Source organism: Acartia tonsa, chromosome 9, assembly GCF_053477335.1.
Source record: "Acartia tonsa isolate MP-2025a chromosome 9, ASM5347733v1, whole genome shotgun sequence".
In the NCBI taxonomy this organism is placed as follows: Eukaryota; Metazoa; Arthropoda; class Copepoda; order Calanoida; family Acartiidae; genus Acartia; species Acartia tonsa.
The window spans coordinates 49,844,046-49,988,224 of record NC_137268.1 but is presented as its reverse complement, the minus strand read 5'-3'; the positions used below and the strand labels follow the sequence as shown (position 1 = coordinate 49,988,224).

The 144,179-nt window shown below is 31.1% G+C and overlaps 5 protein-coding genes and 1 long non-coding RNA gene across 6 annotated transcripts in view; 5 read left to right on the top strand and 1 right to left on the bottom strand.

Annotated features, from left to right (window-relative positions):
• Positions 1–5,214, top strand: part of LOC145329138 (zinc metalloproteinase nas-14-like) — a 53,160-nt gene extending 47,946 nt beyond the window's left edge. Inside the window, exons 5-7 of the mRNA XM_080173189.1 lie at positions 1,475–1,534; positions 1,667–1,724; positions 3,310–5,214. Coding sequence (XP_080029315.1) covers positions 1,475–1,534; positions 1,667–1,724; positions 3,310–3,418 — 227 coding nt within the window. The 3' untranslated portion in view covers positions 3,419–5,214. The remainder of the gene's footprint in view (positions 1–1,474; positions 1,535–1,666; positions 1,725–3,309) is intronic.
• A 128-nt stretch (positions 5,215–5,342) lies between these two features.
• LOC145329137 (uncharacterized) lies at positions 5,343–12,810 on the top strand. The gene is made up of 7 exons (XM_080173188.1): positions 5,343–7,034; positions 9,162–9,199; positions 9,424–9,457; positions 9,576–9,615; positions 10,760–10,849; positions 11,381–11,442; positions 11,574–12,810. Exons 1-7 carry the CDS (start codon positions 6,924–6,926, stop codon positions 12,318–12,320), a joined length of 1,122 nt encoding a protein of 373 aa, XP_080029314.1. The 5' UTR covers positions 5,343–6,923; the 3' UTR covers positions 12,321–12,810.
• A 41,741-nt stretch (positions 12,811–54,551) lies between these two features.
• On the top strand, positions 54,552–117,318 carry LOC145329135 (uncharacterized). The gene is made up of 25 exons (XM_080173185.1): positions 54,552–54,788; positions 55,168–55,225; positions 97,401–97,467; positions 100,692–100,778; positions 102,182–102,246; positions 102,628–102,684; positions 106,706–106,768; positions 107,180–107,311; positions 108,109–108,165; positions 108,470–108,508; positions 108,787–108,822; positions 109,393–109,442; positions 110,041–110,112; positions 110,452–110,531; positions 111,051–111,106; positions 111,512–111,566; positions 112,335–112,376; positions 112,847–112,925; positions 113,330–113,429; positions 113,690–113,744; positions 114,017–114,744; positions 115,032–115,168; positions 115,915–115,999; positions 116,502–116,551; positions 117,160–117,318. The coding sequence occupies exons 1-24, from the start codon at positions 54,758–54,760 to the stop codon at positions 116,542–116,544; spliced, it is 2,274 nt and encodes a 757-aa protein (XP_080029311.1). The 5' UTR covers positions 54,552–54,757; the 3' UTR covers positions 116,545–116,551; positions 117,160–117,318.
• Positions 117,319–120,160: 2,842 nt separating this feature from the next.
• LOC145329134 (astacin-like metalloprotease toxin 3) lies at positions 120,161–131,514 on the bottom strand. The gene is made up of 16 exons (XM_080173184.1): positions 131,487–131,514; positions 128,739–128,803; positions 128,068–128,139; positions 127,450–127,514; positions 125,991–126,083; positions 125,115–125,174; positions 124,724–124,781; positions 124,327–124,427; positions 124,143–124,162; positions 123,194–123,310; positions 123,027–123,064; positions 122,732–122,765; positions 122,563–122,602; positions 121,434–121,523; positions 120,385–120,446; positions 120,161–120,245 (listed from the first exon to the last, which is right to left on the bottom strand). Exons 2-16 carry the CDS (start codon positions 128,795–128,797, stop codon positions 120,177–120,179), a joined length of 978 nt encoding a protein of 325 aa, XP_080029310.1. The 5' UTR covers positions 128,798–128,803; positions 131,487–131,514; the 3' UTR covers positions 120,161–120,176.
• Positions 131,515–133,553: 2,039 nt separating this feature from the next.
• Positions 133,554–135,424, top strand: LOC145327946 (uncharacterized). Its single transcript, XR_013882281.1, has 3 exons — positions 133,554–133,653; positions 134,792–134,828; positions 135,365–135,424. It is a non-coding gene; the product is annotated as an uncharacterized LOC145327946 (long non-coding RNA).
• A 563-nt stretch (positions 135,425–135,987) lies between these two features.
• Positions 135,988–137,969, top strand: LOC145327945 (zinc metalloproteinase nas-22-like). Its single transcript, XM_080171471.1, has 4 exons — positions 135,988–136,126; positions 136,264–136,320; positions 137,170–137,224; positions 137,813–137,969. Exons 1-4 carry the CDS (start codon positions 136,075–136,077, stop codon positions 137,889–137,891), a joined length of 243 nt encoding a protein of 80 aa, XP_080027597.1. The 5' UTR covers positions 135,988–136,074; the 3' UTR covers positions 137,892–137,969.
• The last annotated feature ends 6,210 nt before the right edge of the window (positions 137,970–144,179 follow it).

Below are 144,179 nucleotides of genomic sequence, written 5' to 3'. Positions count from 1 at the left end.
AGATCTTTAATTTGACACCTTACTTTTAAAATTCTGTTGAGTAATTATTGAAAAAATCTATCTTTTTAACCTCGGTTTAATAAAAACTTTAGACCTAAATATTTTCTCAAACAGACATAAAAAACATGGGTTCATATATACCTTTAGAATCAGAAAAATATTACGAATCCATTGTAAGCAAAATTGAAAAAAAGTAAAAAAATTAAAAAATTAAAAAAAGGCCAATTGTATTTTTTGTTCTGGCAACACTATCGTCTTCCCTTTTTTACCCCCTCTTTACCCCCTCTATACCCCCTTCCCATTTTTATACTCAATTAAAGAGTTAAGACGTTGCCTGTACAATATAATATGATATTTTCATATAATGCCTTTTATTGTAGTTTATATACTATATTGTAAACTTTTTTTTTCAATTTTGCTTACAATGGATTCGTAATATTTTTCTGATTCTAAAGGTATATATGAACCCATATTTTTTTACTTGTGAAATGATAAAATTGAGTTCAAAGTTTTTATTCTCGTGGGTTTAAAAAAATCGATTTTTTCAATAATTACCTGACAGAATTGAAAAAGTAAGGTGTCAAATTAAAGATCTTACTATTTTTGTTCATAATGGCCATTTTCTTTCTTTTTTTTGTTGCATTTTAGTACCTTAAATCGACTTAATTTTTTTTTTACAACTTAAATTAATTAAAAAATAAGAGGTCTACAAAAAAAACCGATTGCATATCTGAATTCTATGAAAAATTTTACATCTACTACTTACTAAAAGGACCGGCTAGCTATAAAAAAAAAAGTTGATACAACTTCTTTATAAATTTTTTATTTCCAGGTTACAGGTAGTTTTTTTATTAATTCCAAAAGAACACAACCTAGTAGGACTCGAAAACAGAAAAAAAGAAAATTATTTTTGTTTTATAGTTTTATGGGACTAGTAGCAATAATTACAGTGGAACTTTTTTAATGAAACAAGTACATTTTTAATTAGTTTTCAAAATATCAGGGATTAAAAGTTATACTGATGTGATTGATGCTTCTGTTAAAGATGTGACATTTTCATCAAAACAGCAAGGCAATACTTTTAGTGGTGCTACATTGTTTATTATCTACTTACCTAAAAAAATACTACTATATGACAGTATTTTGTGATTCATGTGTAAAAAGTATAAGGTAAAAGTATTCTAGGGCACAGAAAGAAACCCAATAACTGATTTTGTAAAGAAGCCTTTAACTTATTATCCTAGCCAGAGGCTTCAAATTTTGAGTAATGTTCACTTTGTAGCAGTCTCTAGCAGTTAGAGAGGTGTATATCCCCCAGGCTTCCTTTAACAAAACTTAAAAAAGATTAGCTTTTTTCCTATTTTGACCCAGCAAGGTTTGCTAAGTAAACTAAAATAAAAGCATTTGTCTACTAAGAATCTGTTTAAAGTTTTATAGATTATTGTTTCAAATAAAATTTTTATAATAATTTTAGGTCATGCAGGAGGTTCTTCCACTATTTATCTTGCACAGCCAGACTGCTTTGAAGATGGAGGTAAGAAATTAGCCATAACGTTTAGAATTTTCGGAATATTCATTCCAAAATCACCAATATGAGGAAAATACGATAAATAACTATTCTCACTTACTATGAAAAATTTGTATCTTTAAACATGAAACATCTCAGGTCGCACAGTTTTGCATGAATTGGGGCATGTTCTTGGAATGGTTCATGAAGAGATAAGGTAAATTTTCTTTAAATTAAGTATTAACCCTTAGAGATTGTTGTTGTTTGTAGCCCTAATTCTCTATAGTTAGGATTCAGATGCACACAGAGATTGGAGGTGAGAATCCTTTGGCCAATCTAAGATTGGTAAGCATGCAATGTAACCTCTCCCCCCCCCCCCCCCCCCAACCGTTAAGGTGCGGCCAGAGGCCTGACTGTTAAGGGTTAAACTTTGATTTATTGAACCAAATATTTTTTTTTCTGTTAAATGGTTTAAACTACACCTGTAAGGCATATATTTGAAAGAATTTTAATTTTCTACCAGCTAGGTAGTTGTAAAATTTTGAAGACTTAAAAATCATATTCTTGTCATATATGCAACTTGTATGGATGTCTTGTTTTCACAAAAACATCATAAAGAATATTTTAGATAATGTATAAGAATTTACCAGCAATTCTGGCAAAGTCTTGTAGGTAAAAAGCAAAAACATTTTGTTTTGACTTAAATAAAGCACTTTATGTTACAAAAATTCTAAAATATCCCATAGCAGTACATCCTACAGGTTCTAGGAATCTTTAAAAAGCCTACTGTGATCACAATTTTTAAATTCTAATTTTAACCTTAGGCTTTTCTAACATGTCTACATGATGTATAAATAAATTGTTGTACTAGATTCAAAAACTGGGAAAATTACAGCTGTTTAAAACTTTAATGAAAAAAGAACCAAAAAGGTTGTTAAATAAAAGGGTGAAAGAGGTGAATTATGACATTGACTCACTTTGAGTCGGAAATTCATTATCAAACAGAGAACATTAGCAAATTTTTTTATCCCTCTAGTTTCAATAGGAGCTGAGATAATAAAATATGCCAAAATCTCATAAAGCCTTTTTCCCCTACATGTATCTATCAGTATAGCCACATTTTTAGAGACATTAAAAACACCTTAGAATATATTTGATGTATGTTTTACAGAGAATATAAAATAATTATTTTTTAATGCTCTTGTTAGTTTATTCCCACAGTTTTTACAAGACACCGTGTATATTTAATATTTTAAATGCTTTGTTTAAGTCTTGCTGGTCCCACCAGGTTTTTTGGATGGTGTTTAAAAAAATCCAATTCCAACATCTTATTCACTACTTTTTAAATGGTATTTTGGTGAAAATCTTTGACACACAGAAATGAGACAGAAAGAAATAAAGAGATAAGTAATACAAACTTATTTGCTCTCCCTCTTATTCTATACTCCTTGTTAATATATGCCTAATTTATTAATTATTTATTGCGTATATTTTAAAATAAAAAATAAAGTAATCTGACAAGTGTATATAATCAGTGGGTTAAGCAGGACTGTTGAACCAGCCCCCAACAGTTGGTGGAAGAGATTACATACATTCATAGTAACCTATCCTTAAAGATGTAGATAAATGTATATTCTTCACTATTTGGTAGACCTTTGTTGAATAAAATTGTCTATATCTTGAACCCACTGCGTTTGTGACTTGAGAGTGAAGGTTTTCTAGAATTTGTACTCGTTTAGCCAGAATTCGCACCGCTACATTACAATTATATTTTCTGTAATAAATAATTGAATTTATTTAAGGCCTGATCGAGATCTTTACCTGGATATAGACACAGAATTAGTGGATCCTAAGAGATTTAAGATAAGAGAAAGATATGGCGAAACTTATAAGGACATAAAAATATTTTGATTTCACAAAATACCATATAAATATATTCAATATTCATAATGGTTTTTTACACAATATTAGAACATAATCTCCAATAATTTACATCAGCCCATTTTGTGTGTGTGGTAAGGTGTTTCATAGGGCCCATACCCTACAGGGCTTCCCTGTACATTTTATAACCTAACCTAACCTGACTTTTAAATAAAAACTACCTTATTCCCTGTTTTGTATAATGGAAGTTTGCATTTTTTCAATGGCTAGACAAAGTGTTGTATTTTCATCATATCTAAAATTTGGAGGTTACAGATCCACAGAATGATTGATTTTTAAGACTTTGTTAACCTTATTCTGAGGGGAGGATGTTTTCAAATAATAACAGGCGGGGAAAAGTTACATTAATATATAAATCAAAATATTTTTTTAAAAGACACCGTATGATTTTAACAGGAATATTGATTAAAGACAAATTTTACATCATTTAATTACACAGGGGCTTTTATTGTTTAAAATTTACTGTTCATAGTAAAATTAAGGTGTGATTTAGTCTTAACAGTAAAGCATAATTTTATTTTCTTATAAAAATCTCTTTTTGCATGTAGTCTTACAAAATTGTTGTTTTTTTTCTCCAATTTATCTGCTGTTTGCAAAAAATAGATACTACAGTGAACTGCTTTATGTAAAAATTGGTTCTTATGGTAGGCTTGAAAATCTCACCAAAATTTGAATTACAAGAAGGCATTAACCCATTAGTGCCGAACCGGGTTTTAAAGCCCGGTTCCAGAAAATCACAAAAATAACCGGTTTCCAGCTTCATAATTGCATCATTCTCAGTATGAATCCCCCCTCTACTACCCTGGCTTTCATTTCCCCCTGGAGCAGGCAGTTTTGCTTACTTCGGTTTGCCGGTATAGCTCAACAAAATTTAAAAATCATGAAAATTTAGGTGAATTCAAAATACCCCTTCTAACTTTTTTGTTTTTATAGTAAAGTCGCTGATTTTTTTCGTGAAATCTAAAGTTTATTGACAAGTACATATATTTGTGAATTCGTTTTATTCAAATTATTATTTTTCATATTTTTCCTATGATGGCCCGGTTCGGCATGGCCATAAATGCCCGACAGTTTTAAAACCCTGCTCGGTTTTGGTTTTATTACCCGGTTTTAACTTTTCAACCATTAAATATTTTTTTTGTGATTTATTATTCTTGAGCCACCCTAATCAGTATACCCTAGTAATCTCTATATGTGTCACCCAATATTTTTATGCTCTTTTTCTGATATGTATCATCCAAATTTTATATGTTCTTTTTTTGTAGTGTGTGTGTTTTAAAACTTCGAGAAACGTTTTTTTTTAACTGAAAAGGGTGGTACCTATAGCCAAAACACTAAATGTGATATAAATCGTTTCGTATATTACTTGTAGCTCTATAGATTACATGAGGTTATGTAGTTTTCAATTACAGATCGTATCGTAGTATTAGAAACTGTTCATCTCACTTTGGGCGTTCAAAAATTACATTTTTCATTTTTTGGTCGAAAAAACCGGGTTTTTACAAAAAGAATGGGTTTTAATACTGAGGGAAACTGCCCAAAACGGGTCATAATGCCCTGTGGGCATTTATGGCCATGCTGAACCAGTTTTTTTGCAACTTTCCTGTGCACGCCACTAGAGCAAACAAAAAATATGTTTTCCAATTTTACCATTATAAAGCTTCCCTGAGATTTTCAGCTCATTCGGCCCATAAAAATGGTGCTCGCCACTAATGGGTTAATACAATTTGGTCAGTGTGAAAAATGGTGATCTTTAAAAAAATTTTGGATCTACTGCAGTTCACGGTAAAATATTGCTGGTAACGAATATTGCCAAAAATCTATAAATTTTAAAAGCTGCTAGCTGCAAAACGGCTGAACGTACAAATCATACCCGCACACCATTTTAAGCGGTATAAGAAGGCCTACAAATAATCTGGAATAGCCAAGATCCAATGATGCACAGGGAAAGCTTCACTGAAGAAGAAACGCGTAAAACAGGCCTTTTTCGCGCATTTCTCTGCACTGCGAGATAATTATGCATTATTGATTTATGGCTATTCCAGATTATTTGTAGGCCTTCCTATGCCGCTTAAAACAGTGTGCGGGCATGATCTGTACGTTCAGCCGTTTGGCAACTAGCAGCCTTTAACATTCATAGATTTTTGGCAATATTCGTTACCAGCAATATTTTACCGTGAACTGCAGTAGATCCAAAATTTTAATAAAAATTGCGGTCACAGGATCTATATAAAGTTTCCTGAAGTCTTAAAGTATCGGAACCTATAGGATCTCTATCTTGAACTTAAGGTGAGTCTTGACAAGGGTAAAGCTTTTTACCAGGATAGTTGGTATGAGTCCTTTTTATGAATATACTGATCTCTCTAAATTTGGGTCTCACTATTTCTTTTTGATAGAAATCTGACATTCATTTGGGCGTCATATCATTGATCAAAACAGATCTGACAAGTTGGCTTTAAGCAAGTTGTATCATAAAAGGGAGTTTTTTTCCCCGGCTTGTTTTTGAAATTCAATTAGTCCAGTTGCATTTATTATACCTTTTGGTGAAAATACACTTGTGTAAAAATTTTAACCATTTCGAAGTATTATGCCCAGTAATTTCACTTTGGAATTTTTATGTTCACCTTATAGGGGTAAAAAATTCATAGCAACAGAACTATGGCTTCATGATGCTCCCTGAAAAGGTCTTGAGGATTAGAATCTGGAACTTTTGTCCGTTTTAAACTAAAGGGTGTTTAAAAAAAACCAATCGCTCACAATTTGAGCCACCATAAGTACTTCAAATCTTGGAGATAGACCCCATAATGTTTATAGTTTTTAATGGGGCATGTAAAAATCTTTCTTTAGACACCTTAAACAGATTTATAACTCAATCTATGCCAATTTGGCATAAAAAATATAGACCCATCCAACATTGAGGCATGACAGCTCTGTCTATTTCCATTTCTTGATGATTGCCAGGTCTTTCTTTTTGATGCCAAATTGGCTAAGATTGTGTTAGAAACCTTGTTAATGTGTCTAAAGAAAGGTCTTTACATGCCCTATCAAACTCCAAACATTATGGGGCCTATTTACAAGATCTCAAGTACTTATGGTGGTTCAAGTTGTTAGCGATTGGTTTTTAAAAAGACAATTTTGTAATAAAATTTGCAGTTTCGGCGTAGGGCAAATTTCTCTGCAAGGGCTAGGTTTTAAGCTCTAGTGCTCAATATTGTTTTCTCGTTGTCATTGCTTGGGCATGAATTGTATTATTTGTTATTAGTTTTAGACCAAAACTATAAGGTTTATATTAAAAAAAGTGAAGCAATTGGTTTTTTTTAAACACCCTTTATCTCGTTCCTTGCCTTAGAAAATCTCAAATAAACTCTAAAACTACACCATTATACATTATATTACATATAATTTTGTGAGGATCAATTGCAGAGTAGTACCCTTGAAATAAATATTCTTTAATCCAACCTAATTCAAAAGTATAATGCAAAGCAATGAAACTACTGGATGTCTTGGTGAGTCAACATGCATGAAGATAAAATGGCCATATACCAATATGAGGTCATTAACAAAAGATAGTCTCAAAAAATACCCAGTAAGTAAAATCTTACATTTCTAAGAATACAATAGGCTTTCCATAATCTTATATTAAACAAGATTAACATTTTTTTTTTAAGTGAAAAGGGACCTAAAAACAAATGTTGTTGAATAGAAGGGTGAAGTAAGCGAAAGTTGACTTTGACTCACTTATGGTCGGAATTCATTATCAAACTGGGGACATGCAAAAATTTTTTTGCCCTCTATCTCTAATAGGAGCCTAGATAATAGAAGGGGGGGGGGGGTTGTACTAACCTCAGCAATCTGAGTAGTATTTGCGGCAGGTGTTCCTCTTTAGACATTGCCAGGACATTATGGTTCTGAAGTAGATTGATAAGACTCAATGTGTATAACATTTCTTAAAAACAAACCTAAAATAAAAATCACAGGTTTAGGTTTGTATATCAAATGACAATAAATCATATATCAAAGGACAATAAAGTATAATACAGAAAATTACAATACTAAAAGTTTGAATTGGCTTTGATAAGTTTCTTTAGAGTCTATAGTTTCAGGCTTTATCACATAAAATCAGACAGTGCTTTATACTTAATGTTTGCTAGTAGCGCAGCTACTTAATAATTCATGAAAAACTTACTTTTTCTATTTACGTCTCTAGCTTTAATCCCAGATTTCTCCGCTCCTGATGCCACAAGCAAAACTAGTTCCAGCGGCCATATTGTTATCAGCTACTTTTCACCTCCAGATTCCACAGACAAATCGGGTTTGGTGTTCTTGAAGCTACCAGCAGTCTAAAAACAGCAATCATGTAATTTGGTAATAGATTGTTTCATTTTAGCTCAGATTCTCAGATTAATTTACATTTTATCACTGTTTAGCACTTCTGAAATGATTTATAGCCCATTAATGCTTGCAGATATAGGTTTCTTATCACTTTACATACATATAATTAACAATATTAAAATTCACTGATAGATAAATTAAACATTTTTGCTAAAAAAGAACAAAAGGAAGCATTAAAATTATTGAATTTAAAAATATAAAAGCTCAAAAACAATTGTAAGCTGATATAATTTAACTTTTAGCTGCATTTGCATTAATTTTTACTATTTTCTTCAATTTTTCAACAGAGACTTTAATGCGTATGTATTACAATATTTTCAACAATCATAGAAAAATTAACAAATAAATTTTCTTTGCCAAAGTATTAATTTTGCTAAAAATAAACTTTTGATAAAATAAATTATTTCTTTAACAAAATAATTTTTCCTAAAGATTTATACTTGCTCTATGGACATATAGGAGGTTGCGTGATTTTACAAATACATAATATACAGTGTGTTTTTTTTATGAGAACTTTTTTGAAAGCAATTTTACCCCACTTATAGTTATCAGAATTTAATGATTAATGGCTTATTTTCTTCGTTTTTAATGCAATTAATAGAACATTAAAAAAATATTTCAGTTTTTTTATTAAAAAGTACAGTAAAATCTAAAATTCAAAACTTAGGTGACAACATCTAAAAATGGTTTAAGCGCATTTTTCTTATACTCAAACCATCTACCCTTTGCAAAAAAAAAATTGGATTTTCAGTAGTCGACTTTGGGGGGCCAGTACTCCCTCCCTGATTAAGATATGGCCTTTAAACTTTGATATATTCTAGTACATATCCCTAATAGTATCTGTATACATTTTTAGCTCTATATCTCAACTTTGAAGCGTTTTGCAGCTATTCTTGCAAAAGGTAGAAGATTTGAACATAAGAAAAATGCGCTAAAACCATTTTTAGATGTTGACACCTAAGTTTTAAATTTTACAATTTACTATACTTTTTAAACAAAAACTGTAATATTTTTTTTGTTGTTTTATTAATTGCATTAAAAAACGAAGAAAATAAGCCATTAATCATTAAATTCTAATAACTATAAGTGGGGCAAAATTGCTTGCAAAAAAGTTTTCATACAAAAAAAACACACTGTATATAAATAACTAATTCTTATTTAAAATCTTATTGTTGCTTTTGTTGGGAAGCTTCATCCATACAGAGATAACTTGACTGGATCTCCTCTGAATACAAAACAGGGAGAGTTTAACGCCTCCCCCCTGAACTGAACTGCAAGGGGCTTGACTAAAGGGCTAAATGATAAAGATTCTTTTTTGCAGGATAGGTTATCTGCTGTAAACATTGTAGAATTATCAAGGTAACTTTGTTTTTAATGTAGGCTTATGTATTTATTTACCTTATCCCCTACCCTTCTATTGGTTGAACAAACTGACCAATAAAATGAATGAGGTCTATAATAGTAATCTAAAATAACGACAGATTTTGCCCTGTCCCTGCACATATTTTTTTGTCATTTCCCAAAATAACACAGCAAATAAAGAAATTTATCAAAAAAATTATATGATATATATATATTTTTAGAGCTTACAACTGTACAATAAGAAATGAAACAATGGTATGGACTTCTAATTTTTGTTTGCATTTCATGTTTTTTTTTACGATCTACCTACAGATATTAACTTTTTGAAAAAAAATTAACCAATGATAAATTTTGATATTTTTTTATATTGAAGGAGGAATACATGAAATATGAAAAAGAATTATTTGGCAAAGGTAAAAGGTTTTTATAATTTTAGGTAATTAACATGAAGTGAAAGAAAGTAAAAATTATGATAAAAATATGTATTATCCTCCCCCTATAACAATCTTTAAAAGATTAAAAAAGAAAAGGCTTGAATAAAGCGAAATATATTCCAATGAAAAAGCCTGTTCTTTTTTTGAAATTTTGCATCAAAGCCAAGAGATAATACAAGATAGAGATGTGTTTTTGTGCATGTTTAATAAAAACATGCTTTAAAAAATTGCAAAATTACTTTCATTTTTCTATTAGATAATTTTTCAATTTAGTATTTTCTGCATAGTATTTTACTAAACTTGAGCAGAACAGACAAGTTGATAGACCTAAAACATTGAAAACAATTCTGAAAGGAAGCCTGCAAGAAATACATCACTCACACTGCTGAAAACCTGCCACAAGTACCAATACCCCATATTTGAAGCCTTCAGCTTCAAAAACCAAAAAGTTATAAGCATTTTAAATTACATTTTAAGCAGATGAAATTATGGAAAGTTTTCCAGAACTAAAAATAGAAATTTCAATATTAAATTACACCAGCTAGAAACAAAATTTTAAGCTAATTTTAGGCATAAAGTTAGAAGGACTGTAACTGATAACATTTTTACAATAAAAACATTGTCCAAATCTCTCAAAAATTCAGTTGAACTTCTGTTTGTAAGCATAAAATCCTAGTGGAAAAAATTAAACTAATTCAAGTATCTACAGATTCTCTGCTGTGATTTGTTGTCGAGAGGTTTTTAGCCTTCTGATTGGTTGAAGATATTAAAAGCAAACATTCTCACACTACAATACTCACATTGTTCACAGAAACTAAATAAAAATTTGTTGAGAGATTTTGACTATGAAAATGTTTTTTTTTGTAAAAAATCTAATTAGTTACTAGCAACCTAACTTTAAGTTCAAAACAAGTTTTTTTATTCTACCTGACGTAATTTAATGTTGAAATTTCTATCATGAGCATTGGAAACTTTATTTTTTTTTGCATTTTTGTTATTGAAGCTAAGGGCTTAAAATTTGAGGTATTGGGTCTACTTATGACAGTCCTTCAGTAGTTAGAGAGTACTTAGAGAGGTTTATTTTATGTAGGCTTCCTTTATTCTGATTGAATTTATTTCCTAGAATTAATTCAAGCTTCAAAAGATGGAGAGTTTGACCGGGTAAAAGAGCTAATCAAACTAGGTGCATCTTTGGATGAAAAAGATGAATATGGTAAGCATCTATTTATTTGTGAGTATAACAGTCAGGACTACTTCCAAATTTTTATATGCCGCCAGTTATTTTATCTTCTGTTAAAAACTTAATTATATTGTTTTCAGCAGGAAAGATAATTAATTATTCAGCAAATCTTTTAATACAAATTTGATTTCTTAAATTTCAAGACATATAACATAGATCATTAAGTTAAAACCATAAGATATTTATATTAAAATTTTATGTCACCATAGGATGATTTTTGGCTATTATTTTATTAAAAACATTAAGACTTACACAGATTATACACTATTTTTTTGCCACCTTCTTCCTCCTTCGAGAGAAGAGCCCTTAAGTTAAATATTTGATTACATATAAGTTGCCAATTGTCTAATTAATCTTATTACAAAGTAGTTAGACAATATTATTATTGTGTAAGTCTACTTATATATTTACATGTTAATTGCCCTATAGACGTAATGGAATTATGTTGAGTCCTCAGTTTCAATAATTTGCAGATTTTAACTTGACCTAGTATTTATTGTTTAGGAAAGAATAGTTTGTACTATGCAGAAGATATGGGACACACTGAAATTGTTGATTTCCTCAAGGTAATTTTACTAATTTTAAACCAAGAACATAAGACATAATAATTACAATTGAGACACTTCTGCTCTGATCATAGGTTAATAGATCAAATGAGGTTAAAATCAATGTATTACAAAATATCTATTTATTTCAGAGCAATCCCACTCGTGTTCTATTGTTACCAAATCAACAACAAGAAGAAGTATATTTATTTCATAAGAAGATGAAATTTGGAAAAGTTATAAATAAAAAACTTTCTGGCTTTGGAATTCAGGTTATTAATGAGAACACAACGTATATAATTGCTGGTGAATGGATTAATGACAAACTTGTTAAGGGTATCATACTTTTTCCACACAATATGACTATGTCCCATTATGAAAAACAAAACATAAAAGAAACTATTGCAAATATTGACAGTGAAGAGCCTTCTTTCAAATGCATGGCAACAGATGGTATAACTGAAAATTGTCTTGTGACAGATAAAAGTATTTTATCGAGACCTCAGTTTTATCGGTTTCCTGACTTCGAAAAATATTTCGGTCAGTTAGGCACTAACGAACCATTGAAGAAAGGTTTTGGTAAATCTACAAAGCTAGATGAGATTTACAAAGGATTTTGGGATGATAACAAGAAGAATAAGTTTGGTGTTTCAAGAGATATCAACAAGATTTATGCTGGTCAATTTAACAGCAACTGGAAAATGGGAGCTGGAGCTGAGCTTTCAGTAAACAAACAATTTAGAACAATTTTTGTTGGAAGCTTTGTCTATGGCCAGGCAAATGGGCCTGCTGTTTTTCTTTATCCTGATTGGCTTCTTTATTTTGGAAATTTCTATGATGGAAAATCGGAGGAAGGAGTTTGGATAGACAAGGATTTCAATGTCCTCGAGAATTCTTGAATGAATCCTGAAGTACGTACTAAATAACATATGTTAACCATGAACCCTTATTAAAGACTTTCATTGTTAGCCATAATCAGCTACAGACACCTGCTGACCTGCTGACCTGTTTAATTTAAGTACAACATACAAACTACATACAATCATAACACATAATTTTCTAATTGTGACATATTTGGTTTTTATACATTCATCAAAATTTGAATTACCCTTGAAATTGTAATAAATATCTGATACTTTTTGAACTTTAATGTTAATTTACAATCTTTGCTAATAGAATTACTTTGTCAAATCCAAAAAAAATATTCTTCCACTGAATTCAATTTATTTAGCTTATCAAATGGATAAAAAACTAAAATTTATCAACTTACAAAATAATCTTGTTTGATTCTTTGTTGGATAAAATAAAAATGTAATTAATATATGTATATTAAGTGTTTAAATTATAAATTATCATGTGTTTATTATGTAATAAATATTTAATCTTATATTCTTTATATTGTTGGTCATTACGCAAGAAAGTTAATTGAAATATATATGAAAAATATAATAACACCTTCAATAAGCAGCGAAGCACAAACAAAACATGGAAGGACAATAAAGAGATTTTAGGAGCCATTGTCACCCCCCCCCCCCCATTTGGACGTCCTTACTTAAAATTTTTATTTTTTTATCATTTTCAGAATTCATGTAATTTTGTAGTGTAGCGGGGCGAATGCTACAGTGAAACGGCTGACAGAACGAGTGCGTATTATAGAGTAGTGTCATTAGTACTTTAAAAGATAGCAGCTCATAGAGCAGCTCTACTCTCAAAGTATAGAGCACACTAGGTTTGAAGTATTAACAAGTTTATTAATCAAAAGTAAACCAATAACTGAAGAATATGACAATATTACAGTTTCAAACATAGATTATAGGTACATGAGTAGGCTCTGCCCCCCTTTCCCGCCACCATGGTTAAGGGTGATTCTACAGTCCTGCTTAGCCCACTAATTACATGATAAAGTGGGTTAAGCAGGATCAACAGGCGGATTCCTTTTATTTTGTATTTAAGAAATAAACTCCATCTTCCATTTTGTTCACACATGTGTAGAATAAGTCAAAATTTATACAAAAATAACTATTATCAAGAATAATGCAGTTAGATCAAGCGTATGTTAAAAGGCAAACGAAAATTTAATGATAGTGCTAGAGAGGGGTTCGAATCCCCGTTATATAAATAATATAAATTTACGGATAAACAGAAAAAACAAGAATGACAAGAGTCATAAGTAGCAAAGCCCCCCCCCAAAAAAAAAAAAAAATAGATTGACAAATGTATCAGCAAATGTTCAGTCATCATAAAAAAGGAAGAAAAGAATGGGAAAGTAGGACAATATTAAGAATGATAAAATCACAAAACCTTCATTGAAAAATTAAAAAGATAATAATTTTTATGTCTTTTGTTTTATGGCCTATAGACTGACAGACAAATCAAGTTTTTTACTGGAAACTCTTTGGAAAATTTCATCTCCAAGCCATTCTCCTATGCATTGGAAATTTCTTCATGAAATAAAGGGATTTCAAAACTGCCATTTGTTGAAAAAAAATCAAATACATAGAACTAAGGCTTGTAGTTGAATTTAGGTTTTTTTGTATATTTTTTTAAATTAGAAAATGCTATTAAGAATGTTGTGTTATATTTGAACTGAGACTAGTGCTGTCTTTTTTTCCACAAATTTTAGCGATTTTTTCTGAAAACCGACTTGCGTCGTTTGTAGGGTAAACTTTGACAAATGATTTTTTGAATATCATATCTTTGGCCTAATATGTTTCAGTTGAAATATGCAGAAAAGCTGAAAACCTGCATATTGCTGAGAAATTGTTTAAACTGCCGTGCTACCGTTATATGTTTATCTTTTAAAGGCCTGGCGCTAGTTAGCCAGTAAAGATAGAGAGATAAAATTTTGTATATTTATTTTTAGGCCCCTAAAGTAACTTTTAAGGTCAGCAGAAGAATTAAATTCGAAAAAATGTATTTTGAGAAACGACTTGTGAAGGTTTATAGCTTTTTGAAACTAAAATAAAAAATGGGGGATCAAATTCAACCTCCAACCACCTTAAATGTCTCTAGAGACCGCTAGGGCCGTAGCAGCTAGCACAATATATTGTTGAATGTTGTTACAACATAAGATTAAATACCATTGAATACAATTTCAACGCTTTGACAACGTTTTGGCTCCATAAATATGTAAGTGTACTTCAACAAGTGTTCATTGCAAACAGTGAATAGTTATTTATCGCATCGTATTACAGACAGCTTAGCTTTCCGTGGATACTAAAATATAAAATTAAAACTATTTTTGTCAGCCCCAAAAAGTTGAAGGCCCATTCTAACAAAACTGATATTTATATTATGATTTTTCAGTTTAATATTTCAGGAAAATCTTCTGTAATGCGATTCTAAACATGATTTTTCAGTAGAATTGAGGACCGGTTCTAATCCAACATATGATAATATCTTAGTAAGCCTAGTTAATATCTTTGGGGATGGTTGATTTCGACATAGGGTCAGAATTTCTAAGCCTTTCCGAAGGGCACTAATGTCCAATCTAATTCAGATAAAAATACCAACCTTTGTTAAAAACTTTTGACAAAAAAAACATTATAGTTTACTTAATTAATGTCAAAGAATTAGGTTGAACCTTTAGCGTCCTCAGTAATCATCAAGTTTTAGGCCGAGATTTAAACCTGTCACTTAATTCCCTAACGACGAGCGGATGCACTAAATGCAGTCGCAGGTTTATATGTACACACAAGTAGATAGAATAATGGGGATGGTACCAAATTAATGCTCCAGGTTCTTTTTGCAAATCTAACATACATGTATTGTAATGTTGGTAATGAATTTTTTATTAGAATTTGTATCTTTAATCTATAATTCTTTTTGTCTTGTCTGTCCTTGTGGTCAGCAACGCTATGAAATCATTGTGATTTTATTGGCTTCTATTTAAGATAGACATGACAAATTTTTGTTTAGGAAGACTTGTACATATGAGCATCTCTTATATAATTTTCATGGTCTGTCGATCATGCTTCAAAACAAAAATTCAAAAAACAAGGATGACAACATCCATAAAAGTGAAGCTCTGAAACGGTAAGACAAACGAATATTAACACTTGTAGAGTGTCAGATCTAAATAATCAGAACATAAATGTATTAAAGTCAAAACAAAATTGAAAGTAAATTTGTTGAAACACTGAATAGATACAGGATAATGTTTAAGGACATACTTACATTTTTAGGACTTATGAAATTACTCGCTTATAGCATTGTACTTTTTGTTCTAGGAATCAGTATCACAAAAATCAGATCAATCGGATAATTATTTCATATAAAAACTTGTTGTTAAAATAAGTTAAAAATCGTCATGTTTAAAATGGACGTATGGACATTCTGGTAATGATCATAGAGTTGCTACGCTTTCTAAATCATTCCTTACTACTACAGGAATCACCATGCAAAGTTTAAAATCGATAGGACAATTCCTAACATGCCTAAATTAACGCAAAAAAGCTATCCGTTCCGGACGGACGGACCGACCCAAATTTAAAAAGTAACATGGAACTATGGCATATCTCACCCAAACAATTTTTTTGCACACATTTCTGTTGGCAGCAACTGCAAAATTTTTCTGCATGCAATACAACAAAAAAATTCCGCTAGATTATAACCGGTTCTCAGCCATGTGTCATGTATAGCATCGTATTGCAGAAATTTTCCTTGAATATAAAAATAAACAGTTTTGTTAACCCAAATTAACAAAACTGACTTTAATCTTTTTTTTTCATTTTAATATCTGCGGAAAGCTGTCTTTATTAACTATTCCCATCTCACAACCTTAGACCATTAAAATTTTGCTATGAAAGTATCGATGTTGTTTTGGGGGACAATGAGCAAATGTTATATGCATAAAAAAATTAGTATTGCATACAAACAATTATGCCACACCATACAATTAAATCCGTAACCTACTCATTCATCTATCTATCTATTTTTGTTTCTATCTATTTATCTACCTATATATCTATCCATATATCTATCTATCTATTTTGGTTTCTATCTATCTATTTATCTATCTATCTATCTATCTATCTATCTATTTTGGTTTCTATCTATCTATATATCTATCTATCTATCTATCTATCTATCTATCTATCTATCTATCTATCTATCTATCTATCTATCTATCTATCTATCTATCTATCTATCTATCTATCTATCTAAATGAAAAATAATTAAACAATTACAAGAAACCAAATCAAATGATCAAATGAACATCCTACTCAAAAAAAAAAGAAATTAAATTATGGAAGGTTGATTTGATTTCATAGGCCAATATATTACTATATTATCAATGGCAGGCCATTATAAATTTTAATTGATCAATGGTAGGCCAGTATGAGGTAATTTTTATAGGCACTATAAAAAGCTTCTATAAATAAAAACAAAAATATTCGTATGCTAGAAATTCCTTTTAAAGGAAGACGGATTATAATGTTTCTAATTGACCCTCTATGTTAATACATCTTTAGCGAATAATGAACGATACAAATTATACTATACTTGTATTATATATGTACAGGAAACAAGGATGACAACATTAGTCAGTGGGAAGCTATTTGCTATCATCCATAGTACAAAGTAGAACGAACTCGGTAACCGCTGAACCGATTGGGCTCTACTCTTCAGGGAAATATAGCAACCAGTCCTGCGATGGCTTTAAAAATAAAAATTCCTCTCCTAATAGTTTTTGTTAACAAAAACTATTATATTTATGTTTTTTTTATTACCACTCTAATCTGAGTACAGGGAAGCTACACAAAAGCCCAGAAATAAGTGTAAGATTTTTTAGTTACTAGATTAAAATTTTGGGAAGGTCTTAGGCTATTTTCTTTTCCCCTCAATCAAGTGTTATGGACGCTTTCATTTATTTTTAAATGCCCTTTGATAAAAGGAACCGGAATACACAATTTCTTAAAGCGCGTTGATTATCGAAAAGCTTTGCTTTTAAAATGGGCGTACTAATAAATGCTACCACAATCGATATATTATTACTTAGATGTTGCACCAGATTTTCATGAACTCTGATAAAAGTGATGCTCGCAGCTGGCTTAAATAACGATAGACCCAATCCACTCCCTTTATCTCAGCCCCTCCCCTCCCACTGGATGATCGAACTGACCAATAAATTACTTAAATAAATCATATCTAATAACAGATTACAGACATATAGTTTTACTAAGAAAAATAATCAACTGTTATTTTATTATTTTTTATTTTGTTAGAATCAGTATTTTATGTAATGGGTTGTATCATTTTTCTGCCCCTATACTTGTTATAGCGAAGTTGCTCTATAACTGTTTCTCTGTTGTTCGCTCTTTTATGACTCTTTAATGTATAAGTGCTGATAATAACCGATTAATATCCGCTGGATTAGAACCAACTGAAAAATCATGTATAGCACACGAATTACTTTTTTAAAACTTCTCCTAGCCTTCCCCAAATTATCACAAGGGAGGGAGAGGACATTTGGCTGTATATTATTATTTACACTAGTTTTTTTATTCATTGGCTTAATTACTTAAGGCACATATATTGAATTTGATTGGTTTGTCCATTAAATTGAGTGTCTATACGTTTCAAAATCGAATTGTAATCTACAAAAGGTTAATTTGTTTATCATCATTGGGGATGTACAGTACATCAATTTATCGGCCATTGTCATATCCCGGATCAACACACATTTTTAGTATATCTTGACGTTAGGAATCACAAAGTGTATGTATGTGAATTCATAATTATTTACATGTCGTTAATTACTTAAATTTTTGCTGCAACTTTGTATGTAATAATAGGTTCTTTAAATGCTTTTAGGCTATTAATTATTTCAAACTCTCATACAAACAGACATAGAGGGTGTGCAAAAAAAATGCGGACATTTTTAAAATTGAAATTGCGCGGCTTGTGTTATTAGTAGAAAATTCTTATGCATATCGTTAGAACCGTTATGAACTCTAGTTTTTGGAAATATAAGAACGGATCCTGTGCTACGTATAGTTAGGGAGCTACGTGGTGAAATGTTCCTATTGCCTTAAAACTTGAATTGCGAGTAAACCAGAAAATTAAAAAAAATATTGAAAAAAAATAAACCTATTTTTAAAGCTTTTTAAATATTTGTATTTATTTGTCATACAAATCTTCTAATTGAATATGAAAAAATCTACGAATATTTGTACTGAAATCATTCTTTTACAATGGATCCTTCAACAAGGTATTAAATAAAAGTTGAGATTGAAACTTTTATGAATAAGTACCCTGGAGCAAGCATAAGAGAGGTTAGACAATTTTTGAAAAGTGGATCTGCATCTCAGGTATGGAATAATCTTACAAGACAAACAAGATCTTCATTCCTGGTGAGAAATTACACTAAATGCCAAGAAATAGGTTCGTCGTTAAAGCATAGAGGATTTAATGGGCGGAAGAAAACACCAGAGAGTGTACAGAAAAGAGTAAAAAAAATGTTATTGAATAAAAAAACACCTGGATTAAGGCACCGCTTAATCAACACAGACTTTTCAGCAAAAATTCGCTGCCACCCTACAAGGAATTCTAAAAATGATGTCATATGGTCTGAGAGTAGACATGCAGCTGTGGACCTGCTGACCCAGGTAGAAGAAAAGTTTTCACCTGGGGAGATGATCTGGGGAGGCCTAACCGCTAAGGGTCTCATCCCTTCCGACAGCCCAATATTTGTGAGTGATCTTTTCAAGGATTATCAACCTCCATTACCAAAAGCAGTAAATGGTGTTATTCATTACTTTTTTGTTTGTTGTTAGTTTGTTAATAAATTAGTTAATTTTATAATTTTTCTTGAATTCATTGTTTGAAAATAAAAAATAAACTTGTTTTGCAATTTTTTTTAATTCAATCTTTGTATACTTTGATATTTGATAATTTTACTCGCAAGTTAAGTTTTAAGGCAATAGGAACATTTCACCACGTAGCTCCCTAACTATACGTAGCACAGGATTCGTTTTTATATTTTCAAAAACTAGAGTTCATAACGGTTCTAACGATATGCATAAGAATTTTCTACTATTAACACAAGCCGCGCAATTTCAATTTAAAAAATGTCCGCATTTTTTTGCACACCCTTTATGTAAACAATTATAATGAGACATCCAGATGCTGTGAGTATTGGTGCAAAAAATATGACGTAACAAAAAAAAATTAGCCAATGAGAGGCCGTTATTGACCAATGGCGGCAATGGTAGTGGACTCTCATTGGCTAATTTTTTTTGTTACGTCATATTTTTTGCACCAATACTCACAGCATCAGACATCCATTCTATACGAAAATTTGATGTTCTGAATCTATCTGAGATGTGATATCTATGAAACAAATTATACTTGTTTTTTAAGGATTATTATTTACATAATTAAAGAACTCAGTATGAAATTAAAAAGACTTCAGGATATGAAAAGGTAAATTAATAAAAGAGAAGCTTTTCTAAAATTACGGTCGGTATGTCCGAAACAGATAGCTTTAATCTTTGATTTAGGCATGTTATAATTCTCCTATCAATTTCAAACTTTGTATGGTGATTTCTGTAGTAGTTGGGTACAATTTTAAAAGCGTAGCAACTCTATAATCGTTAACAGAATGTCTTTACAACCATTCCAAACATGTTGATTTCTATCTTCTTTTACAACAAATTTTTATGTGATATTATTACTCTATTCGTCTGATTTTTGGATTACTGATTCCTAAAACAACATAGTAAAGTATTATAAGCGATGCATCCCTATAATCAAGTCCAAAAAGTTTAGGTATTTCCTTAAACAATATCCAATAACATTTTTACTTAATTTAATTTACTTACAATTTTGTTTCGACTTACACATTTATGCTTATATTCAATTTTGACATTCTACAAGTGTTAATGTTCGTTTGTCCTACCGTTTCAGAACATCCTTTTTATGGATGTTATCATCTTTGTTAATATAATGAGTACAATGCTTTGAAATATGAAGTAATACTTTTAAAGTTAAAGAGGTTTAAAGTAATATTTTTATTTCAAAAGTTTTACAATTTATTGTAAAATTTCTTTTAGACTAGCCAATGTGTAGAAATGTATTCCTCTAAAAATACTTTAAAACAAGAATTTAAGAATGAAAATTTTAAAATTATGCATAGCTTTTAAACACTAAAGTTCACTCTCCGTCTATTCCGTGAATATGTTTCTATTAAGTAGCTAAAATTCAAAGAAAATATTAAAATAAATTACTCATCTAGTAAAAAAAGACTTTTATAGACATTTAAAGTTTTACGTTAAAAAAGACCTAAAAAAAGGTTGCTAGATAAGGGTATAAGGAAGCAAAAAGTTAATGGTTTTTTGTCAGAGATACTTTATGAAAAAAGAAATTTTTAAACCTATAGCTTTAATAGCAGTCAAGATAATAGGGGGGGGGGGGGATTCCCAATCATTCTTTCCTTTCGTAGTCAACTGTCTATTTAAAAATACTAAATTATAAATTTACAAATAAAAACATTTTTGTTGTTTTTAATGCATACCATAGCTTAATGCCTCCTTATAAGCTCTAAGAAGTTTCCAAGTGGTATTTATACATTAATACAAAAAAATAGGAATAAAGTTTAAGGCAAGGTCTTGTATATATTTGTAGTGAGTTTTTATGCTTTTTGTACCAGCTCTTACTGAAAAAAGTTTTTAAAGAATTGGGGCACCATTCCAGTTGAGGAGTGAGATTCTACCCCATGTGAAAAAATAAACCCCCCCCCCCGCCATCTGTCAAAATAAACCCCCCCCCCCCGGCATCATGTGATTTGTACCCCATCTTAAATTTTGGTCCCTGTAATTTTCAATGTATAAAACAAAGCTTGGTGGTAATAAACTATGAGTTATAGGGGTAAAATATTACATATGGGGTAAGTATATAAAATATGGGGAACAAAAATCACACATGGAGGTCCAAAAATTAATATGGGGTCATTTTTTCATGATGGGGTAGCTTCAAGTGCTTATATCTGGAGAACCGTAAGAGATAGAGGCCTAGTTGCTTGACTGTGGTAACTCAGATTTACACAAGGAAGCCATTTATGCACATGGGGTGTCAAAATTTGATATGGGGTATTTTTTTCATGATGGGGTGTCAAAATTTCATATGGGGTATTTTTTTTTCATGATGGGGTAGTTTCAAGTGCTTATATCTGGAGAACCGTAAGAGATAGAGGCCTAGTTGCTTGACTGTGGTAACTCAGATTTACATAAGGAAGCCATTTATGCACATGGGGGACCAAAATTTGATATGGGGTATTTTTTTCATGATGGGGGTAGTTTTAAGTGCTTATATCTGGAGAACCGTAAGAGATAGAGGCCTAGTTGCTTGACTGTGGTAACTCAGATTTACATAAGGAAGCCATTTATGCACATGGGGGACCAAAATTTGCTATGGGGTATTTTTTTCATGATGGGGGTAGTTTCAAGTGCTTATATCTTGAGAACCGTAAGAGATAGAGGCCTAGTTGCTTGACTGTGGTAACTCAGATTTACATAAGGAAGCCATTTATGCACATGGGGGACCAAAATTTGATATGGGGTATTTTTTTCATGATGGGGGTAGTTTCAAGTGCTTATATCTGGAGAACCGTAAGAGATAGAGGCCTAGTTGCTTGTCTGTGGTAACTCAGATTTTCATAAGGAAGCCATTTATGCACATGGGGGACCAAAATTTGATATGGGGTATTTTTTTCATGATGGGGTGTCAAAATTTCATATGGGGTATTTTTTTCATGATGGGGGTAGTTTTAAGTGCTTATATCTGGAGAACCATAAGAGATAGAGGCCTAGTTGCTTGACTGTGGTAACTCAGATTTACATAAGGAAGCCATTTATGCACATGGGGGACCAAAATTTGATATGGGGTATTTTTTTCATGATGGGGGTATTTTCAAGTGCTTATATCTTGAGAACCGTAAGAGATAGAGGCCTAGTTGCTTGACTGTGGTAACACAGATTTACACAAGGAAGCTATTTATGCACATGGGGGACCAAAATTTGATATGGGGTATTTTTTTCATGATGGGGGTAGTTTCAAGTGCTTATATCTTGAGAACCGTAAGAAATAGAGGCCTAGTTGCTTGACTGTGGTAACTCAGATTTACACAAGGAAGCCATTTATGCACATGGGGGACCAACATTTGATATGGGGTATTTTTTTCATGATGGGGGTAGTTTCAAGTGCTTATATCTGGAGAACCGTAAGAGATAGAGGCCTAGTTGCTTGACTGTGGTAACTCAGATTTACATAAGGAAGCCATTTATGCACATGGGGGACCAAAATTTGATATGGGGTATTTTTTTCATGATGGGGGTAGTTTCAAGTGCTTATATCTGGAGAACCATAAGAGATAGAGGCCTAGTTGCTTGACTGTGGTAACTCAGATTTACATAAGGAAGCCATTTATGCACATGGGGGACCAAAATTTGATATGGGGTATTTTTTTTCATGATGGGGGTAGTTTCAAGTGCTTATATCTGGAGAACTGTAAGAGATAGAGGCCTAGTTGCTTGGCTGTGGTAACTCAGATTAAATTAAGGAAGCTATTTATGCACATGGGGATACATAAATTAATATGGGGTCATTTTTCTCTGATGGTGGGTAAAAATTGAATATAGGGGCCAATTTTTTATGATGCAGTTGGGGGGTGAAATCAGGTTAGGTTAGGTCAGATCAGGTCATGTTAGGTAAAGTAATATTAAGGGAAAGGGAAAGGCCCCCTTGCAGGGGTTGGGTTAGGTTGAAATGGGTCAGGTTAGGTTAAGTTAGGTTAAAATGGGTTAGGTTAGGTTAAGATGGGTTAGGTTAGGTTAAGATGGGTTAGGTTAGGTTAAGATGGGTTAGGTTAGGTTAAGATGGGTTAGGCTAGGTTAACATGGGTTAGGTTAGGTTTAGTTGGTTTAGGTTAGTTTAAAATTGGTTAGGTTAGGTTTGGTTGGGTTAGGTTAGGTTAAGTTAGGTTAGTTTAAGATTGAGTAGCCCTGCAGGGCTACTCAATATTACCTAACCTAACCTAATTACCTAGGTTGGGTTTGGTTCGGTTAGTTTAGGTTAGATCAAGTTAGGTTAGTTTAAGATTGAGTAGCCCTATTAAATTTCAATACCCCATGTGCATAAATGGCTTCCTTATGAAAATCTGAGTTACCACAGTCAAGCAACTAGGCCTCTATCTCTCACGGTTCTCCAGATATAGGCACTTGAAACTACCCCCATCATGAAAAAAATACCCCATATCAAATTTTGGTCCCCCATGTGCATAAATGGCTTCCTTATGAAAATCTGAGTTACCACAGACAAGCAACTAGGCCTCTATCTCTTACGGTTCTCCAAATATAGGCACTTGAAACTACCCCCATCATGAAAAAAATACCCCATATCAAATTTTGGTCCCCCATGTGCATATATGGCTTCCTTATGTAAATCTGAGTTACCACTGTCAAGCAACTAGGCCTCTATCTCTTACGGTTCTCAAGATATAAGCACTTGAAACTACCCCCATCATGAAAAAAATACCCCATATCAAATTTTGGTCCCCCATGTGCATAAATGGCTTCCTTATGTAAATCTGAGTTACCACAGTCAAGCAACTAGGCCTCTATCTCTTACGGTTCTCCAGATATAGGCACTTGAAACTACCCCCATCATGAAAAAAATACCCCATATCACATTTTGGTCCCCCATGTGCATAAATGGCTTCCTTATGTAAATCTGAGTTACCACAGTCAAACAACTAGGCCTCTATCTCGTACGGTTCACAAGATATAAGCACTTGAACCTACCCCATCATAAAAAAATACCCCATATGAAATTTTGACACCCCATCATGAAAAAAATACCCCATATCAAATTTTGGTCCCCCCTGTGCATAAATGGCTTCCTTATGTAAATCTGAGTTACCACAGTCAAGCAACTAGGCCTCTATCTCTTACGGTTCTCAAGATATAAGCACTTGAAACTACCCCCATCATGAAAAAAATACCCCATATCAAATTTTGGTCCCCCATGTGCATAAATGGCTTCCTTATGTAAATATGAGTTAACACAGTCAAGCAACTAGGCCTCTATCTCTTACGGTTCTCCAGATATAAGCACTTGAAACTACCCCCATCATGAAAAAAAGTACCCCATATTAAATTTTGGTCCCCCATGTGCATAAATGGCTTCCTTATGTAAATCTGAGTTACCACAGTCAAGCAACTAGGCCTCTATCTCTTACGGTTCTCCAGATATAGGCACTTGAAACTACCCCCATCATGAAAAAAATACCCCATATCAAATTTTGGTCCCCCATGTGCATAAATGGCTTCCTTATGTAAATCTGAGTTACCACAGTCAAACAACTAGGCCTCTATCTCGTACGGTTCACAAGATATAAGCACTTGAACCTACCCCATCATGAAAAAAAATACCCCATATGAAATTTTGACACCCCATCATGAAAAAAATACCCCATATCAAATTTTGACACCCCTTGTGCATAAATGGCTTCCTTGTGTAAATCTGAGTTACCACAGTCAAACAACTAGGCCTCTATCTCTTATGGTTCTCCAGATATAAGCACTTGAAGCTACCCCATCATGAAAAAATGACCCCATATTAATTTTTTGACCTCCATGTGTGAGTTTTAACCCCTTGCTTCAATGTTAATATCATAGCATTGTTTGCTACCCCATCTGTGTTTCTCAACCACTAATTATGTTTGATGACATCCAGAAAAATGTATATTATGTAGTTCAATAATCTGCCACTAGATGTTCCTATTTCAAACAAACTATTGTTTTTTTTTCTTCAATGGAGCCAAATTTTTATCTTAAAATATTAGGTAAAGTAAAGTATTAGAATATGTTGGTGATTTAGTATAAAAAAAAGTCTTAAAAGAGAAATAAAAAAAATAAATAGAGGCATTTTCAAATTTTATTCAAAATATAGGAAAATATAGAAGAGTGAAAGGCATAGCTTCACTACAGTGGAGCATGGTAGCTTATGCTACCCTAATATAAATTCTTTCGCGCGAGGCTCACCTCGCAAACCCCTCTAGACTCTCCCCCCCCCCCTACCCAGATTTTATTTCCCCTTCTGCCAATTATGCCCCCATCTATCAAATTTGACCCCACCTTCCAATTCTGGCCTCATCTTCAAATTTAGACCCCATCCTTCAGTTTTGTCCCCTGTTCAATAATTTATCCCTTCTCTGACATTATTTTGTTTCTCTTGGAGAGGAACAAAATATGAAGATGGGGATCAAATTACATGATGGGGACAAAATCACACGATGGGGTACAAATTTCATGATGCCGGGGGGGGGGGTTTATTTTGATAGATGGCGGGGGGGGGGGGTTTATTTTTTCAGATGGGGTAGAATCTCACTCCTCAACTGGGAAATTGCCAAGAATTGGATTGTTTTTATAGAAAAGTTTTTTTTTAATAACATATATTTATATTTTTTAATATAAATAATTTTTACTGGTTTACAAAAACACCACCCCAAAAAGAAGGCAGTTTACGCCTTATACCGTTACTTGATAAACAATTCAAAAAGGGGTGACACTCATAAAAGGAGGGGGGGGGGGATAAGAGTTAAGACGGAATAAAAAGTGTTCATATTATATTGCAGAAATAGAACATTTAGCAGACAAGGATGACAACATCAATAAAAGCGTAGCTCTGAAACGGTGGGACAAACGAATATTACCACTTTTAGAGATGCATATATCTAAAAAACTGTACGTAAATTTGTAACAAAACTTGATGCTATATGTATTGGTGCAAAAAATGGGGACAAATTTCAAATTGTTTTCACGTGTGACGTCATACCCCATCTCTTTTCTAGGGGGTTTCTTTCCTCCTTCCCTTTTCTTTCCCTTCACTTGTGACGTAAATAATCAGCCCCGTCAAATCAATTTGAAATTTGTCCCCATTTTTTGCACCAATACTTACAGCATCCAAAACTGCATATATACAAGATACTGTTTAAAAACATGCTTTTATTTCGAGAAGCAAAAAAACTATCGGGTTGATTTATTATCCCCCCCCCCCCCTACCACCACTACTTTTACATACACTAAAAATATGCTATCGCACCCCTACCCCCCTCTGCTTTTGCACTGAAATTTTGCTATTTACAATATTTTTGTGTGAATGTTTGAAGCCTAATGAGCAAATGTGCGCTGTGCATTAAATGTAATAAGTAGGATTCGCAATTCAGAATGTCGCGAAAAACGTGTTTATCTATCTATCTATGGATTCTAAATTCAGGATATAGCAAAAGGTGTTTATCTTATATTAGGATTCTAAATTTAGGATATAGCAAAAATGTGTTTATCTTATATTTTACGAAAAAGGATTTGCAGTTTAAACGCCAAAACTTGTGTATTTATCTATCTATCTTACCATCTAAATCTCTATCTATCTATTTTTATTGTTTATCCATCTATTGTAATAAGTAGGATTCGCAGCAATTTTGAAAATTGCAAATATCTATATATCTATCTATTTATCCATCTATTTATCTATCATTTATTAAAAGCGTGTCAGATTTCTAATACTTATATGAAAGAAAACAGAATATATGTCTATTTGTCTGTACCTAAAGATCTCGCTTACCGCTGGACCAATTGGTTCTCAATTAAGCTTCTTATAAATTTAGGAAAGGTTGGAGGGTACCTACACCCTTCCCAAAGAATAGCATCGAGAAAAAAACCTTGCCATTTTTTCAAAACTAAAAAGTAAAGTGGAGTGTTGTCTCTCCCCCCCTACCCTCTCTCAAGTGCTTCCAGAGGCCTAAGATAAAAATTGAAAGCATTAAAGTTCAGATTAAAATAATTAGACATTGCCAAAATTGTATTTGATCCTATTATTAATTGATTTGCTTTCAGACTTTTCAGAAAATATTTGGCGATTTCACTTAAGCCAATAAATGAACTAACAGTACCCCCCCCCCATTCCACCCTTTTTTCGTACATTTTTATTGGACAAGATGTTTTTAAAGTGGGGTCCTATCCCTATATGGATTAATATCTACTAACCCTTACTTAACCTAACCTAATAAGCATCCAAACACAATTTTTTTCTGAGGTTTGTTTGTAGTCCATATGTTTTTAAGGCGAAACGATAAAAATTTAACAAAGTCAATCTGGCAATGAAAAGTAAAGTATAATACAGTAAGAATAAAGTAAATTACTAATTTAGATAAAACTTTTAAATTGGTTTGAATAACTATATGATTGATTGTATTTTCTTATTAGTAGCGGAGCTACTATATAATTCAATTTGTCTGTTCGTCATTCAGTCCGTAACGCTTATGCGGGAAATGTGATGGACTAACGTATTACTAGAGTAACTTTACTCATTGGGCTATTTATTACACTAGTCCCAAAAGAATTATTATAACGTTTTCTGATTAGTTTCCCTAAAAACCTTGGGGAATTTTGTTGAATTTGATTGGTTGGTAGATTAAGTAGAGTGTCCAAACGTTTCAACCAAAAGTAATCTAGAGCAGGGGTAATTTTGTGTATTTTCATTGAGAAATTACTTACATCATTTCATTGTCTTATCCCTTTAGATCCCTGATCTGCACTACTTAGTATCTGCAATGAAATAAAAACCAAATAGACGTGCCTTTCAATTTCGTTATGCCCTGCCCAAACTGCTTTCTATCTGTCTATCCCCTTGCTATCTGTCTATCCCCTTGCTATCTGTCTATGTTCTTGCTATCTGTCTATCCGCTATAAATATATTAAACCACCCAGACAACTTTTGCTTTCATAATGCCATGCCCAAAAAGATGACAATTTAGGGAAATGTATATGGGCCAATTTTTTTGCAGTTTCTCTGAAAATGCATAAAGAACACAGACCCATCCCCCCCCCCTCAATTAAGAGTACTTGGTAAGGTCATAGAAGCAAAAGGCCCGCAGTGTTAATGCTTCCCCTGAGGTTAGGCATTTAGAAAAACCATAACCTCCTCCATTATTTTCAATTTATTAAAAAAATTAGAGGTCGGGGGGGGGGGGGTCATGTGGCCAAAGTTACTTTGGGGGAAAGCACCTATTTAAATCATATTCATTGATTTATTAGTAAATTTTTTATTGATAGTTTTAGTATTTACTTATCAGTACAACCCTGTATAATCTAGACATTGAATTTCTTCTTTATGATATTTGATGCCAAAAATTTTGTGTCTGCCTTGGATTTTTCTTTCTTTCTTTCTTCTATAAGCTATTTTTCTTTCATCCCTTTTTAAAGATTTTTTTGATGTTCATCTGTCTGTCTGTCTGTCTGTCAGTCTGTCTGTTAGAACCTCTGTCCGTCCTATAGAAGCAATAGAGGATCCGTTTGGGCTTTAATTGTCAAGAAATATGCCTGTTTTTATAAAGTATTTTGGGCTTGATTTGTGGGTATGTTGGCTACACATTTCACTAAATATGACCCTACAAAAAAAACTTTGATACACCTTAATTAAAAAAGCAATTATTTCAAGCAAAATGAATGTGGGGTAATTATTATCAATCACTTTTAAAGGCTAGGGGCGAAAATAAAAACTTTGGTACAAAACAAATCAAGTTATCCTTTTTTTCTCCAAAATTCCATTATTGAGAAAATGTAGATAGTTTAAAAATAGTCCAAGAATTTCGCTTTCCCTAATTTTTAAACATTAATTGTTACTCCAGGGAGGCGGAGGACATTGGATTGTAAATTACACTGAAACTCAAAGTATTATCACCTTGTATTATTTATTCGTTGCCTCATCAACTTTGGATACTTTTAAATTTTTCAACCAATAAATAAATTTATGTGTTAGGTAGTTTTGTTTATCATCATTGGGAATGTAAATCAATTTATTCTTCATTGTCTTATCCCTTGAGATCCCTGGGTAACCCCTAAAAATAAAATCACTCTAACCACGCGCTGACTATTACCTGGTGCTAAAGATAAATAAACTATGTAATATAACATTAGGGATTAAATGATAATACTTATTTAATGAACTGTGACATTGTTTTACAAAACAATTCTAGACATACTCGTAGTTGTTGAGTAGTACTAAAGGGATAAGACAATGGTAGAGAAATTGATGTATATTCCTAATGATTTTCCCTAGTGTAGATTACAATCAATAGTTGTTAAAACATTTGTACACTCAAGTTTATAAACCAAGCAATAAAAATTTACTAAAAGTCTCCGAAATTGTTAAGCCAACAAATAGGAAAACCTTATTATAAACAATGTCCTCTCCCTCCCTGAGTACATACGCTTTAGTGTTTTTATGATGTGACAACAACGAAATTATTGAAATATGTCTAAGAATATTGTCGTCATCAGCGTATTGTACCCAATTGTACCTAACTGTTACAGAAATCGCCATACATAATTGCATTCACTTGTTCTAGTAGGTAAAAAATAAAAAAATTATGGCGATAGGATAATTATTTCAAATAAAAAGCTAAAAAATTATTTTGTTAAAAAGGGACACGAGGACTTTCTACTTCTGATTAGAGGCTGTCTGAATTGCACTTAATTTATGCAGGAATCAATCATTACAACAATTCTAAAATTAACCAAAAGCTTTGCGTTACGAACGGACGTAAGGACGAACAGGCCCTAACTATAGAAACGATTAACTTTTAGAAAAATAAAAAATAAAGGATTGGCTGTTTTGAATTGAAGTGTAGCGCGACGACCATTTTTTACGCGGTGGTTTTAATGGATGGAGAATATACGTGGATATTATGACAGGGGAAGAATGATCAATATAGCTCAGTTTTTTGGTCAATTCGTTCATTCAGTAGCAGGGGAGGGGATGGGGTAAAGGGGGTGGATGGGGGGTATCGTTATCTTATTCAACTGCAACTTAAGCATGATAATCTAGTGCAACATCCAAGTAATAATATATCGATTATTGTTGTTGGTTAGTTTTGTCGCGTTGTTGTATCGACTCCGCGCAAATTTGATCAATACATAGATTTCTGCTCTCTGCAATTCTTTACTATCTATCTATTTTATGGCTATGTCGATGTCTCAGGGAGGCAGGGAGGGGACATTGGACTGTAAATTAAAATGGTAACCTACGTAATGTTATTTTATGATTCTAAAACTTTGAATAATTTTAATAATTCTTGATTTGCCTTAATCGTGAATATTGTTTAATCATTATTCTAAATATCAGATGAATAGGATAATTAAATCATACAAAAGTTGTTTTTAAAAAGTAAAAAATACGTAAAAATTGACGTAAGGACTTTCTGATAACGATTATAGAGTCGCTACACATCCTAAATCGTACCTTACTGTTACAGGAATCCTCATACAAAGTTTGAAATCGATAGGATGATTTTAACATGCCTAAATTGACGCTAATTTTAGGAAATCTTCAATTTTAAAAGTAGACTTGTATATTTTTTTTGTGTAATTTACTTACTCCTGTGGCCTTGAATTTTTTTCTATAGAATTATCTATCTATTCATGTTGCAGTAATTGCCAGGGAGGGAGCAGACATAGTATTGTAAATTATACTGGTCTCCAAAGTTTTAGAAACACGTTCTCTCATTCGTTGGCTTCTATTAAATCTTGTATGATTAAAACAAGCTAACAGTGTCAAAACTTTTTTATTAAAAATTTTAATTTACAGAAGAAGTCAATTTAGTTTATTATAATTACGGGATATATCAATTTTTCGTCCATTGTCTTATCCCTTAACATCCCTGAATAGTGGTGGCTGTGTGTCTATCTATCTATCTAAAGTCCGAGAGTAGCCCATAACTACATCTCAGTCACTTTATCTTACTCAATGTCTCTCTCTCTCTCTCTTTCAATCTCCCTCCCCCTCTCTCTCATCTCTCTGTCTCTCTCTCTCTCTCGCCATCTCTCTCTCTCTCTCTCTCTCTCTCTCTCTCTCGCCATCTCTCTCTATCTCTCTCTCTCTCTCTCTCTCTCTCTCTTGCCCTCTCTCTCTCTCTCTCTCTCTGGCTGACAGAAACTTGGTCCTTAAACAACCCTTGTAGTTTTAAATGGACTGTAGACCCGTTTGCAATGAAAAGCGCCCCCGTAAAAAAATCTAAAGTTATGTGGGCAAAAAAGTAGTTAAACACACACACACACACATGCACATACAGTTGTTGGTTATAGGGCAACTTTTTAGAGTTGTCTTGGGTGCTTTTATCAATCATGTGTGTGTGTGTGTGTTACGTGCTTTTTTGGACATCAGTGACAAGTTTAATAATTTGTGATAAGTTTTATTATAGCCATAAGTATTTTTTAGAACTTTATTTAATCATATCAATTTTATTAGTGTAGGTTTAAATAAGTATTTTGATAATTTAGTCATTTTAATATAAAAACCAGTTGATTTTTTAAAAAATCAATCATTATACATATCTGTTAAAGAATTTAATGTGTTAAAATCGCTCTATGGCTCTTACATTTTGAATGTTTTTTTTCTGCGATGATTTGAAATAAGTTTTCCGATTTTTCAAACCCGATTGGTATCCGCTTGATTAGATCCGGTTTCATCAATACTGAAAAGTCATGTATAGCATTTTATTACAGACAATTTTCCACAAATATCAAAATAAAAATCATATGATTAATACCAGTTTTGTTATCCTGTGCTTTCGATCTAATCCAGTGGATATTAATCGGTTTCAAAGCCATAGTTAAATAAAGTGTCTTAACGCATACAAGAAAGACATCGTTTTTTTTTACAAGCCTTATGTTATTTATTAGTTGTTTATACGTGTAGCTACTCGATAATTAAGTTACGACCGTACGTTCATTTGATTGAAGATTCCATTCATAATAAAGTATGTTGGCGTATTTTAGGAAATTTTTTATAACTCCTGTTAAAAATTGAAAATTTCATAATGGATTTTTAATATTAGGGTCTCACACTAGATTTTCGTGTTCTCTAAGAAAGTGAAACTTTTAACGGGCTAAAATAACGATATCCTTGATCCACTTTCTTTACCCCATCCTCTAACCTCCTACTGTATGAATGAACTGACAAATGAATAACAGGGGAATTAGCAACAATTTTTTCCCTGTCATAATATTCTTGTATATTCTACATCTATTAATATAAAAAGTTTAGTTAGTTTGTTATTGCTGCGCTATTTCTAAACCAAATTGTTCTTGTTAACTAGATTTAGTCAGGGATAAGACAATGGTCGATAAATTAATGTACATCCTCAATAAGTATACACAAAATTTTCCCTTTTGTAGATTATAATTATTGGTTGAAACGTTTGGACAATCAACTTAATCAACCAACAAACAAAAATTCATTGAAAGTCCCCAAACTTGTTAAGCCTACGAATAAGAAACCGTTATTATAAAACTTTGGGGACTAGTGTAATGAACAGAAGATGTTCCCCCCCTCCCTGAGAATTAATAGTATATCGTAATTATAATAATTAGATAACATGGTATAACAGTATCAAAACAGATTTTTTATAAGTTTGATTAATTGATAAAAAATTATCGACAAATTTACTTTTAATTTTTTCTTCTTGAATCTTAAATTCATGCAATAGAGGGGTGGGGGATGACTTTCCCCCCTTAACTCCAAGTGCCCCTAAACTTTAAAGGCCTCTAGAGGCGTAGCCGCTAGTAACTATTAAGGAAATACCCCCCGAAAATATGTATTGAATAATTCACTTACAACGGTTACTTGTCTGTCTTATCAATATTCTTTTCAAACACAAGGATGCTTGTGTCCATAGATATAGGGTGGTTTTAGGCTATTTTCATAGGTGTTAATAGGTATTATTTGTATAACAATCATTTGTACTATATTGATTGAAATCATATTACAAAATCAATCTAATATGTAAAGCAGTATGTTTTTTTCTGTCTGTAGCTTAAGATCCTGCTAACCACTGAACCGATTGATTTCTCAATTTCAAGGAGGCTTAACATATTTTCCAGTGTGGTTTTAGGCTATTTTTCTTCTATTCTTTAAAATTCAAAAAAATATTGTGTAATTTCTTAATGATTTACATAAAGAACTTTTATCTATAACTAAAATTTGTTCAAAACATAAATTTTTGACCGACAAGTTATAACTATTTTGTAGAGTTGCTTTGCTTTAAAAAATTCAGACATAATAATAAGGAATACCTTATAAGGACTTTACTTATAACATAACTTCATATACGAATAAAATTATGTAAAAAATATCAAAACAAGAAGATTTTAGTTCACGATAGCTCAGCATATTTTTTTATTCATTAAAATGGGGACAGCTAAGCCTCAGCCCCCCCAAAAAATAGCCCAGAAATATTACAATAGAATTTTAGTTTTAGTTGAAGCAGTAAGTTACATTAGACTCTTAAGTTTACCAACACCCAAAGTTTATAAACTCGTTCCCTTATTTGTTGGCTTAATAACCTGAAGTACTTTTATTGATTAGTAGATTCAAACCAGTAGGAAACAAGGAATAATTTTGTTTTTCCCCATTGGGGGTGTACGTGAATTATCAGCTATTGTCTTATCCCATAAGATCCATGGATGTAGGTTTTAAATATATGTTAAAGAAGTTGTATAAACTTTTTTGCTTTTTATTTAAGATAGCTAGCCGGTCCTTTCAGTAAGTAGTAGATGTAAAATTTTTCATAGAATTCAGATATGCAATCGGTTTTTTTTGTAGACCTCTTATTTTTTAAGTAATTTAAGTTTTAAAAAAAAATAATTAAGTCGGTTTTAAGGTACTAAAACGCAACAAAATAAAAGAAGAAAATGGCCAGTATGAACAAAAATAGTAAGATCTTTAATTTGACACCTTACTTTTAAAATTCTGTTGAGTAATTATTGAAAAAATCTATTTTTTTAACCTTGGTTTAATAAAAACTTTAGACCTAAATATTTTCTCAAACAGACATAAAAAAACATGGGTTCATATATACCTATAGAATCAGAAAAATATTACGAATCTATTCTAAGCAAAATTGAAAAAGTTTTATAAAACTATAATAAAAAAAATAAGTTTATTTTAAGAATCATAATTTTCGGCTTTAAAGGGTTAGCTTAAACCAAACCTGAAAAAAACCTAAACAAAAGACAATGCAATGTAGCAGATATTTTTTAAACACAAGAAACAATAATGTATTTTTAACTGCATTGTTTTGAAGTTTATAAACAGACTGATGCATATTTGTTCATAATTTTTCATTCTTTACATGTTCTTTAATATCACTATATTTATTGTAGTATCTATTGTATATATTGTATGAACGTTCTCCTTTTTTTCTGGCAATTCTATAGGTTAATTTTATAGATTAAGCTTCCCGATTCGTCAATTTTTGCGATTTGTGATTGGCTAGTTTAGTAGTTACAATTCTTAAAATAACTTTTTTATTTTTTCTATTTTTTATTACAATTTTTAAAAACTTTTTCAATTTTGCTTACAATGGATTCATATTATTTTTCTCATTCTAATGGTATATATGAACCCATATTTTTTATGTCTGTATGAGAAAATATTTAGGTTTAATGTTTTGATTAAACCGAGGTAAAAAAATAGATTTTTTCAACAATTACTCAACAGAATTTTAAAAGTAAGGTGTCAAATTAAAGATCTTACTATTTTTTGTTTATACTGGCTATTTTCTTCTTTTATTTTGTTGCGTTTTAGTACCTTAAAACCGACTTAATTATTTTTTTTAAAAACTTAAATTACTTAAAAAATAAGAGGTCTACAAAAAAACCGATTGCATATCTGAATTCTATGAAAAATTTTACATCTACTACTTACTGAAAGGACCGGCTAGCTATCTTAAATAAAAAGCAAAAAAGTTGATACAACTTCTTTAAGAAAAAACACGTTTCCCCTACTTTGTCTCAGACAGACGGACGGACGGGCATTTCGAATTATAGAGTAGCTTCGCTACTAAAAAGCTAAAGAGTAGCCTTACTCCAAAAAGCTTTAAACTGTATATAATATTATTTTCTGTTTAGTATAAAAAGGTTAAATAAGTTGGAACTATACCACCCTATCATTTGCTGTCTGACCAAAATAGTTTTCCCGTTTGTTTAGTAATAGGATGTCTGATTGTATGTTTATTAAGATCTTAGGAACGGCTTAGCATGTCGTCTTGAAAAATATGAGAATTAAAAATTTCCAAATATTTTTATGATGTTTATTTTTAAAAATGTGATAATTCAATATTTTGTGTTAAATCCTTTTATTATTTTTCACACTTTCAAAACTAATATTAAACAGTTAAGAAAATATTTTTTTTTTAAACTTTTAATATTTTTAAAGTATCAAATTAGGTATACTTACTTAGATGTTCAGATTTTCATGTACTCTAATAAAGTGAAACTTGCAGCTGCGCTGGCTAAAATAACGATATCCCCCATCCACCTTCTTTATCCCATCCCCACACTGCACTGGATGAACGAACTGACTAACAAACGAGTTCCATTCTTGTAAGTTAAATTGACGGCAATTTTCCCCCTACCATAATATCCACGTATATTCTACATCCATTTATATAAGTCTAATGCTAAAGCAACTAAGCTAGCTAGTTTATAAAGTTTTGAATATATTTATATTCATAACCTTATTATTACAGCCTTGATTAATTTCAGAATATCTATCCCTGTCAGTGTCAACTGATTTAAAACCCAGGGATCTAAAAGGATAATAAATAAATAAATAAATAAATTTATGTATATCCCCAAATAATATATACAAAATTATTCCTTCTATAGATTACAATTAGTGGTTGAAACGTATGGACACTCAACTTAATGCACCAACCAATCAAAATTTAATGAATATCTCCAATGTTTTCACGTGAACGAATAAGGCAACGTTATTATAAGACTTTGGGGACTAGTGTAATAAACAGCCCATTGTTGCCTCCCTCCATGTTTTAAACCGCGCACAGTGTCACAATAAATAAATCTTTGAATATAGGATTCAGAACTTTTATTCAGAAAATCAAAATAAGAAATTTTGAGAGAGAATAGTTATTTCTCGTATCGTATTATAAACGTCTTTCCGCGGATATAGAATGTACAATTATAAGATTAAAACTAGTTTTTTAGCCCCGTGGTGCCGAAGGCACTGGCTAAAAAAAACTAGTTTTAATCTTATGATGTACATTTCTATATTCGTAGAAAACTGGATATAATACGATGCTAGACATAGTTTTTTCAATCCACCGGATTCAAATGAATACGAGAAAAAATTTTAAGTCCTTAAATTATACCGTTATTTTACTAAAGGAAGGATAGGACATTGGACTGGAAATTACACTAGCATTTAAATTCTTACAAGCTAGTTATCTTAATGGTTTTCTCAAAAACTTTTGGTATTTTATTGAATTCTGATTTAACTTTTGAGATACTAAAGATATACTAAAAGGTTATAATGTATCTATTCCTTTTAAGGAGGATTTGGAGATTGGACTGTTTTCTTATTCGTTACCTTAACAACTTTGGGGACTTTTGTTTAATTTTGATTAGTTAATTCATTAAGTTGAGTGTCCAAACGTTTCAACCACTAACAGTTATCTAAGGAAGGGTAATTTTGTTTATCATACCTAATTAGTTATTAAAAGTTATATTTTATTTCAGAAAATTGTTATCTATTCCATTTGTTACTTGATTTATAAGTTATGTTACTATAAGTGTTACTATTTATGGGCAGAAGAGCAGTAACCTCATTGAATTCAGGGACATTTAAATAGATTTAGAATTAATGTTGAAATAGATTTATTTTGTTTTTATAAATCATTTGATATGTTACTATAAGTGCTACTATTTATGGGCAGAAGAGCAGTAACTTCAACGGATTCAGGGACATTTAAATATACTTTTGTTTTATAAATAATTTGTTATGTTACTAGGAGTGTTACTATTTATGGGCAGGAGAGCAGTAACTTCAATGGATTCAGGGACATTTAAACACACTTAGAATTAATATAGTTTAAATATTTTCATTTTGTTTTTATAAATCATTTGATATGTTACTGGAAGTGTTACTATTTATGGGCAGAAGAGCAGTAACTTCAATGAATTTAGGGACATTTAAATAGATTTATAATTAATGTTGAAATATTTTTATTTTGTTTTATAAATCACATGTTATGTTACTATTTATGGGCAGAAGAGCAACTTAACCTCAATGGATTTAGGGACATTTAAATAGATTTAGAATTAATGTTGAAATAGTTTTATTTTGTTTTCTAAATCATTTGATATGTTACTGGAAGTGTTATTATTTATGGGCAGAAGAGCAGTAACCTCAATGGATTTAGGGAAATTTAAATAAATTTGAAATTGATACAGTTTAAAATTTTGTTACAGTAAATGAATTCTAGCGGCTACACCCCTAGAGGAATTTTTTGTAGACAACTTAAAAAGAAAAAGTTAAAAAATTAGTATCTTATCCTATTCATTAAATTTAAAACTTTGGGTACTTTTATTGAATTTTGATTTGCTAGTTTTTAAACAAGTAAATGTCCATACTATCCAACGAATAACCTGAATATACAGAATAGGGGAATTTCATGTATCATCATTGGGTATGTACATTAATTTATCGTCCATTGTCTTATCTCCGAATAGTTTTCAACTTGCTAGTGTTGTCATTTAAAAGTCAAGTTGTCAATTTGTAAACAACAAAAATATTATCTGCTTGTCAAGCTTTGCAAAATATTTATCTATTGGTCCATCTTTATGTCTATCTACATATATAGCCATGGATATAGAATAAGTGGATATATTGACAGGGGAAAATTTGACCAAATATGGACCTCAATTATTGGTCAGTTTGTTCATCCAGTAGGAAGGGAGGGGATAAGGTAAATTGGGTGGATGGAAGGTATCGTGTTATTTTAGTCAGTTACAACTATCAATTTATATGAAAATCTGGTGCAACATCCAAGTAATAATATATCGATTTATGAATAACTGTTTTAAAGCTATGGTATATTCGTTAAAATGGGCAGGTATGAAAGAATCGTCGATTTATATAAAATTTAGGATGATGATTTCTGTAACAGCTAGGAACAATTAGGAAAGTGTAGAAACTCTACAATCATTACCAGAAAGTTCTATGTTTATTTCAAGCATGATGAGCACATATACCAAAAAGTTTCAATAAAAAGAACACACATACTTTTTTTATATCATTGTATTATTTGTATGTCTTCTACCCCCCCCCCCCCCCCCCTCCCCCCAATTTTGCCAGGGGATGGAAACACCCCATTACACTCCATGATAATTTTATAAAAATTTGCTGGTACAAAAGTTAAAAATCACCATCTTTAAAATGGAAGTAATTACATTCTAGTAACGATTATATAGTTTTTACGCTTTTTAACTGGTACCTAACTACTACAAGAATCACCACGCAAAGTTTGGAATTGATGGAACAATTCTAACATGCTTAAATTAACGGAAATAGCTAGCCGTTATGAACCGACCCAAATTATAAAAAAGCTTCGCTTTTAAAAACGATGAATGTATTATTACATAATATAATATATGTAATTTGAGCCCTAATATATCTTCAAAGTCCTTTTTTATGCATTAAGAAGTCATTTTTTGATGGATGACGGGTCATTGGGTGTTAAATAGTCAGCAATACGTGGATAAGTATATATAAAATAAATATTTCATTAAATTATAGGGCGATAAATTGATATGCATTATGCACCCCCAAATGATAAAAATCATTCAAGATTTTATGAATTTTTCAAGCAAACTAATGAGAGAACATGTTCATAAAACTTTAGGTACTAGTATGATTTACGGTCCAATGTCCTCCACACCCTCCTCCCTCTCACTTTGAATTAAAAGAAATACATTAATTTAATTTTAGCTGAACAAAATGCTACTAAAATATTTTAAAAGTTTTAGTTGAAAAACTATTTTCTTTCATTTACCTATCTTTAAATCTTTGTAAAAAGTAGTCATTTAAAATCTATACATATTATTTTGTAATTTTTCCATCAACAGAAAAAGAGACAATACTTAAAAATTAATTTATTGTAAGCAATATGGCTTTGAAATCGATTAATACTCGCTGGATTAGAACCGGTTCTATGACATACTAATAAATTCATGTACAGCATCGTATTATAGACAATTTTCCAAGGGTTCATTTTTTAATTTTTAATTTTAATATGCACAGAAAGCTGTCTATAATACTATGCAATAAATAACTATCTATACATCCTATAAAAAAATTAGAAACTGCAATGAAAAATTTACATACACACAGACTAACATGTAACACTTCTAGAAAACCATTCTAATAAATAATGTTTATTTAATTTCAACACCACAAACAATAAAAATGAGTTTAAAATTGCTTTAAGCAAGAGTATCATTATTAATAGTTGTAACCCTAGGTCATTTTGCCTTGTCCTGACCACCTCATGACCTCCCATGACCACCACAAGACCACCCCATGACCACGTTGCTTCACCCAACCCTAAAAAAACCTTTGTTATTAATCCTTTATTAAAAATCACCAAACAAAAAAGGTGTTGGTTCGAGTAAACAAAAAAAATTTGGATGATTTTTTATTAAAAAACAACTCTTCAACTATTCTGGAATTGAGTCATAATAGAGACATTTATATTAAGATATTAGGTTATGTCAATGGAGGGAATGCCTTTGTGCATAAACAGGTGTATCTTATTACCATTTTGATTTCGAGCTAAAGGTACTACAAATGATTTGGTTGCTATAAATTTACTAATTACACTACCCTTAACATCTAGAGGATCCGTATGTTAAAGTGAGATGACAGAAAAATAGTCTAGAACCATCCCAATACTTTAAGTTAGAAATGAATAGCCTAAAACCACCACCCTACCAAGAGAAATCGTAACTAGAAAATTACCCCCCCCCCAACTCAAGATTTTTTTCATTAATATGTTTTTTAAACACTAAAATAAAAAATGGGAAGTAAAATTTTTACCCTACACCACCTCAAGTGCTTCTAGAGGCCTCTAGGGGTAAAGCCGACAATAACTATATATAATAGGATTATGTTTGATTAGCTAAACAGCTTATTTGTGAAAACATATGAACAAAACATATTTATGCATCTAACCAAGCAATGAGAGTGAAGAAATTGAAAAAGATGTTCATATGTTGTAGTAACAAAACATATAAAAAAGTTAACAAAAGAACATTACCAAACAAAAAATCTTATTTAAAAGTTGAAAAAATTGTTTAAATACCCAATTTTTTACTAATATGTTTAATTTGTTTAAAACAAAGTGTACCTATCTAATACAGGAAACATTGTTAATTGTTGAGATTGATAGGAAGATTCTAACAGGCATAAATTTTTTTTGGTTTTGACTGAACACTTTGTTAGAGAAGGCACAAAGGATTATAAGCTTTAACAATTATTCGCAATCATAAAGCCTAAATTTTAGGGTTCCCAACTTTAATTTGTTTAAAATATTTCTTTTTTAATATTTTTTTGTGTGGAGGGGATTTCTTTTTCAATGGTTGATTTTTCTTGGGGTGGTAGAGGTGCCCTCCCCAAAATAACCTATAAGAGCTGCAAAAGAGAACCATATCAGAGCAGCGGGTAGCAAGATCATAAGAAAAAGACACATTGACAGACAGATTAACATCCTGTTTCTTTTGTACAAGAATTTCTACATCATATTTTATATTTTGAATGCAACCTCCTAATTTTTAGTTATTTTTTAATCTTTGAAACTTCAGTTTTTCAATTTTTTGGCAACTATGATTTTAAGTACACATTGGACAGCTAGACTTTGCAACATGAGTTATGCAGGGAGGGAGGGGACATTAGACTGTAATCTATTAGGTTTCCCAAAGTTTTATATACACATTATCATATTCATTGGCTTGGATGAATATAATAAAGTCCTAATTTGTCTATCTATCTGCATTTCTATATATTTATCTTATATAAATCTACAAATCCATTTATCTCTCTATACAAATATAGCAAACATTACTGTAAGTACAAATATGATAGACTTTACAATATATCTATCTGTCTGTCTATATATCTATATACAATATAACAAGGATGACAACATCCATAAGTAGCGAAGCACAAAAAATCGTAGATGGGAATACGTACAGGTAGATTTAAAAGGTTTTTACTAAAATCAAGAATAGATTTATTGGATAAAATAAATATAAAACCTTGTTTTATTTTGTATGATGACGATGGTCAAAGTAAATTATATTAAAGATGCTCATAACAATGGGAAAAATTATTTTGATACTGATATCCCATAAAAGTTTGAAAATTGGATCAAAATAAACAAAGATCTTGGGAAATATGTAAAACGTATAAAAATAGCCAAAAACCTGATAAAAGGCAGTCTGGCCGCCATGGTTGTTTTCTTAAAACGACAAAAAATTTAATTTTTAAATCCCTAAAAACTTCAAAAATTTGGAAAATCGGACCATATACACTGAAGATATGGAAAAAAGTGTTAAATATATTTATAAATAGCCTATAACCTGCCAAAAAGGCAGTCTGGCCGTCATGGTTATTTCCTTTAAAGACGGGAAATTTAATTTTGATATCTACAACTGAAAAAATTTTGAAAATCGGACTATAAACACTGAAGATATGGAGAAAAATGTAAAAAATATAAAAAAAAACAGCCTAAAACCTGCTGAAAAGGCAGTCTGGCTGTCATGGTTGTCTTCTTTAAAAGACGGGAAATTTAATTTTGATATCTATAACTGAAAAAATTTTGAAAATCGGACCATACACTGAAGATATGGAGAAAAATGTGAAAAATATAAAAATAGCCTAAAACCTGCTAAAAAGGCAGTCTGGCCTTCATGATTGTTTCTTTAAACGACAGGAAATTTAATTTTGATATCTGTAACTGAAAAAATTTTGAAAATCGGACCATAAACACTGAAGATATGGAGAAAAATGTGAAAAATATAAAAATAGCCTAAAACCTGCTAAAAATCGGTCCGACCGCAAATGATGTTTTATAGTCAATTGTGCTCCTTAATAATGGGAATGTTGTCAAAAATTTCAGCATTCTATCTTTTATAGGAGCTGATAAATCCCATTTCCAACGGACGGACAAAGTGAATTATAGAGTAGCTTCGCTACTAACAACCATGACTATAAGTACAAATATGTTAGACTTTATTATCTATCTATCTTATGTTAGTCTGCATCATGGGGAGTAAAAAATGGTGCTGAATAATAACATTTTAAATGTGCCAACAATTTTGCAAAACTAACTAATATCATCCTATTATATAAAGTAGTAAGCTTAAGATCTCGATTAGGTTCTCTCTTTGAAGTAAGCTTTATATTTGTAATGTTATGGTTTTAGTCCATTTTATTTTGTGTTTAAGTCTTAGAATAGTTTTAAGTTTTATCCACTCTGTCCCTCTGAATACTGAGCCCCTAGATGCTAGGTGCGCAGCCAACAGTACAATATAAAGTATTGAGGATTTTTATCTGAAGGTAAAGATCTAAGAAAATTATCCTAATTGGTTGTACTTACTTATTTATCTCCATTGACCTATGCCTGTATCCCTTAATACCCCCCCAACCACAAAGAAATCTTCATGAAATAAGCAACAGCTATAGTAATAATAATTATATTTATGTTTTGTGGTTGCTCAACAACACACATATGGATTTTACAAAGTTGTAATCTTATTTTTTGTATGGCTTTCAAACCGAATAATATCCACTGGATTATAACCGGTTATTAGCCATATGATCATATGATTTTTAATTTCAATATCCGCGGAAAGCTGTATATAATATGTTACAGCGATAAATAAATGTGCCTATTATTAAGTTAAAATGTAAACAAGGATGACAACATCCATAAAAGCGAAGCACTGAAACGGTAGGACAAACGGACATTAACACTTGTATAGTGTCTGAACTGAATAATCAGAATATAAAAGTATAAGAGTCGAAGCAAAAGTGTAAGTAAATTTTTTGCAAAACTGCTTGATACAGGATAATGTTTATGGACATACTTACATTTTTAGAACTTGATTATAGAGTTGCTTCGCTTAAAAAATTGTTCTTTGTTTTCCCAGGAATCAATATACCTAAAATCAGATCAAATGGATAATTAGATCACATAAAAATTTGTTGTTAAAAAAGTAAAAAAATCAACATGTTTAAAATGGACGTACGGACATTCTGGTAATGATTATATATTCTAAATCGTACCTAACTACTACAGGAATCACAATGCAAAGTTTGAAATCGATAGGACAATTCTAACATGCCTAAATTAACGAATAAAAGCTATCTATCTCGGACGGACGGACCGACCCTAATTATAGAAAAGCTTCGCTTTTAAAAATGTAAAGAGTAGAGTCCATCGGTTCAGTAGTTACATAGGTCATAAGGGTCAGACGGACAGACAGACATTATTTTACTTTGTATTATAGATACCTATTAATATATCAAATTGTTTACATCGATCATGATTGATTAGAAAATATTTTTATTTTAATTTATTTTCGAACTTCTTTGTTTTTTTATTTGATGTCTTAATGACCTAATCAATCCTAAAAAAATTAATAAAGGCCTTAAGACAAAATAACCTAAGGAAAAATTATAAAAAAAATACTGCGTAAAAAGAATGTTAAACAAGGATGAAAAAATAAATAGAAGCGATTAAAGTAAATTTTTTCTAGATATATCCTGCATCCTGTACTTATGTAATTTTTAATAGATATATACAGAGCTGGATCTTTAAATGTCGTAGCCGTAGTCTAGCCGTCGCCACTGCCAGTGCTGCCAATAAAACATGGATTTTTAAATGTTTGAAGTTTTTGCGTATTATTATTATTTTTTTTCTTCATATTTTTACCGAAAATTCAAAAAGTGATTGTGATTTAAAGATTTAAAGCCGTGGCCACGCGTAGCCAATTTGATTTAAAGATCGCTATTATGTTAGTGGCTCTTCCTCTAACAGCGGCAACGGCAACGGCTACACATTTAAGATCCAGCTAAGAATTCAAATAAATTTTGAATGATTAATGTATTGATATTTGTCATTGTTTGTTGTTTCACTATTTGTTAAGCTTCGCTTTTATGGATGTTGTCAACCTTGTTGGTAATATTATTCTTCCGTATGGCTTCGAAACGGATAATAATCCGCTGAATTATAATCGGGTCTTAGCCATACTGAAAAATCATATATAACATCGAATAATTCCACGAATATTGAAAATAAAGATCATAAAATTAATAACCATATTTATAGCCCGCGATTTCTTGTTTTAATCTTATAATCTTTATTTTAATATCTGCAGGAGGCTGTCAATTTTCTTATTGCTTTTGACTGTGGCTTTGTCTAGATTAATGTTAACATTCTTGCATTGTTTATATATAAAATGAATGCTTAAGATTCATTTTTTTCTTTGTTTTCTTAATTAAAACATTTTATAACAAAGCAATCTTGACCAAAATATTAAAAAAATAACCTAAGATTTGAGAGATTGATAAAAAATGCCTAAAGTTAAATTATCGCTCATCTATCTAAAAATATTTAGAAAATTTGTGGAATTTAGTTATAGAACCATATCGGTTCAGTGGTTTGTGAGATTCTAAGCTACAGACAGATGCTTACATCCTGTTACTTCTATATAGGGATTGTGATTTATAAATTCATATTATATGTTTAATTTAATTTTTAATTTACAATATTCAATATAAACTTCCTTACTAATGTTAAAGACAAAACAATAAACAAGGATGACAACATCCATAAAAGCGAAGCTCTAAAATCAGAAGGAAGGACAATCGAACAATAACTCTTGTATAGTATCACTACTTAATATGTAAAACATTAACTATAAAGTCTAAATAAAATTGTAAATAAATTTGATGCAAAATTGAGTAAATACGGGATGCAGTAAATGTACATACTTTCATTTTAGGATTTTATTATATAAATGTTTCGCTTGTAATATTAAGCTGTTTTAGGAATCATTATTTCAGCCTAATGAACTTTTAATACCTATTACACATTAATTAGTTTGTAAGCAAAGATTGCTGGTCTCCAGCAATTTTCTCAGTGTGTCAACAGACACACAACCATTGAACCAAGGGGTTTTGTCCCTTGGAATCTGTATTATTATACAATGTTCTTGCCTGAAAAAAAAACCGATTTGATTTGATAAATAGAATAATCATATCATACAAAAAGTTGCTTTTTAAAACGTTAAAAATTTGCACCTTATAAATGGATATAAGGACATTCTGGTAACGATTATAGAGTTGCTAAACATCCTAAAGTAATTGTTAAAGGAACCATCATGAAAAAATTGTAATCGATAGGACAATTATAAAATTTCTAAATCAACGAATAGGGCTAACCGCCTCGGACTTATACGACCCTAATTATAGAAAAGCTTCGCTTTTTAACAAGATGTAAGCATCATAAAAACAAATTAAAACTGTCTTCAGACTTAAAATTTCAGGAATCTTAAGGTACAATGGACGACAAATTACTGGTTGAAACACTAATAGTTAATGAACAAAAAATTCAAAATTTAACAACTGTCAACGAATAAGAAAACTTGTTTTTAAAATTTTTGGTACTAGTGAAAAAACAATTTAATAATTAAATAAATCTATTATATAAATATTTTTCTCAACCATAACAAAAAATCATGTATAGCATCTTATAACAGAAAATTTTCTACTACTGTTAAAATATAATTAGCCAGGCCTTCAGCCCCTCTGGACTTATAAAACTGGTTTCATTTTTAATAATTTTTCATTTTAACCTCCACGGAAAGCTGTCTATAATAAGATGCAATATATAAATATTCAGGTGATGGAAATGTTGATCCTTGGTATGACTACCCAAATCAAAATTTTGCTGTTATCATCCTTTATTATCAACAAAGAGAGAGATTACAGCTACGGATAGTTTACCTTAAAAAGCCTTGTTAAGCACTGATAACCCCATTCCAACCCCCCTACTTTGGACATGAAGGAGAGAGTTATTTTCTGTGTGTTAGTGTTTCACTTTAGGCCATGTTAGGTTAGGTTATAATGATTAAAGGTAGCCCCGCATGGGTAAAGCATTAAGAAAAAACATTTATTTTTGCTACATTTAAAAAATAAGAAGAGAGTGGGGATTTTTGTGCTCGCCATGCACTATGAGAGAAAGCACTCAACAACATATATTTAGATAATAGATATATATATAGAAGTGTAATTAAATCAAATAGTAGCGAAGCATATTGAACAAATTAGATTAAAGGCAAAAAAAAATGGGAATTATATGGGATATAAAAAGGATAAGACAATTGAAGATGAATTATTGTACATCACTAATTGTGATAAACAAAATTGCCACTGTAGCTTAAATTTATAGATTGAAAATTTGAGACACTGCTAATTTGTACAACCCAATTTTGATATATAAGTGACAAGTTTTCATTTAGAGGAGTTCAAGTTTGATTATATATCTGTGTCCCTTATTTGATTAATTAAGACCAACCACGCACAAACGTACAAAGGTAGAGAGTAGCTTCGCTACCAAAACCATAATATTGTGCATCTTATCTGGTTATCTTTATGTGTTTGACAGTTATAATTGAATAAACTCAAAGTATGATTTAGAAAATATGTCTTTTTCCCTAGTGCCTTATTGAGTACAAATCCCCCTCTAAATTTCTTAATTCTGAAATAAATCAAAATATAAGAAAGGGGGGGGGGGTAGTTTTTAGTATGCTAGTTTATTACTTTAGGTGAGGTTAAGTATGATTAAAAGACACCGCAGGTTCAGACCCCTTATTTTATTTTTTTAACATGAGTGGGGGGGGGGGGGTAGAATTGACTTAGAGGGAAGTCACCGTAAATCCCCTATATTTTAGTACTCTTATAAAACATTCATATGCCCAAATAATAATAGATCTATGATCTTTAGTGAAAAAACCTACTTATTTTTTCAAGCCACTTAATTTTAAAACTATTTTTATTAAATAATTATTGTGTGTGGTCCTAGCAATTGTCATTAATTAAATTCAAAGTTTAAAAAATTAATTGGGTTGATAGAAAGATAAATAAATTGTACTTAAAAGGATATTTAGACTAGAACTGTTAAAGTTTTGACAGTTGCTAAAGATAACAAAATCTAGGCGTCAATTTTAACAGGTTTTTAAGCCTTTTTGAAAAAATATGAATTTGGTTCTGAGTTTTTCTTTATAAAAAAAGTATTTTGATTTCTCTCAAAATATTCTTATTGACTTTAGCAAAGACTTTTCTGAAAAGAACAACATTTTTTTTACACTTCTTTAAAATAGATATAACTCATGGATCTTAAGAGATAAGAGAATTTACAAAAAGTGGCTAGAAAACTTTAAAATAATTCATACTGAATTTTTATTTTTAGCTGTTTAAATACTTTTTTCACAATGAAGTAAAACAAAAATGAATGTGCCTATGTGGTATTCGGCAACTCTGGGCCATGCAGAAACCAAGACATTATAGTGATGCTACGCACCCAGCTAAATCCTGTTATTCTACAATTGTAAAGCCACCTGCAAATATGTCAGATAACGGTATTGATTTCATCTCTCAGTTGTCCTGCAAGTGGAGGGAGGGGTGTTACCCCTCCCTCTCCCTTCTTAAGCACCGTAACCTTCCCCTTCAACCACCAAGTTATCAGCACCACCTCAGCCCTGAGGATAAAGGATCTAAGCCTTCCCTCACCTGATAGAATCACCCCCCACACAGACTGTTGTTGTCACAGTAATCATCAAACCTTCCCTTTTAGTACCCAGACCTACCACTCAACCCCTCTATGCTTATCTACCTATTGTGCTGTTCCATGGGCTATCCTGCCTCCCCCGGACAGGGATAGCCATCTACCTAACCATTGCAACTATCTATGTTTTACTTGTATGATTTACCTTTAACTATCTTTATTCCTAATCCATATGTATTTATATTATGTTGTACAACTTTAGTAAACCTTAGACCCTGAATAAAGGAACAACTGAATAGACTCTGTAAACCCACTCCCCCCCTCCCACAAACTGTAAAACAAAAATCAAATTCGGGTGGAGTGGTAGTTTTTCATTTGTTTGTTTATTACTTATGGTCAGTTTAGGTTATATTGGGTATAGAATATGGTTCCCCTATACAGCGAACCTTTTCAGAGAAGGTTTATAACTATTTTAGGGGAGGGTGCCACCACCTTTCAAATAGAATCACATGGTAAAAAATGTTCTCCCCCAAAAATATTTTCTTTCTAAATTTTAAAAGAAAGGGATGTGTCGACTTAGTTTTAACTCAAGTGCTCCTAGAAGCCTCTAGGAGCATAACCGCTAATACTTTTAATAATTCTAAAAAATTTAACTCAATATCATTTCTATTATCATATGTAATAAAAAATAACAAGAAAAGTATGGCTCGGCAGCCGCGTGTAAGGCTCAGCTAAATCGACATATTATAACTTTAATATTCAGCTGGATGTCTAAACCTATTCCTAAACAGACAGTCCATCTTTTTGGAATTTGGTCTTTGGACGAGTGAGCCTATATTTGAGGCTTATGCGCGGCTGAGGCGCGACTGTCGAGCCCTGCTGAAAAGATAAAGTAACAGACAAACTGTTACTTGTACTGTGTTGTTTAGTAATTAAGGCTCTATTTAATAAGATAGCAATAAATTATATTCTATCTCTAAATAGTTGAATTTAAAAGTAGACATAAATTAACATAATAAATTACACCTATAATACAAAGTAGAATGATGTCTGTCCGTCTGTCTGTCTGTCCGTCCATCTGTCCGTCCGTCCGTCTGAAGCTTAAGATCTCGGTAACCACTGAACCGATTGGATTCTACTCTTCAGGGTATATACGTATTGGTCCTGTGGTGGTTTTAAGCTATTTTCTTGCGGGGTGGGACACTCCCAACCCCCCAAAAACAAAAAAAATCCCCCCCATTTTTTTTTGTTTTTTGTAAGAAATATCCTTGGTCCTTTGTATAAGATTTCCTTTGTGGAATATTTCCTTTGTAGAAGATTTCCTTGGTCCTTCTTATTATTATTTTTTTTAAATTTCACCTTACACTTTTTTTACCATCTCTTGGGGCAAAGCCCCTAGAGGCTAGGGGCGAAGCCGCTAGTGTATGTATAATGTATTATCAAACAAGGATGACAATATCACTAAAAGCGAAGCTCTAAATCAAGAAGGAATGACAAACTCTTGTAGGTTGTTAGAACTGAAAATTTGTTGCAAAACAAGATACTTACATTTAACTACTTGGTTATAGAGATGCTTCGTTTATAACATTGTACCTTGTTGTAATAGGAATCAGGATTCCATAAATCAGATGAATAGGATAATTATATCACATAAAATTAACATTGTTGTTAAAAAGGAAAAAAAGCATAAAGTTTTAAATAGATGCACGGACTTTCTGGTACCGAAGTTTGACATTATGAAGTTTGAAATCGATAGGTCAATTCTAACATGTCTAAATTAACGAAAAGAGCTAAACGTTACGGACGTATAGACGGACCTACCCTTATTATAGAAAAGCTTCTTTTTAAAAAAAACACACTTTTAAAAAAAAATTTCTTTTTAATTTATTTTACTGAAATCCCATAAAATTTCGTAAAAATAGAATTTGAATCATTTTAACCCCCAAAAATTTGAAAATCGTCCATTGTCTTATCCCTCTCATATCCCTAATAACTTTTATTACCTATCTTTATTTTCAAGAATCCTAGTCCATCATTTATGTTGCTTTGTTATTTTCTCTTTACAACTTACAAAGTTCTACTAATTTGAATATATTATGAAGGGTTGTCATCCAGGGAGGAGGGGAACATTGGGATGTTTATTACACTAGTCCCCAAAGTTTTATTATAACGTTTTCTTATTCGTTAGCTTAACAACTTTGGAGACTTTTATTGAATATTTATTTGTTGGTTCACTTAGATGAGTGTACAAACGTTTCAACCACTAAACTACAGTAAGGGTTATGGTTGGTACATCAATTCATCGGCCATTGTTGTATCCCTTTAGACCCCTGGTATTCATCTATGCTTTGATGGGACCCGTTACATTTTCTTCTAAACTTTTTTTCAAAACAACAAAAATTTAATCAAAAGACATAGACCTGAGTTTAAGTTTATTTTTTTAGTCCAGGGAGAAGGGGATATTTAGTAGTTCAATGGTACCCAAAGTTTTATAAGCACGTTATTTTAGTCGTTGGCATTAAAACTTTGGGTACTTTTATTTGGGATTTTAGTTGGATGGTTCTAAAATAATTTTTATCATTTCAAGAGTTATTTCGTTTTTCATCATTGGGGATGTATATAAATATATTGTCCATTGTCTTATCCCTGATTTAAATCTGTATTCTTAAGTAATTGGATGTTGCGCATTCGAATCTCTGAAATGGCTGTTTTAAAAGATCTAATTTTTTTTATTTATGCATTTTTTTGTGCTATTTTCCCTTCCTTACTTGATTCAAACTTTGATATGCATTAATAACATTTTTTTCTTAATAAATTTTTTTTCTTCTACATTTGAAAAACACAATTTCATTTTTTCGTTTTGCTTTCATACCCCCTTATGAAAAATGGGTGTGTTATGTGAAATTTATTGAGATTTTATGCTTTCATTGTGTAGCTTCTATATGGATAAGACAATGGCCGAGAAATTGATGTACATCCCAATGATGTTACATAAAATTGCTCCTTCTATAGATTACTATTAGTGGTTGAAACGTTTGGGCACTCAACTTAGAGAATCAACTAATCAAATTTCACTAAAAATCCCCAAAGTTGTTAAGCCAACGAATAAGAAAAAAATATTATAAAACTTTGGGGACTAGTGTAATAAACAGCCCAATGTCCTCTCTCTCCCTGCTTTCATTGTGTATAGGGGATGGTTGGAGAAACAACACAATGACTATTACGTCCAAACATTGCTCATTTTTATGGCTGCTTTATTTATTTATTACTAATTGCTTCTCTTTAGTGTCTAGGGAGTGAGGGAAAAGTCAGAAAAATAGCCTAAAACCACTCAAAGGCATTGATAAAGCTAAATAGAAAAGTAAAACACAATTAGACCCGCAATTTCCAAAAACTGAAGCTTCAGACAAAACTTAATTATTACTACTTTATATTATACGATTTACGGTTGCAGCTTTTAGGTTTTTCATTGGATATTTAGGAAATCTATTTCTCGTATTCATTTGAATCCGGTGGATAGGAACCGGTTCTCATGAATACGAAAAAACTATGTCTAGCATCGTATTATATCCAGTTTTCTACGAATATAGAAATGTACAATCATAAGATTAAAACTAGTTTTTTTAGCCGGTGCCTTCGGCACCACGGGGCTAAAAAAACTAGTTTTAATCTTATAATTGTACATTCTATATCCGCGGAAAGCCGTTTATAATACGATACGAGAAATAACTATTAAATGTTTCCCATTTTAATTTTTACAACTATTTTATATTAAAGCATACATACCTATCTACCAACCAGGGATATTAAGGGAGAAGACAATTAAAGATAAGTTGATTGTACATTGTACAAATTCAATATAATTGGTGGAAAAAAATGGTTTATACCAACCAAGCAAGCATTAATAAAATAGCCCATTAATGAGAAGATGTATGCATAAAACTTTACAGTCCAATGTCCCTCTCTCACTGTATTTTAAAAAATATTATTTTTGGATATAATGAAGTGTCAAATATAAAACAGATTGATAGTTATTTTCCTTTGTATGTGATTTAAAATTGACAACAAACAGATTGACTCATAGCAGATACAAATATGGAAAATAAAGTGTTTTCTTTATCGTAAAGTTTTCATAGTTTTTTTTTCTTTTTTAGTTAGTTTCGTAGCGAAGCAGCTCTTTAATTATATCAAAATGATTGGTCGTCTATCATAATGTTTTTTGTTTTCTTGTGGGTGCTGTGTAATTTGCTGTGTAATTTTATGCATTGATTGATTACAGTCTTTTCTTAATATAAAAGTCTTTTTCCTATATGTCTATACTAGCTGCTATGCCCCTAGAGGCTTACAGGGACACTTTAAGAGGGGGGGGGGGACAATTTTTCCTTGTAATCTTAATTATTAAAAGAATAAGAAGGAAATTTTTGTTGGCGTGCGATATTCGTAGTGCGATTTTCCATAGAATAGCGGTGATACCCTCCCTCTTAATAGTTATAAACCATCCATAGACCTATGGGTAGCTTCACTGTAAAAGAAACCATATTGGCTCAGTGGTTAGCGAGATCCTTCTTTTATATAAAAGTAATTCTTACACCCTCCTTCAAAATTGACCTGATTCCAAATCCAAAATTTTCATAGAAATCATTGGGGGGGGGGGGGGAATGATTAATAATCAATTATCCTATCCCCTATATCACTGAATTTGGATACTAATCTGTTTAAAACAAAACAGTTGACCTTCATATGCAATACATGCAGTCAGGGATATAAGAGACACTTTTCCGCGGATATTTAAAAAAAATAATTTTAAGAATTACAATAATTTTACTAGCCCTGAAGGGATAAGGGCACGGGCTAACAAAACTGGTTCTAATTTTGCTATGTTTATTTAACATACGAAGAAAATTATCTGTAATATGATGCTATACATGATATTATCTGTAATACGATGATATACATGATTTTTCAGTAAAGCTCAGAACCGGTTCTAAACCAGCGGATATCAATCGGTTTCGAAGCCATGCTTGAATGTATTTAATATGACCATGTACGATAAATAAATATACATCCCCAATGATAAACAAAAGTACCCGTTTTCTAGATTAAATTAATTGTTGAATAGTTCGATCCAATGAATCTTTAATAGCTTGAAGTTCTCAATGTTTTAAGCCAATTTATGAGAGAATGTAGCCAAAAAGAAAGATAAATACTAATAAAATTCTAGTTTTTTGAATTTAAAATGAACATTTTGTTAAAAATACTCAAGGATCTTTTTTTTCTGGAATCTTTATCTTTTACACTCTTGGGCGGATTAGATAAAACCCATTAAAAGATCATTAAAAGTTGATTTTATATACATACATTTTACATTTTTTTTAGTAACGAAGCTACTCTATAACTAGAGAAGGGATCTAAAGGGATAATATAATGGCGGATAAATTGATGTACATACCCAATAATGATAAAAAAGATTACACTCTCTGTACATTACAATTAGTGGTTAAAACGTTTGGACATATATTTGTTGGCTATTTGTTGTTGATGAGGGTATTAGACTACACATTAAGCTGGTACCCAAAGTTGTATAACCACATTATCTTTTCTTTGGCTTAAATAATTTGGATACTTTTATTGACTTTTGATTGGTTGGATAAATTCTGGAAATGTTTCAAGGGGTAGTTTTGTTTATCATCATTTGGGATTAACATCAATTTATCGTCTATTGTCTTGCCCCTTAAGATCATTATGCAGCTGCTTCGCTAGCTATTGACTTATTTTACTTGTTCTGTATCTATTGCCAAGACTGTTTTCTAATCTTAATGTAGATCGTCGGTTTTTATTTTAAACCAAAAAATTTCATGTGAATAATAATATAACCATTAAACATTCAATCTGTGTTCTATAACTCTTCGGTTTCAAACAACATTACAGATTTTTTAGAAATGAAAGATCTATTAAAATCTTATAAGTAGTATTATTAGTATATAAGACAATGGCCGATAAGTTGATGTACATCTCCAATGATGATACACAAAACTACCCCTTTTGTAGGTTAGTGGTTAAAATGTTTTGGCACTCAACTAAATTAGCCAACCAGTCAAAATTGAAAAATAAGTCCCCAAGGATGTTACTCGGAGATCTAAAGGGATTAGACAATGGCCGATACATTGATGTACATCTCCAATGATAATACACATAATTACTCCTTTTGTAGATTAGTGGTTGAACGATTTGACACCAACCAATCACAATTCAATACCAGTCCTAAAGTTGCTAAGAAAACTAATAAGAAAACATTATTATTAGACTTTGAGACTAGTATAATAAACAGCCCAATGTTCCCTCCCTCCCTGGTTAAGAACGAACTAACTACAAAACGATTAATTTCTGCATTTTAGGGAAGCTTCTCATATATCTCTATTCCAGATCAAAGAATGTTATATCATAAAGACCTTAGATAATAAAAAGTTGAGTCTATAAAATTCAGTGATCAAGAAAACGAAGAAAATAGTGAGAGAGAAAAAAACCTTCTTAATTATAAAGAATGTACAAAAATTGAGTGAAAAAGGTGAAAATAAAAGAAAGAAAAAGATTTGAATTTACCAAGACACATGGTTAGAAGAGGCCAAGATGCGTCTCCTGGAATTATTTTTGTTGGCAGGTGAGATTTTTCAGCAGTTTCCCTCAAATTGCCTAGTGGAGCAAATGTTCCCCTGATAATTTAAAATAATGAATGGGTTGGGGTAGTTTTTTGAGGAAAGGTTAGGTTAGGTTATATTGGGTATGTATTAGCCCCACGGGGTTAGAGCAGCGTATGTATGCAGGGGATAGGCATCCAGTTTGGCTTAAAAAAATCATTGTACAGAATTGTATAATAGACATTTTGCACAAATATTAAAATATATATCATAAACCCTGTTTTGCTAGAACGGGCCTTCGGTCCCTTTAGACCTACAAATTGGTTTTAATTATATAATTTTTAATTTGATATTTGCGGAAAGCTGTCTATAATACGATGTAATACATAACATATATTGTAGGTTTGCTTCATGTCGCTTCTGGTGGCGAGGGTGATAGTGATAGAACACAACTTCCAAGGTATGTAAACTTGTATTTACACGTTCTGTCATTGGTTAGTTGATAAATTTATAAGTATATCTGTATAACCCAGACAAATAACTGGCCCAAGTGATTTCTGCTCTTTTGTAGCTGTGTAAATATTTTCGACGCTATTGACTTGTATTCATAGACTTAATTGAAATTCGGCACTAGGCGGGGATATACATGTATTTTATTCCCATCCCCTTTTATTCTTTTACTTTAATCTTAAGACTTTAATACATGCATGAAAAATAAAAATATATTTTTTTTTATTATTTTATAATGATTTAATTAAACTTCTAACACTCATAACGCTGATCTAATTATAATTTTGAGAAAAATGGTTCAAAAGAAAAGAATTTCAATTCAACAATTTATTTTTTAACAAAAAAATTAAGAACCATGGCTCTAAAGGGATAAGACAATGGCTGATAAATTGATGTACATCAACCGAAATGGTGATACACAAATTACCCCTGTAGAATTCAATATGTGGTTGAAATGTTTAGACACCCAACTAAATATACCAACCAATCAAAATTCTACAAAGGTCCCCAAGGTTGTTAAGTCAACGAATAAGAAAAAGTCATTATAAAACTTTGGGTACTAGTGTAATAAACAGCCCTGGGTAATTAGAGCAAGCAAGGTGATTAAAATATTGGGGACAACAAGAATTCTAAACTCCTTGTTTAAACATTCCTATAATCAATTATAATTATGAAGCTTTGGGCACTAGTGTAATAAACAGCCAATTGTCCCCTCCCTCCCTGGTTAATTAGAGCATGGAAGGTGATTTAAATATGGGGACAACAAGAATTCTAAACTCTTTGTTTAAACATTCCTATAATCAATTGTCGGCTAGCCTAACTATTAATATCTGAGGATAAAGAAGTATTCATTTTATAAATTAAATATATAAAATCAAAACAGATTTCTACTTGTCCTTCTCTATGTTTATGATTATTATTTATTCGTGGATAGTCAAATTAAAAATTCTAAGTTTAATTCACGTTTTATAAGCTGCGAGAGGCCAAAGGCTCGGGTTAACAAACCTGATATAAATATCATAATTTATTTTATTATTCGTAGAATATTGTCTACAAGACGATACTTGTTTTTTCAGTATGGCTAATAACTTGGTCTAATCCAACGTATATTAATTGATTTCAAAGCCATACTTGAAAACAATTTTAAATTGTTTTATTGCTGCTCTGTTTATGGAAATAATCGACCTTAATTAATCTTTTATTCCTCAATCCTTTCAGCCCTGAAATAATCAGTGAATTAATTGCAATGAAACTGTAGAAGATAAAACTTGTATATAAATCAACTTTTAAAGACGTTTAGCCCCCTTAATTGGCTATTGTTACCCAGAGGACTAACGAGAAAAATCCCATTGATGGAGTGGGATCTAAAGGGATAAGACAATGGCCGATAAATTGAAGTACATCCTCAATGATGATACACACAATTACCCCTTCTGTTAATGTTTGAAACGTTTGGACACTCATCTTAATAAACAAACCAATCGAAATTCAATAAAAGTTGATAATCCAACGAATAAGAAAAAGTTCATGCTTTTGTGACAATAATCCTTTGACTATGTAACTGGAAATCTGTGTAGCAACGGATCACGCTTATCGCTGAATAACCTAAAATAGAGTAGTAGAGTGTTTTTGTTGTTGTAACATTGTGACTTATTGCCATAGGAATCACTGAAATAAATTTAATATCAATGTATGTCATTGACATATAATAATCTGGAATTAAAATAGTAAAAAATTGAAAAAAATAACTATTTCAATTAAGTAAATCAGTTTTAAAGCCACATAATGGAAAATATATTGTTGCGCAACACTCAATTTGAATGATCCTTGTCTAGAATTGTAGACATTTATGCATCCATATTTTGCCATGCTTTGTTACCTTTGCAACGTTTGTGTTCTTGTAATCAAGCAGAATTTTATTACTGAAACTAAGCAATATTTAGGTGTTTAAGTACTAAAGCCATAGGCGTTCCGAATGGAGAAGTGAGAGAGAACTTTTTACAGTGCCTTAACGTCATACTGGTCTACTATTGGTCAATCAAAATGTATACTGGCATGCCTTTGGTAATTTAGTCTGTGTATTAGCCTATCATTGGTCATTTTTTATAGGCACTATTAAGAACTTCGAAGGGATATATTTAATCTAGCCCCCTGTTAAAAGTATTGGGGTTTGATTCACCCCCTTACCCTAAAACCGAGTAACATCACCTATGTAGAATAATATCTATTTTTAAATTTTACTTTGCATGAACTCTAAGATTTGCAAACAAAGTTGAAATGTTTAAAGTCTTTACATTATGCTTATTACAATTTATACATAGATCTCAGACCTTTGGTAAAAAATTAGAATTTCTGTGTATTTTTTCTAACTTTTTCTTAGACACTCTCCGAAAAAAAGCCTTGAAACTGTCAAGAAATGACCAACAGTGTCTTTAAAATTCTAGACAAAAGGGATAAGACAATGGCCGATATACCCCCAATCATGATACACCAACATCTGTTTTAGATTACAATTAGTGGTTGAAACGTTTAGACACACAATTAATTGAACCAACCAATCAAAATTTGATAAAAGTCCCCAAAGTTGTTGAGCCAACAAATAAGAAAACGTCATTATAAAACTTTGGGGACTAGTTTTATAAACAGCCCAATGATCCCTCCTATTTGACTGGATTAGAGGAATTAGTAGCATAATCCTATCATGATACTAGTAAAACAGACAACTTTAAAACCCATCCAAGATCACTGAATCAGATTTTGGCACAAGAAACATCATTTAGATAAATGACAAATTGATGTATTGCAATTTTTGAAGCTGCAAATATTAATGTTTATTTTCAAACAAACAGCCATCTTTAAATATTTACTTACAGGAGCTGCACCCCTAGCATCTAGGGCTTTATTTGTGGAGGGGAAGGAAAGATAGAATTGTCCTATTGATTTCAAACTTTGGATTATGATAACTGTAACAGTTCGACCTAGAAAGCGTTGCAACTACATAATCATTTATTTTTTTGTTTGCTACAATTACCCTATTCATCTGATTTTTGCAACAATCATTCATAGGATAACAAGGAATAATATTTTAAGCGAGGCATATCTATAATCAATTCCAAAGTTCATGTTCGTTTGGTCTATATTTTTCCTTTCAAAGCTTTGTTTTTATGGATGTTGGCATCCTTTTTATTTAGTTTTTAAATCAATCAGAGTTCAGCAACCTTTTAACAACGTGAAAATATAAACAAAGCGACATTTTTCTGGTAGAAACCATTAAATTTTAACCCGATTTTAAAGTTTTTCCTTTTACGATAAGTATCGGTTTAATGATTTAATAGAGTTTTAGACTAATATTTTTTATCAGTCAAATTTTGTTAATCTAATGTTACTTAAAATTAAGAAAATGACAATTTAAATTGTTATAATTACTTAATATATATATGTTTTTGGTGCTTGCAGAGCACTAATATCTCCCTCCTTTATTTTCAAAAATAAATTAATTGAATAAGGAAGGGGGGATTTTGTTTATCCATATGCCTAACCCCTATGTGGCTACCCAGTACCCAATATAACATAACCTAACCTTACCTGTGTTTCAGTGTTCAAAAAGGTACTTGGTGTGAAAGCGCCTGTTGTTAGGTTAAGTTAAAATTAATTCTAAAGTGAAAAGTTAAAAATAGTCGGCAAGTTTGATTGTTTCATTGGTCTAAAATTGAAAAAAAATAAACTGATAATTCTAAAATCCTAAGTCTATAACACAAAATGATAATATCAGTCTAATGATCCAAAAAAGAAAGCCTAAGAAACTATTATTTGTGGTCAAATAGTTTTAGAATTCCCACATTTAATATTTATCATTTATTCTTTGTCAAACCAAATTTTAGATTTAAAAACATTAAATTTTAGTATTTTTTTGTTATACATGGAGCTGCTTTAATTAAATCTAACATTATTGTTCTTCTTCAAATTGTTACCTTAGCTAACTACATAGCATATAATTACTAATCTAGACAAAATAAATAGATAGTACATTTGAAGGATTATATTTAAGTGATATTCACTCTCAAGGCGAAAAATGGGCAAAATTCGTTTCCTGCCAGTGTCAAAAGTTCAAAAAACGTGTTTTGACATTTTTGTTGGGACACCCTGTAATTCATGGTTTTTGTGATTATAAAGACGATTTCTATGCTGTATACATCTGGGTGATTAATTTGATGTATAAAACATGTATGTAAGTTTAAAATTAATGTAAAATTTTAAACTTGAAAATCACGAAAAAATGCCTTTTTTTTCATTGTGAAAATACCACAGTGAGAAAATGCGCGAAAAATCGGACTTCAAATGGATTAAAAAGGTTAAAAATCACCCAGCCCTTAGTTTTATGACCAAATGAAGGGGACTGGAAGTTTTTATCAAAATCTGAGACCTCATGCAGAAAAATGTTTTTTTTTCGTAAATAATGAGCCAGAAGTAAGCTCAACCTGTTATTGTTGAGATGATTCGCTGCAAAATTGATTGACTATTTAGGTAGGGCAGTTTAGCGGGTGTGTGTGTGGCGTTAGGGACATTAGTTCTACACAACTAAATTAATGTGAAAAAAATGCACTACATAATACATTTTTTTTATGAAACCTAGTTTTATTTCTAACCGTGGCGTAAAACGTGTCAAGTTCGAATATCAACTCAACACAACGTCATAAAAAAATGGTTCCTACCACTGTTATGTCATTTGCACAAATAGTCAGAGTAGGGGGGAATGCCTTGATGCCAGACATGTGCAACTCTCATTACCATGCACAGTTAGGACTTTCAGACAAATGTTGGCAGCAAATAGCTTTTTCTATTTTTTTCTGAACATGTATCTGTGTCTGATTTGTTATTATCTAGTTGGATGAGTTATGTCTTTGTATTTATCTGACAGTAGCACCATATAATGGCATCCTGGATATATTATTACTTGGATGATGCATAAGATTTTCATGTACTCTAATAAATTGATACTTCCATCTGGCTAAAATAATGATACCCCCTATCCACCCCCTTTACCCCATCCTCTTCCCTCCTACTGAATGAACGAGCTTATTAATGAATGAGGTCCTTATTAGCAAGATAAAATGACGAAAAATTTTCCCTTTGTCAATATATATTCATGTATATTATATATCCATTAAAGGCATGCCTTTTCTATTGAAGTAAACAGTATATTAATACATAATTATCAAGGGATAAGACAATGGACATTAGAAAGGGATAGGTATACCAATAAATGTTTGAGTATAGATATATGATCCAGAAAACTACCTACCCCAAGTGACATAGACCCTTTTCGTTTGCTAGTAAATTGCTTTCTGTTCTTTTGTAGGGACTCGGCTGTGTTAATATTGTGTTAACGCTATTAGCTGATTTTAGTTTTTGTCAATGTTATACCTACAGTTGAATTTAAGTTAAGTTATGTAAATTTTCAATTGGTTAATTTTTTCTTTCTTTTTTGTTATCAAATTAACCATTTAAATTACTGAATAAGGGCAATGCATTGACTTTTAAACAAAACTGGGTTTAAATACTAAGCTCAAGACTAAAGTGATAGGTTGTAATAAAACAAGAATATCCACATTCATCATATGCGAAGCACACTATTTTACTGTTTTTGACTATGCCTAACCCCTACAGAGGGCTAAAACCTACAGGGCCTGTCATAACCTAACCTGACCAAAAGTAAAAGACAATCACGCTAAAAATCACCTCCCAATTGCCAAATTTCATTGTACTCCAAAATAGAGGGGGAGAAGGTTCTGTACTCGACTAGGCACTTTAAAGAAAGCCGCCTATAAATACAAAAAAAATACATGTGTGCAAAATATATTTTCGTAGCTCCTGATTTTATATTTCTTTACTCCTAGTTTTATTAGACAAGAGTATTGTTCATTGTTTCTTAGGCTAACAAGGATAATTTCGTCCATAAGTAGCGCATCAAAAAGACAGAAAGGCTGTTTTTTATATTATATATTGTGAATAAAACACTAAATTTCATAGTCCATTCAGCCGGCCATATACATGGGTAAAAGAACTATGGGGGCCGGAGATATATGTAACTTTATTCACAGGGTGGGGACCCTGTGCCGACTTTTAATTGGATCTTTGAATATCTGCCAAAAGGGTCGGAAATACTTATCACAAGTCGATACAAAAAAAGTAAGAAACAATTTGCAAGCAGACTAAAAAGGTAGTTACCACTTGGACCAGGTAGTTGTCTGAGATATACATCTATGCTTATTTACATTTATTATATAACCTATGTATCTTACAAGAGACGAGAACTTGATGTACAATGATGATAAACAAAATTAAGCCTTTGTATTTTATATTTACAGGTTAAAAAGTTTGGACACTTCTATTTTGAACCAACCAGTTGTATATTTAAGAAGACCTAACATTTTCACAAACGAATGCTATAATGAGTATATATAGTCCAATACAGTCAAATACAACAAAAACATTTTGGCAAACCAGAAGGTCTTAGAAAGATAGACAGCTGGACATACGTACATACCATAATTATAGAATAATAACTCTATTAAAAAAACTAAAAGTTCAATTCAATTTCTAAAGGTTAAATACATAATTGAAAAATTAAAGGTGAAAAATCTATAGAAAATTCAGGATTCTTGAGGGATAAGACAATGAATGATAAATTGATGTATATCTTAAATTATAATAAACAAGATTACCACATATATTAAAAATTGAAACCTTTGGACACTACTATTTTTACTTAATTGAAGTACCCAAACTTTCTAAATCAACAAATAAGATAAAGTGGTTATAAAACTTTGGGTTTAAGTTTAATTCACAACACAATGTCCCCTCCCTTCCTGAGAAAATTAGATAGATAGATATAAATTAACTTTTTCCCTATTAATTCCTTAACCCACTTGGTGGAATGAAAGGGTTGTAAATTATTTCAACTATCAATTCCCCTTCCTAACTGCTATTAATTACTAAAGCCTAAGTGAGTCATTATAATGGATATAGAATATACATGGATACTATGTCAGGGGTAAATTGCTAACATGGACAATATTTATTGGTCAGTTCATTTGGCCAGTAGGTGGAGAGGGGATATGGAAAGGGGGAAATCGTTATTTTAGCCAGCTACAAGTTTCACTTTATTAGAGTGCATGATAATCTGGTGTAGGATCCAAGTAATAATAAATCTATTGTCATTTTAAAAATTTAATGCATGTTTTATTTGTCTATCTATTTGCATTCTTTTTACAGGTTTTCAGCGGAGTGAAGCTACTCTATAATTTATATTAGGGTTGGGCCGGATACTTTTTTGGCCGGATACCGGATACCGGATATTCGGCTGATTTCAAATGCCGGATATCCGGTAACCGGCCGGATATCCGGCAAATATCCGGTTATCCGGCCAAATTACCGAATATCCGGCCGGATAACCGGCCAAGTTACCAGATATTAAAGTAGTAAAAAAAAAATTTCTTCAGAAATCTTATATAAATTTACATAAAGTTAAACTTGTTCAGAAAAAATATTCTTCTAGCTTCAATAATAAGAAAATTATAGCCATTTAAGATTGTAAAAAGCAGAGATTTTTGGTGTAAAGTATAAAAAATTATAGAGCCGGATATCCGGCCGGATAGTTTCAATATCCGGTATCCGGCCGGATATTGAAAATGGCCGGATATCCGGCCCAACCATAATTTATATTATTCATTAGAATACGCAGGGATCTAAAGAGATAGGACAATGTAAAAGTTGATACCTCCCCAATGATTATAAATAATATTATCCCCTTTGTTTGTTGTAAAGTTTGATTGATCAAAATTAAATACTAAATTCCAAAAGTTTTTGAGCCAACGAATAAGAAAACATGGTTATTTAGGTAATTTACACTTCAATGTACCCTATCTCTCTTAATAAAACAACTTTTGATGTAAAGCTTCATATATGTACTACATTCTTTTAGGGAGGGAAAAAACAACGTATTGTAAATTATACTGGTACTACAAAGTTTTTTTTAACCAAGTTATCTTATTCGTTGGCTCAAACACTTTGAGTACTTTTACTTAATTTTTGTTGCTTGTTTTTATGCAAGAAGTGTTTCAAACTTTTCAACAAATGATTTTCATCAATTATTGTTTTGATATGAATGTTGTCATACTTGTTTTGGCGGTATCAATTTAAAGAATTAATTATCAACAGGCCACTGATAACTTTATGTGGATAAATTCCTTTTAATTGCCATTTAAATAAAGTAATTATCAATACTCAGTTTATTACGAAAATAATTTTTTCAATTTTTGGTAGAAAAATAGGTATATGTTTTCCCTCAAGGATCCTAGCGAGCACCAAACACCCCTTTTCTTTATTTTTCTTCATGCCTAATCCCTGTGGAGGGACCTTGTCCATCTAGGCCTATACTACTAGGGCTAGCCTTTACTTAACCCAACCATAATTAACACAAACACAATAGGCACATTGAGGGAAACTACAGAATGCATTTATTTAACCTAGCACAAAAGTCGATTTCAAATTTGACTATCTCAATTATCTGTCCACAAATACATTTTTAGCTATACAAAGTGGTCCATTACGTCAGATTCTTTCTTAAAATATGACACTACAAATACCAAAATCTACCAAATCTATCTATCTGTTAGTTAAAATTTTGGATAGATAAATAAAACTTGTTAATTAAGACCTATCAACAAAAATGATAACCCCAAAAGTAAAAGAATGCATCAACCTTAGTTTGCTTTTTATTCCGGATTTTTGTCAGGAAAAATGGAAAAGTTTACAAAAAAAATAACCCCAAAAATATTTTATAGGAACCTAGTTCCAGTGTCCATAGTTTATACTATATAAAATACTAGCGGCTTCGCCCCTAGCCTCTAGAGGCTTTGGTCCAAGAGGTTTGATCAACCTAATTTGTATTTTTTTGGGTGGGGAGGGGATTTTTCATTTTTTAGGGATATTGGGGTTATCCCACCCCTCAAGAAAATAGTTATAAACCCTCCCGGGACCTATGAGAGGCTAACCTGTGAAGGTGAACCTGATCGGTTCAGCGGTTAGCGAGATCCTTCGGTACAAACAAACAGACAGACAGACAGACAAACAGACATCGTTATACTTTGTATTATAGATTAAGTTTTATTTTGTATGAAGACTTTGATGGCCAGAGCTGACTGTACTTTTCATGAAAGCTTTGTAGATGTATTTGAAGGGTTTTAGGCTACTTTTCTGACATATTCCGCCCTCCTTTAGAGGCTGGGGGCGAAGCAAGTGGTTAAGGATTATATTTAGATCTTTTTATAATTCGTTTATCTCAGATTTTTTTTAAATGCAATGATATAAAATGAGTTGTTATATTTGTAAAACGACTCCACAAAAAAGGATTCTTGTTTATCATAGATTAGATTATAATTCGTTAATTGAATTAATTGAATTAATTCATTTAATCCTCTAATTAGTTTACTTTTAATTAATTAATTTGTCTTTTTGTCTGTTAAGTTAGTATTCTGATAAGGATAACAACATCCAAAAAGCCAAAAAACGAACAGTACTATCATGTAAAAGCTTTTTTGGCTGTTGCTTAATATTTTAAGTATCATTAAGATTGAGTTCTCAATTATAAGAAAGCATCACATAGATCCCGTGATTATTTTAGGCTTTTTGTACACCTTTTTTTCGAGTAGAGAGCCTCTATATGCTAGGGACCAACCAGCTATTATCTCTTATAATATAAAGTAGTTAGCTTTTTGTCTGTAGTGAAGGATCTTGCTCTCCTTTATAGTGAAGCTTTTTATAGGTCCAAAGATGGTTTAGGCTATTTTGTTTTCATTGATAAGACTGGGTATGGTTTAAGGCTGTTTTTCAGCCCCATATGCTAGAAGCGCAGCCGCTAGTCAATTATAAAGAAACAAAATAATTCTTTAAAAAATAATAATACCCTGTTTACGCTACTGTATAAATCAATAGTTTCTTCAGTAACTACATTGCAGTATGAAAAATGAAAATATATAATGCATTTTTGATCTAGAAATTATCATAATTTTTTCTGTATCTAATATTATGGTCATGAATTCAATTTTACTTGGAGGGGGGAAATTCACAGTGAAAAAAAATATACAGGGATTAAACAAGTAATAAAACAATGAACGATAGATTAAAGTACAACCCTAATGATGAAAAACAAAACTTTCCCTACTGTAGATTGAACTTATTGATTAAAATGTTTGGACACTTCTAGTTTTAGATCAAACAAATAAAATTAATTGATAGTAACCAAAGTTTTGAGCTAACAAATAAGGTTATAAAACTATGGGAAATAGTATAATTTCGCGTTTAAAAATATTTACTAAAGATATGTAAGGATTTTTAAACTCTTACAGCACTTTTTTTGATTCAAAATTACATTAAATTTCTTTAGTGTTTAAAAGAATTGAAAGATTTAAGACAGAGAGATATACAAAGTAAGGTGGGTGGTAAAGTAGATTTTTTTGGGAGTAGATAAATTTCTCATTTTGTTGTTTGAAATATTCATGAACTCTTTAATAAATAACAATTTTTACTTTATTATCTTAATTTTAAGTATTACTAATATATAAACTATGAATAACTTTAGAAGTATATCAATCTCTACAAGAAAAAACAATATAATGTCTGTCTTATAGTAACGAAGGACATTGCCGACCGCTGAACAAATTTGGATATCCTTTACAGTGAAGCTTTTTATAGCTCTAGAGAAGATTTAAAACTGTTTTAGAAAATTGGAAAAATCCATTCGCCCCTATAAAAATGAGCCCACACCCCAAAAAATTTTTTACTTAAAAAAAAAAGTTAAATTTTAACCCTCTAATATTTCTGTATTTCAAAACCATTCACTGAATAAAGAATATATAGTTGACTATGATGTACCGACGGACGTAAATTAAAATTAAGTGGCTGCGGCCAATGAAGAAATGCATGTTGTTCATGATTTCATAGTTATACACATCAGGGAGGAAAGAGACACTGGGATGTTTATTACACTAGTTCACAATGGTTTATACTAAAGTTTTCTTATTCGTTAACTTAACAACCTTGGGGACTTTTTTTTTGAATTTTCATTTGTTTGTTCATTAAATTTGGTGTCCATACGTTTCAACAATTGTAATCTATAAAATGGGTAATTTTGTGTACAATTAATCTATCCGTCGTTTTCTTATCCCCTTAGATATCTGTATACATGTAGCAATCATGAAATAGGCAAATTATGACTTAAATAATATGTATAGTTGCTTTTATTAATTTTAGAGGCTTGCAAAATGGGGGATTAAGGGGTTGATTCAACCCTCCCCTCTTTGGCATCTCGGAGCTATAAAAAACTTGTTTTAATCTTATAATTGTACATTTTATAATTATGTCCTCGGAAAGCTGTTTTTAGTGCGATGCCAGAAATAACTATTCAAGTTTGGCGCCGAAACCGATTAATATCCGCTGTATTAGAATCGGTTCTCAGCTATACCGAAGGCCCGGGCTCACAAAACTGGTTTTAATCTTATAACTTTTCATAATACCGCGGAAAGCTGTCTATAATACGATGCGATGAATAACTATTAAAGTATGCCTTTTCTACCTAAATATTTAGAATACGTTCTTTGTTATGATAATTCGTGACTACAAGTTTAACTCGCTCCAAAGGATTCCTTTATTCTTGATTAAACAAGGACAGTTATATCTATCAGTAGTGCAGCAAAAGCAAACAGAGAAATGACATTGAAAAAAACTCAGCATAGTCCAATTGGGGGGAATTTGACTGTAAATAACACTTTTCTTATTCAATGAATTATAAACTTTAGGTACTTTAATTGAATTATGATTAAAGGTTCCAATCAAGAAGTGTCAAAACTTTTCAATTAATGATTCTTATAATCATTGAGGATGTATGTATTTAAACAAATAGTGAAGGAGGCTCTACGATTGGTTAGGCAATGTTAGGGAAACCGCCGAATTATAGAGAAGCTTTGATACTAATAATTTCTACTTATCATTCTATTTGTCCATCTATAATGCACGAAGTTTCATTATTATAATTTTGATAATCATTCTAAATGAATAAACTTAGATTATTTAATCAAATTTAAAATCATAAAGCAATCTTCTTAATATATTTTATTTTGTTTTTGAAGCTTTTTTGTAGATATAAATTAGAAATAAACCAAACTATGGTAGGTATTATCAATAAATCACTTCAATAAAGTGGGTGAAGAGGGGGGGGGGGGACTAAGTGCTCGATATGGACTGTACGTAAAATTACCATTTTGACATTACTAAAAATAGAGTGACTCTAGTTCTTATTAAATCTGGTATCAATTTTCATTTAAAATAGATTTTTAAAACATTCTACATTGTTCTATGATTCATTCATTTGCTTAAACTGAAAAAAATCTTCCAAATAAGCCAATAACCCCTTCAAATAGGATTAGTATAAAAGAAATTAAAACAAAGCAAACATCTGCCAAAAAAAAGTAATCAATTTCTTTCTTTTAAAAGCGATTGGATGTAAAATTTTGAATGTATTTTGGCCTTAATTGTTAAGTAGGTGTTTCTTTAGAACTACAACATTATTCTTTAATTTTTCTGATAAATAAAAATAAGTAAGAATTATGTCTGTATGTGTTTGTTTGTTAGTTAAGATAACGGAAATGGCTAAACAGATCCTAAGCTTTTTTTTGTAGGGCAATAACCCAATTACAAAGCCTATAAAAAAGGCCGGACAATTACTTTTGAATATTTACAGTGGAGTCAATGCAAATTATCAACCTTATCTTATATCATTAAATTAATATGGGTAGCAACAATATAAGATACCGAGCAAAACCAAGGATAGAAAGATATAAATTGGATATAGAATATTTATGGGTAGCGCAATGTTTATTGGTGTGTGGGAGTGCCAAAATATAATCCGTTATTATGATACACAAATTGTCCATACAATGTGTATAAAAAACAATTAGCTATAATTTTATTAGATTTAAGTAATACTTTAGATCATGGAAAGAAAACATAGAATCGGATTTAATCGTATTTTAACAGTGGTTTTTTTATAGTTTATGAATATTATTGATAGCCCCGCAGGGTTATAGCCCTCAATAGTTGCTATAAATAGGAGAAAAGCTACTGTGAAAATACGACAGAACTCGCTAATTCGTTATTGTTTTTGATAATTCGATCCAAAATTTTATATGCAATGCTTTTTAACCTATTTATATATCTATCCTATTATAGAAAGTAGTAAGGTTTTTCTTGTTTGTCCGTTAAGATCTCGTTGAACAAGAATTGATTGAGTTCTTCACTGATATTTCGGGGGGCGATTAAAATTTTAAAAAGCTACAATTTTTTTTTGAAAATATGAGAAACTACACTGTAAAGGAGAACCGTAAAGGTCCAGCAGATAGCGAACTTTAAAGCTAAAGACAGATAAACATCCTGTTACTTTTATATAGAATGATATCTTAAAATATTCTTTTTAATCGTACATTCATCCATAAAAAGAAATTAGGCTCTGCCCATCTATTAAAGTCCCCAAAATATTTGATGGAAAATTATGCTACATCAAACTCACACCCTATTTTAAATCCTTAGTAAGCGCCAGAATAGTTATTTCTCGCATCGTATTATAAACGGCTTTCCGCGGATATAGAATGTACAATTATGAGATTAAAACTAGTTTTTTAGCCCCGAGGTGCCGAAGTCACCGGCTAAAAAAACTAGTTTTAATCTTATGATTGTACATTTCTATATTCGTAGAAAGCTGAATATAATACGATGCTAGACATAGTTTTTTCGTATGGATGAGAACCGGTTCCTATCCACCGGATTCGAATGAATACGAGAAATAAATTTTTCTATTTCTTTCACTAAAGATCTTTTGTGTACAACCAAATTGAAACGGATACAGCTTTAAATGGATTTTTCTTTTCTTTCAAATATTGCGTCGAAACTTTGATAAATCGCAATTTAGATGAGTTAATTAACACTCCTAAAAGATTAAAATACTTTGAAATTAAAACTTTAAGCTGTTATACTGTAAATATACTAGATGATTTACCTCTTATATCTAGGGGATAGTTGAGAAGGTAAAACAATAGCCTAAAACCATCCCAAGACATTTATGAGGCTTCTCTAAAAAGTAAAACCAATCAGGATCTTAAACTTCAGACAAAAAACCTTAATAATTTCATTATAGGGAAAAAATCTTAAGATATTTTCAGTAAAAGTAATGTTTAAACTATAGTAGATATTCCAAAACATATTCAATATGAGTGGAGGGTAGAAATGACCGTAGGGGGACGTCAACATCCCCCTTAAAATTGAAATTTTGAAGTCCTGCCTTCCCTTTTTTACACCCCTATGTGCACGTTACTTTTCTATATATTAATTTATAAAAAAAGCATGATAAAATCAATTAGAATATTTAAATGTTTAACTATCTTAGACAAATACTTATAAACATTTTACAGCTATGAACTTTGATATAGTTAAAATAAACCTTTTAAAGAAATGTTCTTAGATAATCTATTTAAGATGCGTGAAAATACTCGAAATTTCAGTCTGTCTAGCTATTCTATATTTAACAAGGATGGCAACTTCCATAAAAGCGAAGCTCTACAAGCAGAAGGAAGGACAAACAAACAATAACTCTTTTAGAGTGTCAGAACTTATTAAGCAAAACAAAATTGTACATGAAGTTGTTGCAAAATTGCGTAAATTCAGGATACAGTTTGATTATAAAGATGCCTAGCTTATATTAGTGTTCCGTTTTATCCTAGGAATCATTATTCCAAAAATCAGATAAATTGAATAATTATTTAAATCGTGTCTTATAAAAGAAAATTATTTACAACGGAATTTAAAATAAATATAATTAATTCTAATTTTCTACTAAAAAGTTTGCAATAATGTCGGAAAAAAAGATTTATGATTTGATTCAAAACTTAAAATAATACTTTTCTTAAATTTTGGCAACAATTCAATCTATTATTCTATAATTTTTCAGTTGATATTTAACCCTTGAAAAAATAATATGAAAAGATGATAATATTTCATATTATTTATGGCTATCACTTAAAACAACGAAAAAAATTTATAAGGAAAGTTATCTCAAAAAAAAAACTTTTGCTAATTATTCATAAAGATTTTAAGCAAAATATTACTAATTACTTTTTTTGATAAGAATATTAATATTTTTGTTTGTTCCGAGAGGGGGGGGGGGTAAACACCCTCATTCTGTTGACGTCCCTGATTTCTGGGCTACTTTTTCATGCAATTGCATATGTAGTTTGTAAAAATATATTGTATTTTTCCTCTTAAATGAAACAAAATATGTAATCAATATGGAAAGGGGGATTTTTTATACTCTATAAGGAATCAAACTTCTTGAGAGAAAAGTTTATTTTCTCAGCTGTTATTTAAGATAAATGTTAAAGTAAGGATAGTAGTTTGTTTGTTTATGACTGTTTATCTTTTTAGTTCCATATTCACACAATTGCAATAACACTTCTAAAAGAAAAATAATTTTTCGTTGCGTAACGAGAAACTGCATTTTTCGGTCGTGATCTATGAAAAAAAGAAGATGCTTTAAGTACAACAAAAAAAGATGTTTTACTCTATCGCCAAAAATGGATTTATTAATTCTTGGATCTAACACCAGATTATCATGTACTCTAATAAAGTAAAATTTGTAGCTGGCTAAAATAACAACCTTCCCATATGCCCCATCACCTCCACTTCTACTGGATGAAGGAACTGACCAATGAAGATGTGAGACACTATTTTTCCTGTCATATCCAAGTATACTCTTTATCCATTTCGCCAAATAATAAAAGATAGTCTTTAATCTGATAGGGCTGTAGGGGAAAAGGGTATTTACTCAGAAGCTACTTAAGTTAGAGCTCTGAATTGTCTTGTGAAGATTTCTATATGTAAAAAACTGTCACTTTCTTTTTCTCTTGAGAAACAAACAACTTCACACTCTTATTTTTTTTATAAAAGAAATTAAAGATTAGAGGGTAGGGTTTTTGCTAACCCTGTGCGGCTACCAAGTGTTTAAAAATATTTTTTTTTACATAAAATTTCATAAGATACTCTTACAGACAAACATTTATTTGTATTTTTGTATAAACAATCGTTAATTTGCAAAAATGCTGAATTTATTCTGATTTATTAATATTTTTTTTTGTAGAACATAAATCAAAACTTTACGGAATGTTTATTATCTTTGATTATTTTATAAAATTTCTGTGTATTATAACTTTAACATTTTTTTAACTTGATTAAATCTGTATAAACTTACATAGCGAGGGGAATGTCTGCCCCTAAATCAGGCGTAACTTATTTCTATCTACTTTAAGCAAAAGTTGGATTGTAAAATGTCTTATGTTTCTATTCTTAAATATTCTATTTCTAGTCCTCCTTTTTGTTTAAAGCCTAATAAAGAAATTTCAATACTTACTGAACTGATTGCGTTCTTCTTTTAAAGGAAGCTTCAATTAAGTCTTAAGATGGTGTAAGGCCATTTTATTTCAAATTTAAGACTTGGAATGGTTTTAGGCTCTTTTTCAGATATCTTCCTTCCAATTAAGATAAAGATGCCCTAGATGTTAGGACACAGCCTATAATTGAGTATAAAGCATATTGGAATTGTTGCAAATAAAGAATTACTTTCTTTAATTGTCCAATAAACTTCTCCCTGCCATCCTTTATTTCTCTATGTTAAATTTTGTCAGGGCTCGGCAGCCGCCTATAAGCATTAGGGAAATCAACCTTAATAAGCTAGAAGTCTAAACCTCACCCAAACATGACAATAAATAAAATTTAAAGCATCCAAGCTGGTTTTAATTTGAGGCTTAATCGCTGATAACGCGCGGCTGCCGAGCCCTACTTTTTATCTGTGTACAATGAAATATGTAATTTTGTTGTTAAAATTTGGTTTCCTAACTATTACCTATCACGAATTATATTCAAGATGCACAAAAAAGTGTTTCTTTACTATGACAAAAAAATATAGCTAATTTTGTTTATTCTTCAGACATAATTTGTAAATGTTCGTCTGTCTGTCAATCAATACTTTGATAGAGCATAGACGTTCTCTTGTATGGACCTGATATTGAAGAAACTTTTACTTTATCAGCTGATTTTTAAAGACCCAATACACAATCTGGAAAGGGTCCTTGCCTTGTAAGGAAAGTTACACATAGGTTCTCATTTCCTTGCCCTTTCAATTCTTTTATTTTGTCATCAAATTAGAAATTTATATGGGGATATAGATTACAGTTAGTAGTTGAACCAAACAATCGAATTTCAATAAAAGTTTCCGAAGTTTTTAAGCCAAAGAAAATGTTATTATAAAACTTTTGGGACTATTAATAAACAGCCTATAGTCCCCTTTCTGTCTCGATAATATTTTTTTTTGAATAGTTAAAATTTTTGTCAAAGTGTATGAACTTTGGTTTCCCAAACTATTTTCGATCACGAAGTTTTGTATTGAAAAGTTATACAAAGCATGAAAAAAAACCCGTTAGAAAGTAATTTCTTTATTTGTAAAAAGCTAATAATATATTTACATCACGGCTTCAATTCCTATTCATTGCTTGGATACAAAATGGTTATAAGTCAAGATGAAAATGACCCATCAAACACAAAATGGAACTAAAGATATAATTTTCATGTGCTCATGTACAATTGTCTGTATAAATTTGTAATCTAAAACGACCAAGCTAATATTGCTTAATTCACTTTGTCTCAACCATGACACTTTGGTTGAGTATGACTTCCGAATTAGCGGGAAGTTCTCGAGATCTGTTGGCGAACATACAAACCCCCAATACCAGGAACCATCAAGTTTCAACAGCAGGTTTGATTATAGATTTATTGATGAAATTATTTCAAAGTCCTGAAGTTCTTATGGTTTCAAATCCCTGGTATACTAGGGTCGTTCACACACTATGAGACCAATGATAGGCCCAATTTTGTTCTCCGAAATCTTCACACACTCATGTCTCATTCAAAAGTAAGAAACGTGGGCGCATCAACATATAAACAATCCATGCCGCGTCACTTTATGAAAGGAAAGTCAAAAAAGACGACATTTGCGCTTAATTCTAGGATAATGATAAGGAATTAATTTCGAACTTGATAAACACAAAGCTTCCTCGAAAAGAGGTTAAGACACACCCCCCGTTTGAAAGTCAAATTAACTTCCTTAACGAGATTCAAGGTTTTTTTGCGCTGAGCACTAGCAACATTTCTCACTAAACTCAACTCACCATAATCACATGAGAATGGCCACATCCCGAAAAACGTGACAATTTTTGCTCCTAACTAAATGAAACCCCGTGAAATGCATACACAATATTATACTCCTCACTAGGACTCATAATACCTCACATTTTAGGATAGAAGGATGGGGATTGGTTTGTACCATACAATATTCCAGGCACATGACACTCACAAGATCACATACACAAATCCTAAAATGGATAATCCTATTAATCATGATGTTGTAAATATAACAACTTATACTAAATAATAATCATTTCATAATCAATAGGTAATAAATCATTATTAATAAATCAATAAGTACCTACGAAATCAGGTCGAAATGTAAACAATAATGGTAAAATAAAACGAAATAAATCTTAGACAAGAAAATTAAGATTTATAGGTACTTAAAACTAAATTTGTTAAGCATCAAAAAGAGTAGTAAGAAAAAATGTTTCAAAATCCTTGGGCAGAAAGTTTTTCAAACTTAATGAATAAGAACTGTACTATCTTAATCAACAATAAACTTTTCAATACTTAAAGAATAGCAAAATAATAATATCTTCGTTAGAATTTTCATCGGATTTATGAAAAAAAATACCAATTTTTCTTTGTAAAAAAATATGAGACTTTAAATATGAATTTTCAATCATTCCTTGATCTGAATAAAATGTTTTACTTGATTGAAATTCATATATAATTTTAAAAAAAAATCTGTTAAAAAAAAATACTTGATTTTTTTCTTGGAATAAATATCGAATCACGCAACCTCGACACATTTATTCCTTTTTGGTAAACTTTTCAGGTAAGTTTTATAATGAATTGTACTTTTGAAAAGAAATTAAACTCAATAAAATTAAATTTGAGCATATGAAATAGAATAAAAATTAATCGTATTTCGGTTGATTCTTATTTTAGGCATAAAATAGGCATATGAAAATGTGGCTTTTTACTAAAAAAAATGTTCTCAATTCTCATAAAATAAGAATCAATTATTGATCAAAATTTTTAATAACCGCTTTTATTTTAATATCTGCGATAAAAATGAAGGAAAGGTTAATTTAAAATATGCATAGTTTATCTTAAATTAATTCTGTGATATTCATATAAATAATAATCAATACTTTAATAATATCATACTATAATTGCTATAAAATACTTCTCAAGGTTTAAAATTTGTCTGAAGTCGCTAGGTACATATATTACTACGAATCTCTGCTCTCGGAATGAAGAAAAAATCTTTACGCGTGGATTATTAGGAATCCTTGCCTCCGGAGTGAAAGAAAAACCTTTATTTGCTTACAAATTAAAACAAATATCTTGATTTTTTGCGATAATCTTTTTAAAATAATAATAAGAAATATTTTAAACATTATCATAATAATTTTACATGTTGTGTTCTTTACTTTAATGCATTATCTCATATGAGAATCTGAGAAATAACATTTTTTTAGCAAACGTGAACCATGAAAAAAATACCTCGAAAAATAATTTTAAAAAAAATCTATTTTTCTCAATCTAAAAAAAAACTGCAAAAATCATTTGGTAGTTAATACACACAAACTTTTGCTTTTCAAAATCATTCTTAAAGAAACAAAATCTTTTAAAATCTGCTTTAAAAGTCTAAACAATTTTGTAGAATTTTTGTGCTTAAATATGAACAGTAAAATTAGTTGAATAATGAATACTTATTCTTTACAGAACCCTTTTAGGTTCCCTTCACAAGCTTAATATATAACTTGTATTATTTTTTCTTTAAAAGATCATTTTCACACATAAATAGTTTATGTTGTAAATTAGATTTGTGGGGTTGGTAGACTTTCAATAACTTTCTGGCGGCAACACCCGCCATATTGCAGGCCCTTTACCCTGTGTCGGGCGGCCAGCTTGGCAGCAGCCAGGTCGATTCTTGATTCACAACAACACCAACCTCATTATCAGAACCAGCTGCAACACAACCAACAGCGTCAACTGCAGAAATAACAGGTTTCTCAATAGCAGCATCACAAGCAGAACCAACAGGTTCATCATTAACAGCTATGGCAGACCCAACCGGTTCATTATCAACAGCTACGGCAGTACCAACCGGCTCATTATCAACAGCTACGGCAGTACCAACCGGCTCATTATCAACAGCTACAGCGGTACCAACCGGCTCATTATCAACAGCTACGGCAGTACCAACCGGCTCATTATCAACAGCTACGGCAGTACCAACCGGTTCATTATCAACAGATACGGCAGTACCAACCGGCTCATTATCAACAACTACGGCAGTACCAACCGGTTCATTATTAACAGCTACGGCAGTACCAACCGGCTCATTATCAACAGCTACGGCAGTACCAACCGGCTCATTATCAACAGCTACGGCAGTACCAACCGCAGATTTCTGCTGACCAGCTCCATAGTCAGCACTTGTACAGATAAAACCACTACCAAAAATGGTTCGCCACAACATAGACTGGCCCACTTTCTGGTAGGTTGATGGAAACACGTCAGGATGTGTATTTCCAATGATGATATCTAAGCCTCCACTAATATATGTAAATCTTTCTGGCGGCATCTTAAATATTTCGGCGGCGGTTTCCGGATGGACCGAGCGCATCTCGTTGCCACCTCCGAGGTTAGGCATAACAGCTGCCTCAAATTCTCTCAAATTACCATTCCTGTCCTTCAGATAGAACACCACATTGCGGCAGGATGATTCACTACCGTCAGCAACAGAAATGTTTGTATATCTGCCGGTAGATTTCAGCTTCAACTTGCTGGACAACTTCTCAGACACAAGTGATAAATTTGCACCAGAATCAAACCTGACGGCGGCATGGCAGGCGCCGCCGCCAGGTGCTACAACTGGAACTATTTGCAGCAGGAAGGTACATGTGCTAGGCGCAGAACTTGATTTGTAGACTGTATTCACACTAGCACTAGCCTCATGCAACATACGACTATGATAACTGTCGTAATTATTTGTGCCACAGACACCAAGCTTATCCGAGTTAGATGAACGACGTTCCATCTCTCTAAGCCTTCGGTACATATCACGTACTTCTTGGCGCAACTCCATGGAAATTTTAAGCACTCCCATGTCCATCCTCACCTTCTCAACGACGTCGAGGTTCCTGGCGACAGTGCTTGACCTCACGTCGTCTGAATCATTGTCAAGCCAGTGCAGAATTTTCGTACACTGCTCCAACGACGCATAAACTTTATCTGCAACAGTTTTCTGTTCACTAGCTTCATCCAGATCACGCTTGAACTTGCGCATCTCACTAGTCTCCACGGCAGATTTTAGACTTTTTATTAGATCAGATTGGTCCTTGACCTCACTAAAAATGTCACGAATTGATTTTAAATTCACATTTTCACATGAACTAAAACTTTGGCAGGCTTTTAGATTTTCATAAAACACTTTTATCTGTTCGTCAAACACCTCTAGCCTTTCACTGCCAATAGCGATAGCTCGCTCAATTTTCTGCTTTTTGGTTAGTGGCATATTGATTCACTAGGTAATTATTTCACAGAAAAATTGTCAATGTTTTTTGCATCAATACACTATATGCTATTGATCTATTGAAGAATGCTAACGCCTATTCTTCAGATTCTTTGAAGAATGCTAATGCCTATTCTTCAGAACCATTTGAAATTGCTTGTGCAGCGCCTTCAACCATCAGGTTATTTGAAATTTGCTAATGCCTAAACTTCAACCTTCACTTCTTTGAAATTCGCTTGTGCAGCTCCTTCAAACTCCAATCATTTGAAATTGCTTGTGCAGCTCCTCCAAACTTCAACACTTTGAAATTGTCTCAACCATGACACTTTGGTTGAGTATGACTTCCGAATTAGCGGGAAGTTCTCGAGATCTGTTGGCGAACATACAAACCCCCAATACCAGGAACCATCAAGTTTCAACAGCAGGTTTGATTATAGATTTATTGATGAAATTATTTCAAAGTCCTGAAGTTCTTATGGTTTCAAATCCCTGGTATACTAGGGTCGTTCACACACTATGAGACCAATGATAGGCCCAATTTTGTTCTCCGAAATCTTCACACACTCATGTCTCATTCAAAAGTAAGAAACGTGGGCGCATCAACATATAAACAATCCATGCCGCGTCACTTTATGAAAGGAAAGTCAAAAAAGACGACATTTGCGCTTAATTCTAGGATAATGATAAGGAATTAATTTTGAACTTGATAAACACAAAGCTTCCTCGAAAAGAGGTTAAGACACACTTCTACAAGAGACAAAATGAATTGAAAATGATTGCAAAATTCGAAATATATCTTCATGTCTTAGTGTATTTAAAAAAAAATAGTTTTAAAGACTTAATAATAATAAATTTATAAAAATATTTTTTTCAGGTAAGCTTTTACTGTGGACCTATGAGGTTTTTTTCTACATTTAAAAATACTCAAAATGTCCAGAAAGCAAACAAACCCTCTTTTTCATTTTCTTATTTTGTAATGTAAATGGGGTATTCCTGTCCAGTTTTTTGTTTAGGAATGAATATTTCTTACCCGAGGGAATAAATGATGGACCGATAGGTCATCATTTATTTTTATGTACTCTAATTAAAGTGATACTCTCAGCTGACTAAAATACCCCCCATCCACCACCTTTACCCCCTACCCTACTGGATAAGAGCAATTTAATTTAACGACAGTTTTTTCCCTGCTTATATATCCACGTATTCTATATCCATTCAAAACCTACATAAACATAATCAAATTCAAAGTGGTATCGAGTTTCAAATACTTTATAAAAAAAGAAACTGTTATATAGATTTTAATTGATTTAAATCGAGTAATATGCTTGTGCAAAAGTGGATTATTTTCACATCTAACGGGTTGGCATTTTAGGCTCGGCAGATGTACGTTTTTAGGTTCCACCTGCCCATAAAGCAACATACTATGGCTGCTAATTGTTTTGACAAATGATCGGCCGCCAATTGGCTGCTGTGTAAGATTGAACATTGGATAGCTTTAGCGGCTATAGACCAAAAAAAGGCGCCGATCACTGATTTTTATGATGTGAAATGTATTTTTTAGATAATGAATTACGTCGTTGATTTTTTTGCATAAAAAAAACACAAGCATCATTTATGAATCATTTTTATGAGTTGTTAAAACCAAAAATATGTAAGCAGCTATAAGGCATCTCAAATTTAAATGTACTGTAAACCATTAATCTATCTGTCCATCTCAATAATGGATATATTATCACTTGGATGTTGCGCCAGATTTTCATGAAATCTAATAAAGTGAAACTCGCAGCTGGCTAAAATAAAGTTACCCCCCAATCACCCATTTACCCCATTATCTTCCCTCCTACTGGATGAACAATCTGACTAATAAATATAGTCAATATTAGCAACCAAAATTGACGACAAATTTTCCCCTGTCAATATATCCACGTGTTCTATAACCATTATCACAATGTCTGTCTATCCATCTATTTATTTGGACAGTGCGGTTTCTATACCTATTAAGAATGGTTATATAACAGTAATTTTCAGCCATAAAGAGCTAATAAATTTGGTGTCATACTGCAATGACAAAATTACTAAACCCGCCCCTGTAGTAAGACTTTGTAAATATGACGACCAAGTAACCAACGCCCATAAGTTTGTGCGATTTAATATTTAAGAATGGCAACAGTTAAGAAAATAAAAATCATTGTAATGTAAGGAAAGTAGATAATTGCAATATCTATAAATTTTGCACTGGCTTGTCTGAACAAATAGAAAGTTCTTTCACCCTTTGCCTCTACAAGAGGGCGGGGAAGGTCCAGAAAATAGCCTAAAAACATCACAAAACATTGTTATAGCAAAAAAGAAAAACCCATTTAAACTATCAATTTCTGTGGTCTTTAGCCTCAGACAAAAAAAACCTTACTACTTTATACTATAGATTGGATTTTTAAAAATCATCTATTAAGCAAGAAAAATATTGAACGTAAAGATGTACCCCAGTTATCGAAAAGCTAAACACACAAAAAAAATTATTCTAAACAAACTTTTTTGATAGGTTGCTTGTATAAGAAGATGTATTTATGATCATGTAATTTTCAAGAAAGACAAACAAAAAATAATATTCAAATTTTTGAAGCTTTGAAAAGGGTTTGGCTATAGCAGACATTTTAATTAGCTATCATGTATTAATCATTAAAGGTTAATTTTTTATGATATTGTTCTAAAACTTCAAATTTAGAGGCTTGTCTAAATTAGGCCCACCTCCCCCTCCATCTTTTAATATAATTTTTAACATCCTCTAAGATTCGAATTGCCAAAACAACAGATACAGGCGGACAATCAAACATCCTGTTACTTTATTAATATACGGAAATACGGACAGACATACAGTTGAAAAGAGAACATTAGACTATAAATAATACCTATAAACTTTGTGTAATATTACCAAGTTTCGATTGGTTCATACTAGCAGTGTCGAAACTTTTCAACAGAAAATTTTGTTTATCATAATTTTGGATGTACATCAGTTTATCGTCCATTGTCATATCCCCCATGGTCCCTAGAAATATTATAAATGCTCCACTAAAATAGATTTTTTATTATTTGAATCTTACACCAAATTATTATATAGTGTACTCTAATACAGTGAAACTTGTAGCCTCACCCACCCCCTATGCCCTATCCCCTCCCCTTCTACTGTATGAACTAACAGACCAATAAATGATGCTGATCTTAGTATAGCAACCTAAATTGACTACAATTTCCCCCCTGTCAAAATATCCAAGTATATTATACATCCATTGGCACTAATAATTGGTTCAAACAAAAGTAAATAAATAAGTATGACACATTTATGCCTATTTTAAAGTATATTAAATCAAAATTTAAATACTCTCGCTTATGCATTTAAAATAAATTATGGCCTTTAAAGTCTAATTGTCTTGCCTTACAAATATATTACCGCATGGTTTCAAAACGTATTAATATCCACAGGATTAGAACCGGTTCTCAGCCATACTGAAAGATAATATATAGCAAAGTATTACAGATTTTTTTTTTTACAAAAACTAAAAGTAAAAAATTCAAAGTTTAAAGCAGCCTTTAAAGTTCATAGATTTTTGGAGATAATTGCTACCAGAAACATTTTACTATTTACTGCCAGATATCTAAATGAATTAACCAATCAAAATTTACTTAAGTCCAGAATGTTGTTCAGCCAACGAATAAGAATATGCTTTTTAAAAACTTTGGGGACTAGTAAACAGCCCAATGTCCTCTCTCTCTCTCTTTCTCTCTCTCTCTCTCTCTCTCTGTGGTGTACTGCACTAGATCCGAAACAAGTCCTGTTGTAAAGTCCCTGTGTTTTTTTTTCGCCACGCCTAATCAGTTAAAAAAGATGTTCATAGACAAGAGTAATTGCAAATATAAATATTAACTTAGACATGCAATCAAGATACAGACATATATTCAGTATATATGTATATACAGACAACTACCTCCCTTCCTTTTTTCAATGACCTTTTTGTCAGCTTCTAAATTATTTTAAATTATATAAGCGACACCATTGGTTGATTTTTAATGACCCAATAGAAAGATTGCACAAGGTTGATGCAATGGGGAGATACAGTTATTTAACCCTTTCTCCCTCTAGTGTTTTGCTCTAATATATATTCACGGTTTCCAGTTTTCCAGTATGGCTTTGAAACTGATTATTATCCGCTGGATTAGAACCGGTTCTTAGCCATACTGAATAATCATGTATAGACATTGTATTAAAGACAATTTGATCACGAATAACTTTGGTGAACAACATAATTTAAAGTCTATTTTATATGTTGGGTCAACTCCCACCCCCTTTCTTACCCTATGAATTAAATACATCTTTAATGATACTTGAAATAAATTGAATTTCTGAATGCCTATCACTTTCTCTGTATTTAATTAAATAAAAAATGTCTTACTGCTGAAGCGTGCCATCTTTTTAACCAAGAATGATATTTTGCATAAACTTTGAAATGTCAAAATAAAAAATATGAATAAATGAAAAAACAATGGATTTAGAAAATACGTGGATATTATGACAGGATAAAATTTAGCTTGCTAACATAGAACTATTTTATTAGTCAGTTAAGGTAGGGGATGGGATAAAGGGGGTGGAAGGGAAGAATAGTTATTTTAGCTCGCTGTAAGTTTCACTTTAATAGAAAACAATAAAGTCTGACGTAAGATACAAGTAATAATATATAATCCATTGCAGCAACAAAAAATCAAATAAACTATAAAGTTGTCCAACTACCAAAATATAGGCTTAACACGATTTACATCATTATGTCTGTGTCAGTCTGTCTGTACCGAAGGATCTCGCTAACCGCTGAACCGATCGGAATCTTTTTAACAGGGTAGCTTCTCATAGGTCCCGGGTAGGTGTATAACTATTTTGGGGGAGGTTACCACCACCCTCCCAAGAGAAATAGCCACTAGAAAAAAAATTACCTCCCCCCCAAATTTTTATATATTTTTTAACGATTTTTATAACTTAAATTAAAAATGGGGGAGGGCATCCCCTCCCCAAAAAAAATTTCTCTCCCTATCAGATATATAAAGATGCTACTCATCCTAAACTAAGATCCATTAAATGATTATCTCAACGTCTGAAGATATAAAATAAGATTTTACAATTTGCAACTCCACCAAGTAAAATTGTTTGGTACAAAAATACAATCTAAGTATTTTTAGAAAAAAAGGTTTTTTTTATGGTTGCATGTCTTCCCCTTAGAAAATATAATTAAGGTAAAATTGTAAAATAATATGGTCCTAGTCTCTAGGTACTTGATTCTAAGAGTTAATGGGAAGCCTTACCCCCTCTAAATAGTTCCACCCCCAAGAAAATAGCTTAAAACCACTGCATGACAATAGCTATATTCCCTGAAGAGTAGAGCTGTTCAGCGGTTACTGAGGTATTAAGCTTCAGACGGACAGACAACATTGCACTTTGAAACATAAATATGTTGTCATCCTTGTTTATAGAAATCTTGCATTAATTTTTGTTGCAAAATTAAATTGTCAAATAATTTGCAATAGATTAATAGTTTTATAATTACATAAGAGTTCTTTAAGTACTATTATATCCATCTATCTTGTTGTCAGTTTATCTATCTTTCTATCGAATTATCTATGCTTTGATATCTATCTACTTATCTATATGTCTATCTATTAATCTCTTTGCCTGTCTATCTATCTTATTATTTAGGGGGAATTGCCTAGGTTTATCTTTTATCTTTTATCGTTAATTTATGTATGTTTGAATTGTCCTATTTATTTCAAACTTTGCAAAATTATTCCTTTTACTGTTATGTACGAGTAGGAAAGCATAGCAACTCTATAACCGCTGGCAAAAAGTCCGTATGTTAATTTTTTTATCTATTTGTATTTAAAAACATTTTATGATAACATTATTCTATTCATCTAATTTATGGAAAAATGATTTAGGACAACAAGGTACAATATTTTATGTTATAGAGCTTTGCTTTTATTGATGTTGTCATCCTTGATCTTTTTATGATTAAAATCTTATCGTTCACTGAACAAAAGCCAATAAATGTTTATCATAACTATTTATGTCTTTTTGGACAAGAAACATTTTTAGTTTAAACAAGGATGAAAACGCTTTAGGGAGCGAAGAGACTAATTGAATCCATAAGTAGCGCAAATATGATAGCAAGTAAAAGTAACACAAATTTTGGCATGTAATATAACCTGCGGGGCCTATAACTGCGATTCCCTAACTATAACACCCAATATAACCTAACCTAACCTAACCTGACCTTATGTAGTAAGCAAAAAAATCACATTTGTTTCAATATAAGAGGTTTTTGTGTTCTGAGGAAAACCACGAAAATACGAATCACTCGAAAAACCTCTCGATCCTTGTAAAATTAGAAACTCCGCAATTGCTGAATAATGTAATTCTAAACAATACTTGAATTTAGATTTTTAAGTTTCAAACCGATTGAGTTCTTCATTTTGATTAGGCCATCTGATATTTTTTGTTTAGTTCATAGTCTCTTTATAAGACAGAGCTCCTAGAAGCTAGGGATGCAGCTAGGGTTAAGGCACAAATTCTTAATAAGAATTTTCGAAAAAAAATAAATTATCTTACATTGACCAATCCCTTTATGTTCTTGTACTATAGGTCGACAACCTCATATATATTTTTTTGCATATAAGCCTTGTTGTTCTAACTTGTTAATAGGAATAAGTATTAAAAAAATTTTAAAAAAGATAAAAATTTGTTTTAATATTTAAAAATAAGGTTATACAAAATCACTTTATTGTTGGTATACTTAATCTGGGATCTAAAGGGATAAGACATTGGTCGATAAATTAATGTACATTCTCAATTATGACACACAAAATCACCCCTTTTGCATATTAGAATTAGTTGTTCTTGAAATGTTTAAACACTCAACTTAATAAAAGAACCAATCCAAATTCATTAAAAGTCCCCAAATTTGTTAAGCCAATAAACAAGAAAATGTTATAATAAAACTTTAGGTATTAGTGCAATAATGCAATAAACAGCCCATTGTCCCCTCTCTCTCTCTAAAACTTATCTCTGTCCTTTTAAAGTTGAATTCAAACTGTTACGGTAGATGACAAATGGTTAAATGCTTATCATATACACTTTCAAAATGGATGTACAATAAACGTGGATATTATGACAGGGAAAAAATTGTCTTTGATTTGGGGTGCTATTTCCCCTGTCATTTATTGGTCAGTTCTTTCATATAGTGGAAAGGGAGGTGATGGGGTAAAGGGGGAATAATTTTTTTAGCCCACTACAAGTTTCACTCATTAGAATACATGATAATCTTGTGGATCTTGTGTAAGATCCAAGTTATAATAAATCCATTTCTTGTTTCTATATGTGCTTTTATTCTATGCAGTATTTGGATGTCTTTCTACTTAAGTAAAAGGATATATGTGTGTCTGTCTTGTCTAAATAAAATGTTATATTTGTTGGAATTTTTTTTATCATATTTACAATTCTTATTGCTAAAAGTTTTACATTTCTTGTATGGCTGTATGGCTTTGAAACCGATTAATATTTGCTTGATTAGAACCCGTTCTCAGCCATACAGAAAAATATATTTTGCCTCGTATAATAGATAATTTTCACAAATATCAAAACAAAAATTATAAAATTGGTTTTGATCTTATAATTTTTATTTTTAAACCGAGGAATGCTGTCCATAATACTATGCGATAATCAACTATTCCAGACTATCTTTGTATGTCTCACTGTTCAAGACAATAGTAATGATAAGCAGTTTGTTTTTGCAAAACTATATATCATGGATTTGTTTAATATATATAAAAAATACACCAGTATTTTTTTTCGTTTCGTCTTGAGGGGTAAAGGGGAGAGGGAAAGTAACTTTTTTAATCAACCTCACCCAAAAGAGGAGGGGGAAAGTGTCTTTTTTAATCAACCTCCCCCCCCCTCACTTGCAAAATCTACCTAGAAACAGTACAAAGCTTCCCTTCCATGCTAGTGTATATCAAAATCTATTTTGAAATTTAAATTTGGATGATTCTTATTCCCCTTCTAAAATTAGAATTGTAGAATTTTGATTGTTTGGTTCTAATCTTTTCAACAAATAATCTTTATCTAAAGATGGAGTATTTTTAATTATAATTGGGGATGTATATTGATTTATCATCCATGGTCTTATCCCTTCAGATCCCTGCAAATTAGCATAATACAATCATTTAGACTTACCAGACATGTTAAAAAGCTTACTTGGCAAAAAAATGCGTTTGTAAAAAGCGTCTAAACATGAAGGACAATAAATCTTTTGCAGATGTTGTCGTAAAAAAACCACTGCATCGAATGGGTTCTCCTTTAAAGCAAATCAAATCAAAATCCGATGTATTAGAACCGGTTATTATCCATACTGAAAAATCGTGTATAGCATAAATTTTCACAAACATTAAAATGAAAATCATCTATTATAAAGATGAAAAAAATATGATCTTTATATTTTGCGATACCTTGGTTTCTGTTCGTTGAAGTCTCCTTTAATTCAAGGAGGAATAGGACATTGGAATGTTAATTAAACTAGTATCTAAAGTTTCTTAATCACGTATTCTTGAAAACTTTGGGTACTTTTGAATAGTTCATTAACCATCAGTGTTCAAACATTTCGACCAATTTACAGAAGGGTTAATTTAATTAAATTATCGACCATTGTCTTATCACTTTAGATCCCTGTCTTTAATTATATAATTGTGTATGTATGTCATGTAGGTATTAATTTCCTCTCATTACAAAATACACAAAATTATAATTACTTAGGAAGGGTGGAGACATTGGGCTGTTTATTACACTAGTCCCCAAAGTTTTATAATACTGTTTTCTTATTAGTTGACATAACACATTTTGGGACTTTATTGAATTTTGATTGGTTGGCTCATTAAGTTGAGTGACCAAACGTTTCATCCACCACTTGTAATATATAGAAACCGGTAATTTTGTGTATCATCATTGGGGATGAATATCAATTTATCTGCAATTTTCCTTTCCCTTTAGTTCCCTGATAATTACTTTTATTAGAATGGATGTAGAATATACGTGGATATTGTGAGAGGGGAAAATTTATCGTCAATTTAGAATGCTTACATGGAACTCGTTTATTGGTCAATTCATTCATCCAGTAGAAAAAGGGTGGGTGAAAGGGGGTGGAAGGGAAGAAATCTTCATTTTAGCCAGCTGTATGTTTCACTCTATTAGAGAACATGAAAATCTGGTGTAAGATCCAAGTCATAATATATCCATTCCTATTAAAGACATAGGTATATTTATATCCCTGAATATTTTAACTGTTTATGTTGTAGGAAATGAATACAAACACTCATGTGACTTATATAATCTTATTTTCCATTATCTTATCCCTTTATATCCCTGAATATTTTAACTGTTGATGTTGTAGGAAATGAATACAAACACTATATGTGACTTATATAATCTTATTTTCCATTGTCTTATCCCTTTTTATCCCTGAATATTTTAACTGTTGATGTTGTAAGAAATGAATACAAACACTCATGTGACTTATATAATCTTATTTTCCATTATCTTATCCCTTTATATCCCTGAATATTTTAACTGTTCATGTTGTAGGAAATGAATACAAACACTCATGTGACTTATATGATCTTATTTACCATTATCTTATCCCTTTATATCCCTGAATATTTTAACTGTAAGTGTTGTAGGAAATGAATACAAACACTCATGTGACTTATATGATCTTATTTACCATTATCTTATCCCTTTATATCCCTGAATATTTTAACTGTAAGTGTTGTAGGAAATGAATACAAACACTCATGTGACTTATATGATCTTATTTACCATTATCTTATCCCTTTATATCCCTGAATATTTTAACTGTAAGTGTTGTAGGAAATGAATACAAACACTCATGTGACTTTTATAATCTTATTTACCATTATCTTATCCCTTAATATCCCTGAATATTTTAACTGTAAGTGTTGTAGGAAATGAATAGTAACACTCATTTGACTTTTATAATCTTATTTACCATTATCTTATCCCTTTATATCCCTGAATATTTTAACTGTAAGTGTTGTAGGAAATGAATACAAACACTCATGTGACTTTTATAATCTTATTTACCATTATCTTATCCCTTTATATCCCTGAATATTTTAACTGTAAGTGTTGTAGGAAATGAATACAAACACTCATGTGACTTTTATAATCTTATTTACCATTATCTTATCCCTTTATATCCCTGAATATTTTAACTGTAAGTGTTGTAGGAAATGAATACAAACACTCATGTGACTTTTATAATCTTATTTTCCATTATCTTATCCCTTTATATCCCTGAATATTTTAACTGTTCATGTTGTAGGAAATGAATACAAACACTCATGTGACTTTTATAATCTTATTTACCATTATCTTATCCCTTTATATCCCTGAATATTTTAACTGTAAGTGTTGTAGGAAATGAATACAAACACTCATGTGACTTTTATAATCTTATTTACCATTATCTTATCCCTTTATATCCCTGAATATTTTAACTGTAAGTGTTGTAGGAAATGAATACAAACACTCATGTGACTTTTATAATCTTATTTACCATTGTCTTATCCCTTAATATCCCTGAATATTTTAACTGTAAGTGTTGTAGGAAATGAATACAAACACTCATGTGACTTATATAATCTTATTTTCCATTATCTTATCCCTTTATATCCCTAAATATTTTAACTGTTCATGTTGTAGGAAATGAATACAAACACTCATGTGACTTTTATAATCTTATTTACCATTATCTTATCCCTTAATATCCCTGAATATTTTAACTGTAAGTGTTGTAGGAAATGAATACAAACACTCATGTGACTTATATGATCTTATTTACCATTATCTTATCCCTTTATATCCCTGAATATTTTAACTGTAAGTGTTGTAGGAAATGAATACAAACACTCATGTGACTTATATGATCTTATTTACCATTATCTTATCCCTTTATATCCCTGAATATTTTAACTGTAAGTGTTGTAGGAAATGAATACAAACACTCATGTGACTTATATGATCTTATTTACCATTATCTTATCCCTTTATATCCCTGAATATTTTAACTGTAAGTGTTGTAGGAAATGAATACAAACACTCATGTGACTTTTATAATCTTATTTACCATTATCTTATCCCTTAATATCCCTGAATATTTTAACTGTAAGTGTTGTAGGAAATGAATAGTAACACTCATTTGACTTTTATAATCTTATTTACCATTATCTTATCCCTTTATATCCCTGAATATTTTAACTGTAAGTGTTGTAGGAAATGAATACAAACACTAATGTGACTTTTATAATCTTATTTACCATTATCTTATCCCTTTATATCCCTGAATATTTTAACTGTAAGTGTTGTAGGAAATGAATACAAACACTCATGTGACTTTTATAATCTTATTTACCATTATCTTATCCCTTTATATCCCTGAATATTTTAACTGTAAGTGTTGTAGGAAATGAATACAAACACTCATGTGACTTTTATAATCTTATTTACCATTATCTTATCCCTTTATATCCCTGAATATTTTAACTGTAAGTGTTGTAGGAAATGAATACAAACACTCATGTGTGACTTATATAATCTTATTTTCCATTATCTTATCCCTTTATATCCCTGAATATTTTAACTGTTGATGTTGTAGGAAATGAATACAAACACTCATGTGTGACTTATATAATCTTATTTTCCATTGTCTTATCCCTTTAGATTCCTGAATATTTTAACTGTTGATGTTGTAGGATATGAATACAAACACTCATGTGTGACTTATATAATCTTATTTTCCATTATCTTATCCCTTTATATCCCTGAATATTTTAAGTGTTCATGTTGTAGGAAATGAATACAAACACTGTATGTGACTTATATAATCTTATTTTCCATTATCTTATCCCTTTATATCCCTAAATATTTTAACTGTTCATGTTGTAGGAAATGAATACAAACACTCATGTGACTTATATAATCTTATTTTCCATTATCTTATCCCTTTATATCCCTAAATATTTTAACTGTAAGTGTTGTAGGAAATGAACACAAACACTCATATGACTTATATAATCTTATTTTCCATTATCTTATCCCTTTATATCCCTAAATATTTTAACTGTTCATGTTGTAGGAAATGAATACAAACACTCATGTGTGACTTATATAATCTTATTTACCATTATCTTATCCCTTTATATCCCTGAATATTTTAACTGTTGATGTTGTAGGAAATGAATACAAACACTCATGTGTGACTTATATAATCTTATTTTCCATTGTCTTATCCCTTTAGATTCCTGAATATTTTAACTGTTGATGTTGTAGGATATGAATACAAACACTCATGTGTGACTTATATAATCTTATTTTCCATTATCTTATCCCTTTATATCCCTGAATATTTTAACTGTTCATGTTGTAGGAAATGAATACAAACACTCATGTGACTTATATAATCTTATTTTCCATTATCTTATCCCTTTATATCCCTAAATATTTTAACTGTAAGTGTTGTAGGAAATGAACACAAACACTCATATGACTTATATAATCTTATTTTCCATTATCTTATCCCTTTATATCCCTAAATATTTTAACTGTTCATGTTGTAGGAAATGAATACAAACACTCATGTGTGACTTATATAATCTTATTTACCATTATCTTATCCCTTTATATCCCTAAATATTTTAACTGTTCATGTTGTAGGAAATGAACACAAACACTCATATGACTTATATAATCTTATTTTCCATTATCTTATCCCTTTATATCCCTAAATATTTTAACTGTAAGTGTTGTAGGAAATGAATACAAACACTCATATGACTTATATAATCTTATTTTCCATTATCTTATCCCTTTATATCCCTAAATATTTTAACTGTTCATGTTGTAGGAAATGAATACAAACACTCATATGACTTATATAATCTTATTTTCCATTATCTTATCCCTTTATATCCCTGAATATTTTAACTGTTCATGTTGTAGGATATGAATACAAACACTCATATGACTTATATGATCTTATTTACCATTATCTTATCCCTTTATATCCCTGAATATTTTAACTGTAAGTGTTGTAGGAAATGAATACAAACACTCATATGACTTATATAATCTTATTTTCCATTATCTTATCCCTTTATATCCCTGAATATTTTAACTGTTCATGTTGTAGGATATGAATACAAACACTCATATGACTTATATGATCTTATTTACCATTATCTTATCCCTTTATATCCCTGAATATTTTAACTGTAAGTGTTGTAGGAAATGAATACAAACACTCATATGACTTATATAATCTTATTTTCCATTATCTTATCCCTTTATATCCCTAAATATTTTAACTGTTCATGTTGTAGGATATGAATACAAACACTCATGTGACTTATATAATCTTATTTACCATTGTCTTATCCCTTAATATCCCTGAATATTTTAACTGTAAGTGTTGTAGGAAATGAATACAAACACTCATATGACTTATATAATCTTATTTTCCATTATCTTATCCCTTTATATCCCTAAATATTTTAACTGTTCATGTTGTAGGAAATGAATACAAACACTCATATGACTTATATAATCTTATTTTCCATTATCTTATCCCTTTATATCCCTGAATATTTTAACTGTTCATGTTGTAGGATATGAATACAAACACTCATATGACTTATATGATCTTATTTACCATTATCTTATCCCTTTATATCCCTGAATATTTTAACTGTAAGTGTTGTAGGAAATGAATACAAACACTCATATGACTTATATAATCTTATTTTCCATTATCTTATCCCTTTATATCCCTGAATATTTTAACTGTTCATGTTGTAGGATATGAATACAAACACTCATATGACTTATATGATCTTATTTACCATTATCTTATCCCTTTATATCCCTGAATATTTTAACTGTAAGTGTTGTAGGAAATGAATACAAACACTCATATGACTTATATAATCTTATTTTCCATTATCTTATCCCTTTATATCCCTAAATATTTTAACTGTTCATGTTGTAGGATATGAATACAAACACTCATGTGACTTATATAATCTTATTTACCATTGTCTTATCCCTTAATATCCCTGAATATTTTAACTGTAAGTGTTGTAGGAAATGAATACAAACACTCATATGACTTATATAATCTTATTTTCCATTATCTTATCCCTTTATATCCCTAAATATTTTAACTGTTCATGTTGTAGGAAATGAATACAAACACTCATATGACTTATATAATCTTATTTTCCATTATCTTATCCCTTTATATCCCTGAATATTTTAACTGTTCATGTTGTAGGATATGAATACAAACACTCATATGACTTATATGATCTTATTTACCATTATCTTATCCCTTTATATCCCTGAATATTTTAACTGTAAGTGTTGTAGGAAATGAATACAAACACTCATATGACTTATATAATCTTATTTTCCATTATCTTATCCCTTTATATCCCTGAATATTTTAACTGTTCATGTTGTAGGATATGAATACAAACACTCATATGACTTATATGATCTTATTTACCATTATCTTATCCCTTTATATCCCTGAATATTTTAACTGTAAGTGTTGTAGGAAATGAATACAAACACTCATATGACTTATATAATCTTATTTTCCATTATCTTATCCCTTTATATCCCTAAATATTTTAACTGTTCATGTTGTAGGATATGAATACAAACACTCATGTGACTTATATAATCTTATTTACCATTGTCTTATCCCTTAATATCCCTGAATATTTTAACTGTAAGTGTTGTAGGATATGAATACAAACACTCATGTGACTTATATAATCTTATTTACCATTGTCTTATCCCTTAATATCCCTGAATATTTTAACTGTAAGTGTTGTAGGAAATGAATACAAACACTCATATGACTTATATAATCTTATTTTCCATTATCTTATCCCTTTATATCCCTGAATATTTTAACTGTAAGTGTTGTAGGAAATGAACACAAACACTCATATGACTTATATAATCTTATTTTCCATTATCTTATCCCTTTATATCCCTGAATATTTTAACTGTTGATGTTGTAGGAAATGAATACAAACACTCATGTGTGACTTATATAATCTTATTTTCCATTGTCTTATCCCTTTAGATTCCTGAATATTTTAACTGTTGATGTTGTAGGATATGAATACAAACACTCATGTGTGACTTATATAATCTTATTTTCCATTATCTTATCCCTTTATATCCCTGAATATTTTAAGTGTTCATGTTGTAGGAAATGAATACAAACACTGTATGTGACTTATATAATCTTATTTTCCATTATCTTATCCCTTTATATCCCTAAATATTTTAACTGTTCATGTTGTAGGAAATGAATACAAACACTCATGTGACTTATATAATCTTATTTTCCATTATCTTATCCCTTTATATCCCTGAATATTTTAACTGTAAGTGTTGTAGGAAATGAATACAAACACTCATGTGACTTTTATAATCTTATTTACCATTATCTTATCCCTTTATATCCCTGAATATTTTAACTGTAAGTGTTGTAGGAAATGAATACAAACACTCATGTGACTTTTATAATCTTATTTACCATTATCTTATCCCTTTATATCCCTGAATATTTTAACTGTTCATGTTGTAGGAAATGAATACAAACACTCATGTGTGACTTATATAATCTTATTTTCCATTATCTTATCCCTTTATATCCCTGAATATTTTAACTGTTGATGTTGTAGGAAATGAATACAAACACTCATGTGTGACTTATATAATCTTATTTTCCATTATCTTATCCCTTTATATCCCTGAATATTTTAACTGTTGATGTTGTAGGAAATGAATACAAACACTCATGTGTGACTTATATAATCTTATTTTCCATTGTCTTATCCCTTTAGATTCCTGAATATTTTAACTGTTGATGTTGTAGGATATGAATACAAACACTCATGTGTGACTTATATAATCTTATTTTCCATTATCTTATCCCTTTATATCCCTGAATATTTTAAGTGTTCATGTTGTAGGAAATGAATACAAACACTGTATGTGACTTATATAATCTTATTTTCCATTATCTTATCCCTTTATATCCCTAAATATTTTAACTGTTCATGTTGTAGGAAATGAATACAAACACTCATGTGACTTATATAATCTTATTTTCCATTATCTTATCCCTTTATATCCCTAAATATTTTAACTGTAAGTGTTGTAGGAAATGAACACAAACACTCATATGACTTATATAATCTTATTTTCCATTATCTTATCCCTTTATATCCCTAAATATTTTAACTGTTCATGTTGTAGGATATGAATACAAACACTCATGTGACTTATATAATCTTATTTACCATTGTCTTATCCCTTAATATCCCTGAATATTTTAACTGTAAGTGTTGTAGGATATGAATACAAACACTCATGTGACTTATATAATCTTATTTACCATTGTCTTATCCCTTAATATCCCTGAATATTTTAACTGTAAGTGTTGTAGGAAATGAATACAAACACTCATATGACTTATATAATCTTATTTTCCATTATCTTATCCCTTTATATCCCTAAATATTTTAACTGTTCATGTTGTAGGATATGAATACAAACACTCATGTGACTTATATAATCTTATTTACCATTGTCTTATCCCTTAATATCCCTGAATATTTTAACTGTAAGTGTTGTAGGAAATGAATACAAACACTCATATGACTTATATAATCTTATTTACCATTGTCTTATCCCTTAATATCCCTGAATATTTTAACTGTAAGTGTTGTAGGATATGAATACAAACACTCATGTGACTTATATAATCTTATTTACCATTGTCTTATCCCTTAATATCCCTGAATATTTTAACTGTAAGTGTTGTAGGAAATGAATACAAACACTCATATGACTTATATAATCTTATTTTCCATTATCTTATCCCTTTATATCCCTAAATATTTTAACTGTTCATGTTGTAGGATATGAATACAAACACTCATGTGACTTATATAATCTTATTTACCATTGTCTTATCCCTTAATATCCCTGAATATTTTAACTGTAAGTGTTGTAGGAAATGAATACAAACACTCATATGACTTATATAATCTTATTTACCATTGTCTTATCCCTTAATATCCCTGAATATTTTAACTGTAAGTGTTGTAGGAAATGAATACAAACACTCATATGACTTATATAATCTTATTTACCATTGTCTTATCCCTTAATATCCCTGAATATTTTAACTGTAAGTGTTGTAGGAAATGAATACAAACACTATGTGACTTATATAATCAATTAAACTTACATTCAAATGCAATTCTAATGAATTTTACGGTGGGGGGGATAAGTAAATGGCTCTTAAAACCTTTTCTGTAGTAGATAATTTATTCATCGCATCGTATCGTAGACAGCTTTCCGGATCTAAAAAAATACACTTTTGTCAGCCCTGAGGGGTCGAAACACTGGGCTTTGTAATTTGGTTGAAAACCGGTTCTAATCCAAAGGATATCAATCTGTTTCGAAACCATACTGAAAAATCTTTAATAGTTCTTATTAGATATAATTTTCCTTTTATTTGTAAGCTTCTCTATAACTTACTTTGTCAGAGTATGTTCCGATACTTTTCTCGGTCGATATTTAAGATAAAAAGCAATTTTTTTAGGGATTTTCCTCACCAAAGTACATCTAGTTTAGAGTTTCGTTGGTTTGTTGGTCTGTCTGTAATGCTCTTCTGGGCATAACATTTATATAGGGAAAATAAGTTTTTGTCAGATGCTTTTATAGATAGATTAGCATGGGAGGATATAATTTTTTGCTTCGGACGACTTTTACTATAAAGGAAAGAAAATGGCCCTACCCAAAATAGTTACAAACCTTTCCTGGACCTACAAAAAGCTTTATTGTAAAGGAGAAACATATGCAGAAAGACATCCTATTACTTTTATATAAAGGTTTGTACATTATAAGATTCCTTAAATCTCTGATTATATGCGACTTTTACTAACGGATATAGAATACGTGGATATATTGACAGGGGGGAAAACTTTTCGTTAATTTAGGTTGCTAATAGAGGGACCTTATTTATTGGTCAGTTCGTTCATCTAGTAGGAGAGATGAGGAATGGGTGAATGGGGTGGATGTGGGGTATCATTATTTGAACCAGCTTACTTTTGTAGAGTACATGAAAATCTGGTGCAACATCCAAGTAATACTATTTCGATCCTTAATAAATCAAACATTCATTCATACATGTATTAGTGTAATACATGTACTCATATGTACCCTATTGTCCAATGTACATTACAAGTACATATGTATGTATGTAACATGCCTTATGCCCATATATGTGATATAGCTACCAGTTGCGACTACAAAATTGTAAATTATTTTAAATAGCTACTATATATAGATACTAAAATAACTTTAGAAAAAACAAATTAAGAAAATTATGTCCACATATATCCAGGAGGGGAGAGGACATAAACAAACTTTGGTTACCTTTATTAAATTTTCATTGGTTGTTTATACACCAAGTGTCCAAACTTTTTAGCCAATAGTTCTAATCTACAAAGGAATAATTTTTAATTTTTTTTCATTGTCTTATCCCTTAAGATCCCTGATATAAAAACATGGCTACTAAAATAGCTAATTTTCTAGCATTTTTGTATTAACACAAACACCTCTAATTTATAGTTCCTGTATGTGTGTTTGGGGCGTTGGTTCCAGCCCCTTTAGGCTAAAACTGGTGTTTTTTTGAGGGGGGTTAACATTCTAGAAATAGCTTCGTCTTATAAAAATGCCAAATTTTAGAAAAATAAGACTATTAAAAGTTTGCTAAAATTATATTATCCTATTATGTAAAGTAGTAAGGTTTTTTGTCTGAAGCTTAGGCTTTCTTTAATTACTGAACCGATTGAGTTCTCAATTTAAGGGAAGCTTTACATAGATCTCGTGATAGTTTCAGGCTATTTTATTTTTAGATTTACATAGGTCCCAGTATTGTTTTAGGCTATTTTCTGCCCCACCCTGCCAATTAGACTATAGAGACGCTAGATGCTAGGGGCCCAGATGCTAGTATAATATAAATTAAATTCTAAAGCGAATGATACGAGATATCAAAACTAGTTTAATAAAGTTTTGCTGTATAAAGAACTAAAAATTTTGCTGCATCAAATGAACATATTAGCACACTCTTATAACCACTTTTAAGTGAGACATTTTGCAGCTAGTTACTTTTTATGAGTATGTGGATATTTAGCAAAACTTCTCTAAAATATACGTTTCTCAATAGGTACTTATATTACAATACATCCTTTAATTAATTAAACCTCTCCGTCACCTTTCCCTGACAAAAATAGCTTCAATTTACTGATGTAACCTCTATTTTAAGAAGCATTTTTAAGTTTTATTTTTAGTGGTGGGTTTAGGCTATTTATTCAATCTTTGATTGCAGAGCCCCTAACTCCTAGGGGCGCAAACATTTCTAACATTAATATAAAGTTTTATCTGTTCCTTAAGATCTTTACAACAATTGAATTAGTCTTGGGGTGGTTTTAGGCTATTCATTAGCCCTCCCCCTCTTTCTCATTCGTAGCTTAACCACTAGAATCATTACAAAGAACTTTATAATAATATGTGGATTTAAGCATCAAATTGGTCATATTTTAGATATTTCGGGATTTTTCATCCTTGTTATAGATAAAATGCATAGCTGTCTTTGACCTTCGCCTTAAAATAATCTAATTTTAGACTTACATAGTATATACATAAATATAATCTTATTATATAAAGTAGTAAGATTTGAGCTTCACATAGGTCCTTTTATGGTTTTAGGCTATTTTATTTCTAGATTTAGTTATTGGGATAGTTTTAGTCTATTTTTCTCCAATACCAATGCTAGGGGCAAAGTAATAGTATATCTTTATTCATATATGGCTTCCAAACCGATAAATATCCGCTGGATTCGAACAAGATATCAGTAATACTGAAAAATTCATGTATAGTATCGTATTACAAACAATTTTCTACGAATATTAAAATGAAAAATCATAAAATTAATAAGAGCTACCCAAAACTGATTTAATTTTATGATTTTCATTTATTATCTGCGGAAAGCTGTCTATAATGCTATGCAATAAATAATTATTCTAACTTATATTTTTTTTATTTTTTTAGGGATGAAAGACAAGCAGATACAATAAAATACCTCCTCACATTAAATCGTCAGAACTATTTACAAAAGGTAATTTAATTTTATTTAAATACCGTAGTTAGTCTTTAATCCTTATTTTACCATTGTTCCATTATAATTACTGTAACACATAGGTACAATTTAGAAAACGTAGCAGCTTCTTAAGCATTACCAGAAAGTCGGTAATAGTTATTTCTCGTATCGTATTATAAACGGCTTTCCGCGGATATAGAATGTACAATTATAAGATTAAAACTAGTTTTTTTAGCCCCGTGGTGCCGAAGGCACCGGCTAAAAAAACTAGTTTTAATCTTATGATTGTACATTTCTATATTCGTAGAAAACTGGATATAATACGATGCTAGACAAAGTTTTTTCGTATTCATGAGAACCGGTTCCTATCCACCGGATTCAAATGAATACGAGAAAAGAATTTAAGAATTTTTAAATATTGATTTTTTAGCTTCATTATCACTTGATTAATAAAATACTAGTGGCTCCTTTTTTTAGGTGGAGGGGGGGGGGGAGTGCGTAATTTCTATAGGGGCGATTTATCTTGGGAGGGTGGTGGTACCCTCCCCCAAAATGGTTATTAACCTTAAGAGGACCTATGAGAAGCTACCTTGTAGAGGAGAACCATATCGCTAAAGCGGCTAGGGAGATCCTTCGGTAAGGACAGAAAGATATACAGAGATCCTGTTACTTTTATACAAGGATTGATTCCTATAAACATTAGACATATAATTATAAACGAAGAATCTTTATGATAAAGTCTTACTAAACGTAAGAATGTCCATATGAAAGTTCTTATATTTAAATAATTTAGGGATAGATTTATTCTGAATTTATACACTTCTAAATAATGTTATTTCCAGTATGGCTTTGAAACCGATTAATATCCGCTGGATTAGAACCGGTTCTCAACCATACTGAAAAATCATGTATCGTATAGTATTGTAGAATCAAATAAAATACGAATAATAAAATGAAAGTCATAACTAACAAAACTGATTTTAATAATTTCGATTTTAATATCCTTGGAAAGCTGTCTAAAATATGATGCGATAAATGACTAAATATTTTTATCTGTCTATCTATTTTTATAATTTTATTTTGCAAAAGCATAAACAATAAAAGTCTTTCAATAACAGTTACAACATTTGAATAAACAACATAAACTTTATGCAGCGAAGCTACTTTATAACGCTATTGTATAATTAGGTTCTGTAGACTACCTATTAAAGAGAATATTTTACTGTATTACACTTTTTTGAATTTAAAATTTATCTCCTTTTATGTAACTGATAATAGTTGTTTACTGTATCGTATTACAGACACCTTTCCGCGGATAGTAATATGAAAATTTATCAGATTAATTACAAGTTGTAAGGGTCGAAAGCCTAGGCTAACCAAACTGGTATCAATATTCGTAGGAAATTGTCTTTAGTACTATACGATAGATATTTTTCAGTGTGCTTAAAACCTTTTAATCCAGCGGATATTAATTGTTTTCGAAGCCATACTGAAAAAAAAGTATTGCCTCTTCAAATTAAAGAGTTTTGGCTAAGTTAAGAATTGAATATTTTGTGCTTGTTGAATAAATCCTTTTGTCTATAGATTCATGCAATAAAAGATGCTGTCTTTACATATCTATCTATCTATCTATAGCTTCATGCAATAAAAGATGCTGTCTTTACATATATTTTATGTTGTAAAAATAAACAATAGTTTTATAATATAAAGGGTTGTATTTTGCAATAAATGTAAAAGTATAGATGTATAATCCAGACAACTACATGACCCAATTGGTGGACACTTTTCGTCTGCTAGAAAATTGCATGGGACTTGGCTGTGTTTATGTTTCCGACGCTATTAGCTGCTTTCAAGACCCAATACAAAATTGGGACAGGGTCCCTCCCCTGAGGGAAGAATTACTTTTAGCTCATGCCCTACTATTCTATTACTTTAATCATTTCATTACGTATATTTTCGTTCCATCATTATCAATTATCAATCTATCTACTTATAAATCTATCTACTTATTTACATATCTAATTCTATCTATCTATCTAACGAAGAAAATATAATGGGATTGTTGACAAAAAGTTGTTTATTAATTCAAAATTTTCTGTAGGCTAACAAAACTTTATTTTTTTTTTATTTTCATCTGTTTGACTATCCATCTATTTATCTATCTATCTATGATTGTAAAAAAATAACAATGGGTTTGCTTGACCAAGAGTTGTAAATAAATACAGAATTGTTCTGTCTTCGTTTTATGATTGGCAGAATTTACAGTACAAAATTCGCACTTTTTTTGCACGGTGTTCAAACGTTGCAACTCAAAAATATAACATTTTAATACTTTCTGCTCACAGAACAATTAGAATATAAGTGTAAGTGTACATGTTAGTGAATTATTTGAAATTAAAGTGCTTAATGCAGGATACAAAAGGTTAAAAATTAACTCGTTTTAAATGAACGTACATATATTCTGGTAATGATTATAAAGTTGCTAAGCTTTTTAAATCGTACCTAACTTCTACAGGAATCACTCTGTCAAGTTTTAAATTGATAGGACAATTCTACGATGTCTAAATGAACGAAAAGATCTACAGACGGACGGAAAGAACCTAAGTATAGAAAATCTTCGCTTTTAAAAATAATAGGTAGTTCCTAATTTTGCTTGCGTTTTTTAAAACACTTTTTTACAGACGCACGCGAATTTGAATTGTTATTTTTTATGCTTTCATGGATTTTTTTACAATATGTAAATTTAACGTAGAGATTTATTTATATTTAAATTTTTATGTTTTTTTGGTGTGACATCTATCTATCTATCTATCTATCTATCTATCTATCTATCTATCTATCTATCTATCTATCTATCTATCTATCTATCTATCTATCTATCTATCTATCTATCTATCTATCTATCTATCTATCTATCTATCTATCTATCTATCTATCTATCTATCTATCTATCTATCTATCTATCTATCTATCTATCTATCTATCTATCTATCTATCTATCTATCTATCTATCTATCTATCTATCTATCTATCTATCTATCTATCTATCTATCTATCTATCTATCTATCTATCTATCTATCTATCTATCTATCTATCTATCTATCTATCTATCTATCTATCTATCTATCTATCTATCTATCTATCTATCTATCTATCTATCTATCTATCTATCTATCTATCTATCTATCTATCTATCTATCTATCTATCTATCCATCTATCTATCTATCTATCTTTATTTAGTTACGGCAACCACAAGGTACAAGCAACAGTATACCTGTCCAAACGCCCCCAACGATAGACAGACCTTCAATTATAAATTTTAATCAGGTAAAATTATGGATAGTTAATTAGAATCAATTATGTAACATTGTCAGAGGATTTTGCCTGGAGGAGCGCGAAGCTTACCCAAAAAATATGGCTTCCATCTTGAACCAAAATCAAGATGATTGTATTATAGACAACAAAGGGGTTGTATTTTGGTTTCATAGGGGTTGATACACCCCCAGAAGTGTCCAATTACCTACTGATAATTAAAAAAAAGGGTCCGGCGTCCCTGAATTTGTATATTGACGCGCGAAGCAGTGAGATCTTTTTTAAGAAACCTTTAAGTTTAAGGAGGGTGTGGCACCCTCCTTGGCTGTATCAGTGGGGTGTATTAGGAGGTTGTAGAATGATTCTAGAACCTTGTAAGGGGTTGTGAATGGGGTATGAAAACCAATGGATATCCGCTGAATGAAAACCGTTTCTCTATCATAATGAAAATTTATGTATAGCATCGTATTACAGACAATTTACCACGATTATTAAAATAAAAATCATTTCTGTAAGCCCGGGCCTTTGGACTCCCCGGTGCTAACAAATCTGGTTAATATCCTATTTTTTTTTACTTTCTTATCCGCTGAAAACTGTTTATAATACGATGCGAAAAATAACTATTTATTAATTTTCATAACTTTGAAACCACATAAAAAATGAAGCTTATAAATCTTATATTTCAATCTTAATTATCAGATAACATGAAAAAGCTTTTGAGTTATTTTGCAATTGGTCATAAAATTTTAGCACTGATTCTCGCAATCTAAAAAGGATCTGCTCAAATATTTTTTCATGTTTTTTTTTTTTGTAGATTTCATGATTAGAAACTGTTTGAAATTTATTCTTTGTGAAAGTAAAAATTCGCAGCAACTTTTCAATCATTAACAGAGAGTCAGTTAGTTAATTTAGAACATTTTTTAAAATGATAAAATTATCCCATTTATATGATTTTAAGAATAGTGGTTTCTAGTTAGATTAAGAAATACGTAAAAAGCAAAGGATCTCTATACCTAATCAAGTATTAGAATGTAAATATGAAAAAATAAACAGAATTTTTTATGAAGACTTATAGATATTGTAGTTATAGTATATTGTTGTTAATTTAATTTTAATTGTATGTCTAATTTGTTGAGCTTTGATTTTATGTATGTTGCCATCCTTGTTTTTTTGCTACTACATAAAGCAGTAAGGTTTTTTTGAAGCTTAAGTTTTCAAACTACTTAACTAGTTAGTTCTCATTTTCAGGAAAGATTCATGTGGGTCCAAGTTTGGTTTGAGATTGTATTATTTTTTGGTTTAACCCTTTAAATAAAGATCTCTTAGATGCTAGGGGTGCAGCCGCATATGATAATTTGATTGAAGTTAGCAGTTTGCGCAATCTTAGCAGACAGACAAATATAATCTTTCTGTTTTAGAATGTACGGCTAGTACCCCAGCAAGAACAGAGAACTCAAAGAATTGAAACTTCCAACAATCAACGGTATAGTGGTTCATATTTAGACTTTGTACGTTTGTCTGTCCTTATTTTCCATCGTCTGCCTGTCTGTTTCGTCTATCTGTTTGTCCGTTCATCTTTTCAACCATCTATCTGCCTGTCTGTCAGTATAACTCTTTTAATTTATATGTCTGTCTTTTCATCTTTTCATCTATCTTGTTCTCTAACCCTACAGGGCTAACCTGTACCTAACCTAATCTAAGGTAAAAACACAAACACACAAAAAACAACCCTTATATTTAGTATTTTTTAAAACCAGGGAGGGGTTTCTGTGGTCGTATTGGCGTTTTGAGGGAAACCGCTTAATTGCGTTTAAAATTATGAAATAATTGCAAAGCAATCTTAAATGTGAACCTGATATTTCAGATCCCCGCCCCAATCAGCGCCTGTAAGAAAACCCTCTGGACTTCTGGAAAGAGCCAGGTATTATTATAAATGCCTAGAGACTTTAGCTCAAAGTGTAATGCAGTAGGGAATAGATTGTGTCATAACAAAAGAAATTAAAAACATTTCTTTAATTTACATGTAAGACTATTAAAATAAAGGGTATAGCATAGAAAATGCGGCGTTATCCTCTTAGAAATTTTTTTTCAATTTTGTACCCCCCCCCGACTACCGACGAACAACTATTTTAGGTTAGGTTAGGTTTTAGGCAAGGGAGCCGAGCGCTGCGGCTAGGCAGGCAAGGGGGCCGAGCGCTGCGGCTAGGCAGGCTAGGGAGCCGAGCGCTGCGGCCAGAGTTCATAGTTCGCTGTCGGGGGGGTGGGGGGGGGGGGGGGGTACTCAAATTTTCAATATTGAACAAAAAAAATCTAAGAGGATAATACCGAAAATGCATAGGCTCAGCAATAGGCCTAAAGGTATTAAAAGAAAAAAGTGAAGCGTCAAAGCTTTGGTTGACTTAACCCTAGCATTTAGGGGCACTGAAATCAAATAATTATTTAGGGGTCAGAAAAATATTATTAAACCAACCCGGGACCTATATAAAGCTTACCTTAGAGGGAAAACGCAATTGGTTCAACTTAAAATTTTAAATGTAAAACCTTACTACTTTAATAACAGGATAAAAGATAGAAGAAAACTGTTAATTTTAAGATTTTCTTCAGATAAAAAGAATCTAAAAATACCTATTATTAAAAATGAAAGAAAGTGCCTTAAAATTAATCCAATTACAACAAATCTGTAATAATAGCTTGAAAGTTGCGTTAATAGTACCTTAAACTTACAAACTTACTTTTTGGAGAATTTATAAAAAAAATCCATGAAACATTAAAAAGAAAGAGATTTTTCAATTAATTGAATTATTGAATACTAGCGGCTACGCCCATAGAGGTCTCTATACTAGAGGCACTTGAGGTTGGTATCATTTTTGTTTAAAAAAAGTTCTATAGGGGCGAAGGAGAGTTGTAGTACATTCAACCAAATTAGTTTAAACCTTAATTGAACCTATTAGAAGCTACATTGTAAAGGAGAACCAAGGCGGTTCAGGGGTTAGCGAGATCCTTCGGTACAAACACACAATCACATTCCTTTTATATAATAGATAAGGATTTTTTATTAAGATTACAAAACTTTAAAAAGTAATTTTTGACAACAAGTCTAAAAAACAGCGTGATTTACTGTTTTGCCAAAACACTTTATATTTTCCCTAAAATTAGTAAAATTTTGTAAGCATGCATAAATTTAGAAAATACAGGGATGGAGGGAGAGGACATTTGCCTGTAAATTAAACATGTCCCCAAAGTTTTATAAATATGTTCTCTAAATAGTTGACTTACAAACTTTTGGTACTTTTATTAAATCTCGCAATGTCAAAACTTTACATGGTATATCGTCCATTATCTTATCCCATCAGATCCCTGTTAATTTTAGAAAATGCAATAATAATATTTGCTTGTTTCTAAGGCGGTGTTTTTCAGTCTTTTATTATTAAGGGTGTTGGTCTTTTGCCTTGTCTTGTTAAAGTAATTTGTAAGTAGTTTTTGGCGCTATCACTCAAAAAATCCCCCTTTCCCTTACTTTTGAAATAAATTGAAAATAAGGGGAAATTATTTTCTTTCGTTTGTTTATTTAATTTATACTTTAGGTCAAGTTAGTTTAGGCTATATTGAGTAATGGATATTCATCGCAGGGTTAGTTAAAAAAATACTTAACCCCCCCCCCCCCCCCCCCACCTTATTTTTGATTCATTAAACAAATTGGAGGGGAGGTTTATTAGTTCTCAACCGGTCACTGGTAAGCTTTTACCAATTTTTCTTAGTTAATTTTGTATTAGATTATAAAATCCAGGGATTGGTTTCAACAGTACTGCGTTTGATAATCCACAACCAGCCCAGGAATATTATGGGATAAGACAATGGACGATACAATGATGCATTTCCCCTATGATGATAAACAAATTTTTTTTTGTAAAGTTTGAACGTACTGATTATTTCTTGTGAATACGATAATGAGGTGATAAATCTTTGGGTACCAGTGACATTTACATTCCAATGTCCTCTCCCTCCCTGCCATTGCCTGATGTACATCCTTTTATCTTACTGAGAGATCAGAAAAAGTATGAAATTACTTCAACATATGTGTTCGTATATTATGTAACATACATATATTACAAATTATTTAGCTAAAAACATTTTTCGTTCTTTATAAAAGTAACAAGATGTCTGTCTTTCTGTGTGTCTGTCTGTAGATATGATCTCACAAACTGCTTGGCCGATAAGGTTCTCCGTTTCAGTGAAGATTATGATAGGTCCATGGAAGGTTTTTGAAGTTTACCTCCATCCTCCCAAGAGAAATAGCCCTGACAGGGGCGTCCAAGCTTTTTATTTTGGGGGGGGTAAAATTTTTTTAAGGGGGGGGTAATTCGGTTTTGGGGGGGGGTAAAATGGCGCGCGAAGCGCGCCGCAAATTTTTTTTACCCCCCCCAAAATTTTTACCCCCCCTGAAATCTGTTGGCAGGGTTAAAATTTGTTTACCCCCCCCCCAAAATTTACCCCCGGGGTAAAATTTTTGGGGGGGGTAATTTAAATTTTATCAAAAATTTAGTATAAAAAATGCGCGCGAAGCGCGCAAAAATTTTTTTTGTTAGAGATTTACCCCCCCAAAATTGTTTGGGGGGGGTAAATACCCCCTCCTAAATGGTTGGGGGTGCCTACGGCACCCCCAGGGTAGGGGTGAATTTTAAATGGGGGGGGGGGGGGTAAAATAAAAAAAATTTGAGGGTGCCTACGGCACCCCCAAATTCGTTTGGGGGGGTAATCGCCCCATTACCCCCCATTTTTTACTTTTTATTTTTAAAACTAAATGGAATGTAATGGGTTAACTTACTCCCCTCCACTCTAGCTCTTGTAAAGGCCTCTAGGGGCATAGAAGCTAGTTCCAAATGAAAACAGCGTACTTATTATTTGAGTATTTCTAATATGAAAATTTCTAGTTGGTTTGTTGTAACACTCTGATATTAAACTGCAACTGTAAATTCACCGAAGAAAAATTGCCCATTAAACATTTTTAAAATTTTCATATATTTGAGAATGAGAATAAGTTGATAATTATTAAGTCTATATAAAGCTAATTTTAAGTTAAACTCAATATTTAGAAATATGAAAGAAATTTTCCTCTATATCTATCTTAAAATTTATACCAGAAAACTTGAATACATAATGCTATTATAGAGATTATTTGCTTATAGCATTGTACCTAATTGACATAGGTGAAAAATACGACAAAGACTTACTTTTTAAATATCTCAATAACATTATTGTTAAACGAATATCATGTCAAGTTTGAAATATATAGGACAATTCAACTCCTTTAATTTAAAGCTTTGTATTATAAAATACTAGCTTTGCCCCATGAGGTAGTTTAAAAAAAATAAAATATAAAAAAAAAAATTCTGGTGCTGCGAACCGTACCCGTTTCATTTTTTTTTTGGGGGGGGATGGAGTTGGTTGGGGTGTCCCACCCCCCAAGAAAATAGCTTAAAACCACCACAGGACCAATAGGTATATACTCTGAAGAGTAGAATCCGACCGGTTAAGCGATTACCGAGATCTTAAGCATCAGACGGACGGACGGACGGAGAGACAGACAGACGGACGGACAGACAGACAGACATCAAACTACTTTGTATTATTGATAGATAGATTTTTTAAAATCAAGGTTTCGTGATTTATATTATGATTATTTTTAGTAATTATATAAATATTTTAAACTTTTATTCTTTCGAAACCAAAAAATATACACTTTTTAGTACCGGTTCTCGAAAAACATGTATCAGGAACAATTTTCTATGAATAATAAATAAAAATCATAAATCAATACCAGTTTTGTGATCACAGGTCCTCGACCTCTCAGGGCCAACAAAACAGAACTTAATTTCACAATTTTCAATTTTATCATCCGCGGAAAGCTGATATGACACGTTGCAATAATTAACTATTTATAGGTCAAGATATCAGGAGAGATTGGAGAAAATTCGGGAATCTAGGCTTCAACTTCAAGAATTTAGGTAAAAATTTTGAATTATAGGGGACATTGTATTGTAATTCAGAAAGGGAGGGAACATTGGACTGTAAATTACACTGGTACCCCTAGTTTTTAACCAAGTTAGTCGTCTTATCCCTTAACTATTCTTGTCCCCAAGGTTCTGTAACGACACTCTTTCCTTAGTTTGGGAACAATGAAAAAAGTGGCATTTCTCAACCTTGCTAACACTTTTTAACATAATTACTAAACTACAAACAGCACAAAGATGGTATTATATTTCTGAAAAATAAAGCTTATGGAAATTCTAAAATTCTAAAATGCATACCATTTTTCGAGTGTTTAAAAAAGCCGTAAAATTTAAATTTTAAAAGTGTGCAATTTTTTGGACACCCTTAAACATAACTTATTACTAAACTGTTATTTTTTGTGATAGGTCATCTTCACGAGAGCAAAGCAACCCCTCGCCTCCCGTGCCCCAGCGGTCATTTGGCTCAAGCAACGATTATGACCGGGACTATGAGCGGTCATCATACACTAGCAACCAGATAGACCCGCGGTTAACCAGGTTCTAAAATTTATCTATCTATCTACCAATCTATCTGTTTGTCTATCTTTCTACTTATTTATCTATCTACCAACCTATCTGTTTGTCTATCTTTCTACCTATCTATCTATCTTTCCATCTATCTTTCTATCTATCTTTCTATCTATCTTTCTATCTTTCTATCTATCTTTCTATTTATCTTTCTATCTATCTTTCTATTTATCTTTCTATCTATCTTTCTTTCTATCTTTCTATCTATCTTTCTACTATCTATCTATCTATATTTCTATCTATCTTCCGATCTATCTTTCTATCTATCTTTCAATTTATCTTTCTATCTATCTTTCTATCTATCTTTCTATCTATCTATCTATATTTCTATCTATCTTCCGATCTATCTTTCTATCTATCTTTCTATTTATCTTTATATCTATTTTCTCTCTATCTTTCTATTTATCTTTCTATCTATCTAATTTTCAATATTTCTATTTATCTTTCTATCTATCTATCTATATTTCTATCTATCTTCCGATCTATCTTTCTATCTATCTTTCTATTTATCTTTATATCTATTTTTTCTCTATCTTTCTATTTATCTTTCTATCTATCTAATTTTCAATATTTCTATTTATCTTTCTATCTATCTTTCTATTTATCTTTCCATTTATCTTTCTATCTACCTTTCTATCTACCTTTCTATCTATCTTTCTATCTATATATTCATCCAAATATCTATCTATCTATCTACCAATATATCTGTTTGTCTATCATTCTATCTATCTATCAATCTATCTATATTTATCTATCTATCTATCTAGGTTCAGACAAACTGTCCAGGAGAAACAACAGTTCAGACCCTCTTCAACATTTACCAGGTAACTGTGGTGGTGTGCACATAGTTTTCCCAAGGGAGGGTTATATTCTAATTTTGGTTTTTGGATTATGAAACCTGAAATTTTATTTGACAACAGCATATACAATACCTGAATTTTCTTTTTAGAGATGCTCATAAACTGGTCAAAAAATGCTTTATAAACACATTTATTATTCATTGGCTTAAAACTTGATTAAATTTTAAATCTGTGTTATAAAGCTTTATATACCAATTGGTTTTAAATACATAAGGATTCATTTCATCCCTGAAAGTTCTAATGATTTTTAAATAATTCTGTATTTTAGGCCACATGCTAGCAGTTCCTGTGATTGTAATGAACTAAGGTATGTCATTGAATATAAAATTCTATAAAAATTATAAAATGAATGGTTTACATATCCTTCAATTTCTCTGTAGAATCTTAGCCATACTGAGAAATGCATTTCATTGTATTACAGACAACATTTACATGAATATTAAAATAACAATCATTGAATTATAACCAGTTTTGTTAGTTTAAGCCTTCGGCCCCTTGGGTCTAACAAAATGGTTTTCATATCCACGGAAAGCTGTCTATAATACGATGTCATAAATAACTATTCTATTACTAAATTATATCTAGGAAGGAGAATGAAATGCTGAAAGACATAATTGTCAGGTTATTTTTATTAGTATTTGTCATTTATACTCTATAAATAGGTACGTTAAGCGTGTGTACCAAAAGATCTCGTTAATTGCTAGTCTGTAATGGTTATAAGGAAGCCCAAAAGGGCCTTTAAGAACACTACAATTTTAAAATACAGGATGAAATCTAAACTTGACCCAAATATGGCAATATCTCTTTTCAAAATTACTTTAAAACATCCAAATGGGTTTATATTTAAGGCTTATTCGCAGCTGAGGCGCGGCTGGCGAGCCCTGCTAATTAGACATTAATTTTTACATGATGTACTCATCCTATTAATATTATTTTTGGAACAGTAATTTTTATGACAATTTTTACTCATACAAGCGCAGCTTATCTTTAATCAAGTCTTAAAATTTCTTCACTATTCAATCAGATTTTTTTGGTAGATTTTTATGGAATTTTTGTTCTAACTTCTAAATATTTTTTTTTATAATTAATAGTCTGTTAATATTCGTTTATCATTCTTGTCTGACTGATTTGTTAAGCTTCTTTGTATGGATGTTGTCATCCTTGTAAATGAATAATTAATGTAATTTTTAGATTGGAGAATGAAATGACAAGATCTAACCTCGGGAAGAAACATTCAAAAGGTAAAAAAGTGCCCACCGAGGACAATAACTCCACCCTCCCATCCCCTTTAAATAAGTTGAAAATATCGAGGGTTGTTTTTTGTTTTGCTTATTCCTGGAGGTGTCTTAAGCCTGCGGGCCCTACACATGCAGTTCCCTAACTCTGTGAAGCTACCCAATCAAGCAATTTTAAGAAAACCGCCAATACATTTTGTTCTCCCTTCGGTCTTTTTATCAACATTCAGTCAAGGTTGGGAGTAAAGCGGTGTTTACCCCCACAATCTTTGAAACCCTCATTTTACACAAAATTTAACAAAAGATACATTAAATTACTCCTCCTAAACCTTAGAACCATCATTCTTCCCCCCTCAAAATAAAAAGCTTGGACGTCTCTGACTTTGTCTTTATGCATTTTTTTTTGTTGACACCCTCTCCCCCTCCTCCCATTCCATGTCAATTCAAATAACAATTAACAATCGATATATAATTACTTGGACGTTGTACTAGATTATCATATAAAGTGCTGCTCGCAGCTTGCTGTCAATATATCCATTTATATCCTATATTAATTTAAAAGTTTAATATATATCAATATATATATAAATGTATTTGTTCATAGATGATGGTTTAGCTGGACTTATTAACCTAATCAACAGAGAAGACACGGAGGAAAAAGACTTAAGAAATCAAGGTAAAGTCATCAATTGAGTTCATTTATAACTTTTAGTCTCAAAAGTTTTCGTTTCTTTTTTGTTGGCTTAACAACTTTAATTGAATTTTGATTGGTTGGTTCATTAATTTTAGTATCCAAAAGTTTCAACCACTAATTATAATCTATCTCTCTGATTATCTATCTATCTACCAATAAAACTGTAAATTGTTTTTAATCATTTACCTATCGATCCATCTAACTACCTATCTATACAGCTCTCTATCTATCTGTCTTTTAATATATATTCATCTATCTGGCATCTTACCTAACTGTATATATATGTAACTAATCTGATTATCTTATTATCTATCTATCTAGGATTTTACAACCCCTATGAAAATGAAGAGGATACTTCTGACCAACTTTTATCATCAATAATTCCAGCTAATGAAATTGAGGTAAATATTTTTCTCTCAAAGTCCCTAGTTAAGCATTTAACCCCCCCCCCTTATTTTTGTTCAAAATTATGGTGGGGGGTAGTTTGTCCTTTGTTTGTTCTTTACTTTAGGTCTGGTTAGTTTAGGTAATAATAGGCACATAGTAGCCCCGCAGGATTAGTAACAGCAGGTACAGGCCCCCCATAGAGGTTAGGCATAGGTATCAAACAACCCTCACATCCTAATTCTCAGGAAAGGGGTTTCCAGTGCTCGGTAGGCTTGCTAAATCTTACCTACTCTCACAGGAATCTAAATTTAAAATCGATAGTAAATTTCTAACATGCCCAAATAAACATTTTGTATGTTGTTACTTCATCCTAATGGATATATCACTTAAAGTAATAAAATAATAAACATTAAAAATACTTTTTGTTGCCTCTATTGTCGAAGCAATTAGAGATTTTAACATAGGACATAAGTCGCTATGATATTGAGAAGGTTGCGTGATAATTCAATTTTAAAATATTTTGTTTTATTTAGAATGAAGCAGTAATCCCCCCAACCTATACAACAACTACTGTATTACATACAAAAGTGTGAGTATTCCTATTTTTATGGGAAGAAGGGCACATTGAGCTGTTTATTACTCTAGTCCCTAGAGTTTTTTATTTGTTGGATGAAGACCTTTGGGGTCTTTAATTAAATTTTGATTGGTTGGTTCATGAAATTGATTTGCTGAACGTTTCAACCACCAATTGTAATCTACATATGTACATCAATATATATCGGCCATTGTATTAGCCCTTTACATCCCTACTTTTTTTTAGGTTGTCTGTTTCTTAAAATCTCGTTTGATTTAGTCTTAGAGAAGGTTTTTTGAGGGGGTTGTTGTTTTGGTTGTAGGACAACCCCAGCTTCAAATCTCCTTTTTGGGCTACTGAATTGTAATTTAAATAATTATCATCTATTTTGAATTCATCATTAATGATTTAATATTTCAGATACGATACAACTTTAGTTCAAGAAGTTACAAGAGAAATTCCAATTTTATTTAAGGTATATAATTTCATATAATAAAATTTAAAGAAAAAATATTTTGTCAATAATTTAAGTTATCAAATGTGTTTATAAAGTCAAAGAAACGCAAATTAATTTAAATAAAATAGATAGAGAAATGGGGACTCGACTGGTACCCAAAGTTTTAAAAGAACTTTCACTCATTCGCTGACTTAAAAACTTTGGGTTCTTGAATTGTATTCTTGATTGTTTGGGTTCAAACTAGCAGTGTCCAAAATCTTACTTCTATAATTTTAATCTACAAAAGTGGTAATTTTGGGGGTGTTTATCAACCTATCGTCAATTGTTTTATCACTTAAAATTTTCAAAATTACGGCATGACCGTTCGTCTGTCATTCTAGATCTGCAAGTACCTTAAGTAACAATTATATGTATATTAACGAATTGTAAAATTCAAAAAACAAAATTGCCTGAAAATTAATGACTTATTTGAGATGCTGTACGTATTGGTGCAAAAAATGGGGACAAATTTCAAATTGTTTTGGCGTGTGACGTCATACCCCCATCTCTTTTCTAGGGGGTTTCTTTCCTCCTTCCCTTTTCTTTCCCCTCACTTGTGACGTAAATAAACAGCCCCGTCAAATCAATTTAAAAATTGTCCCCATTTTTTGCACCAATACGTACAGCATCTTATTTGACAAAACAGGCGAAATGAGTTACCTAAAAATAGCTATACTTATACGTATATGCTTATTATTGATATGATTCATTTATATTTATGGGATTTCTTACAATAAACAATTTTAGGGCCATAGAATCACAACTTCAATTATAGAGAAGGAAACCCAGGTTTTATTTTTTTCTTAAACTCCAACTGTAGTATCGTTTTGGTTCGAATTTCGGCCCTAACTGTGTAATAACTAAAGACGATAAAAGTTTTACTAAAGTTTAAGGTGATAAAATGTTACTGTTTTCCACATACATTCGGTGTTTTTGATCCTATTTTTAAAACTTTTGTCATTAATAAATTTTTCAAATTTACGATTTCTCTGATTTATTTTCATCCACTCTATTTCTCACTATGCTTTTATAACATCTTGTAATATTTTTGTGCTTCGCTACATATGGATATCGTCATGTTTGTTTTGAAGCTTTACGAAGTGTCTTAAAAATTAGCAATGTGACGTCATAAAAATGAGAGATAGAGATGAGATGAGAGATGGGAAAGAAAATCCCTAAAAAAGAGATATATAATCCCTAATTTTTATGACGTCACCTGGATGATTTTTAGACACTCTGTAAACCTTCTTCGTTTTTAGATAATTCCCACAAGTTCGATAGTGACTGCAACAGTGAAGATTGAGGTGACCCCTACTCCTCTAATTCAACCCTCTCCAGGGATATATGTCTCTTTGCTTTTATGATTAATAATTGGTGCTTTCCATCAAAGTACCTACTAAGCACAGAGTTGTCCTAATTCTAATTTTAACTAACCTAACTAAAATTTATCTAAAAGAAGCATAACACTTTTTAATTGTTGGTTATATTATTGTTGTTCAAGAAAGAACAGAAATCTTTTTTTATTTCAAGAATAGGTAACGTAACTTTACAAAATTTCTAAAAAATCAGCCATGTGACAACATAAAAATTAGGGAGATGAAAGGAGAAGTGGGAAAGAAAACCCTTAAAAAAACCTATGACGTCACATGGCGGTTTTTTGGGACACTTTGTTACCAAAAGGAGATCTGTTTTTATGTTTACTAATCTTGTTAAAAATTAAAACAAAGACTTATCCTTCATAGTTTTACCGCTTGGATTGGTGACAGGATTGCTAACAAGTTTGCCAGGTCTTAATGGAGTACCCAGCCAACCAGCCTTTCCCAACATTAATCCAACACCCAGGTAAATTTTAAATGATGTTTTTCTCCAATGTGCCTTGTAGTGTAATAAAAACACTAGGGTGTAGGATAATTTTTTGTTTGTTACCTTATTACTATAAATCAAGTTAGTATAAATAAGATTGGGTACTGGGTAGTCACAGCAGGGTTAAGGCACCTTAGGTAGAGGCCTCGCAAGATTATGGAAAACCTCAGGGAATAGACATAATAGAAAATTTCCCAATTTTTAATCTACTTTAAAAATATTACATGTTTATATTTCAGTTTGAAGTTAGACCTCAAAACTAAAAACACCTTGGACAGTTTTCAAGCTTTACAGGTAATATATCTTGAAAAATATTTTTATCCATTATCTACAGAACTGGCGCCTCTTATCGGCCATTTTAAATATTTAGTATTGCTTTTTTATGTTCGATTTCTCTTGGTAGGGTGGTGGTATCCTACCCAAAAATAGTTATAAACCTTCCCTGGACCTATGAGAAGATACATAGTTAAGGAGAACCATATCGGTACAGATGTTAGGGAGATCCTTTGGCACAAACAGACACACCTTTACTTTAAGGATAAATAAAAGAATATATATATTTTCAGAGCATCTTATTGAAAATCAAGCTGGCCAGAGACGCTTTATTGAGCAGTAGTTCATTATCACTATCAACACCAACATTAACCTCACCAGTAGCATCAATAATACAATCATCAGCCACACCTACACAGATATCCTCTATAAATGTTCCAGTGACTGAAACAAAAAATCCACCAAACTTATTTTTGACAAGTAGTGTAGTCTCATTAACTACAGCTGAATCATCCATTCAACCTTCTCTATCCTCTATCTCTTCATCAATCAATTCACTAGTGACAGTCTTGCCATCAAGATTATTACAATCATCATTAACATCAACTAAAGTTGAAAGTTATGTTCAGATAACCAGAAGTGTTGAACCAACTTATGTTCAGCTGTCAAGCATAATTCAACCTACAAAAGTTGAATCAAGTATTTATCATTTAAGTTCAACTATTCCAAACAGTGCTACATCAGAAGATATTTCTAACGATGAAATAAAGTTACCAACAGTCAATGAAATTGTAAATGAAAACTCGAATGAAGACACTGAAAATGATAATGTAGATATTAATACAGATAATACAAAAGAAAGTAATCAAAATGATGATGAGATTAAGGTGGTTATTGTAGAACCTGTCTTTGTAAGAGATGATGAAACATTGGTTAATCAAGACACTACTACCAATAATGAAGCTAAAGATGTACCTAGTGAGAACAACGTAGAAGATAACAACAGCGAAACAATTACAGGGTGAGTTAAATACTTTTGTATGAATTGAAGACATAGTGAATTTTTAGTTCTTTTTCTTTTCACATTACGAGTGGCTACGCCCATAGAAGCCTCTAGGTGCATATTACTATAGGAAAAGTCGAACCTCCCACTTACAATTTTTTTTTCTAAATGGAGGGTCAACTTCCAGGGTCGATTTCTCTTGGGAGGGTGGTGGTACCCTCCCTAAAATAGTTATAAAACCTTCCCATGGCCAATCATTAATTTTAAATACGTATTGACATTTTTTTTGATTATTTTATTTTTAGAAACACCAGTTTAGAAGAAGATGATGGGGTGTGGATAATCAGTGAGAGTGTGAGCTCTAGTGTCAGCAATGCTGATGGTCAGGTCATCTCTGTACAGCCTGTATTTCCTCAAAATAATATTCCTCAAATTGTACAAGGTAAAATCCAGGGATCTTAAGGGATAAGACAATGGCCGATTAATTGATATACATCCCTAATGTTGATACACAAAATTACCCTTTTTCTGTAGATAAAAATTAGTGGTTCAAACGTTTGAACAATCAAAATCGACGAACGTTCCAAAAGTTGTTAAGCCAACGAATAAGAAAACGTTATTATAAAACTTTAAGGACTAGTGTAATAAACAGCCCATTGTCCCCTTTCTCTGGTGAAAGTCATCGTTAAATTGTTAAAAATTTACAAATAATAATAGAGATAAAATGATATGCAGTTTTTTTTATATTTTCAAAGTAAAATTTTTTGATATTAAGTGCATATTTTTAAAAGCTAATCTTTAATATAATTAGGACATCACTTATTGGCCAGTGTGTTTACTTTATAGAGTACTAGCAGCTTTGCCCCAAGAGATAATTAAAAAAAAGTAAATAAAATACTACTGGTGCTGCTCATAGTCTGGTGTGTTCCCATGAAAATATTTTTTTTTTTTTGGGGGGGGGGTGTCCTACCCCCCCAAAAAATAGCTTAACCACCAAAGGACCAATAAGTATATACCCTGAAGAGTAGAATTTAATCGGTTCAGTGGTTACCGAGATCTTAAGGGACAGACGGACGGACGGACGGGCAGACATCGTTCTACTTTGTATTATAGATATGATATATGATAATCTGGTGTATGATCCAACTAATAATAAATCCATTCTTATGATTGAATGTTTTTGTTTAGGAGAAGTAGTAACACCAGAGACTGTTGTAGCAGATACTGTAGATGTAGTAGATTCTTCCTTACAGATTGTTGTAGCTTCAGCAAGGTAAATTATGAATGCGTTGTTACAAAATACTTAAATACAAAAGTTCTAATCCGACAATAAGCCTTATTACAAAAGTTTTAAATGAAATGAGACCTAATCCTTCAAAAGACCTAATCCGACAAATGTTAAGTTAAGTTAAGATAGGTTAGTTTATGTAATGTTAGGTTAAGATTATTGGAAAACATTACTCTTAACCTAACATAACCTAATCTTAACTTAATTTAACTTTTAGTAGGATTTTTCGGAGTAGGTCTTTTAAAGGATTTGGTCTTTTCAAAGAAAATGAAGTACTGGGGATTGTCGTATTTTCATAGTAGCTTTTAATAGGTTATTTTAGGTTAGGTTAGGAAAATGATAATGATTGCCCTGCAGGGTTAGGAAAGGGGCTAGAAAAAGGAGAAAAGATACTATAAAAATACGACGAAAACCCCCTACTTCGTGTCTTTTCCATGATCCGATTTTTTTATATTTGGAAGATTTTCATACAAACTATTTTGTTTAGTCAAGTTATTAGCAGTGAAACCAGCACAATTATAGAGAGCTAATATACAGGTATGCAATTAATTTTTTTTTATAGTATGTTGACACTGATTAATATACGGTGGTTTTTATGCATAATGATAAGTCATGTATAGCATTGTATTTAGCCAGTTTTTTTATGAATATTAATATGAAAATCATAATATTATACCAGTTTTGTTCGCCCTGGTCATCAGTCCCTCGGGGCTAATATCCACAAAAAGCTGTCTATAATACGACGTGTTAATCCTACTATAAAAAGTAATTAGTTATTTTTATGAATCTTGAGATTTTAATAAATACTGAACAGTTTAGGTTTTTCATTTTGTTTTTATAATGTGATCTTTTATAAAAACATTTTATATAATTTTAACAGTAAAAGATTTTTTTATTCAAATTAGGGGGGAAGGAGTTAAATAACTGCATATCCCCACCACGTGACCCTGTGCCGAATTTCAATTCGGTCTTCGAATATCAACCAATAGCATCGTAAATTTTAACACAGCCAAATCGCTAGAGAATATCAGAAAGCAATTTGCTAACAGACAAAAAAGGTCCCCAACACTGCATCCGGGTATTTGTCTGGGTTATACATCTATTATACTTATACATTTATTGTTTAAAATTCTTTTTCTTTTCAGATAACACAGAAATCAAAAGAGAATGAGCATTATTAGTGAACTTAACAATTAAAAATAAAGAAGAACAAGTCTTCCCAAAGTCAGTTTAGACAGTGAAATAAATATATAAAATTGAATACTCAAAATGTTATATGAAAAACAGTTCAAAATAAAAAAAAACAGTTATTGATATAATAGGAAGTCTTAATTTGAAGACATTTGAAGTTGTATGATTGTAGAGAATTGTTGTATATTACGACATTTTGATTACAATGATTTACATCTTAAACATAAAACAGTTCTAAAATAATCAAAACCTTCACCGTTATTTAATGCAAACAATAAACAATTTTATCAAATATTTTTTTGAAGAGTTCTATTAAAATTTTGAATCCAGTGCAGTTAACAGTAAAATTTTCCTGGAAACGATTATCTCCAAAAATATATGAACTTAAAGACTGTTATTTGCCAAATGGCTGAACATTGATCTTTTGCCCTCACATTATTATAAGCGGCATAATAAAGGATATAAATAATCTGTAATAGCCAAGATTTAATAATTCAGTGGGAATGCTTGACTGAAGAAAACGCGCTTAAAATAAATCTTTTTTTCGCATTTATGTATGCTGCGAGATAACTGTACAACATTAAGTTGTGACAATTCCAGTTTATTTGTAGGCCTCCTTTCAAATATTGTGCGAGCATAACATTTACGTTCGGCCGTTTGGCCGTTGACAGCTTTTATAGTTCTAAAATGATTGCAGATAATCGTTACCAGGAACATTTTACCATAAACTGCAATTGAACCCATTTTTATATTAAAATGCCTGTATATATGTTTGTGATTGTAAGTGGCTGTGATTTTACCCTGCTCATATTAAGGGCGCTGCTTCAAAAGAACCTTATTGCAAAAGGCATAAAAACGAAAAACCTAATCCATACAAAAGACCTAATCCCTAATCGAACCCTAGACCTAATCTGACAAAAGTTGAATTAATTTAGGTTAGCTTACGATTATTGGATAAAAAAATTTAGCATATTCAATGACCTAACCTAACTTAACTTTTGTCTGATTCGTTTTTTTTGGAACAAGGTCTTTTGTAGGATAAGCTCTTTTGTATTATTAGATATTTTGTAATTTGGTCTTTTGTAGCAACGCATTATTAAACGTTTTCTTTTTAAAAAGTTAAAAAATACAATTGTCATCTAGTAAAAAATGGGTAAACTATATTACATATAAATAAGTGTTAAAAAATGTTAAAATATCATTTTAAAATAATTATTCAAATTCAAGATCAAAATATCTTCTTAGCTACTTTTATAATGATAAAACTAGTTTAAGTATAATTTATTTAACGCATAGTATTATAGACAGCTTTCTGCTGATATGAAAATGGAAAATTATAAGATTAAAACATGCTTTGTTTGCCTTAAGGTATCAATTTTATTTTAATATTCGTGGAAAATTGTCTACAATACGATACTTTTTCATGATTTTTAAGTATTGCTGAGAACCGGTTCTAATCAAGCGGATATTAATCGGGTTCGAAGCCATTTATTTTATTTTATACTATGTTAAATAGATATCTAAGACAAATAATTTTTGTTTGATAATGTAATAAAGATGTATGTATACATAAATATGTGTTTTGCAGCTAAATATTGTATTTATAAATTATGTAAAAATGTATATTAATACATAAATAAAGTATATTACATATAAACAATAATTTTTCTAAAAGCAGATTTGCTTAAAGAAGTGTGCTTTTATGTACTGTACAATCTAAATAATAATTATGAATCTTTGGCTTTTGGTTCGATCTTATATTACAGAATATGAAAAGTTACATCATGGGAGCCCACCGAAGGGGCTATTAATAGGAGAAAAGCTACTTTAAAAATACGACGAACCCCGCTACTTCGTTTTCTTTCCATGATCCTAATGTTATCATAAGCAGGGCTTGATAGCCGCGCGCATAAGCTTAAAAGAATTCCAAAAGATGGATTGTCTGACAGTCTTACACATTCAACTGAATTTCAATTGATTGTTTGCTTTTTGAAAACTTAATTGTAAAAACAATTATTGTCTAATTTGCAATGGTTAAAATTTAAGTAACGATGCTACTCTATTATCTTCATCTATCCATCTGTAACGCTGTGGAGGTATTTTGAGTCCTAGGGGTGGGAGAGTTACCCTCCCCTCCCCCTCTATCAATTTTAGTTTCAGAAAGAAAAAGTAAAAAAAAACTTTTAGGGGTTGGTCATTTTCTTCTAGGGTCAATTTAACTTGGGAGGCTGGAGGTAAACTACCCCAAAATAGTTATAAACCTTCCCTGGACCTATAAGAAGCTTCACTGTAAAGGAAAACCATATCGGTTCAGCGGTTACTGAGAACCTACGGTACAGACAAAAAAGTTTACTGCTTTCTATAATAGAATATGATAGTTTCATTTTTTATTTATTCATATATGTTGTAAATTCAAGATAACGGAACATATGCTTATAAAATCACTTTTTCCATCCTTTCATGATTATTCGTGCTTCGCTGCTTTGCTTATGATGTTTTTCATTATTATAATTGTCTTGCTTACACTTAGTGATCAATATTATAAGGAATATAAGATTAAATATTTATTTCTACATAAACTTACAGTTTAAACACTTAATATACATATATTCATTACATTTTTATTTTTTGCATGCAAATCATTATTAATAAAAATAATTGTAATCATACTGTATCTCTGCATTAGTAAAATATTTAGTATAGCATAATTAAACAAGAATAAAAAAGATTACTTTGCAAGTGAACACATTTCTGTATAATATAGGTCATTTTTATCTTTTTATAAGCTAAAAAATTATTTTCATTTAGTAAAAAAGGAATTTTTAGGGTTTGGCAAAATTTTAAATTGACATGAAAGTTTAAAATATTGCAATATGGTTATGGCTAAAAAAACATTAACAAAGTGTTTTAAGAAAGTGTTCATGGTTAACATATGTATAGTACTTACTTTATGATTCATTTTTTAGAATTCTCAAGGACATTTAAATCCTTCTTCTTGATATTGATTTGGTAACTTTACAACAGTGGGAGACTGATTGCTCTGAAATAAAGAGATGTTCCATTTTACATTAATTTTAACATTAAGCTAAAGGTAATATATTAACCCTATGATCAGAGCAGCAGTGTCTCAATTATAATTCTTATGTGTTATGTTCTTGGTTTAAAATTAGTAAAATTACCGTAAGGAAGTCAACAATTTCAGTATGTCCCATCTCTTCTGCATAGTTCAAACCAGTCTTTCCTACATTAATCAGTAAATAATAGGTCAAGTTTAAATCTTTTGTATTTTCAAATTCATGGTTACAAGAGGCAATACCCACAAATGGAAATAGAAGCATGGAATTGTCAGACCTTCTAATTATTGAAACTGAGGACTCATCATAATTGAGTGTATGGCTATTACATATGAATATATAAATAAATAGGCTGACACAATAATAATATGGGCTACCTACTATGTAATAAGATTCATTAGACAATAGCAACTTATATGTGTAATCAAATATTAATTTCAGGGCTATTCTCTCGAAGGAGGAAGAAGGTGGCAAAAAATAGTATAAAACTAGCGTGAGACTTAAATTTAATAAAATAATATACAAAAATCATCCAATGGTGACATAAATTTTTGAGATATCTGGTTTTAACTTAATGATCTATGGTATATGTCTTGAAATTTAAGAAATCAAATTTGCATAAAAAATTTGCTGAATAATTATCTTTCTAGCTGAAAACTAACTATTAAAGTTTTTAGCAGACGATGAAATAACTGGAGGCACATAAAATTTGGAGGGAGTCCTAACTGTCATACTCCCAAATAAACTATGTGCTTTAAGAGATATAAGTTTTCCGGAATTTTAATGTAGGGAGTAGATTTGAAATCTGCATCAAATTTTAAGGGTTTTTTTATAAAATTCGTTTTTTGTAAAATTCTTTATCTAAAAACGAAAATACATTTTAAGTTAATTAATTTTGACCAATAGGATAGGTGGATTTAAACTACCTGCGCTCTAATTGGTTGAATGATGTACGACATCCAATCAGAGCGCAGATTTTTTAAATCCACCAATCACAGATGCCAAAATTAATTAACTTAATTTGTATTTCCGCTTTTAGATAAAGAATTATACAAAAAACGAATTTTATAAAAAATCCTTAAAATTTGATGCAGATTTCAAATCTACTCCCTACATTACAATTCCGGAAAACTTATATCTCTTAATGTGCTTACCATATTCATCTTTTTCATCCAAAGGTGCGCCTAGTTTGATTAGCTCTTTTACTCGGTCAAACTCTCCATCTTTTGAAGCTTGAATTAATTCTAGAGAAGTAACATTAATCAGAATTAAAGGAAGCCTACAAGAAATTAACCTCTCTAAATACTGAAAGATTGCCACAAGTAGACCCAATACCTCAAATTACAAAAATGCAGAAAATTTTAAAAGTTTTCTAATGCTCATGATAGAAATTTTAACATTAAATTACATTAGGTAGAATAAAAAAACACTTATTTTGGACATAAAGTTAGGTTGCTAGTAACTAAATGGATTTTTCAAAAAAAAAAACATTTTCAGCCATAATCTCTAAAAAATTTTGATTTAGTCTCTGTGAACAATGTGTCTCAGCTTTTAATATTTCCAACCAATCAGAAGGCTTAAACCACTCAACAACAAATCACAGCGGAGAATCTGTAGATACTAGAATTAGTTTCATTTTTTTTGCAATAGGGTTTTATGCTTACAATCAAAAGTTAAAATGCCTGTAATATTTTTACAATAAAAACATAGTCAAAATCTCTCAAAAATTCAGTTTATATTTTTTGTAAAAATGTAATCCGTTACAGGTGTTTTAAGTCATAATATTGCTTCTAGCTGATGTTGTTTAATATAGAAAATTTCTATTGTTAGTGCCGGAATACTTTCAACATTTTCATCTACTTTAAATGTCATTTTGAAATGCCTACAATGTTTTGCTTATTGAAGCTGAAGGCTTCAAATTTGGAGAATTGGGTCTACTTGTGCCAGTGTTTAAGTAGCAAGAGTGGCGTATTTCTTGCAGGCTTCCTTTTAGAATTTTTTTTTCAATGCTCTATGTTTATCTAACTGTGTCTTTTAGTATCTCTTGGCTTAGAAGGATAATTTTATAAACATTCACAAAAATGTGGCCTTATAGACTGCAAAAAATGAACAGGCTTCTTCAGTAGAATACATTTCGCTTTATTCAAGCCTTTTCTTTTATAATAAAATCTATCTTTAAAATTTTATTATGATAGGGGAGATAATACATATTTGCATAACTTTTTACTTTCCTCCAATCCATGTTAATTTTCATAAAAATTTTCAAAATTGTTTTAAGATTACCTTTACCAAATATTTCTTTTTCATATTTCATGTATTCCTCCTTCAAATTAAAAAAATACATCAAGATTCATCATTGGTATAATTATTTCAAAAAATTAATATCTGTAGGTAATTCTTAAACTTAAAAAAATCATGAAAATGAAAAATTAGATTTTAAGAAAGTCCATACCATTATCTCATTTCTTATTGTACAGTTATAAGCTCTAAAAATATATACATACATTATTACATATATTATAGTATTTTTTTGATGAATTGCTTTCTTTACTGTATTTTTTTTTTGGAATGACAAAAATATGTGCTATGGATAAAGAATATATAGATATATTGACTGGGGAAAATCTGTCGTCATTTTACATTACTATTATGGACCAGACTAATTTTATTGATCAGTTCGTTCAACTAGTAGGGGAGGGGATGATAATGGGGTAAATAAATACATTCTTAATTGTAAATAGATTTACCTTGATATTTCTACAATGTCTACAGCAGATAACCTATCCTGCAATGAAGAATCTTTGTAGTTTATTTTTTTTCATGTTAGATTAGTTAATCATAAAAATGTTAATCTTGATTGTCATTAGTCTATGGTAAGCCTAATGTATTCTTTGAAACATAAGATATTACTTACTGGGTATTTTTTGAGAGCATCTTTTGTTAATGACCTCATATTAGTATATGGCCATTTTATCTTCATGCATGTTGATGACTCACGACATCCTTTAGTTTCATTGCCTTGCATTATACTTTTCAATTAGGATGGATTAAAGAATATTTATTTCAATGATAGTACTCTGCGATTGATCCCATCAAAATTATTTGTAGTGTACTATATAATGGTGATTGTTTGGAGATTTTCTCAGGCTAGAAATGGTATATTTCAAACCAGACAAAAGTTTCAGATACTACTCCTCAAGATGTTTTCAGGAGCATCATGAAGCCATAATTCTGTTGAATTAATTTTTTGACCCCTATAAGCGGAACCTCTAAATTTCTAAGAGAAATTACTGGGCATAATACTTGTCCAAAATGTTTCATATTTTTACACAAGTGTTTTTTTCAGCAAAAGGCATAATAAATGCAACTGCACTACTTGAATTTAAAAAAAAGTTGGAAGAAAATAATCCCTTTCATAATATAACTTGCTTAAAGCCAAATTATATTGAAGATATAATCCTAGAAGTCCTGATACTACAGGACTTCAGGAAACTTTAACAGATCCTGTGACCACAAATTTTTATGTTAAGATCACCATTTTCACACTGACCAGATTGTAGTAATGCCTTCTTGCCATTCAAGTTTTTAGTCTGTTGAAAATTTCAAGCCTACCATAAGTACTGTAAAAATTCCATTTTCACATTTGAAAGTCAGTTCACTGTAGGATCTGTCTTTTTTAACAGCAGATTGGACAGTAAAAACAATCTTCTAGGAATTAATGCAAAAATTTGCATAAGAAAAAAAATCAAGCTTTACTTTTTAGATTAATTCACACTTTAATTTTACTATAAACAGTAAAATTTAAACAATAAAAGCCCCTGTGTAATTAAATTATGTAAAATTTATCTTTAATCAATATTCCTGTTAAAATCATATGGTGTCTTAAAAAAAAAAAATATTTTGATTGATATAATAATGAACTTCCCCCATAAGTTTTAATTTGAAAATGGGCTGATGTAAATCATTGGAGATTATTATTCCAATATTGTATAATAACAAATATAAAAAATTTTTGTATTTCTTTAAATCAAAATATTTGTATGTCCTGGTAAGTTTCACCAAATCTTTCTTCTCTTATCTTAAATGCTTGTCTTGCAGAAGGATCCACTAATTCTGTGTCAATATCCAGGTAAAGATCTCTGTCAGGCCTTTAATGAACTCAACTATTTATTGCAGTAAATATAATTGTAATGAAGCGGTGCAAATTTTGCGGACATGTATGTTATATCAATGTATATTTTATTTTCTTATTGATTTGAAATTTACATCTGAAAATTCTTTTTTTTAACAAATTACAGATAAATCATTAGTAAAATTTGTCTATCTATCAATCAAATTAAAGGATTAACACAGATTTATCTCAGCTCCTATTAGAGCTAGAGGAATAAACATTCGATTAAGGTGGGGCAAGGGGCCTGACTGTTAAGGGTTAAAAAAAATATACCTATTCTCTTCATTAATCTTTCCAAGAACATGCCCCAAATCATGCAAAATGGTGGGACCTAAAGTGTTTTATGTTTAAAGATATAAAATAATTCACACTATGTGAGAATAGTTGTATTTATTCAAATCTATTAATATCCAAAAGATTAGAACCAGTTTCTATCAATACCAAAAAAACTTTGTCTAGCCTTCATCTAAATTGGTTTTAATCTTATAATTGTACATTTTATATCTGCGGAAAGCTGTTTATAATACTATGCTAGAAATAACTATTATCGTATTTTCCTCATATTGGTGATTTGTAATGGATGTCCCAAAGATTAACAATGCACATAATAAGGCTATTTGCTAAATCATAACATTTTATAAGACATTTATGGTCAATTTCTTACCTCCATCATTGAAGCAGTTGGGGTTTCCAAGATTAGCAAATGAAAGTTGTTTTTTATTTCCTAAAATCATTATTATTAAAATTTTACCCAGAACAATATTCTATAAAACTTTTTAAAATTCTCAGCAGACAAATTCTTTTATTTTAGTTTACTTAGAAAACCTTGCTGGGTCAACTATTTAGGTAACGATTTGTTAATCAGTTCCTGGCATTCTAACTTTGTGTCCAAATTAAGCTTCTAACTTTGCTTCTAACTATTAGCATACTTTATCATATAGGTACTCTTTACATATAAAGCACAAAAATACTTTTATATATGGTAAGTAAATAATAAAGAACACAGTAAAAGTGTCTGAATATGACGTCAGAAAAAATTAACAATTAACCAATGAGAGGCCACTATATATTTTACCATTGTGAATACTGGCTTCTCATTGGTTAATTGTTAATTTTTTCTGACGTCATAGTCAGACACTTTTACTGTTTTCTAAAACTTTTATTTCCTGATATTTTGACAACTACATACGTAGATATATATTTAGTGCATCAATTTAAGTTCTAATGCAATTTTTGCAACTACCCCTTAAAACTATAAAACGAAAATGATGTCCTGTTTTGCTCTTTTCAAATACTCACTAGGTTGAATTCTTTTGGAATTAATGAAAGCCCACATGTGCCTGCCCTACCCAACCCTAAATCATCTTTAAAAGTTGCCTAAATATTAATAAATCCAATTCCATGTGTCTTTTTTTGTCTCCAAACTCAAATTAAAGTTAATAATAAGCTTACAAACACCTTTTTTGCCTCAGAAAGGATGTTAACAGAACTACCTGTTGAAAAGATATATAAATTTAACTCATTAGCTTAGTTGAAATACCTAATGTTGCACTGCAAGATGTATCTTTTTTTTCAAATAGCAATTCTTGTTCAAAAGTCTGATTCTCTTTATTTTCAATAAACTGTATACAACCTTAATCATAAAATTATTATATTATTGATGATGTAAAATATGGCTATAACTAACTGACTTTTCCATATCTCTATCATTGTTGGCACAGGATCCCAGCAATCCTGGCAGGTTTGTCCAGGTAAAGAGCAATTTTTTTTATATAACAAAGCATTTTATGTGGTAAAAATACATATTCTTTCAATTTAAGGTTCTAGGTATGATACTGGGTCCTGATATTCTAGGTCTTCGGCAAACTTTAAATTGCAACACTCCAATTTTACCATTAAAAGAAGCAGCCAGCATTTGCCAGTGACAACCACTAGGTTTTGATTTTTGAAATTTTTTATAAAAAATTGTTCTTCCAGCTTCAAAAAGTAACTTCTCTAATAACAGGATACCATAACCAAAAATTTCAATAATTCAAGTTAATAAGGTTCAGGTGAAATGCAACTAGGAGTTACAGTATACGTTACGAAAAATTAACAGTATTTAAAATGTTCCTGCCTCCCATCTAATAAAGTTTTTTTTTTTTTTATTTTTTTATGTGTGCCCAATTTTCATATATCAGCTCAAAAAGGGCTAAAAAAGAGTTCTTTTTTTGAATTTCAGGATTCCAGGTATGAGTCTTTGGTTTGACTTAGCTCGCTATAAGTAGAGTTAGGGTTGAGATATTAGAGTTAAGTCTTCTCTACCCTCTCACTGTGGTATCTCAGTGTACTTTTCTAGCTTGGTAGCTTGATATCTCAACCATCAAAGCGCTGAGACCGCTTTGGTAGAGGTAGGAAAAAATTTATTCAAAATATATAATTGGTTGATTTTTGACATTTTGAATAGTTTTTTATTATAGCCTGCCAAATGTGGGTAAATGTTTTTTGATCTCATTGACCGCAACGAACACAAGCAAACATATGTATAAAGAGCACACACAAAAAAAATAGGGTTAAAACTTTATTAGAAGGGTGGCAATATCATTGTAAAGACTGGTCATTCGTAACAAATCGTTATACTAAAGTAACAGGATGTTTGTTTGTCTTGTGTCTGTACCGAAGGATCTCGCTAACCGCTGAACCGATCAGGTTCTCCTTAACAGGGTAGATTCTCATAGGTCCTGGGAAGGTTTATAACTATTTTGGGGGAGGAAACCACCACCCTCCCATGAGAAATGACAAAAAAATGAAATTTTAAAAAATATCTAGGAGACTACAACGTAACATAAAGAGGTATCCGTAACATAAAGAATTATTGTAGAGACTTTAACAAACAAAACATTTAAGTGTCACTAGAGGCCTCTAGGGGCATAGCCGCTAGTATTTTACATATAGAATAGTGATTGTTCGTATAGCAAATTTACAAGATCTTATTTAGCAAGTTTTCTTTGCAGTTTTACCTTCTAATTGGTTTTCAATAATTTCCATTTGAGATCTCACTAATTTCCTCTCTTCATCGTTGTAACTTAAAATGTAAGAATTAATTAGCAGGACAGTCACTAATTGTGATGAAAATACAACTAATTTTTCTTAATTATGTAAATAATTAATAGAAGAAAGGTACTTTTCAAACATTAATATTAGATACTATAAAATTTCCTTTTGTTAGAATTTAGAAGGAATTATCAATCTGATGTTGATAATACCCACTCCTCAAATAAGTCAAAAATATGTCAAGTTTGTATAAAAAAACGCTTTACGTGTTTAAATAAGCCAACAAATAAGAATGTAGTGATATATAGTGAGGCTGCCTAGGCCTGCATTGGTTGTAACGATTATAGAGTTGCTACACTTTCTGACTGTTATAGCTGTGAATCATCATGCAAATTTTAAAATCCATAAAATAATTTTGACATGTCTTTATAATTAATAACAATTTTAAAAAAAGGATGGAGTATAATGATAAAGATTAAATACATTCAAATCAACTAATATATATCAGTGAAGAAAAAAAGCTTAAAGATATAGTTTTTTTTATTAGACATCAAAGAAAAAAAAGATGGAAAAAATGTTCTCACCCTAATTGAAATTCAGATACATCCGTAAATTTGTAGTTGATTCTTCCTTCTTTCCAGAGAAAACTCCTGTCACTATAAAAGAGATTATGAAAAATGAAGTCCACCTAATGTATAGAATCTTTCTTAAAGGTAAAGAGTTTTTGTCAAAAAATGTTCTTAATAAATTTAGTATCTTGCTAAATTGTTTACAAAAAAAACAAGGATGACAACAGCCATAAAAGCAAAGCTCTCAAACGGTAAGACAAACGAACATTAACACTTGTAGAGTGTCAGATCTAAATAATCAGAACATAAATGTATTTAGGAAATCAAAAGGACAGTTCTAACATGCCTAAATTAACGAATAAAGCTATCCGTTTTGGACAGACGGACTGACCCCAATTATAGAAAAGCTTCGCTTTTAAAACAAGAATGACAACATAAAAGCGAAGTTGAAACTGAAACTGTAGGACAAACGAATATTAACAATTGTAAAGTGTCAGAACTAAATAATCAGAACATAAATGTATAAAAGTCGTATGGATAATTTTTATATGGGGGGGGGGGAGGGTAATCGAAACTTTACCCACCCCCCCTTGGCCGTCCTTTGTTCAGAAATTACCTAGATCTTAAGGTTTAGACAGACGGACAGATGTTTTCTTTTTCATTATCATTCATAAAATATATATTACCTTATAAAGCTGGATTCGCCATATGTTATTAGAAGAAATATAAAAAGCAAGTACATCATTTCGAACTGAAAACATTATTAAAAAAACCATAATAAATAAAATGTAATCTAAGAAATATAGTATGGTTTAACAATGCATACTAATTAAACCAGATATAACTCATGTAAATTTATGTAAATCACATTAATGATCTTTCCATTGGATAACCAAAATAACAACTGAATCATTCTGAGGGAAAGAAATTTATCAACTTGGGAAAAAAAAAATTAAACACAATAACAAAATGAGGTGGGTTCTTAAAATTTAAATTTTGAGAATAAGCAATAGGATATCAAAATATTAAAAATCTTCAAAAATTAAGAAATATCGCCAGTTACTAGTCCTTCAATAATAATATGTTTTGTATAAAAAAAAATAGCGGCTACGCCCCTAGCATATATTTGAAGGGATATGTAAGATTATAAAAATAGTCTAAAACCAACATATCAAGACTTATTTATAAAAATGAAATAGCCTTAAACCATCTCAGGACCTATAAGAAGTCTCACTGTAAAGGAAAACAATATCGGGTCAGTGGTAGAGGGATCCTTCGCTACAGACAAAAATTAATTTTCTATTTTTTTAAAGCGAAGCTTTTCTATAATTAGGGTCGGTCCGTCCGTACGTCCGTCCGTCCGTCCGTCCGTCCGAGATAGATAGCTTTTTTTCATTAAATTAGGCATGTTAGAATTGTCCTATCGATTTCAAACTTTGCATGGTGATTCCTGTAGTAGTAAGGTACGATTTAGAAAGCGTAGCAACTCTATAATCATTACCAGAATGTCCGTATGTCCATTTTAAACATGTTGATTTTTCTAATTTTTTAACAACAAATTTTTATGTGATCTAATTATCCGTTTGATCTGATTTTTGGTATATTGATTCCTGGGACAACAAAGAACAATATTATAAGCAAAGCAACTCTATAATCAAGTCCTAAAAACGTAAGTATGTCCATAAACATTATCTTGCATCAAGCAGTTTTTCAACAAATTTACTTACAATTTTGCTTCGACTCTATTCTTTTATATTTGATTATTCAGTTTAGACACTATACAAATGTTAATGTCCGTTTCAGTGCTTCGCTTTTATGGATGTTGTCTTCCTTGTTTTTAAAGAACATCAGATGTATAAGATAGAAATATCACGTCTTGCCCTAACAATAATCAAGACTTTTTATAATGTCATAAAATATGCATTAAAAACGACAGTTTTCTAACAAATTCTAAGCAGAAATCAAAATATATTGGGATTGTTTTTTACTTTGTTGACTTTTAATTTTCCTTTTATAACAGACTAGCGGCTTCGCCCCTAGCCTCTAGGGGCTTTGCCTCAAGAGGTTTGATCAAACCAATTTTTCGTATTTTAGATTTAAAGGAAAATTTTTAAAAAAATTGGGGAGAATTTTTTTTTTTTTGAGGGGAGGGGATACTCGACCCAACTATTTTAATTAACCTCAAGGCAATAGTTATAAACCTTCCCGGGACTTATGAGAAGCTACCCTGTAAAGGAGAACCTGATTGGTTCAGCGGTTAGCGAGATCCTTCGCTACAAACAAACAGACAGACAGACAAACAAACAGACAAACAAACAGACAAGCAAACAAACAGACAGACATACATCGTTCTACTTTGTATTATAGATTATTAGGTACACTTCAAATATCTAGAGCAAGCCAATTATGTTTCATTTTTAGACAAAAGAGTTGTGTATGTGTATCTTGTATAACTTATTCAGTTAAGTCATAAAACATTAAGGCAGTCAAATGAAACGTCGGGCTGATATACTGGTTGTACCAAATTTTTAGTAGCGAAGCTACTCTATATTTAAAATGTCCGTGCGTCTGAGACAGAAAGGGGGAAACGTGATTTTCTCGGCTTCTATAAAAGATAAAGAGCTAAAATTTCAGGGATTAATTTTGTCAACATTCTTCATATTTTCAATAAGTTTCAATTAGATTAGTAAATTGGTTGAGGTGCTAGATCGATTCCTACATTTTTAAGTTTTCATGATTTTCTCAACTCTCATTCAAGATAGATGGTTGAAATTTTCAGGAATTGAATACTTTCATATTCTGCATACTTTTATCAAGTTTTATATAGTTTTGTCATCCTATTTACATTTCATAATGACAAATAATAGACATTGTTAGAGAGAAAATAAATATAAACGAGGATAACAACATCCATAAAAGCAAAGCTCTGAAACATTATGACGACGAACATTCTTGTTGAGTGTTAGAACTAAATATACAAAAGATAAATATATTAGTTTTGACAAATCATACGTAAATTTGTTGAAAAAACTCTTAAACTACAGAATACTGCTTAAGGACATACTGACATTTTTAGGACTTGATTATAGAGATGCTTCGCCTATAATATTGTACCTTATTGTAGTAGGAATTAGTACTCCAAAAATCAGATCAACCCGATGATTTTATCACATAGCAAATTTTTGCTAAAAAAGTTAAATATCAACATGGTTAGAATGGACATTCTGGTAACGATTATAGAGTTGCTACGCTTTTAAAATCGTACCTGAATATTACAGGAATCATCTTGAAAAGTTTGAAACCGATAGGGCAATTCTAACATGCCGAAAATAACAAAAAAAATGTCCGATACGGACGTACGGACCGACCCTATTTATAGAAAAACTTTTAAAACGCTAAAAAAAGAGTTATAAAAAATAGTCTGCTATGAGAACCTGTAGGCCTGACGACGTACCACTTGACTGTCTGTTTTACTACTGATTTATGTTGTTATCCCTGTTTAAATGTGAAAGCTAGTTTTACAAAGCTTTGGGGCCAAATTATGGTCAAGACAATCTTATCATGGAATGTAGACTTTTTTTTTATAAATCCCATTTACTCCATTTGTCTGCTTGTTTAATCATTAATCATCGGCCAAAGACTTTTCAATCTTTACAATTGTTTAATCTAAATATAATGTATCTAGCTATATGATACGATGATTTAGTTTAGGTTTGTAATGTATTTTGCATAAATAAAGATTTATACAAAATGTTAATAGCATATCCCAAAGATTTTTTTGTTATAGGGCCACAAAAAATATCTAATTTAAACACAAAAAAAATGGGGTTGGTCGCATTGAACCATAACAAATAATTGGGATTACACAAAAAGAAAGCTCGTTTTATAACATATTGAATACAAAACAGTCAATTTTAAGTTTGTGTAAGCTTGTTTCAAGCAAGGCCATTGTAGCGGGACTGACTGACAACTAAAGAAGCTGCGCTATTGATTTGATATTTTATGTAGATTGATTGATTTGGATGGCTCCTATGAAAAGTTGAATGTCTATGCATTAGAGTAAAACACTAGAGAGAGAAAGGGTTAAATAACTCCCCATCGCAACCACCTTGTGCAACCTTTCTATTGGGTCATTCAAAATCAACCAATGTCCCTTATATTAGCACAGCCAATTAGCAGAAAACAATTTGAAGCAGACGAAAAAGGTCATTAAAAGTGAAAGGGAGGTCTGTACTCTGTATTTACATCTATACTATAGATCTGTTGTCTGTACCATTTAAAAAGTCAGAAAATGTTGTGACTGTTTTCACACAATTAAAATAAGAAGCAAAATCCAACTGTAGGGGGAGGGGGGTTGTATTTAAGCTTCATTTAGGATACAGTTCAATGAGAAAGAAAAAAAAATAACTGGTTCAGGCAAATTAAAGCTTCAACAACACAATGTAAATTAAACAAGCGACTGTGCCCCTAGCAACCAGGGGCTATGTATTCTACGATTAAAAAATAGCCTGAGACCATCCCAAGACCCAAATATAAATATAAACTACCCAAAAATCATCCCGTTACCTACTTGAACAAACTTAGTACCAACTTTAGATCGATAACTGAATTGTATCAGTAGTTATCAAAATCGTAAGCTACAGAAAAAAAACATTACTACTTTATATAATAGGATATTAAATCAAGAACAGAAAAATTATGAAAGATATCATGGTTGGTGAGGTGGAAACAAATAATTGTCTTATAAGTAACATATTGCTGAAGATATCTAAAATGGAGGAATTGGTTTTTCATTTGAATCCGGTGGATAGGAACCGGTTCTCATCCATACGAAAAAACTATGACTAGCATCGTATTATATCCAGCTTTCTATGAATATAAAGCTTTACAATCATAAGATCAAAACCAGTTTTTTTAGCCGGTGCCTTCGGCATCTTGGGGCTAAAAAAACTAGTTTTAACCTTATAATTGTACATTCTATATCCGCAGAAAGCCGTTTATAATACGACGCGAGAAATAACTATTATTTGATCTCAAAATTTTACAGAAAATAAAAACAGTATCTTCATGTATAAGTTGTTTTTTTTATGTATACGAGGATTCAAGTTCTAACAGAGATAAAATTATCTAGAATGAGCTAAAACTAAATTGCAACACATATTTCCACTTGGCGTGCATAGGTTTTTGCCAGGGGTTGCAAAAAACGCACCAAAATTTTAAACACCCCCTTAAACTGGATAAACCTTTCTTCACGTCTATCTTATTTGATTATTGCCTCCAGAGAGACTGAAAAAAAGACCCTGGATGTCCAGATATTTATCTATCATTCAATCAAAACAGAAAAATAAAACTTAATAAAATGCTACACAATATACCATTTTAAAAATGTTACTTAAACATGCAAACAATGACAATAGAATATTTTAAAATCATTCTAAATTGGTACTCTATAAAAAAGTGAAAAATTTCCTTTATCATTTAAAACTTGTTTTGCCCGGTAAACAGTGAAGCTAAACATATTTTAGGTGTATGAGAGAAAATTTAAAATGTTATTACAAGATCTTGGTATAATTTCAACTATTAATTCTGTTTTTACATTAGGTATTAGGTTTATTAATAAAATCCATATGCTAAAGTAACAGGATGTTTATGTGTCTGTCTAACCGCTGAACTGATATGGTTCTCCTTTTCAATGTAGCTTTCCTTGAGTTCTAGGTAGTCTTACAACTATTTTAGGGGATGATACCAACACCCTCCCAGGAGAAATCGGCCTAGAAAATAAACAGACAATGCAATTTTTATTATAACTAGCCCAATGCATGCATAGTGAAGCACAAAAAATCATGGTAGGAATTTGGAATGGACATTTTATATTTTATGGCATCACTGACAGATTACCAGACAAAGTAATTTACATACTGGATACTATTTAGTTCAGGGAATCTTTCGGAAAAAAATTAGCTGCTTAGAAAATCACATGTAATTTCTGATCTTCTAAATCTCAGTGTTTTTAGTAGCGAAGCTATTCTATAATTCCCTTTGTCTGTCAGTCCGCCAGTCCCTCCATCTGTCCTTAAAGCTATAAAGGAAATGGGATTTTCTCAGCCCCTATAAAAGTTATAAACTATGGCAGTCGGACTGCTTTTTAGCAGGTTTTTGGCTATTTTTACATTATCCCATTTTCCCCCATATCTTTTGTGTTTATGGTCCGATTTTCAAAAAATTTTTAGGTAAGGATATCAAATTTAATTTCCTATCATTTAAAAAAATCAACAATGGCAGTCAGACTGCATCTTAACAGGTTTTTGACTATTTCTATATTTTCTCCATATCTTTGGTGTTTATGGTTCAATTTAAAATTGTTTTAGTTAAGGATATCAAAATTTAATTTTTTCGTCGTTTTAATAGAACACCCATGGCGGTCAGACTACCTTTTTGCAGGTTTTTGGCTATTTTCATTTTTTTCTATGTATATATATCCCCATTTCTTTGGTATTTTCGGTCAAGTTTTCAGAGTTTTTGTGCATAATAGTATCAAAATTAAATTTCCCTTTGTTCTTTGTTTTTTTGACCGCCAGACTGTCAGTCATCATACAAAATGTAAATATAAAAAAATAGAAGAATTCATAAGAGAGGTTTTTGTGATATTTTCTTCAATAAATACTATTTAAATCTCATTTTCCATGATTTATTGTGCTTTGCTTCTTATGAATGTTGTGATTCATGTTTTTTTTAATAGATGTGATTGAGAATGAAGAAGCCTTATCATTTGTAGTGTAAGTTAAAAGTATAGATTCATTAAGTTATTCTAGATTGATCATGAATAGATTAAGGAAGGTGTCAAAGGATGTAATATTCGGAGTAAAAAGTGAAACACCACCCCCCCCCCCTCTAAATTTAAACTTTATAGGGGGAGCTATAATCATCATTCATAGAGGGAGGGATAAAGCTGTTTATTACACTTGTCCCAAACATTTAAAATAACATTCTCTTATTTTCTGGCTCAACAACTTTAGGGACTTTATTGAATTTTGATTGGCTGGATAATCAACTTAATCAACTTAAGCTCTATCCTACTGCTCAAATCTACCCAAATAAAAAGGCATAACGATATTTTTTTAAGATTTAAAGAATTTGCTAATTAGGTACTTAGACAATCCTGCTGTAGAAATGAAATTAAAGGATAATTATAAAAGGTCAAGACACACATATCAACAGATAGGCATTTGTAAAGGTAGAATAGAATGGATATTAAGCTAGTATTTATAATAAGCATGGTATATATTTTATAAGATTATCGCTTTAATTTTAGAGATCCTGAAGTACTGTGGCCTCGGGGAATTGTTTACTATGAAATAGATCCACAATTTAGGTAAACAATTTGTAGTTGTAAACCAACTTTTACTAATTGGTTCTAGGGACCATTTCTTTTAGATGGTTTTACTTAACCTATCCCCTAATTGCAAGGATAAAAGTGAAGTTGTGGGGGTATTTTGTCTTGCTATTCTTCAATTCATTCAGAGTTCTTTCATAATGAAAATTACCTTATTTTTAACTCAGAAAAGGGATAGCATCTACGTCATAAACTTGAGTTGATGAGTATATGGCTTTCACATAGCTATGCAGCTCTGTTTCAAAGTTTGGTCATTTTTATAAAAAAATACCAAATTTAATGATCATATACAAAGTTTGCATATAGCATATTCAATAATGCCATTCTTTTAAAGCAAAGAGCAGAAAACTTGATTATTCTTAACAATGATGATATGTTTTTCCTTATAAAAATAACATGGTCATTAAAAAAAATAGTTAACCTTATACTTTCCTGGATTTTTTATATTAAAAATTGTTTGATTTCTCAATGCATTCTTTATATGTTATTATAGTTAATTGTAAGTAAAAATACAGTAAAAAAAATTGACATCATATTTGGAGCAAGGATGAAAAGAAACAAGTGTTTATAGGAATTTTTATTTATTGAATTTAGGATGTATTCAGTTTAGGCATAGAAAACCTTCTGATATGAGTTATATTCGTATACAACCTCACGAGTATAAATGCTCATCAACCATAGGTATATTTTGGACCAGTTTCTGTATTTAAATATTAAAAGTTAAATATCTTAACTCTCAGTGTATTGTTTTCTGTGCAGAACCTTTATGTTTACTTCATGACTTACAAGACAAAATTTTATTTCTACTTTAAAATTAGGTCGTACATCTGAAAGGCCAATAATGAACCTTCATGATGATTGCTTTAGAAGTCCAGGTAAGAATATCAAGTTAGATGGTGTGATTTAAATTTTCCACCAGTGCAGTTCTAGTGAAATTAGTAGAAATTTGTATAATACTCTATATATCCCCACTAAATTAAAGGATAATGTTATCTATAATGCAAAGTATTACATTGTCTGTCTGTCTGTCTAAAGCTTAAGATCTCAGTAACCACTGACCCGATTGGATTCTAATCTTCAGGGAATATATCTAATGGTCCTGTAGTGGTTTTAAACTATTTTCTTGGGGCGTGAGACACCCCTAAACCCCCCCCCCCAAAAAAAAATGAAAAATACCTACCCCCCCAAAAAAAATTTTATTAACTCAAAAATAGGTTGATTAAACCTCTTGGGGTAAAGCCCCTAGAGGCTAGGGGCAAAGCCGCTAGTCTATAATACAAAGTAGCTTGATGTCTGTCCGTTGAAGTTTTAGATCTGGGTAACCATTGAAACAATCGGATTATATTCTTCAGGGTATATACCTATTGGTCCTGTGGTGGTTTTAGGCTATTTTCTTGGGGGTTGGGACACACCCAACCACCCCAAAAATGAAAATTTCCCAACCCCCCCCCCCCAAAAAAAAAAAGATTTTTTCTTGGGAAACTACTTCACATAAAATTAGCAGCACCAGAAATTTTTTTTTTAATTACCTCTTGGGGCACAGCCCCTAGAGGCTAGGGGCGAAGCCGCTAGTATTATCATAATATAATTAAATTATATTTTTTGTTATCTGATCACTCAGAAAAATAGGACATACATAAATTAATTGTTTTAGTTTATAACATTATACCTAATGTATTTGAAAGAAAAAGTATTATGTTTAATTTGATAAAGTTTGTTCCTAGGTACTGTGCTACATGAATTAATTCACACTTTGGGAGCAGTACATGAACATATCAGGTTTTATTTTATTACTATTTTTTTATAGTATATCTTTTGTACAGTACAATACCAAAACATAAAATTCTATAGTGATAGAAAACCATTTAGTATAAACTCTTTTCATTTGTAAAATACAAAAAGCTTTGAATCTTATTGTGAAAAGCCTTGTTGTGATTTTTCTTATGGGATACATGGATGTAGAAAAGTATTTTAACCCTGCCAAAACATATTTTGGAGTGACTTAAAATTTTTGTAAATACCTTAGATAAAACATACAAGAGATTTGGTAATGTTTATTATGCTTCAAAACTGGATTGCAAAGAATTTTCTAGCATGTAGTTACAGATCTTCAAAAAAAATGTTATATATACAAATGTATTAAGAATTTGACTTGATTTTGCAGTTTTTAAGAGGAAAAATAGGGAAAACGTAAAAGAGCATATTTTTGTTCATATTTTTGTTTCTTAAGATATTTCTTTAGTTCTAAATAACACTATCTACAAAGTTAGAATTCGACCTTATATAATTTAAAATTCTTTATTCACAAAATCATATACATATCGTAAACACCTTTATAATGCATTCTGGAATTGGATTCTTATACAGGCCTGACAGAAATCTTTTGTGGAAGTTGATTGTGATGAAATCGAGGGCAATGACAAAAGGCCTTTTACTAGGAATATAGACAGCTTTGATAAAACTTCGTCAGTGAGTATCATCTTTAATACAAAGTAGAATGTTGCCTGTCTGTCTGTTCATCAGAAGCTTTAAATTTAAGTAATCACTGTACTGACGAGGTGCTTCTCATGTAATATACATACATGCCCTTATGTGATTTTAAGTAAAAATAACTGAGTTATGACCCTCTATCTTTCACACACAGAAAATGAAATAGAAAAAACCGGCGTTGAACTCCCCCACCCCCGACCGTTAAGGCTTAAATAAGGCCTTCAAGTGGAAAAAATAATATTTAGGGCTATTTGTAGGGAGTAGGAAGTAGGGAGAGAAAATATATAAAAATATTTATTGAGTACATTTATTTAACCTATTTTCGGGTATAGTCCTTTTCACGACATCCCTCCATAAGGAGCGATTCTTCGTATTTTTCACAGTAGCTTTTCTCCTATTTCTAGCCCCTGCGGGGGCTCTAACCCTGCGGGGCCAATTACCTAACCCTGTGGGGCAATCACCTAACACAATATAACCTAACCTAACCTAAAATAACCTTTAAAAAGGCATTTTAAAAATACGAAGAATCGCTCCTTATGGAGGGATGTCGTGAAAAGGACTATACCCCTATTTTCTACTTTAATATGGTACACTTTACCCAATTGGTATAAAATTATTACTTGGATATATTCTTTTCTGTTTAGACTCCATATGACCTGAGGTCAGTTATGCATTATAGAAGGAAAGAGATTGAAGCTGCATCTAAAGACAAAAACAAACCAGGAAACATCAATTATATGTTAGAATTAAATTTAGGGTACTACTTGAGGCCAGGGATAAGGGATTGGAAACGTAGGAAAATATTATTTTAGGCCTATTTCAAGCCTAGGCCTAATAAACCAGTTTTGGGATGGCGCAGTGGTTCGTTATAAACGCTAATGAAAAAGCTGTGTGTGTGTGTGTAGATAAAGTATAGAATCAAATTCAGGTAGCTAGTTTAAAGTAAAAAACATAACTTTTTATAAACCTATATATTAATAGCTTTTGTTAAAATGAAGTTTTTTCTCTCCCAAAATTTTTTTATCTTTTACTTTGGTAATTTGAACTGTCAGAAAGCTATCGTTGGGTTTCCCTCAGACAGATTTTAGTTTGTATTATTTGCATTTTTATTAATGAGTAAAAATTTTATTTGAAAATTTCATTGCTAATTAAAATTCAAAATAAATAAATTAATATGCACTTGGGTAACATTCTATCAAGTTCTTTGGATACTATTATGTAATGATATATTTGTACTGTGTTGTATTGTACAAATATTAGGGTTAAGGTGTTGTATCAATTCCGTATTAAAATTTTAAAATTCAAAATACAACATATAATTTATAAACTACCAAATGAAAATTCGTAGCTACCTTCTTTCCAAAAAATAATCCCGTTATTTTTGTTTTTTCTATATGGCCCTTTTTTAATGTTTAACTCTAAGCAGATTTAATAATTAAGCTAATGTGATCTAACACCATTTATATTTATTTTTTAGTAGCAGACAAATCATTATTTTTTCTAGAATTGTCTGCTTCTAAAATTTCCGCCAATTGGTGATTGGTTGATACAAAACAGGCCGATTCTTATTGGTTTAGAGCGATAGCTACTTGGGAGTGTCCGCCAGTTTGATAGGAATTTGTAATAGTTGCAATATCCCTTTAGAATCTAGGCCGGGACCTAATTAATGTTTCCTATCCCTTATCCCTGCTTGAGGCAGTCTTTCAGATCTTAAGGCCGTGTATTTCCTGAGGGCTTCCTTTAAGCCCATTTTGTTACAAAATCTTAGAGTTAAAAGATTCGGATTATTTTTGTTTCAGAAACACAGAAATTCAAATTACAGTTAGTAATATGTAAAATAATTATTTATAATTAGAAATCATGATTGAGTCCAGCCAAAGCATTGCAACGGATTATATTAGGGTATTCACGGTTCAAAACCATTTTAGGTGATTGTAATGATTAACAGTTAATAAAATCTTATTGTACATGACTTTTATCCCAATATAAAATGACTGTAGTATACTATTTTATCCATGGTGACATTCTTAGTTTTATGAAACAAAAAATATTTCATATACTTTGTATCATCATACCTCTATCTTTATCTTTGACAGAACATGATAAGTTTAAAAAATACTTTTGTATACACTGTGGGCTAGAATTGAATCAAGACAAAAGTAAGTCCTGGGACCTATGTATGGTGAAAATAGACATAAAACTATGATGATTCAAGGTAAAACCAAAATATTTCAACGGGGGATTTTTGAGAAAATTAGATTTGAAAATTTCAAGTTCAAATTTCACCCCCTAGGAGTTGCCGCATAATCATGACAAGAAAAGCAAATATTATTTATTTTAAATTTTGAACATCTTTGCTTTCATAAAGTTCTTCATAAAACCACTTCTGAAGGGAGTTAATAAATGGCCATTTCTATCACTTGCTTTGCAAAGGTCACGAAAATTCAGCCTAAAATAAATCATATATAGAGAGGTTTTAAGAAGGACTTCATAAAAGCAAAGTTGTTCAAAATTGAAAATAAAAAATATTTGCTTTTCTTGTCATGAATATGCGGCAACTCCTAGGGGGTGAAAATTAAACTTGAAATTTTTAAATCTAATTTCTCAAAAAGCCCCCGCTGATATATTTTGGTTTTACCTGGAATCATCATGGTTTTATGTCTATTTTCACCATACATAGGTCCCAGGGTTCGGCACGTACTTTTGTCTTGATTCAATACTAGCCCACAGTGTATAATAATAAGAAAATCCCTCTTACCTTACTTTGATTGTTACCAGTTTTGAAAGTTAGAGAAGCTTATGCTCATATCAGTGACCTTTCAGAGGATCCTCCATTAGTAAGCATAATTTCAAAACAATACAAATATTTATCATATTAGTGTCTCTAGTGGTGTCGCCGCTACAGTTATATATGTATATAAAGACATTTGTATGTGGAATCAAAATAAAGATTATTAATATCAAAAAGATTATCTGCTGAATCAATAAGTAGATTTGACTATGTATCATTCTTTTACTAAGGAACTTTCACCAACTGACATTATAGACATTTCTAGAAACTATGAATGTGGATTGAAGCCTGGAATTAAGGTATTTTTTAGATGAATATCCCTGTTCACTGCTCATTGCACAATGGGCAATTACAGCAAAGTCGGCAGGTCACTATAGGCTTAAAGAACTTGAATTTTGGTTTCTAAAATATTAAAATACACATTCTCTGACCCATAATACCTATTTGTTATATAGAAAAATGAAATAAGCCAGTAAACAATCCTTTTTTTATAAATTTATCTATAAAATTTATGTTACCTATATAAGCAGTCCTACCTGATCAGAACCAAACCTACACTAGATTTTACCTAATTATAAAATATTCCCCTTACTTCTGAAACCACTTCTTAACATACCTACCTAGCTAATATAAAACCCATATAATTTATTTTCCCCTTTTTAACCCTACTTACCCAGACTAACTAGGAAACAAGGACTAGTGGATAACTGACTAGGTTGCAAAGTTTAATTTAATTTTTCCAATAAAATGTTTATTTTTTATTGGAATTCTAATAATATATCAAACCCTTAATTTCCCCTTATCACCCAATATTACATACCAGGTGACTATACAAATTCCTAAAGCCTATAAATATCTTTAAATATTTAAAAAATTTTAGTAGCAAAATTTAAAAAACCAACTTATAACCCCCAAAAGAATAAGAATAATAAATAAATATACACGAAAAATCAATAAGAAGAAATGGGAGAGGTGGGTGGGACAGCTAAGTAAATAATACTCTCAACATTAAATAAAATATGAAAAAAAAAACACTTAACAGCTTACCTATTTAGTTTTCACCAAAACATAAAATGATAAAAATATTCTTTAACAGACGCGTCCAGCTAAAAGATTTCTCTACGACTGGGGTACAATTAGAATAATCATCATTCCCCCCCCCCTACAATTCACCCTTGATGCACCCCAGCCCCTTGGATACATTTCCTTTCCCCCTTAACCTTCAATACTAAAATTGTACTGTCCAAAATAAAAATTTATTTAAATAATTTCTTACAATGGAAATGTATAACAATTAATCACTGTAAGGAGTGAGACAATATGTTCTTTTTTTTTAAATTCAAAAATATTCAATTTAATTCTTATTGTAGGTTAGCCCTTCTCAGCCGACATCCTTAAGATACTTAACCGCTTGAATATTATTCATAATATTGAGCAGCTTAAGTTTACATAAGCAGTCCTACCTGATCAGAACCAAACCTACACTAGATTTTACCTAATTATAAAATATTCCCCTTACTTCTGAAACCACTTCTTAACATACCTACCTAGCTAATATAAAACCCATATAATTTATTTTCCCCTTTTTAACCCTACTTACCCAGACTAACTAGGAAACAAGGACTAGTGGATAACTGACTAGGTTGCAAAGTTTAATTTAATTTTTCCAATAAAATGTTTATTTTTTATTGGAATTCTAATAATATATCAAACCCTTAATTTCCCCTTATCACCCAATATTACATACCAGGTGACTATACAAATTCCTAAAGCCTATAAATATCTTTAAATATTTAAAAAATTTTAGTAGCAAAATTTAAAAAACCAACTTATAACCCCCCAAACCTGCATAGCAGAGTCCTAGTCAACGTAGTGTCCTGTATGTCCTAAAGAAAACACTGTGTGTGAAATGATTTCTATATTAATGATAAATAGATGTACGACCTAAATAAAACACTGTGTGTAAAATGATTTCTTTATTAATGATAAATTGCTAATAACAAAAACAAAATAATATCATTTGTATATTAATTAAATAATATAAACCATACATTTTGAGTAATTAAAGTTTCATTCTATTATCTATTTCCTTGCATAACATAGTACCAAGTTCAAAATTTGTTCTGGGATTGTTTATCCATTTAATCAGACCTTGAGGGATTGGTTGTGAATCTGGGAGACCTTCACCCCAAATGGATACAAATCCTTTCATGTCTCCTTTGGACAGACAATCTGCCATCAGTGCATGTCTGTTTGAACAACGAGTAATCTTTACAATGTCTATCCTGCATTGTAGATGACTAGCAATAAAAGCTATAGCACGTACTACTGAAGTACACAATTCACAAGTAGGACTGTAGCCTTTCTGCCAGATTTTAACTCCTCCAATATTATCAATCCAGACTTTTATTGTGTTACCCCTACATATGTCTGGAGCACAGCACAGTACTAATAAAGGTCCCAGTAACTCCAGAAATGATAATTTTTTCCCCAACTGCCTACCATTGTGATCACGTTTGCCAAAATTCACATTTTTAGGCCAAGGTAAGTAGCTCCACCCTTGAGAAAAAACCATACCAAGGCCTCTCCAGGGACTTATGTCAGTACCTCCAGCTGCATCTGTATAGAAATCCAATGCCCAAACTGGAAAAGGTAAGTCAGGATTGGGAATATTCATATTACCATTACATACAGGTAACATAAGTCTCCAATAGTCCAACTGCTGTCTAAGTTTTTCATTGATTTTAATTTTCTGCGAACCAGCACGCACTTCTCTAACTGCTTTCATTAGTTCACTTATATGAAATCTGCACTCTGGAATCAAAGCTTTTATGTGAATTAATTTCCCTGACAAGCTTTCAATTAAATCCCCATCAACTATATCATTTTCTAGAATATCATAGATCAACAGTAACATGTTGTTGAGTTTTTCTGTTGGTATTTTCCACTTCCAGGAAATAGTATCATAATGAATACCTAGAACTATCCCCTCAGATCTAGGCGCAAAAGCTTTATCAGGGTCATCTCTAGGAGCCAATTTGACTCCAATCTTATCCGCCACATCTGTGTATGTTTTATCAAAGTTATAAATTGATGAACAATCTTCTGGAGCAGCAGCTACTACATCATCAAGATGTTGACAGACCATATCTTTAGGGAATTTAGATATGGCTAAGACTAATGATAGAATTAATTTAGCAAGCCTATCGTAAATGCCAGCACTACTGCTTGCACCAAATATTAGGCATAGCTCAGCAAAATACATGCCAAGCCAAAAAAAAAACTGTAACTCAATATCTTCTGGGCAAACTGCTATATGTTTATAAGCATCACTCCAATCAATTTTAACAATTTGGCAACGATGTCCAGCTTTATTCAAAACTTTAAGCCATTTTTCTGTGGATGACATTACTGTTGGAAAATCATCGCTGTTAATGCCATCATTAACAGATG

Bases quoted from the DNA above. Each gene is read 5' to 3' on its own strand.
- LOC145329137 (XM_080173188.1), top strand. From the start codon at position 6,924: ATGCAAAGCAATGAAACTACTGGATGTCTTGGTGAGTCAACATGCATG. The intron at 7,035-9,161 runs GTAAGTAAAATC...TCTTTTTTGCAG, and splicing joins ATAGTCTCAAAAAATACCCA to GATAGGTTATCTGCTGTAAA. The intron at 10,850-11,380 runs GTAAGCATCTAT...TTTATTGTTTAG, and splicing joins GGATGAAAAAGATGAATATG to GAAAGAATAGTTTGTACTAT.
- LOC145329135 (XM_080173185.1), top strand. From the start codon at position 54,758: ATGCGTCTCCTGGAATTATTTTTGTTGGCAG. The intron at 97,468-100,691 runs GTAATTTAATTT...ATCTTTATTTAG, and splicing joins GTCAGAACTATTTACAAAAG to TTACGGCAACCACAAGGTAC. The intron at 106,769-107,179 runs GTAAAAATTTTG...TTTTTGTGATAG, and splicing joins CTTCAACTTCAAGAATTTAG to GTCATCTTCACGAGAGCAAA.
- LOC145329134 (XM_080173184.1), bottom strand. From the start codon at position 128,797: ATGATGTACTTGCTTTTTATATTTCTTCTAATAACATATGGCGAATCC. The intron at 121,524-122,562 runs GTAATCTTAAAA...TTACTTCTCTAG, and splicing joins AAAAGAAATATTTGGTAAAG to AATTAATTCAAGCTTCAAAA. The intron at 120,447-121,433 runs GTAAGCACATTA...TGATTAATGTAG, and splicing joins GGATGAAAAAGATGAATATG to GAAAGACTGGTTTGAACTAT.
- LOC145327945 (XM_080171471.1), top strand. From the start codon at position 136,075: ATGAGTTATATTCGTATACAACCTCACGAGTATAAATGCTCATCAACC. The intron at 136,321-137,169 runs GTAAGAATATCA...GTTTGTTCCTAG, and splicing joins TGATTGCTTTAGAAGTCCAG to GTACTGTGCTACATGAATTA. The intron at 137,225-137,812 runs GTTTTATTTTAT...ATTCTTATACAG, and splicing joins GCAGTACATGAACATATCAG to GCCTGACAGAAATCTTTTGT.